Consider the following 139,987-nt stretch of genomic DNA (forward strand, 5'->3'; position numbering starts at 1 on the left):
TCTCGCAAGATTTGCAGTAGTCCGTCACATTCTGGGCAATTCTGGGCCAAAAAAAGTTCACCTTGAACCGCTGGCGTGTCCGTTCCCTGCCCATGTGACCAGCACACGGTAAATCGTGAGCCATGGAGAGCAATTGCTGTCTGTATTTCCGGGGTACTACGAGCTGGTGCTGGGGCTCCCAGGTCTCGGCATGGTTCCTCGGTACCCACAACCGATAGAGAAGCCCCTTATCCCAGACCACCTGTTCCCTTTTTTCTGGAGAGAACTCAGTCTCTTGCTCCCGAGCCATCTGCCAGAGTCCCTCCAAGCTGGGTCCTCCCGAACCTCCCGCTTGAACTCCTCCTGCCCAGCTAGGCAATCAGCAGGGAGTTCAGGTGCTCCTGCAGGGAGTGCACTCTCACTCTCAGGGACTTCCTAGGTCTCCCCCCTGATAGGCTTACCTCCCTCTGCCACTGACGGAATACACACCTCCCTGGGACTGTCACTTAACCCACCCTCAGGGTCGCTAGTTCCTTCCGGGACTGGTGTGCTCTCGCCATCTGCAGGGGTCCCTTCCACTGCAGCCGGTGGTGTGGCTGTCTCCTAGGGATTTTCTAACCCCCCACTCTTTAGCCTTTCTGCTCTGTAGCCGAGTCACTGCATGAACAGTGCAGGGCTTTGGCTCTTGGGTCTGTTCCCACCTCCGGAGCTGGGATTCCTGGCCCAAAAGATCCTGTCCCACCAGGATGGGGACCGGAACCCCTTCCAGTACCCCCATTTCCAGGTACGTTGCACAGTCGTTCCACACGACGGGTGCACAGATTACCAGTACCGTAAGAGGTGGGCCCCCCCCCCGCCCCCCCTTGAATAGTAAGGGTCTTCCCCGGGATTATGTCTGCAGGCGAGACAAGGTTGGAACTGATTAATGTCACACTGGACCCCGTGTCCAGTTCCCCCACAAGGGTCCTCTCCTTTACCGTTATCATGGTCCGGTGGGGGGCCATCACCTCCTCTGAGTTTGTGATCCTGTAGCAACAGACACTCCGCTCAGAGTGGCTCCGGCCTTCCCCCTCACTGCTCACGGCTGTTGCACGCCTGACAGGCCTGGGTCTATTGCTTAGCTTTGGGCAATTGGGCTTGATGTGGCCCGGCTCCCCACAGTTATAGCACCTCCTCTTTTCCAAATTGGGTGGTTTGTCCGAATCTGGGGCCGCCTTGCGCTCTGCAGGAGGTGGCCCTCTTTCCCTTTTTTGACTTGGGCCTTCCTTCCCCACCCTTTGGGACCCTTTTTGTTCCTTCCCAGAGTAGGGAGGCTTCTCATGATTTAGCAACAGTCGGTCTGCAATTTCAGCGTCCTCATGAGCATTTTTGGGGTCCCTGTCCCTGACCAGGGTCTTAACCTCTCTCAGACACCAAAAATAGAATTGTTCCAGCACCATGAGCTGGCGTGACTTTTCTAAAGTGTCAACCTTGGCTTCGGCTAACCATTTAATGTATGTGTCCTCCAACAGGGCCACATAATCAGTCAATGACTTCCCGGGTTGTGGACGCATATTCCGGAATTTTTTCCGAAAATAGTCCAGTCCTAACTTGAACCTTTTAGACACAGCAGCTTTAAAGGCATTATAGTCATCAGCTGCATCTGAGGGCAGGCTGTTCAGGACCACCGCCATGTCGCCTTCTACCAGAGCAGACAAGTGCATCATGAGCTTTTCCTCCAGCACCTTACACCGCTGGGCTTGTCTTTTGAAGTTGCTTAGGAACACTGCAGGATCATCTCCGTCTCAGTAGCGAGCAAAAGCTGAGATGTCCAACTTGTGGTGTTCCCCGGACGCTTGCAGAGTGCTCGCGTTTCCCCCGTTGCTCTGCAGACAGAGCTGAGCATCCAGCTTTTTCTCCTCCAGCTCCAGCTTTTTTGCCTCCAGCTGGGCTTCCATCTCCATCCTCTTCTCCTCCAGCTGTCATTGTTCCCGTTCCTTCTCATGCTGGGCATCCAGCTGTCGTTGTTCCCTCTCACTCTGGGATTCCAGCTCCATCCTTTTCACTTCTAGCTCTGGTTGTTCCCTCTCGTGCTGGGCCTCCAGCTTTTTTGCCTCCAGTTGGGCCTCTAGCTCCAGGCTTTTTAACTCCAGCTGTAGCTCATGAAGTCTCTGCCGCTCCCCCTCAGAGGGTGATCTCTCGGCGGGCTCTGGACTTGACAAGCGGGCGTGTGTTTCTGGGTCGGACTCAGGAGTTGACGAGCGTGAAGCTGACGCTTGTTCTGACTCGCTGGTGCACAAGAGTTTAACCAGCTCTTCCTTCTTTAGCCCTTTCTTCACGTGACGGCCTCTCTCTTTTGCCCGTTCTTTCAGTTCAGACACGGTCATCCGGACATACTCGTCCACCATCCTGACTATCTACACTATCCAGTCAACCCGATGCCAAATTAGAAATTGTTTGCTCAAGGGATTTCAGTGACTCTATTCCTTTCCCCAAATTATGCCTCAAACACAGCAGGGTATTCGTATCCCACCTCTGCCACCACATGTGGCGGGCCAGTAGGGGGCGCTCCAGCATTGAACCGCCCACCTCACTGAGCTCGACCACCTTCCAGGCTCCGAGTACCTCCCTGGGGTGCCTCATGTCCGGCCGACCCCTTCCCTAGAGCACACCCGCTAGCCTGGGGTTCCCGCTGCCACCATCCAAGGCTCTGGACTCAATTCTGGCTCTGCACACCGTGGAAAACACAGGCCTGATCGTCCAATGGGTACTAGACCCAATACAGGCACTTGGGGCACTTCCCCAAGTCAGGGGCTTAATAGGAAAGTCTCCCTTAGTCCACAGACCTAAGGGGCCTCCTCGGCATAATTTAGATCCACCCCTCAATAAGTCTCCCACACCGGTCACAAGGAGAACTTTATTGATTACAGGGGGTAGGGCGAAAACAGGGTAAAAGGTAGAGCAATATCATAGAAATATCACAGGAATACCAGAGGGATCCCATAGAGCAAACCAGTATGGCTGAGGTAGCCCTTTTGATCTTGCATCTGAGTTACTGTAAGCTAAATATCTAGTCGGATCTCGAGCAGGTTACTCACACGCATCGTCCAGAGGTGGTTGGAGTTCTCCTCTGGAGGCAGGGCACTCTTTGAGCATGCGGTTATGAGGAGAGAGCCAGTTTCAGATGGTGAAGCTCCTCTCCCAGTTTCAGATTCACCTGGGTAACCGCATGGCTAATGGATGCCTTCTTCCTGGCCCGGACCTTTAAGTAACCTTTCTGACCTCAGCAGCCCGGTCCAATCGAAGCTGCCAGTGCTGGCCACTAGCCAACCAATTTAAAAAGCATCACGGGTCACCTGGGCGGGTGAGCGGGGTTTTTCCCTCCCCACCCAGGTGACCAGAGCATCCGCCTCCGAGGCACCAGGCTTTTGTCATGTAGGCAGGGAGGCAGACCCCCCTCCCTGAGGAATTCAACACCAGCCTCTCACCCTGGCAGAGAGAGATTTCTGGAGAGGGACACAGATGGTGGCATTTCTGCCACAAAGCCCACAAAGGCCTTTCCTGTGGCACTGTACCACAAACTAAAGGCCCCTCAAGCTACAGCATGCACAGGCAAGGACCAGGAGCAACCACAACAAGCACCACAACTCTCTTAGGCTAATCCAATCTCAGGGAAACTGCTTGGTAAAAGATGTGTGGTTGCTCGTAGGAAGAGATCAGGCTCCACAGCTACAGTGAAAAATAAACTTTCTATAACAGTCCTTGCCACTCTGTGCTGGGGCAGATAAAGGATAACTAACATATGAAAGGAAGTAAAGACATCAGGGGAAGCCCATGGCTGATATAAAGAGTTTATTAACAATATGAGGTACAAAAAAATGGCTCCATTACTAGACAAAGACAGTAAAATCATTCATAAAAATACAGAAAAGGTATCAGGTTTGTAGCTGGTCTCTGTGACAGACCACCATTGCATATAAAGGATCCACAGGGCCCTGCAGAACCTGGGAGGAGGGAGCTTGATTTGCTTCATGGCAAACACAGCAGCATTTTCCCCATGTATTGGTGCCAAAGCAGCCCACACCTCTCAGTCCCTGTAGCCTCCTGGCAACAGAGCCCAGAGGCTGCCCTTGTGGCATGAAGAGTTTAAGGCCCTTGACACACACACAGCGCATGCAGCACAGATCCCAGGTCTGAAGGTCCCCAGCAGGGCAGCTCACAGGGAGCAGTGGAGGCCAGGAGAGAAGCCCAGGAGAAGCAAGCCAGGAGTTTGTAGGGTGGATGGGCTTGTTTCATAGTTGGTAGGGTCAGAAGAGACCTGAGCAGATCATCAAGCCTGAGCCCCTGCCATGGCAGGAAAGAGTACTGGGGTCAAACGACCCCAGCAAAGTGTTCATCCAGCCTCCTTTTAAAGACCCCCAGGGTAGGAGCCAGTACCATTTCTCCTGGAAGTTGGTTCCAGATCCCAGCTTCCCTGACAGTGAAGTAGCGCCTCCTGATGTCTAGTCTGAATCTACCCTCTGCCAGCTTGTGACCGTTATTTCTTGTCACTCCTGATAGTGTTCGGGGGAACAGGGACTCCCCCAATGCCTGCTGGTCCCCCCTGACTAGTTTGTAACAGGCCACTAGATCCCCCTCAGCCTTCTCTTGTGGAGGCTGAACAGGTTCAGGTCCCGTAGCCTCTCCTCATAGGGCCTGCCCTGCTGCCCCCTGATCACGCGAGTGGCCCTCCTCTGGACCCTCTCCATGTTGTCCACATCCCTCCTGAAGTGTGGCACCCAGAACTGGACGCAGTACTCCAACTGCAGCCTGACCAGTGTCGCATAGAGGGGGAGGATCACCTCCTTGGACCTGCTCGAGATGCATCTGTGGATGAACGACAAGGTGTGGTTGGCCTTCCTGACCGCATCTCCACACTGTCGGCCTACGTTCATATTGGCCTCAATAACGACACCAAGATCCTTTTTTGCCCACCCCTGTAACCTGTCCAGGTCCAATTGCAGCTTATTCCTCCCTTCCAGCATGCCCACTTCCCCGCACATCTGTCATCTGCGAATTTGAACAGGGTGCTTTTTAGCCCCCCATCCAAGTTGCTAATGAAGATATTGAACAGCGCGGGCCAGAGGACCGAGGCCTGGGGGACCCCACTGCCCACATCCCTCTAGGTTGAGTGGGTCTTGTCCACCACCACTCTCTGGGTGCAGCCCTCCAGCCAGTTAGCGACCCATTTGATTGTGTAGGTGTTGATGCCACAATCCCCTAGTGTTTTAATGAGAATGGGGTGAGAGACAGTGTTGAAGGCCTTTCTAAAGTCCAGAAAGACTACATCCACTGCTATCCCTGCGTCTAAGGATTTTGTGACCTGGTCGTAGAAGGCCACCAGGTTGGTCTGACAGGACCTGCCTCTAATGAACCCGTGTTGGTTGCCCCTAAGCATAATCTCCCCTGCTGGCCCCTCGTGGACATGCGCCAGGATAATTCTCACAAAAAGCTTACGCAGGACTGAGGTAAGACTAACTGGCCTATAGTTTCCTGGGTCCTCCTTCCTCCCTTTTTTGAAAATAGAAACCACATTGACCCTTTTACAGTCCTCCGGCACCACACCAGAGCACCATGAGTGCTCGTAAAGCCGTGCCAGGGGTCCCTCAATGACCTCTGCTAATTCCCTCAGCACTCTGGGGTGGAGATCATCAGGACCAGCTGATTTAAATACATCCAGTCCCAGCAGAAGTTCCCTGACTAGATCCTCACTAACCCTAGGCCTAGGAGTGCCTCCTCTGGGGCCTATGGGGGTCCCGGTGGGGGGGGTGACCCGATCCCTGCTCAGGAACATGGAGCCAAAGAAATTGTTAAATAGGTTAGCTTTGTCATCTGGTGCAATGACCAGATTTCCTAGCGTATCTTGTAGCGGCCCCATGTTACCCAGTACCTTCTTTTTGCCCCTAAAAAAGGACTGCTTGTTGTCTTTGATACGGGTTGCTAGTCCCAATTCCATCTCCGCCTTGCCCTTCCTGACTGACCCCCTAGAGCCCCGAGCAACTGAGGTATAGTCCTCCCTGGTGATGGCCACTCCCTTCCATTGGGTGTACGCCTCCTTTTTAGCTCTGAGACATTCCTGTATGCTTTTGGTGAGCCATGGGGGCTTTTGCACCCTCTTGCCCCCTTTGATCCGTGTTGGGATTACCTCCCTTTGGGCTTGGAGGATCATCTCCTTAAGGAACGTCCACTCTTCTTGGACACCCGACTCCTCTCCCCTCCAGGACCTCAGTGCCTCCCCAACTAGTCTCCTTACCTTGTTGAAGTCCGCCCTCCTGAAGTCCAGGGCTGCTGCTTTGCTGAAGGGTTTTGCCACCTTGCGCTGGATGGTGAATTCCAGCAGGCGATGATCGCTGTCGCCCAGGTGGTCGAGCACCAGAAGCCCCCTCACCAGATCGTTGCCCATGGCCAGCACCAGATCCAACAAGGCATTTCCCCTGGTGGGGCTGTGCACCTTCTGGGATAGATGGAGGTCCTGTATCTCGGCTAGGAACCTATGTGAGCAGTCAGACCTGGCTGACTGCTCTTCCCTGCAGATGTCTGGAAAGTTCAGGTCACCCATGATGACCATGTCCTTTGACCTAAGTACCTCGGTGAGCTGACTTAAGAATTCCCAGTCTAGCTCTTCCCCTTGTGTGTCCCAAAATACTCAACAGATCAGTGGCAACCTTATGCAGCATCACAAGACTGCTTGTTGGCCTTGTACCGTGGGAAATTAAGTAAAACAAATTAAATGTCATTAGATTAACTTAATTTTGATTATTCCATTATTTTATCCATTTTTGAAGAATTAAACAAAACATTTAAAATAATTAGACATTCATAAATATTATTGGGGCATTAAGGGAAATCCAGAAAAATGTAGGAAAATGGGAAAGAAAATGGGGGAAGGGAAAGGGCAGGGGAGCTGGCAGAATAATTACCAAACTAAAGTTAAAAATGGCAATGGGCAGGATTGAGGTTTCCCTGAATGAATTCCTGCTCGAGCCAGGTGCATCTTTCAGGAAAAAGAAAAAAAAATTCAACCCTGATTTAAAAATGGAGAATCCACCACAGCTCTTGGCACATCATACCAAGAGTGAATTACTTCAACTGCTAAAATTTCCTCTTTGGAGTCTGAGTTACTCTGGTTTCAACATTCATCCATTGGCATATCCTCCACCCTTTCCTCAGTTCTCTGCACTGCCTCCATGTGATCGACATCCTCCTAAAATTCTGGCCATCAGAACAGCACAGGGTATTCTGGTGGCCACGTCACCAATCACTCCCTGCCTAGTGTTTCCCAGACAGCAGTCAGCAAAGCTACATGCATGAGAAATAAAACTGTGACTGCCCACCCACAAGCTGTTCTGCTGGAAGCCCCATGCTGGTGACCAGTGAAGACACAGTATGATTTACTGACCCAGACACAGCTAAGCAATGGCCACTCCTGGTCACTGCACAGAGAGAAACAATCAGAAGGTGCTGAGATGCAGAGGGCCTGGGACACGTGGAAGGGAACTGTGAAATATAGCAGGGAAAGAAGCTGGGTTCCCAGGTGGGCAGCAGAGCTGGCCTTAGGGGTGGGCAAAGTAGGCAATTGCCCAGGGCACTATGGTCAAAGGAGATCCACGCACATACGTGCACTTGCCCCCTGCCCTGGACCATCCTGGCCGATCCCCAACCCAGGTAGGAGGAGTGGTGCCCAACTCAGCCCACCTCCAGCCACCGCTCAGGACAAGCTGGGCTGGGCAGTATGAGTGGCAGCAGCAGTGTCTGCCCAGCTGCCCGTCTGCCTGGCACATTATGCTGTTCTGCTTTCCCGCTAGACTGAGACCCGCACTCCTGCCTGCCTGCCTCTGCCTTGCTAGGGTGGGAGGGGGTGACACTTGGGTGGGGTGACAAAATACAAGTTCACCCAGGGTGCCATTTTCCCTAAGGCTGGCTCTGGTAGGTAGCTATGAGAGTCACCCACCCAACTCCAGGTGTTGTGGGCAGGGAGAAGGCAAACCAGGTGCAGCCATCATGGAGGCTAGATGGGGGTGGAGCAAGAAGCAGCAACACAGAGGGCAGGGCGGGTCCTCTAGGAGCAATCTGCCCGGCTCAGCAGTCTCTTCAGGGCTCCCTTCACCTCCTTGTTCCTCAGGCTGTACACAACAGGGTTCAGTGTGGGAGTCACGATGGTGTAGAGCAGTGACACCAGCCGGTCCATCTCTGAGCAGCAGCTCTTCTGAGGCCGCACATACGCTATGGAGACTGTGCCGTAGAAGAGCAGAACCATGGTGATGTGGGAGGTGCAAGTGGAGAAGGCCTTGGCTCGGCCCTAGGCAGAGCGGATGTGCAGGATGGCTGCAAGGATGAGGACATAGGAGAACAAGGTCCAGGCAAAGGGACAGACCACCCCCACCATACCAGCCACATGGAGCATGCTCTTGCCAAGGGAAACATCTGAGCAGGCTGCCTGCAGCAGAGCGGGAATATCGCAGAAGTAGTGATGGATTTCCTGGGACCTCCTGCAGAAGGAGAGCTGAGACAGGATCACGCTGTGGAGGGAGGAGTAGAGGAGGTAGGCAACCCATGTGGTGGCCGCCAGGGTCACACTGAGGCGCCTGGTCATGACGGTGCTGTAGTGCAGGGGCCTGTGTATGGCCAGGTAGCGGTCAAAGGCCATTATAGCCAGGAGGAAGCACTCTGTGCAGCCCATGGAGTGCAGGAAGTACACCTGCAGCAGGCAGCCAGGCAGAGAAATGGCCTTCATGCTTGCCAGTGTGTTAGCTAGGAGCCTGGGCATGGTCACTGATGTGAAGCAGATCTCCAGGAAGGAGAAGTTACCAAGGAAAAAGTACATGGGGGTGTCCAGGTGCGAATCAGTCTTTACCAAGAAGACAAGGAGCAGGTTCCCCACCAGCCCTGCTAGGTAGACACAGAGACAGACCAGGAACAGCACAGCCTGCCAGGGCCCTGCATCCAAAAGGCCCAAGAGGAGGAATTCTGTCTGGATGGTTTGATTGTCCAGCTCCATCGCTCAGTGCTGCCTGTCCCCCGAGAAGGGAGTGGAAGGAGCAGAGATAAATGGAGAAACAGTCACAGGACAATAAACCAGAGACCCTCAAGTAACAGGCTCTGGTTGTTTTTGCAGGGCACAACCTCAGTAGTTCTTTGATCCCTGAATCCTTCCTGTCCCCAGTGCCCTCACGACTCTCTGACTCCCTTTCCTCACCATCTCCCCATGTGTTGGATGCCATGAGGCATTCAACTGCAGGTCATTTCAAGCATGTCTAAAACTCTGAAAAAGCCCCTGATGAAAACCTTCAGGACCCTGGGGTCAAAGCAGGGAGCTCTCACCAGTAATGTTGGGGCAGCCTGACATGAGTGCTCTGGTTATGGTTAAAGAGAGCTGAGAAGGAGGATGGCACTTGTAACCCTGGAAATACACAGTGAAGCATCCCAGAGAAGCATCCCTCTACCCTGAGGAGAACCCCAATTCTGGGGCAGCTTCCCAGTGCCTGTGCCTGTGTCAGCTCACAGCAAGTGCCCCACTCACATCAAGTGCCAACACATTGGGCTGTGCTTGCATTCAGTCATGTACAACCCAGCTGCCTTGCCCTGCCCTGCCCTGCCCTGCCCTGCCCAGAAGGACATGCTGTGCTCTAGCTCTACTGCTCTAGCTCTACTACAGACCATTGCTCCCCTTCCCTTGGGAAGGGCCCAGGTCAGCACATGTACATGCTGAACATTGCATCCTTCGTGGTTAAATTATTCACAGATTTAAGTGCTTCTCTGTATTAAGGTCAAAGGCTCCAGGTGCCCATAACTTCTTGGTATCAGAAAACGGGAGCTGCCATGCTGCCATGTATGGACCTCCTAGGACCAGGTCAGGGCTTTATCATGGCATGCACATGAAGAGTGAAGGACAGTAGAGTCAGGATGCCTGATACAGCAGGGAGAGACTTGCAGGGCCAGGGAAGTACCATCCTGACTACCATTTCTGCAGCCACAGTCTCTGCACCACCTCAGGCTCTTATAGTAGCCTCTGCTGGAAAGCTGTATCGACAGGTATGCCATGGTCCTGTACCAGTGCAGTGCCTCTCCCAGAGATCTCCACAGCCACCATCTGTGAGTGTGTTACAGCCGTGGGGAGGAGCCCTTACACTGTTTGGAAGGCCACACCTGGACTTTCTGCACTGTGCAGCAGTCAGCTTTCTGTTTAACCCCATAAGCTCCTCTGTCAATCTGGGCATGTTAGGAGGTCACTCAGTTTGTAAAGACCAGCTAGGGACATGGTCTCTTAGGCACACTTTGGTACACATTACTGGCTTGCAAGTGCCTTGCAGGGAAGTGCCTCAGGTGTGTATGAGGCCTGGGAGTGCCCATGAGGACTCCTGGTGTTCATATCCTGCAAGGATAAAGTCAGGAAGGCTAACACACAATTGGAGTTGCAGCTAGCAAGGGATGTGAAGGGTAGAAAGGGTTTCTACAAATATATCAGTAGCAAGAAGAGGAACAGGGAAAGTGTGGGTCCCTTACTGAATGGGGGAGGCAACCTTGTGACAGAGGATGCAGAAAAGGCTGTAGTGCTCAATGTCTTTTTTGCCTCCATTTTCACAGCCAAAGACAACTCCTAGACTATGGCATCTGGCAGCACAGTCTGGAGAGGAGGTGAGCAGCCCTCAGCTGTGAAAGACCAGGTTAGGGACTACTTAGAAAAGGGTGATGTGTACAAGTCCTTGGGGCCAGATGGCATCCACCTGAGGGTGCTGAGGGAGTTGGCTGATGTGATTGCAGAGCCATTGGCCATCATCGCTGAAAACTCATGGCAATCAGGAGAGGTCCCAGATGATAGGGAAAGGGCAAACATAGTGCCCATATTTTAAAAAGGGAAAAAGGAGGGTCCAGGGAACTACAGACCAGTCAACCTCACCTCAGTCACTGAAAAAAATCATGGAGCAGATCCTCAAGGAATCCATTTCTAAGCACTTGGAGGAGAAAAGGGTGATTAGGAACAGTCAGCATGGATTCACCAGGGGCAAGTCAGACCAACCTGATTATCGCCTTCTGTGATGAGGTGACTGGCTCTGTGGATGCAGAGAGACCAGTGGATGTGGTGTACCTTCATTTTAGCAAGGCTTTTGATACGGTCTCCCACAGCATTCTCGCAGGCAAGCTAAGAAAGTATGGGCTGGATGAATGGACTGTAAGGTGAATAGAAAACTAGCTGGAACATTGGGCTCAGAGAGTAGTAATCAATAGCTCAATGTCTAGTTGGCAGCCAGTATCAAGTGGAGTGCCCCAGGGGTCAGTCCTGGAGCTGGTTTTGTTCAATGTCTTCATCAGTCACCTGGAAGATGGGATGGAGTGCACCCTCAGCAAGTTTGCAGATGGCATCAAGTTGCAGGGGAATAGTAGATATTCCATAGACCCTAGGGCTGGAAGGGACCTCGGGAAATCTTTGAGTCCAGCCCTCTGCCCCAGGGACAGGAAGTCAGCAGGGCTCATAGGATCCCAGCAAGATAAACATCCAAATGTCTCTTGAAGGTGTTCAAAGTAGGTGCTTGAACCACCTCTGGCAGCAGTCTATTCCAGACCTTGGGGGCTCGGACAGTAAAGAAGTTATTCCTTATGTCTAGCCTGGAAGAATGGAGAATAAGCTGGAGGGTACAGTTAGGATTCAGAGTGACCTAGACCAACTGGAGGATTAGGCCAAAAGGAATCTCATGAGGTTCAACAAGGACAAGTTCAAAGTCCTGCACTTAGGACAGAGCAACCCCATGCACCAGTACAGGCTGGGGGCTGACTGGCTGGGCAGCAGCTCTGCAGAAAAAGACCTGGGGGTTACAGTGGACAATAAGCTAAATATGAGCCAGCAGTGAGCCAGTAGTTGCTAAGAAGGCTAACGGCATACTGGGCTGCATTGGTAGATGTGTTGCCAGTAGGTCAAGGGAAGTGATTATTCCCTTCTATTCAGCACTGGTGAGGACACCTCTGGAATACTGTGTTCGGTCAGTTTTGGGCCCCCCACTACAAAAAGGATGTGGACAAATTGAAGAGAGTGTAATGGAGGACAACAAAAATGGTGAGGGGGCTGGGAGACAGGACTTATGAGGAAAGACAGAGAACTGGGTTTATTTAGTCTAGAGAAGAGAAGACTTGATAGCAGCCTTCAACTACCTGAAGTAGGGTTCAAAAGAGGATGGAGCTAGGCTATTCTTAGTGGTAGCAGATGACAGAACAAGGAGAAACAGTCTCAAGTTGCAGCAAGGAAAGTTTAGGTTAGATATTAGGATGAATTTTCTCACTAGGAGGGTAGTAAAAACTGGAACAGGTTACCCAGAGAGGTGGTGGAAGCTCCATCCTTGGATGTTTTCAAAACCCAGCTAGACAAAGCTTTGGCTGGGATGATTTATTTGGGACTGGTCCTGCTTTAAGCAGGAGGTTGGACTAGATGACCTCCTGAGGTCCTTTCCAACCCTAACTTTCTGTGATTCTATGATTCTATACCAATCTCTCCCTAGCCCATGAAAGTAGATAATGTGCCATCCCTCTGCAGGGAGAGCTTTACACACAAAGGCGGTTCCCAGTCAGCACAAGTCAAAGATGGGTCAGGAACATCCCAGAGAGCACTACCCCCGAGCTTAGAAACTGTTCTGTCTCCAAGGTGCCTCATTTCATTTGGCTTTCACCAGACTGCCCATGTCTACCCACCTCCTGCTGTTCATAACGGCTCCCAGGATGGAGCAGACAGAAATCAGCCCAACTGCTTCTTCAGAGAGAACATCTGATTTGCTGCAGCAGTGTAGATGTTTCACAAGCAGCTCTGCCAGACAGAAGACTTACCTGGTGCAAAGGACCAAGCAGGCTCTTCCCTTGGTGGAGCAGAGGGCAATGGGTGAATCACAGCAAAGCCAGAGGAAGTGTCAAAGTCAGTGGCTTGAGCTTGACTGTGAAAAGAGGTGACTGGCAGGTGCATTTGCCTACGTGGGGCCCTGTGCAGAGGGGTGGGGAATCCCTGGGCTCTTTAATGGTTTCTTCCTCCACAAGATGCAGTCCCCAGGCCCTCATTAGTGCTGCTGGCATGTAGAGTTCCCTCTTACCATACCTGCCAAGCAGGTCAGCATCAGGCTCAGATCCTTCTTCCACTGCACTCACTGCAGGTACAGATGAGGTACACTGTCAGTCCCAGCTGTAACCAGGCCCCTTACCCCCTTGGCCCTGATGGTGGCCAGGGGACCTCACACCACATGTTTGTCCAGCTGCGCTAACAGTGACAGGTGGCCTGCCCCAGGGACCCCCTCACTCTGGTCAGGAGCAATAGGGATGTCTGTTCTCCCTGGCAGAGATAAGTAATAAGCCGTGTTACTCTGAAGTCAAGCAGAAGGGAGGGACGATTTGCACCTTAGACTTGAGAGAGAGAGAGAGAATAGGGCTGTGTGAAACGGAAGTGTTCCATTTTGACCAGCGTTTCAACGTTTTGACAGAACAGAGTTTTGTTTTTACTTTTGTTTTGAGCCAAAACAGCTGTTCCATTTTGTTCCATCGAAACGCTTGCCCTTTCAACCCTGTTTTGACGTTTCACCCGTGGGATATAATGGGGAAGATCAAAACAGGCTATAACTTTGTTATTTATGGCCAGGTTTGGGTGAAACTTGTCAGAAGGGTAGCCCCTTCAGAGGGCATGATGCCTGCCAAGTTTCAAGAAGATGGATATAGGGGCTTTAGAGAAACTGCACCCCAAAATCTTGAGAGCAAAACTCATGTCACATGTATGTCTTAAGTCACAGCAGGGTCAAAACTGCAGGGATGGTAGCCCCTGTGGAGGCCACAAAGTCTGCCATGTTTCAAGATGATAGGTATAGGGGTTTCAGAGAAACTGCACCCCAAAATCCTGAAAGCAAAACTTGTGTCACGTGTATGTGTTAAGACACAGTGAAGTCAAAACTGCAGGCATGCTAGTCCCTGTGGAGGCCACAAAACCTGCTAAGTTTCAAGGAAATAGATACAGAGGGGATTGGAGAAACTGCACCCCAAAATCTTGAAAGCAAAACTCATGTCTCGTATATGTGTTAAGCCACAGCGGGGTCAAAACTGCAGGCAGGCAAGAAGATCAGTGCTGGGGTTTGGGGGGAACTGTACCCCAAATTCTTGAAAGCAAAACTCGTGTCATGTGTGTGTTAAGCTACAGTGGGGTCAAAACTGCAGGGGTGGTGGCCCCTGCTGAGGCCACGAAGCCTACCAAGTTTCAAGGTGATAGGTGCAGGGGTTTCTAGGAAAGTGCACCTCAAACTGCTGGCAAGCAAAACTCATGACATAGGTGACACTGTGTGTGTGTTAAGGCACAGCGGGGGTGAAAACTTCTGGCCTGCTAGGGCCTGCTGCAGCCACAAAGGCTGCCAGCTGTCAAGGAGATAGGTACAGGGGGAGTCTGGGTTCTGGGGCCCTGCACCTCTGGCCACAGGCAGGCATAACTCGTGACATGGGTGTTTGTGGGACTATGTGTGTGTTCAGATGCACCCTTCCTGACGCTGGGGCCTCTGTACAACACAGCAGTATACCCCCATGAGGTCTCCTCCTCCCCTACAACCTTGGTCCAGTCCACCACTATAAATGACAGCAGGTCAAAATAACTTAGCTGGCTCAACACCAATAGCACCAGCAGCATCAAAGGTACCCAGACAGAACTGGGTACGCTCGTAGTGTGTGATGGTTTATCTTGTGTTTTTATGTTTATATGTTTATTATGAAAAACACCAAAATAGTTAGAAAAGTATATCTTAGGAAGCTTTTGAGTTGAAAAACCCTTTGTCAGGCTGAGGAAGCACCTGCAGTTGGTGTGTCTCCTGGTCCTGGATGGAAGGAATATTAAAGAAGCCAGAGGCTGGCCTAGCCCGCAATGCAGGCAAGAAAGCCAGTTAGTGAAAATGGAAACGGAGGCATCGGGGGGTGAGGGACAGGCTGGGAGTGGGGGAGGTGGAAGGGAGTTGTGGAAGCACAGGTAAAAGTGCAGAGGTACCTGAGGAGTCAGATCTGTCAAAGGCAACAATACCCAACTACCTGTGGGGGTGGGGGCACTTTGCTCACCAAAAAAACACTCTGCTTCCAGTCTCTCAGGCCTGATCCTGGAGGGAACAAATTACAAAACACTTTTCACAGCTGGGCCTATGTTCACTTCATCAGCCTCCTAGGTACAGAAACTCATGGACTGACTATAAATTAGACAGTGGAATTCTGACACACTACAACCTGCTGGACATCTCACTCCCATCAGTTTTCACCCCGCTGTGGCTTAACATGTACATGTGACATGAGGTTTGCTTTCAGGACTTTGAGGTGCAGTTTCCCAGAAACCCCTGCACCTATCAACTTGAAACTTGGCAGGCTTCTTACCCTCAGCAGAGGCTACCACCCCTGCAAGTTGCATCTGAATCAGCCAAAAACCAACAAAGTTATAGATATTTAATTGATTCCCTATTATACCCTATCACCGAATCTCCGAATCAGCTCCAAATCTTTTCCTAATCAATTCAGCCAAATTGAATCAAAAAAGCAATTCGAATCTCTGAATTGAATTGGCCGAATCCAAATCGAATAGTTGCCTATTTGCACAGGCCTAGCAGGCAGGCTCCATAGGAAAAAAGGATTGGGCCCCTCACTGCTTCTGCCCGTGAGCAGTCTTCTGTGCCTGACAGGATGCCTGGGACTGCCTGGGAATGGGCTGGCTTGTCCCTGGAGCAGCACAGGAAGGTGGCAGAAGCACAGCTGGGTTTGCTGGCAGCTAAAGAAGACTGCGGGGAGAATGCATGGGGCAATGGAAGCCTGGGCAGGCTGCTAGCTGGCCAGGTGCTGCCCTAGCTTGGAGGCACCTGATCCAACACTTCCCTGAGCCTTCCCAGGCTTCCAGCACCCTGTGCACCATCCCTGCCACCTTCTCCAGCTGCCAGCACACACAGCCACTCTCCATCCAACTCCCCGCAGTGCCCCAGGAGCAAGCTGTGTGTGCTGTCAGCCAGAGAAGGTGGCAGTGATAGTTCACAGGGTGCTGAAAGGTCAGGTGGGCTTGGGGAAGCCTTGGATCAGGCGCCTCTGAGCTGAGGCAGCACTCAGCCAGCTAGCAGCCAGGCTGGGCAGCCCCATGCACCATCCCTACCACCATCTCTGGCTGCCAGCAAACCCAGCCTCCCTCCTGCTGCCTTCCCACACTGCCCCAAGAGCAAGGCCCATTCCCAGGCAGCCCTAGGCATTCGTCTGGCTGCAAGAACCTGCTGAAGGCAAAAATGGTGAGGGGCCTGATCTTTTTTTTTTTCCTATGGAGCCTGCCCTCCTCTCCTGCAGCTGGGGGGTGAGTCTCTGCTGGGCCAAGTGGCCCCTGAGCTGCAGGGGGTCCCAGTCCATCCCTCCGCGGTGGCAGCACCACTCAGGGCCGCCTGTGTGGACTGATAGCGGGCTTGGTGCTGCCCCAGCTTGGGGTTGGGAAAGAGTTGGATTGGGCCGGGTGCTGCCTCCAAGCTGGGGCAGCACCTGGCTCACTAACAGCATGCCTGGGCAGCCCCAGAGGGTGCTACCACTGCAGAGGGAAGGACCAGCCCCCCCCCCCCCCCCCACACTCGACCCATTGGCAGCTTGCCCCACCCCTAGCTGCGGGCATGTTTCAGCTCCAGCAAAAATAAAAGAATTGGGCCCCTCGCTGTAACATAACAGAATAATTGAAATGGTGGGTTTCAATTTAAAACCCAGTTTCAATTTAGGGTAGCATAAAATAAAACCCTGAGGACTAAACCCCCATCATACCATGTGTACAAGTACTCTCACAGCAGAGTGTGCTCCTGGGAGCATGGTGGAGCCAGCGCAGGGGCTGCCTGGGGATGGGAAAGGATGGGAGAAGGCAGCAGCGGTGGCAGTCCCTAGAAGAACAGCTGGAGGCACCACTGCTGGAGAAGATGGTGCAGGGCAGGGTGCGGGATGGGGGAGCAGAGCATTAACATCGTCGCACAGGGGATCTCATAGCACACTTCTGTTGCTCTCATGACACAGCAGTGCACCCTGGCACATATCCCCTTTGGGAATTCTTGTGCTGAGCTGGCTGAAGAGAAGCAGTGGTGGTAGTGACCCCTGGCAGTGAGGAGCAGTGGTAGTTCCTGGCAGTGGTGAGGAGCTGTAGTGGTCACAACCTCCAAGGCAGGGTTGACCCCTGGTGCGTCTCTCTACCCAGCACTGCCACTTTGGCTGGTGTAGCTGGTAGAGTCCCCGGACAGCAGCCCCAGGTGAGTCTCCCTTGCCAGCAGCTGTGCTAGGTAGCAGAGCTCCCCTGGGGTTGCTCTCTACCAGGCTAAAGCATCCCTAAGGAGGTAACTGTGCCATTCCAAGAGGACAGGGAAGAGGATGGTACCAGCAGCTACCCTAGCCTCACTAGCCACTAAGATACCACAATGAGGAACTGAGCAAGGACAGAAAATCTTGACTGTGATAAGCTGTTAAGAGTTGGTGGGGTGAACTACTGTGACACGTAACCACAGGAGGGGGAAAATCATCCTTCCTGGCTCCATGTGATAACCAGCAAAGCTTAGAAGCATGGGAAAAGCCATAATAGACCATAGACATATGTCTACACACTCCCACCCCCTCCCCACACCCCACCATACACACCCACCACCCACATGCTCCAACACACAATATACAAGCATAAGACTTTATTATTGAGCTATTATGCAATCACCTCTATATACACTATGCAAACCCAAATACATCAGGACTAATTCTATTTTTAAAATATTTTAAATATGTTATAGTAGATGTTTGACTTTTAGTATGCAATTTGTTTTGTTCTGGTTCCAAAATGGCAACCTCCCCTCCCAAAAGGAGTACTTCTGGAGGCAAGGGGAGGGACACTCTGTGGCAAAGGTCAGGGGTTAGGGACAGGACTTCTGATATCAAAATGGAGACTGGGAGCGGGCACCTGTCAAGGGTGGCAGGGCTACGCTTGCCACCCTTGACAGGTCACCAAAACTTGTTAAGTGGTCCTCTAGCTGAAATAATTGCCCACCTCTGCATTAAAGGCACAGGCCAAGGCAGGAGCATGTTATATTATCCACTGTGTATGCACCCCACAGCAGTGTGTGTGTGCGTCCAGAGCATCTCTGTGCCCTACAGTGCTATCTATGTATGCATCTGTGTCCCACAGTGTTATGTGGATGTCCAGAGTGTCTGTGCCCCACAGCACTGTGTGTATTCAGCACCTGTACACCCACTGCAATGTGTCTGTGCATCCTACAACACTGCATGCATATGTCTGTACAGGGCTCTGGGTTTTATTCATGCTGGTCACCATGGTACCTGTGCTAGCTGATACGCCTGTGTGCAAACTCATTGCAGTGAGCTTGTATCCACAGGGAGTCCCCCAGCTCTGCAGCACACACCTGTGGCAGTCTCTTAGCTGCCCTGTGGGCTCTAGGCTCTGTGGCTAATTACCTTAATCAGGAGACTGGGGTCAGGTGCAGCTCCTGCCTGCCCCTTTATCAGGGCTGGGAGGGGGTAGGGGCTGTGAACAGACTAGGTTTTGTTGTTTGTGTTGTTGAGGGTTTCAGGGTGGCTGCTAGGGCTCTGGGTTGTTTCTTGTGCCATGGGTCTGCCCTGTGGCATCTGGTCTGTGATCCTAGGCCTCATTTGGCTTGCAAAAGGTAAGGCTGTACTCTTTTCCCCTTCAATGGGAGGGGAGAGGAGCTTTTTTTTCCTGTAGTAGCTTCTCCTTTCTGCATGACTTGAAAACATGAGGTGCTCTAGAGGGGGCTTAGTTACATAACTCCTGAGCTGCCAAACTCAGGGTGGGGGTGGTAAAATATGTGTTTGGATTCTCCTGGCTTCTTAGCAAAGAGGGCTCAGGCTGAAGGCTGTGGCCAGGGCAAAGCAGGATCTGGCCTTGAGCTGCTCTTGAAGCCACCTTAAGCTTGTGATGGCTCCATCCTGGGACTGCAAGAAGAGCCCTACTGAGCAGAGGGGACAAGAGTGCCCTACTTTCTATTTCTGTTGAATCCTGCTTGCCTAGAGTTTGAACTGTGCCTCAGTTTACCCAGTGGCAGCTATGTCTCCTTTTCTCTATTGTTAGGGCGAGAATAAAAAAAATTGCTTGGTTCTGGAGGCTGATGGAGCTGGCAGGCTTGTTACTTTCTCTTTTCTGTCTCTTTCTCTCTGCCCTTAAGAGGCAAGAGGGTACAGTGGGATGTGTCTACCTAGCATCTAGCCTGTCCGGCTGCAGTGAGTGCTCAAATTGCCTGCACAATTAGTGGCCACCATAGAGGACAATCTGGCTGTCCTCTGTTGATATGAAAACTGGATGCCTTTATGTTTGTTTGGTTTTTTTGTTTGTTTTTTTTTCTCTTGAAGAGAAAAATAGAAGACATAAGTGCCAGGTTTCAAATCAATAGAGGACAGAGTAGCAGAAAACTGGAATGTCCTCTGTAATGGCCACTCTACCTACAGTCCTCCTCCTGTCTGTCCTGGCAGGCCCTGTTCTCTTGCCTTAGTGCTAGTCTTGCCAGGGTTTCTTGAAAGAAGCCACTGGGGCCTGCATCTCAAGCCAAAGCTTGAGGGATGCTTGCCTGGTCTAGAGATGTGGTTTCTGCCCCTTGAGACCGCACCCCAACAGCTCAAGTAGTTGGTAGGCAGAATGGGAGCCCTCCTTCTTTATTGGGGTCTGGGGCACTGTATGGCCTGGTCAGGCTGTCTGGGACAGTGGGGGTGCAGCCTGGTAACCTGCCCCTAAGGCTGGGCAAGTCTTGTCAGTGGGTCTCGATGGTGGCTTCAGTAGCTGCTCCACTGTGGCCAGGAGTGCAGGACTCCTAGTGCAGAACATGTGGGGATGGCCTGAAGACTGACCAATATCCAGGGTTATTGTCTAAGCTGGTCTGAGATTTGACTGCATTGGAGGTGTTGAAAGTCTGATGCACAGCTGGGGAGGCTACTGTACTTGTACACTACAGGCCCACAAATACAATCTATATGCCTTTTCTTAAAAGAGGGAATGGAGGGCAAAGGACTCTTCCAGAGCAGTGGCAGGCTGTCACAGAGTAAGTTCTCCTGGAAAGAGTACCCAAGGAGCATAGATGGCATCCTAGGAGGAACTGGGTGAGGCAGCAAGAACTCTTGTGTGGCAGAACAACAAGTGTAGGCCCCGGAGGCTTGAGAAGGCGGTAGCAAGGCTGTACTTCAACTTGCTATTTATCTAATTTCCTGTAAAAGCTAAAGTTTCCTCACCACAAATGTAGTGATACTACAGAATACAGGCAGCTGCTTGCTCACCTTCAGCTACCTTGGTGGCTCTTCAGCCAAAAGCTACTTCAGCAGCAGCTGCACAATGGTTAACATTAGACTCTGCCTGTGCTGCTCGATGCCTGCCACTTCTCCCTGAGGTTTCTTAGCACAGTGTTTCCATGCTTCTATTCCAGCAAAGGAAAGCCAGCTTCCTTGCTAAAGATACTCACCCCAATTTTGGAGGTCTGATTTGTGGAGGGTGTGCATGTGGTATATGATTAAATAAGGTAATCTTCAAGGGTTTAAACCTTCCATGCTATCATGATTTAAGACCCCCTGGGCTCTGGGGATACCCAGCTGTGGCTTGCTGAAGGGATGTAGCATCACCCAGTCTGGCAGAGCTAACCCCGGTCTGACATGTCTAGGTAATGAGCGTGTGCCACATGGACTCTGAGCCCCTGGCTGGAATGCTATTTTCTCATTTGTTTAAAATAGCTAGTTTGGTGGATGGAGGGGATTTCATAGATTTCATAGACACTAGGGCTGGAAGGGACCTCAGAAGATCAAGTCCAGCCCCCTGCCCAAAGGGCAGGAAGTCAGCTGGGGTCATAGGATCCCAGCAAGATAAGCATCCAGTTTGCTCTTGAAGGTGTTCAATGTAGGCACTTGAACCACCTCCGGTGGCAGGCTGTTCCAGACCTTGGGGGCTCAGACAGTAAAGAAATTCTTCCTTATGTCTAGCCTGAAGTGATCTTGCAGTAGTTTATGACCATTCGACCTAGTCGTCATCCCTTGGGGCACTCTGGTGAACAAATGTTCCCCCAGATACTGGTGGTCACCCCTGATAAACTTATAGGTGGCCATCAGATCACCCCTGAGCCTGTGCTTTTCGAGGCTAAAGAGCCCCAGGGCTCTCAGCCTGTCATAGTAGGGTCTGCTTCCCTGACCTCTGATCATGCGCGTGGCTCTTCTCTGGACTCTCTCAAGCTTCTCCACATCCTTTTTGAATTGTGGAGCCCAAAACTGGACGCAGTACTCCAGCTGCGGCCTCACTAAGGCTGAGTACAGGGGGAGAATGACGTCCCGGGATTTGCTTGAGAAGCATCTATGGATGCAAGTCAGCGTTTTGGTCGCTTTACTAGCCGCAGCATCGCACTGCAGGCTCATGTTCATCTTGTGGTCAATGATGACCCCCAAGTCTCTTTCTTCCATAATGCTAGCCAACATAGCACTGCTGAGCCTATAAGGATGCTGCGGGTTTTTCTTCCCAAGGTGGAGAACCTTGCATTTATCGATGTTGAATGCCATCAGATTCTCCTCTGCCCACTTGCTGAGCCTGTCCAGGTCAGCCTGGATCACCCGCCTGTCTTCTAGTGTGGATGCTTTGCCCCAAAGTTTGGTGTCATCGGCGAACTTGGCCAGTCCGCTTCTGACTCCAGTGTCCACATCATTAATGAAGATGTTGAACAGTATGGGTCCAAGGACAGAGTCTTGGGGGACCCCACTGGTCACAGGACACCATGATGAGTGACTTCCATCAATTACTACCCTCTGGGTTTGACCACAGAGCCAATTTTCCAGCCAGTGGATTGTGGAGGACCCAAGGTGACAATTGGCCAGTTTCTCCAAGAGGTGATCATGGGGAAACCAGGTCCAAGGCTTTTTTGAAGTCAAGATATATGACATCAATCTCTTCTCCCTTGTCCAGGTGATAGGTCACCTGGTCGTAGAAGGAAATAAGATTGGTCAAGCAAGACCTACCCGCAACAAACCTGTGCTGGCTATCCCTTAAGATGTTGGTGTTGGCCAGTCCATTAAGGATGGCCTCTTTAATAAACTTTTCTAAGATCTTCCCCGGGATAGAAGTCAGGCTAATGGGCCTATAGTTAGCCAGATCCACTTTCCTCCCTTTCTTGAAGATAGGCACCACATTGGCCTTCTTCCAGTCTTCGGGCACTACACCAGAGCGCCAAGAATTTTCAAAGATCCGCGCTAGAGGCTGGGCTATGATGCTCGCCAGCTCCTTGAGTACCCTGGGGTGAAGATTGTCAGGGCCGGCTGACTTGAAGGTATCCAGCCTCAAGGTGCTCCTTCACGAGGTCAGCATTAATGGAGGGCAGGGATCACCCTCACCCGGACTTCCCCGTCCTGTAGGTTGGCTTTTTCCTGGGCGCCAGTTGTCAGTTGCCCCATCTGGTTCAGCAGGGGTCCAATGTTGCCCCTGCTTTTCCTCCGGCTCCCCACGTATCTGAAGAAGGACTTTTTATTGTCCTTGATGCTCAAAGCTAGCTGGAGTTCAGTTGCAGCCTTGGCTTTCCTGGTATGCTCCCTACAGGACCGGACCAGTGCAGAATAATCCTCCTTGGAGGTGACTCCCATCCTCCATCCTTTGTAGGCCTTTCTTTTTAGCCTCAGGAGGTCTGCTAGGTCCCTGGAGAGCCAGGGGGGCTGCTGTGCCCTCTTGCTGCCTTTCCTCCGAGATGGAATAGACTTAGTTTGTGCATTGAGGATCGCTCCCTTGAGGAGCAACCACTCTTCTTGAACTCCCCTCTCCCTGTGGTCATGGTCCCTTAGGGCCTCACTGACAAGCCTCCTGAGCTTGTCAAAGTCAGCTTTCCTGAAGTCAAGGACTTCTGTGTTGCTGACTGACTTGCCAGCTTTTCGTCGGACGGTGAAGGTGATCAGCTCGTGGTCGCTGTCACCCAGCTTCCCATCGATCACTAGGTCGCCAACTAGGTCATCCCCAGTGGCCAGTACTAGGTCGAGCACCGCTTTGCCTCTCATTGGCCCATACTCTTCTTGAGTCAGGTAGAGGTCATCCATGCATGAGAGGAAGCTTTGCGACTGCTTGGATTTTGCTGAGCGATCCTCCCATGAGATGTCCAGGTAATTGAAGTCACCCATGACAACCATAGTCCTGGAGCATGTGGCCTCAGCCAGTTCCCAGGCAAACTCCTGGTCAAGCTCAGGACTCTGGGTGGGAGGTCTGTAGTAGACTCCCACCATTGTGTCCCCTGTGCCATGTTCCCCACGGATTTTAACCCAGAGGGTCTCCAGCCATCCACCCTGGTCGCCAGTATTGGCTTGCAGGGACGTGTAGCTTTCCTTAACAGAGAGAGCTACACCCCCGCCCCTTTTATCTACACGATCCCTCCTGTACAGGGTATAGCCATCTATCCCCGTAGTCCAGTCATGGGTGGAGTCCCACCAGGTCTCCGTTGTCCCTATGACATCATAATTATTTGCATTGAGCAGGAGGATGAGCTCCTCCTGCTTATTCCCCAAGCTCCTGGCATTTGTGTACAGTCAGACAAGTGTCCCCTGAGGGGCTCCTTCCTTGCCCACAGATTTTACCAGGGCTGGGGCAGGGGTGGGCTCCCTTAAGTGCCTTGACTGGGATACAGTGCACATCGTGTATTTGACTTCAGCAAGGCTTTGGACAGCCCCATATGACGTCTAGCCAACACCGCCAGTTTCTTCAGAAAGACCTGCCTCCATAACTGCAAACAAAGAGTCTATTATAAATGGATTTGTGTTAGACTGGAAGGAGCTTGTAAATGAGATTGCAGTAGCATTGAACCCACAACAGCAATTCAATGAGTGTTAATGATTTTAGCACAGAGCTTCCTATGCAAGTGGCTGATGATGCAAGGTTGGGAAAGACTGTAGAAGCACTAGCGCCTGGGAGTAGAATGAAGATGGATCTTGATGAGCTGGAAAGCTGGGCTGGGGTCAGCAGGATGAAGCTCAGTGCAGACATGCAAGGTGCTGGGTAATGTCCCAGTGTTTTACTACCCTCCTAGTGGGGAAAAAAAATTCTTCCTAATATCTAACCTAAACTTCCCTTGCTGCAACTTGAGACCATTGCTCCTTGTTCTGTCATCTGCTACCACTACGAACAGTCCAGCTCCATCCTCTTCTGAACCCCACTTCAGGTAGTTGAAGGCTGCTATTAAATCCCCTCTCTTCTCCAAACTAAATAAGCCCAGTTACCTCAGCCTCTCCTTAGAAGTTGTGTCCCAGCCCCCAAACCACTTTTTTTTGCCCTCCACTGGACTCTCCAGTTTGTCCACATCCTTTCGATAGTGAGGGGCCCAAAACTGAACTAGCAAACTGGGAAGCTTTCTTTTTTTTCTCCTCTGCCTTGGATAAATTGATACTTGCCTTGATGCTTGCTCCACAGTGCAGCAGCCATTGCATTTGTACTTTGGCAGCTGAAGGAGTCTGGCTTAATAGCTCCTTACTCTTTACTCCAGAAGCGTTAGTGATTACCTCCCTTTGTGTTCCACTAACACTTATGAGGGCAATCTTGCTGTGCTAGCTGTCCCTGGCCTTGCCTCCTAGTCCACAGCCCTGGAGACTTTTTTTTTTTAAAGCTCTCTTCAAAAATCCTAGACTTGCCTTCAGCACAATGTAGGGTTTTGGAGGGGGAGTGAGCTGAAGACGAAGCTGAAAATTTTTTTTTTTATTTTATTTTATTTTTTTTATTCATTCTGCTTTTCAGAAAATGAGGTGTTCCTTGTATGCAGGGGTGTTTGGGTGAGAGAATAGTGCATGTGCCTGCAGAGCACACTGGAGATACAGGAAGGACTTTCTCCTCTCATCTGTGTGCTAGGAAGACTGCAAGTGTTCAGGGGGCTTTGGCAGAACAAAACTAGCCTAAGGTGGGGGACAGGATAATATTAGTTCTTTCCTCCAGCAGCTTCTCTAGAGACCATTGATTGCACTGGAACAGGTTACCCAGAGAGGCTATGGACCTTGGAGGTTTAAGACCTGGGTAGACAAAGCCTTGGGTGGGATGATCTAGTTGAGGCTGGTCCTGCTTTGAGCAGGGGGTTGGCCTAGATGACCTCCTGAGGTCCCTTCCAACCCATGACTTTCAGGGAAAAGATGCGTTGTATCCCAAGAAGCATGATCTATGGAAACAATGGGGCCTGATTTGTACCCCTGCCCCCACCTCCATCTTTCTGAGTTGGAAACTCCTTGCTCCAGGGGTCAGAGAGAATTGGCTTCATTTGCAGTGAGGAATAAGTGTGAAGCAGTATTATCAGCCTATGATTTGTGCTGTGTCTGTCTCCTACACAGAGGAGAAGTAAAAACACTAACTCCCTCGTGGCCTGCTTGACAGTGAGCTGTTGTGGACCCTGCTGTCACCGTTTGACCAATCCCAGGGGTTTGCCAGGACTTTGCAAGGGGAGCTGCTCTTCTCTGCAGCCTGCCCCTTCCAGCATGGGCATTCTTGGGGCTCGAGCCTGCCCACACCCTGCAGACCCAGCCCATTCCAGCTCTGCAAGCAGCTGTCCTCTCCTGCCACAACGGCTGTGTCTGGATCTTGCCAGCATTTGTTCCCCCCCCCCCCCCAAGAGCCAGGGCTTGGGATTGAGAGCCAGAATGGGGAGGGTGCTCCTTGCGGGGTTTGTGTCTCTGCAAAGCGGGGTTTATGCCCAGGAAGGGCCTGAGGCATGTCCCACTACCCAGCTTGGGCAGCCCTCTCTCTAGTCTGTGGTGCCATTGCTAGGTCCCAAACCCAAATGCCTACTTGGGCTTAGGCATCATCACTTGGGGAATGCCACAGAGCATCTCAAGCCCTGCCCCCCTTCCCACCCCCAAATGTGCCCACAGGGAGCACAGCACAGCAGATGGGATGAGGCCAGAACATGGGGGTAGGGGGAACTGTGACCCTGTGTTGTGGTTTTTCTTTTTGTTGTTGTTTTTGGTGGGGTGCTTAATGGACCTGATTTCTTGCAGGAGGGGTTCTTGGCACTTCAGCCTTTTGAGGGGCATCTGCTTTGATGCCCAACTCCATGACTTGCCTCCCAACAGCACAGGGGCTTGGCTATGGGAGGTGGCTGCAATGAGATGGGCCTCAGCTTGTCCACCAGGGCTGCAGGGTGTTCTGGTGACCAGAGTACCATATTTATCCACATGCCCCTTTCTTCCAAAACTAACCATCAGAAATGGGGGCTTCATTCTGCATTGTCAAAACAAGCCTATTTATTTGCACCCATGCCTTATGGGGTGCAAATAAATAAGGTATCCCTCTTCTTTCTGTCCCCCCTGCCCCAGGAGAACAAGGAGACACTTTCTACAACCCTCTGGGAAATGCTGCTGGCGTGACAAGGAGTCGTGGTGATGGTGACGACATCCTTGACATCAACAAAGGTGGGCAACTGCTTGCTTGCATCAGAGTCTGTGAGTGCTAGGAGCTAGGCTGACCTATGCCCTGCTCTGCTTTGTGGCTGATACTGCTGTAAGTGGCAGGACTGCTTACCTGGCTGCCATGGAACCTGGTACTCCTGTAGCTAGGCTCCCAGCCTCAGATGGCACCTTAGCAGTACTGGCCCATTCCCCAGCAGCAGTTGTGGGGTCAGGTTGTGGTGGGGATGGGCCCACCACAGGGCCAGACCTGCCTAGAAGTTGCCTGCCATGGTGGCTGACACTGGTCCCTAAGCCTCATGCCATGGGATCACTTGAGGAAGACTAAGCTTGGCTGCAGCTGTGAAGTGGCTTGAGCTCCTCCTGCCAATGCTAGGCTGAAACTTCCCTCTCATCTGAAGGACACTGGATGGGATCCTTTTTCCCTTGGTCCTGAAGGTTTGTTGGGGATGAGCAGTGGCCTAAAGACCAGTCGGGGAAGGATGGGAGTAGTGCCCAGGTATGGCAACAGGCAGTGGCTGATAGGCCTCAGAGCAGCTCATAGCAGCCTGTTGCGTATAGGTTGGGTGGCTTCTGGGTGCCCAATGTACAGACCCTGCTGTCTCCTGCCTGGAAAGGGAGGCAGGTGAGGTGCCCAGGTTACCCTGAATGACACTGGCTCTTGTGTTCCCAGACCTTGTCCCCCAAGAGGCCCCAGAGAGCAGCTTTCTGATGGAGGGTGACATTGTCAAGACGGTGAGTGCAAGGTGCCAGGGTAGGAACAAACCAGCCATGCCCCACACTTTCAGGGAGAGCCCAGGGTTTGTACCAGTGAGGCACTTCTATAGGACACATGCCTACATCCAGTGCTGTGCCACAAAGGGCCTGGAGGAGGGCAGGGGCAGAGGCTCGGAGCCCTCCTGATTCTACTAGCTCAAGGCTGTCCTGGCCACCACTGTCTGACAAGGAGGGCTGTGCCATGGGCAGGCACAAAGCAGACTGGGCTGCTCCCAGCATTCTGGCTTCCACACTGCCCATCACAACAGCTAGGACTATTTCAAGAACAGCTATTTAGCCTTGTGCATGTCCAGCTCATGCAGAGTGTGGGACTGCAAAGGTGCAATCTGCCATATTAAAGGTGTAGATGCAATGAATCATCTTCACCAAGTCCCAGAACACAAGAGCCAGGGGACATCCACTGAAATTAGCAGGAGAGGCTTAAAGCACTTTATCATGTTGGTTTTTTAGCATGCAACTAACTTGTGGAACTCATTCCCACAGGAGGCTTGTAAAGGCAGATTATAGCCAGGTTCAAAAAGAAACTAAATTTATAGGCAGTAGGTCTATTAACAGAAGAGTTAGAAATTTTTTCCTCTGACATATCTAAATGGATGATTGGGGGGGGGGGTTCTGATTACTCTAGATGAACCTTTCTCAACGCTCTCCCTTCAAAGCATCCACTCCTGCATCCGTTGGTGACAGGATGCTGGGCCATCTAGACAGTTGGTTTGTCCCAGCATGGCATTGCTCTCCCTCCCTCCCTTTTTCCTCCCCCCCCCCCCCCCCCCTCCAATTTATGCCATCGGCCATCTCATAACTAGCTGCTGATATTCACATGCTTACTTATATGCTGATGATTCCAACAACAGGCCTTAACTTGTCTTTCCCAGAGCTTGGGGCACAAGCTGTCAGTACATTAGGGTGCTATACAGACCTGCTCACTGCAGGAGGGCTTACCCTAGCAAGAAACTGGTTTGCATTGATTTAAGTGCCTTTTAGAGCTGCCCCAAGGAGAACATGTACTGAAATGAGCCAGGGTGTTACATCAGTGCAAATCTTGGCAGACGGATTATACTGTATATAGCAAGCAGCGACTCCTGGACCTTTAATGTTTGTACCATGGGTGCTATGAGTCCTGGGCAGAGAGGACCATGCCAAACCTGAAACCTGCCCCAAGTCAGTCCCCACTTCCATGGGTGCTGGTAAAGGCCTTGTGAGCAGGGAGGTGAATGAATGAGCCTGCAGGACCTATGCAGGGACCCAGGTGACCTATACTGCAGATGTGCCCCATGGATGTGCCCCCATGGTTGTTGCTGCTCGGGGTGCTGGTGCAACTTGCATTAGCATGAACACTGCATGGGTGGGAGAGAGGGGGGCATGGTAAACTCTAGCAGGCAGCAGTGGTGGTGGGAGTGTGGTGCTGGTAAGCGGGAAGCTCCGGCAGGCAGCTGCAGCACTGGCGGCAGCAGTGGAGGGGGGATGGCACACCAGTGGTGGTGGCAGCCAGTGGCAATTGTGGGCCACCCACAGACATCGGTGGCAGTATTGGTGGCCCCTTTTTGTAGGGGGTGCACTGCCATGCTTGGGGGGGGGGGTGCATGTGCACCTGCATGCACCCCCTACATGGTTGCCAATGTACATTGGCAACAATACTCTGGCATGCATCAACTGATGCATCTCAAGCAAAACTAAGGAAATTATTCTCCCACTTTACTTGGTATTGGTAAAGCTGCAGCTGGAGTACTGCATCCAGTACTGGGTGCACACTTCAAGAAGGATGTGGAGAAGCTTGGGAGAGTCCAGAGAAGAGCCACTTGTATGGCTTCCTCTTCAGGCCTCTAATCATGTGAGGAAAGGCTAACAGATATGGGACTGTTCAGCCTAGAAAAGAGAAGACTTTTGGGGGTGGGTAGAGGGAATTTTGGTGGCAGCTTACAAATATATCCAGGGCAAGCACTGGGGTCTAGGAGAACAACTATTCACCAAAGTGCCCCAGGGGAAAACCAGGAGCAATGGTCATAAACTCCTAGAAGGTTTCAGATTAGATATAAGAAAAAATTTCTTCACAGTATGTGTGGATAGACTACCAGCAGGGGTGGTGTAGGCACCTACCCCAGAGATGTTCAAAAAGAGACTGGGCACAAACCTTGCTAGAGTTATTTGGCCCCAGCAGTCTTTCCTGCCCAGAGCAGGGGGGCTGGACCCAATGACCTCACAAGGCCCCTTCCAGTCCTAAACTTCTGTGATGTGAGCGTAGCTGCAATCTCACAGCTCTTGTCCCTGCCTACTGCTGCCACTTACCCTGGTGCCCAGTACCACTTTTTTTTTTTATTTTTGGTTTGTTTTGGGGGGGGTTGTTTTCTGTTGCCAGCAGCAATTGGCAATGTAAATTTTGGCAGCAAAAGTAGGCACTGTAGTAAGGGATTGCACTTCTTCCACAGGGGAGGGAAGGAAGTAGAAAAGGCTGGGGGTGGTATTCTGGCCTTGGGCAAAATGCAGTCTCTCTTGTAGGCTGGATCTTACCCTTGGGTCATAGGCTGCTGAGCACTCCTAGAAGACCTCTCCTGTGAGGGTCTGGAACTAGAAGATACCTCTTGAACGGGGAAATCTGATAGGATTCCAATAGCAATCGCCCAACATGCTTGCTGTCTCCTTCAGGGCCATTCCAGAGCACTGTCGGTGGTGAGCCCAAGGTGGTTAAAGAGGAAAGGGGTCGTCAGGATTCCCTACATCCTGTCTCACGTGTATGGTAGGTGCTGACTCTGGGTCAGTGGCCTTCTCTCTTGGGTGCCCAAACCCATGTCTGAGTGACCAAAGATGTCTGAAGACCACCATCTCCCTCCCCCCCCCCCCCCCCCCCCCCCGGGCTCAGTCTCAGGTGCAAAGGGACTCCTGCTTCCTTGGAGAAGGTTAGAGAGGATGCCAGGCTGAACTGACAAGAAGATGGCTTCTTTGTCATTTGAGGGGTGTTCTATGCCCACCTTGGCCTGCTTTGCTTCACAGCCCATCAGCTATGTGGTGATGGGGCAGGAGGTGTCTTAAATGCCAGCTAGCCACTTCCTGGGGGGCAAGGTCAGTGGCACCATGTGAGCCAAGGTTCTGGAATCTGCCAGCAAGAGGCTGTGGAGTGACTGCTGAGGGATCCCATTTCTCCCCCGCCCAGATGCAGCCAGCATGGCAGTCATCCAGGAGGCCTTTGCAGACTTTGCCCGTTTTACCTGTGTCAAGTTTGTGCCACGGTCATACCAGAAGGACTTCATCTCTATCCTGCCTGTGGCTGGGTGAGTCCTGGGCAGGGGCAGCTGGTGCATCCCTGCCCTCCAGGCCTGGAGGTGGAAGCAAGGTCCCCCAGTTGGCTTCCCACTGACTTGATGTGTTCTCATTCTTGCAAGCCCCCAGGGCTCAAAGCTACTACCTAAGCAGGCCCTGTTATAGATTTCCCCCATGCTGACTAGCCCCTTGGGGGAAACCTCTGTGCATTCTTTACTCCATGGTGCAGAACTGAGCCTGCCAGACTCCCATCCCAGGCAGCAGAGATCAAACCATACTGCTCAAACACCCGCTTCCATAGTTGCAAGGACTGGAACACTGGACCATTTGCACCCGGTGCAGGCTTCCTTCTGCTGAGCAGTGATGGGCTCTGCACCAGTGACTGAAGGAGCACAGGATACTCCTAGCCCAGTTTGACACCTTTCCTTCCCTGCCCCCCTCGCTTGTGGTCTCTGACCAATGTGGCCAAGTTCTAGATGCAGGTCCAGAGCAAAGTCATGCAGTACCCACCCCTGAATAAGCCATGTCCAGCACCAGTCTTGATCTCAGCTGCCCTGTGAACTGCCATCTGTTCCCTGATGGATGTACCTTTTGGGCCATGATGGGGGTCACAATCCAGCAGCATCTCAGAGGAGCATGAGGTTGGCTTCTGGCACTCAGTACTCTTAACAACTTCTACTGATGGTGGAAGGGGAGATGGCAACATGTTCTGCATTAGAGATGTTTGGCACCTGCCCTGGTAATTTTTGAAGGGGGTAGTTGCCACAAACTTAATCTGGGCGTGTTCTGGCCATTGGTCCAACATTTGACCAGAGACAGGGCTTGGTACCTATGGCACAGTCCCTGTTTGAATGCAACTTGAGGTAGAGCTTGGCCCCACCCCAATGTGGCTGAAGATGGATGTGTTCCTATAGTGACCTCCTGAGCTAGCCCTGACATGAAAATGGCTGCCCAGCCTGAAGCTGTGCCCCCTCTTCCCCCTCCCCCAAATGAGTGCTGTCTCCTGGTTTGTCCAGGTGTTTCTCCAGTGTGGGCCGTGCTGGTGGGATGCAGGTGGTTTCGCTGGACCCTGCTTGCCTCCAGAAAGGGAAAGGAGTAGCACTACATGAGCTCATGCACGTGGTGGGTTTCTGGCACGAGCACTCCCGAGCTGACCGGGACAAGTACATCAAGATCTCCTGGAACAACATCTTGACTGGTGAGTCCTCTCTACTCATTCCACTGTTCTGGGCTGGCTCTACAGAGGTCACGGAAGCTGGGAGAGGGATGGAGGGAGCGCTTTTTCTAAAGTTCCTGTTCTGCTGACCAACTTCCCTAATGGGGTTAGGTGTTGCTGGTCACCTCAGGCTCCCTCGGTTTGGATGGTCCATGTGTGTCATGTCGGGATACAGTCTGCTGTGACTCTGAGACTGTCTAAGAAATTGTGGACTTCATTTCTCAGTACCAAGGTTGGCCAGGTTTGTCCATACAACAAACCTAGATACTAGCATCCATGGCCGACTGGTACATGGTACTAACTGGGTTCAATTTTCAGGCATGAAAACTAACCTGAAAGCCCAGTACAAAGTACTGAGGGTTCCAAGACCCCCCCTCTTTTTATACAGCAATCAAAACCAACTTCATGTTTGCAGCAGATATGTCCTAGTTGTCCTCAATTACTAAAACATTGAGGCAACATCTTCCACAACCTACTTCTTGCCAGTTAATGTAATCTTACCATAAGGTAGGGACACCTGTGGCCAGGTTACTTTGACCTCTGTTTTCATGTCTTGCACTAATCTTGCCAACTAACTGTAGCTGGCTTTGGAATCTCCTCTAAAACTGAGCTACTTTTCCAGCATTTCTGTGCAAGCCACATGTATACATATGGCTTGCACAGAAATACTGGAAAAGTAGCTCAGTTTTAGAGGAGATTCCAAAGCCAGCTACAGTTAGTTGGCAAGATGCGTTTATACCTAGTTCTGTATTCATTGGTGCCTATTTCTGTTTGCACTATTAGTGAGGCCTCTGACTTCCTTTTTTTTTTTTTTTTTTTAATGTGCATGGGTCAGTGGCTGTACTTTAATCCTGTTTTCTAGCAAGGCCTACAGCTTCTGTCTCCTTAAAGCCTTTTGGAAGCAGCACAACCCAACCCACCCCCACCACTCCCGAGTCAGTGGGCTGCTTAGTGCCAAAACCCCACTCAAAGCAAAAAAGCAGGTCTCCTGCTGCTATCCCACTGTCAAGATGTCATGAAGGTATAGCCAGACATGTCCTACTCTTCAGAACTAAAAGAATCTGCTTCTTCCAACTACTACATTTTAAATGTGTTGCCCCAACAAAGGGCAAGTGACATCTGAGGCAGGAATGAGCAGTTCTTGCTCTTGCCTTGCAGGATTTGAAGTCAATTTCATGAAAGCATGGACTACCAACATGCTGGTGGGCTATGACTACTCCTCCATCCTGCACTATGGCAGGTGAGTGTAGCCCTGGGCTAGGAACTGTTGCAGACAGGTGACCTGGTGCTTGCAGATCTCTGCTCCACATGCCAGCCAGTTTCTTGTTGACTATCTTCTAGGTATGCCTTCAGCAGGACGGGCTGGCCCACCATCACACCACTTGCTGATCCCCCCATGGCACTGGGCCAGAGGCACTATCTGAGCCATTTGGACATAGCCAGGGTTAATAGGCTGTACAAGTGTTCTCAGACGGGGATGGAACTCGGTAAGGAGAACATGAATGCCTCCTGGTTGGTGCTTGTCTTGCTCTTTGATTTGATACTAGAGACTGGAGATCAGCCTGCTTCTAGGAAGGGAGAAGGGCCTGCCCAGGGAAACCACTAACCCTGGGGCAGGGGAGGTAGAGCCTCAAAACAGTGACTTGTGGAAGGGCAGTGCATGCTGGAACTTGAAATCTGGATGCAGGTAACTTGCATGTTCTTGCATACCACATGCCCCCAGATAAGATGCACTTCTCTTCCTATAGCATACCCTCAGACTCTTTTTCCAGTCATAGCTGACTGTCTTTTCTGGGATACCGCATTCCCTGGACACTTTCCAGGACTACTTACTCCTATGGTACAGTCTGAATGAGGCAGCAGGACCTCTCTGGTGTAGGAGGGCAACAAAGCTAGGCCCCAAACCCTTGCAAGGGCAGTAGCAAGACTGTTACTATTTGGCGTGAAGAAGAAAAGAAATGAGGTGGGGGAGGGGAGGAATTGCCTACTGTAAGCTCCTGTGTATATGTGGATTCTTTCCTCCACCCCATAAGCATCCTCAAGATACTGCAGACTGTAGGAGGTAACTCCCTTACCCTGAGCCAGTTCAATCATGCACCATCTGTAGTGCTCAGCTAGTAGCTACTGTGGCTGTGAGAGGGTTATACTTTTTGGGACTAGAGATGAGCAGCAGCCATTTGAGCACAGTGCTTCTATTGCAGCAAAGAGAAATCAGCTTCCACACTTAAGCACCTCTAACTCTGGAGGGCTAGCTTGATTTGATTTGGGGGTGAAGGGGGGAACTGGGCATGTGAGTAAATATGGTAATCCCACAGAAAAAGGATACCAGTCCATTCGGGTAAGCTGGTTGGCATGGGTAAGACCTTGATGACTTTAAATACTGAAGATATTCTATAAGCTTGTTTCATCTATGACCATAGGCAGCTTGGGGGGGGGGGGGGGGGTCTGTCTACTCCACAACACCCTTTCTGTCTTTAGAGACCTCCACTGCCCGTGCCTTGTCAGAGACTACAGCAGTGTCCCATCCAGGTGACTTGGACTCCTGCCTAACAGAAGGTGAAAGCAAAATCAAGGCCTTTCCAGGAACACACCCTGTTGGAACAGCCCGGCAAGCAGCCTCCAACTGCCCCAGAGCAGGGACAGTAGTGCCCTCAGCCCAGACCATGCTGGAAGGTGAAGAACCCAGTGTTTCTCAGTTTCCTGCAGGTAGCCTTCCATTGACCACCTTACCCAGCAAAGGAAGCATGAAATCTGTGGAATCAATAGTGCAGGTGACCATGGAGATGGGATTTGCAGATGCCAGCACAGAACAGAGTGTGGAGAGAGATTCTGTCTCTGAAACAACATCACTCTTGGGAACAGAAGCCCTTGAGGAGCGGGGTCCTACTGAGCCCTCCTTGCTGGAGGGCAAAACTCATCCTGAAATTATAAGCCACTATGTGGAGGCATCTAGCAAACTTGATACCACTAGAGGCCATACCAAAACTCCCCCTGGGGAGCTGGGACTCCTGGAACTGATTTCTCCTGGACTAGCTGCTGCTGAGAACGGAGGAGACTGGCTGCATACGATGGGAAGAAGAGATATCTCCCCATTCCTGGGGTCAGTGGCCCACCTGCTGTCCAACCTGCCCTCCCTGCCCATCCCAACATGGACTTCATCCCCAGAGGCAGGGTCTGGTATGAAGCCACCTACTGAGCTGGCTGCAACAGACTCCACAGCCCCCCTTGGAGAGGGGGAGGGTGAAAAGTGGACCACCAGCCTAGCCAGTAATAAGCCTACAACTGCCCTGGCAAGGTCTGCCTTGTATGAAAAGGAGAGCAACTCTTGGATGGCTTCCACCCAGGAGGCCTTGGGGGTCTCTCATCATGAGATAAGAACAACCCCAAAAGGTCATGGCCAAGATATGGCTGCCAGTGGCAGGTTAGAGATGGCCATGCCTGTGAGCTCGCAGGCCACTGCACTAATGTTCTCCGAGTCCTGGGCTGCCAATCCAACTGAGATGGGAGTTGAGGGTGCCTTTGCTCTACAGGAGAAGGGCCTGAGCTTGCTTTCAGGAGGACCCAAGTACCTCCAAGTTGGTATTTCAGAGACTCGCACAGAGCTGGGACTGGTGGAAACCACTAAGACTAGCATGTACCACCACACCTCTCCTACTCAACCAGGCATGTTCTCTCCAGGGACAAATATAGAAGCCACCATGTCTTTCTCGAATCCTGCCACCTCCCTGGTGGCACGGCTATCCCAAGCATCTGACCGAACTGAGATGAGGGTGCAAGATTCTGTAAGTAACCATGGCAATAAAACAGGGCTGACCCTATCCGTGTCCCTTCCCATTGTAGGTAGGGGACCATCTTCCACCTTGCTCTCCCCACAGGGTTCCAAGAGCCCCAGAACAGCCTTGAATGTGGGGACTGTAGAAGGTGCAAGCTCTGCTGTTCAGTTGACTGTCTCCTCACGCCATCTGCTGGCAGAGCTGAAGGAGAAGAAAGCTGGACTTTTCCGTCGGAAGAAAAGAGAACAAATGTATGCTCTTGCTTCCCTCCTGGCACCTTCTACAGCAACAGAACCCAAATACACGACAACTCTGACAAGAGAATCGTCAGCCTGGGGAGCTTCAGTGGTTCAGGCTGCCCATCCTGGTGAGCTGGGAACTGAAGCGGGTCTACCTGAGCAGAAGAGGCTTCAGAATATCTCCAGACCAGCCACTACCTTAGCAGTGACCAGTGCTACAGAGCAAGCAACTCCTGTCAAAGTCATGTTGTCTCTGGAGTCCTCTGCTAATGCGCTGGAGTGGGGAATGGAGGTGGATGAAGGCATTACCAGGATGAGAGGTGGACAAGCTGCCCCTTCAGAGCCTGCCCCAAAGACTGAACTGGGGCCTGTTATAAGAACCTTTGTGCCAAGGGTGCTTGAGAAATGGACCCTGGTCTGTGAGGAAGAGGCAAGTAGTCAAGTCCCAACCACCAACACACAAGCTCCTGTAGCCACTATCAAGAAGCCTTTTCTGGACATGAGACCCTGCTATGGTGGGCCCCCTGCCAAGCAAACCTTGCCACTGCTTTTGGCTTCACTGCCCCGAGCTCCTGGCCCACAAGAACTGGGAACCGAAACAACAAAGGGCCAAAGCCCACGTGCGTGGAGCAGACCTGGGAGAGGTTATGGACATGACCCTGTAGCAGTGGGGGCTGTAGGCCTTCATGGAGATGCTATGGGGAGGGCTTCCCCAGGGACTTTGGCAGGGTATGCAGAGGTAGTTGCCGCCGCTGCCACCACCACCACTCACAGACAGGTGGATGCTGGGGAGACTCCATCCTTCTTGGCGGTATTAACTGGGATTGCTAAAATGGAAACCACTGTGGCATCTTCTCTGCTTCCTCTGGAGGCTCTTATGGCCCAACATCACCTTGCACCAGTGTCACTAGCCCTACCCCATGGTTCCTCTATGTTGGCAGAGGGGAGCAGCAGGCCATCAGCTAAAACTGCTGAGACTGTGAATGGTGCAGCTCACAGGTGCAAGAAGACCTGGAGCACAGCCTTTGCTGGGGCAGAGGCCCAAAAGCCCATAGGGTGGCCTCAGCTGAGTAGAACAAGCATGGCAGAGCCTTGCCAAGCTGTGCCAAACGAACAGATGCGGAACAGCCCAAAAGATGTCCCTACTTCTCAAAGTGACCCTAGAAAGAAGGGCTATTTCCATGCACCCACTCCACAGGCCTGGCCTCCTCAAGGGGTTTGGCACTCCCAGTCTACAGTCTCCACAGCATTCAGAGGGTTTCCATTTTGGCTCATGACCTCCACACCTGAGACCTGGCCTGCAGGCTCTTCAGTGGTGGGACTTGGACCCCTTGTTCCTGGAAGATCAGGGCATGGTATTCCAGTGTCTCATGGGGGGCTGAGACATGGCCTACCTTCTACAGAGCAGCACCAGACTCCCTTGGAGATGCGGTCCCTCACAGCCACCCCCAGCCTGGCAAACAAATGGCTGACCCTGCAAGCCCTGACAAATGGCAGGAAAGCTACTCCCAACCCCCCAGGAATTGCTCAGCCCATCCCGAGTACTGAAGGGGCACATGACAAGGCTGGAACCCCACTGGAACCAATGGTGCAGGAGCAGAGCAGCGCTGGGGCTCCTAGGGGACCAGTCGTACTGCGCTTCAGATCCAGGAGGCCTCTACTGACTCCACAGGGCAGGCGGATCTCTTTGGCACCTGCCAGCCATTCAGATGCCACTGCTCTCTCCATAGCACCTGCTCCACTCTGGCCTTCTACAGCTGCACCTGCAGGAGGCATGTCCCTTGCTGTTTCCCTACCTTGGCATCTGCCTGGCCCTGCTGATGCTATGCCCAGCATCCCACAGGTGGTGGCAACCCCAGGGCTGCCCCTGTGGCAGGGATGCAACTTTGAGCAGGGCCTGTGTGGCTGGTGGCAAAGTGTGAAGGATGACCAGGACTGGGTTCTTGTCTGGCAGAGCCCGTCGGCTGGGGCTAGCGACCACAGTAGATCTGACCCCTCATGCAGTCCCTCTTGGGGTAAGTCCTGCCTCCATGAGAGCTCCTAGCCATGCCCTGCTTGACTGGACCCAAAATCTTCTGGCCCAGGGAGCCAACACCCCATGACCATGGTCTGCCAGGGTCTACCCAGTGGCTATCTACCCCCTGCAGGCAGGGACACCAGGCTTGCAGCTCTATCCTGGGATGAGCTTGCTGGCAGCCAGGGGCTCTTGCCTTGGAGGCTGTGCAGGTTGGGGCACAGAGGGGAAGGGACCCAGGAGTCCTAGAACCATTCCCTACTGCTTCTCCCTCTTAACACTTAGTTTTCCTGAGGACCCCAGGCCTGAGCCACAGACACTAAGCATCTCCCAGGCTTCTCTGCATCATAGACCTGGGACGCGCATCTTTTATTGCAACCCTCAGTGCATGGTCTGCTTTCCTACAGGTGGCTTCCTCTCCCTTAAGGCTCCCTCCATCCACTGGGCCCCTGGCAAGATGGCTGCTGTCATCAGCCCCACTTTCCATGGGATTGGATGCATCTTCTTCTGGTACCGCCCCATGGGCTCTGGCATGAGTAAGCTGCAACCACAGGTTGATCCTGCAATTTTTTTTTTGTTTTGTTTTGAGAGCTTGGGTGGGCAAGGTGTCCAGCATGGCTACGAGGCCCATGTTCCCCTCCTCCCTTGGAGGGGAGCATGTACTGGCCAGGGCTATAGTTGTCAGGGTTCTAATGACCAAGGCGCTTCCCATCCTAGACCTTGCCACCAAACCAGGCCTCTGCCCAGGCCTAGAGTCTGGGCCAAAGAGCACAGAGCTCCAGGGTGCAGCTGACTCGTGGGTGGGCCAGTAACAGCCCAGCTAGGAGTACCTGGCTCTCTGAGCTACAGCCTGGTTCTGCTCTGCTGGCAGTCCTGGGTGGCATGGGTGCCCACAGCCATGTCTCCTGTGGCACTAAGCCTGTTCTTGTTCCTCCCTTGGCAGGCACAATAAATGTCTATCTCCAGTATGAAGGCTCCCCAGCCTGGCACAGGGTCTGGTCAGCCAAGGGGCAGCAGAGCACTGGCTGGCAGCGCATGACCATGGAGACCTTCAGGATGCAGAGACTGCAGGTGAAACCCTTAGGGCTTAGCCTAAAGCTCTGAGCCCCTGAAGACCCCCCCCCCCCCTCTCTTAAAGTGGGCTCCTGGCTTTTAAGGAAGATGCTTGATGCCCCCCAGGGGTACAAGGACTTGCCTAGAACATGCTTGGAGCTGAAGGGTAGACCCAGTTCTCCTGTCCCACTTGTGTTCCCCTGTGGGTGAAGAGGATGTGGGGCTGGCAGCCAGCTGTGAAGGCTGTGTGTCTGTCTCTTGGTGCCAGAACCTTGATGCTGAGCTCTGTCTCCTACAGGTGGTGCTAGAAGGTGTCCTGGGCCCAGATGCAGGCAGTGAGGTCCACATTGTTGTTGCCATCTGTGGAGCCCTGTGCTTGGCAACCTGTGCTAGGCAGCTCCAGCTTTGTACCAGCCCAAACTAGTAACAACCTTTTACAATGCAATGTGTGCTGCAGCCTTGTATGTTCATGCTGGATGGGATGAGTGAAGGCTGAACCCTGTTCCTGTTGGGTTGTAATGCTTGGAGACCTGGAAGTCAGGACTCCTGGGTTTCCTGCTAGGTCTAGCCTTGGGCAGAGACTTGGTGGAAGGGCACCAGGGGCTGGGGCTGGTCTAGGGCTAACTGGAGCCTGCAGTGGTGTGGAAGTGGGGCCTGGCTTAAAGCAGGGGTTGACCCTTATGTACTTGTCCTGTAGGGCAATTGAGTACGGAAGTGGCATCCAGGTCTCCAGTACCAGCCAGCCACTTGTGTAATGGGTGGATTATCCTGGTCAGAGCAGGGTTGGGGATCAGTTCTGAAGTCTATCCCTGCCCCTGGGGGAGGGGGCATGGAGGGGGCTGGGAGCCTGGACTCCTGGGGTCACTCAGTCCAGCTCACCCTGACTGGACCCTGTGCCTGAAAGACACAGAGTGGAACCAGCTTCTGTGCATGGATCTGCATGCACAGCCACTCCCACCTGGCTCCTATTGACCTTGGCTATGGGCAGAGCACCCTGCTCTGGGCTTGAACCCTCTCAACTAGGACTGGAGGCCAGAAAGCCATAGAGCACCAGAAATGAGCAGGGGAGAAGCTGAGTGTGATGGTCTCCTCAAGCACTCAGGCCCTCTGCACAAAGGCAAGGAGAGAATCCCTCCAGCTGTCACATTCCAGAGCCTGCCCCTGCCTCAGTCACTGCAGCCTATGAGGCAGGGCTCTGTACAGCTGGCTTACCCCATACAGGCCTGTCCCTCATGGAGTGAAGCAGGGTCCCATGAAGGAGCAGCCACACTGCTGGGGTAATGTGTGTGCCCAAGATGGGAGCACTGAGCTCTGGGACAGCTGGGGTAGGCACCTCCCCTTGAAAGACTAGACTCTGACACCTGAAAGTTGCTGTGACTTAGTATTAACTTTTAAGCTTGTAGGAAGGCAGATTCTGCTGGGGAAGGGAGTTTGGGGGGTGGGGGATGTTCTGGCCATGGTGAGAAGTGCCCACTAGCTCTTCTGGTAGGGACTAGGGGACAGGGCAGCAAGGTGCAACTGAGAGTCTCTTTCCTCATTCTCCCTGCTGCTGCCACCCCAGTGCCATAGACTGGGAATGGGACCTTCTAGTACAGTGTTGGGATTTCTTGGGGGGGAGGAGGGTGTTCCCAACCAGGGTGCTGTAGCTCTGTGGGGTGCCATAGGGCACTCTTAAGAGGATCCTATAGTGCTAGTACAGTGAGATGAGCAAACGCCTACTCTGGATTCATCATGTGAACCAAGTGACTTCCAATAAGAATTTTTGTCCAAAATCCCCTCCTGCACTGTTGGGGTATATCCATTCTCTGCCACACATGAATAGTTCTACGACTTTTCTGTAGTCAAGAAAGTGAAACAAAGAACTGCCTATTATCCTCCTCCGCCTCCTGACTGAGAATCACTGGTCTGGTGTAGCCAGCCTGCTCCACCACTGCTTCTTTCTAGGTGGGTCTGTTCCAAAGGCCCAGAGTCCTTCCAGTCTGTGGTCCATGCCTCATCCTTGGTGTCTCAGAAGGGCTGAAGTTGTCTGTGGAGCAGCCTGCCCACCAGGAGGTCTTCTTACCCCACTTGGAACCAACTGGGGGTGATGTGCCTGTGTCCATGTCCCTGTATAATCCATTATCAGGTATCCAGGTTTTCTGTTTTCCCCTAGAAAAACAGGAGAAAAGGCAAATTTCTCTTTAACTAAAGAAAAACAATAGTTTCTCATTTTAACAGATAAATAGGTGGATTTTGCACTCTTTGCAAAGAGCTCTCTGCAGGCTGGCAGAGTTCCAGCCTGCAAGGGCCTGGGGCAAGCGGGAAGAGGGCAGTTGGGCAGGGGGTAATGTGTGCACATGCACAAGGCCACTAAGCAGCCTGGAGAGCAGCTCCTGCAGGTAAGTCTGGCAGGGGTGGGATTGAGGCCTCCATAGGGAGAGGAGTTGAGCAGGGGGTCAGTGCATGGGGCCTGGGGCTGGAATGCATGGCTGCAGTGCATGGGGCCTCAGGCAGCTTGAACTGGAAGGGAGCTGGTTCCTTGCCAGTGCATGCAGTCCCAGAGGGGCAGGAGGGTACATGCCACCACATCACCCCCCCCCCCCCCCCGACCTATGTACGGGGCAGATGCGGGCTGCCTACTGCAGGCTTGGACTCCCCAGGCTTCCCCAGCCCAATGGTGGGACCCAGGGTGACAGGACAGAGCAGGCCCAGATGGGGAAGCTTTTTCCTGCTGCAAGCCCTGTGGTCACCCAGCAGCAATGAGGGTGGCAGTGCAGAGTGAGGGGCACCATCAGGGTTCAGAGGGCTGTAGGCAGGGAGTGAGGGGCCAGGAAGAGTTCCCTGTGTGCTTCCCCTCCCTAGGCAATGCTGTCAGGCTCTTTAGTTCTGGGATTTCTCCCTAAGTATTGGGTATTGGTTGCAGCCCAGGCTGAGGACTATGGGGTGTGCCAATTGTGGTGGCCGACTGGCTGCCAGGCTCTGGCTGGGAGCCCAGAACGTCAGGCAGGTACTTATGACCGATGAAGTGGAATTAGGCACAGATGGGTATTGGTAACGAATGGATTGTTTACTTACACTGCTGATGGTTACAGTGCAGGACGAAACCTGACTTAGATTACAGTTGTAACAGGTACAGGATTCGTTAGGTCGGTCTGCAGAGGTGTACGGGCCAGCAGTCATTGGTTTACGTCTAAATCTGGGTCGGTGACAGGGAGTTCTTGTCGGGTGATCAGTCCTCCAAGCTGCCTCCGAGGTGTTCTCCGAGATGTATACGGAGCGCTCGCTCTCTCTCTCTCTCTCTCTCTCTCTCTCTCTCTCTCACGTGCTCGGAGTTCTCCAACTTGGGCAGAAACTGCTCTTAACTTTTATATGGCTAGCAAGCCAATCGCTAATTGCCATGTAGGAATAACTTAGAATCAACCAATAATAGTGTGCATATTTGCATATGAATGGCAGGAACTTTTTCTAAACTGTAATTTTCCACTACTGTAGCATTTGGTTACTGGGTTCAGGCATAGCAGAATTTTCCACCGTGACCTAGTTACTGCCACCAGAATGATTGACAGCAAAACTGTGCCATATGTATCAAACCAATGGAATTCTTCTCTGTGCTATAGGCATCTAATTAATGGGTTTTGACACCAATGCTCCTGCAGGGAATAAACTTGGAGGTTCCTGACTGGAGGGCCTTGCCCCTCTGCTCAAGGTCATAGTCCTAAAAAATGAGGGTTGGAAGGAGCCTCAGGAGATCATCTAGTCCAAACCCCTGTGCCAAGCAGGACCATTCCCAACTATGTTACCGCAGTCAAGACTGTCTACCTGGATCTTAAAACACTAAGGATGGAAGCTTCCACAACCTGTCTGAGTAACCTGTTCCAACTACCCTCCACAAAAGACCTAGCCTAAACTTCCCTTGCTGCAATTGGAGACCTGTGCTCCATGTTCTGTCATCTGCCACCACTGAGACTGGTCTAGCTCCATCCTCTTTGAAACCACCTTCAGATAGTTGAAGGCTGCTATTAAATCTCCAACTTAAATGTCCCCTGCTGCAGTGTGAGGCTTTTGTCCTGTCCCCTACAGCCACAGAGAAGCCCATGTCTCTTCTCTATAACTGCCCTTACTATCCAACTGCTAATCTGGTTATTTTGAAGGCTATTATCAATTTCCCTCCTTGGTCTCCTTCTCCAGGCTCTTTCTGTCTGTCCTTGTAGATCTTGCCTCTCATCGCTTTCATTGCTCTGCATTGGACTGTAATCTGTTCTCACCCTTCTTAAAATGTGGGACCTCACCAGTGCTGACTAGAGTAGACTTGATTTTTTTTTTTTCCAATCTTCCCCCCCCACCCCCATTTGTAGACCCTTCAAAATTTTTGTAGGTGTGTACCCCTTTGAATTGTAAATGTGGGTATTCACATACTTCTGATTGACCATAGTTAGCTTTTTTTGCAGACCACTTTTAGACATGGTCTGTTGTACCCTCCCCCCCCCCCCCTTTGCGAACTCCACAGAATCACTTTCCTTGGTTTGCAAGTAACATTCTTGTTAACACCACCTAGGATGCTGTTGGCTTTTTAGCAACAGGAGTGTGTTTCTGCTTTGTATTCGGCTTCTGATGCACTTCTAACCCCCAAGTCTTCCTCCTGCCAAAGGATCTCTGCGCAGCTGAAGATGGCTCTGGACAGTCCCGGCTTTGAGTCACAAGCCCAGATGTCCACACATAAGGAATGGGGCATTTCTGCCCTTCTACTCAGTTGCCTGCAAGACCAGCTTCTAGTTACAGGGTTAGCTTGCCTGTCTTCAGCACGTAGGTCAGTCTCCCAGAGAACTAAGAATGGCTTTTCAAGTAGCTGTTATTGACAGGCAATCCATACTCGGAGGCAGGTGTTTGCAGGGGCGCCTTAAGTTCTGGTGCTATCGTGTGGCCACTTCACTGCCTGCCTTGCACTAATTCTGCCTCCCAGTAAAACCATCATGTTGCAGCCTGGAGAAAGACAAGTGCACTTGAGCCTGTGGTCTCTCTTCTCTTCCAGCTGCAGGAGCTGAGGCAACAGATGGTATTCCTCCACCTTGTGAGCCTTGCTGTTCAGGCTCTAGGATGGGGTCAGCAACCCCTGGCACATGTGCCAGGCATGATATGTGAGGCCATTTTTCCTTGGCATGCATTGGGGCGGGGCTGGGCTGGGGAGGCAGCACCTGTTTGCTACTGATAGCCACGGAGCCTGAGCTGGGGGGCAAGGGGCACAAGCGGGGCATCCTGCCACATAGCCCTTGCCCTTGTTTTGTTTTTCTGGCATGCCAGCACTCCGGCACCTTCCAAAGTAGGCATTGTGTGGGGGGAGGTTTTGGCACTCTGGCCAAAAAATGTTGCCTACCCCTGCTCTGGGGCCATGTCTTTACTAGTGCTTTGATGCACTCGTGAGTGCTCTTAGACCTGAGCTCTCCTGCTCTCCCTGTCCTGATGGTGTATTAGCCTGTGCCCAAATCCTGAGGGCAAGTCCTGCCTTGGATAAATATTCTTCTGGCTGCAGCATGGGTCTGTCTGCCAAAATCTGGGGGAAGGGGCCACAGGGTACTTGTAGGTCTCCAGGTGGCTGGAGATAGGGAAGAGCAGAGCAAACAACACCAGGGTTGTCCCTTCCCCATGCCCTGACCTGTGGAGATAAATGGACAAAAGATGCTGCATGGCACATGAGGTGAGTGCTATGCCACTCAGCCCAGCCCCAGCCTCATACCAGCTTGGCCTCAAAAGCAAAGGTCAGTTGAGTGCCCCTCTGTACCTTCCCACTCTCAGTTCCTTCCTAACTCTCTTCGGTCTCCCACACCCCTGCACCAGTAGGGCGCTTTATTGTGGTACTGTATTGGGCCAGGCTGTACAACCCCCAGCTGGGAGCTGTGCTATATGCATGCAGAATGCTTCTGCCAGCTGTGATTGGTCCTGGGGATGGACAACTAACAAGCACCTAAGACTTGTATGTGCTGGCTTAAGCCAGCACATACCCTGCACAGGAAGGAAGGGACGGACGGACCCCCCCTGCAAATATGGCTATAAGGGAAGAGGAAGATAGGCACTTGTGTCTTTATGCTGAGAAATGCAGGCCTTTTTATAGTTCAGGCACACTTAGCTCTGCCTGGGCATCTGGCTCAGAGGCATGTGGCCTGATCTGGCCATCTGCCTCCCAGCTCAGATATGCCATCAGCCAGGCTGAAATGCGTGCTTCCCTTCCTGGCAGCTGACTACTTGGGGATACTCATGGGCCATACCCCACTCCCACCTCCACCTCTTTTTCTGAAGCTCTCATGGCCCAGCCTGCAGCGATACCTGTTACAGTGTGAGGCATCAGGCTGTGCCCACCCTGAGCCCATCTAGTCAGCAGATGGGATGAGGTGGGGGTGGGCTGTAGCAAGGTCCAGTGTTGCATCCACTGCAAGGAAGGGGAGACATCTTAGTCAGAGAGTACAAATGCACACAATGCTCAGACCAATTTAAAGCAGATGTGTACAAATATACAACAGTGGTTCTCAACCTCTCTCTTTTTTTGGCAGACCACCTGAAAATTGCTGAGGGTCTCGGTGGACCACTTTAAACCTTTTTTGTTCTACAAATCAAAGCACACAACCCACATCTTACTATTGGTAGTCTTACCTTTCTAATGTATTGGCTGTGCCTGTCTTTTTGAGCAAAGTTCTGGGAAGTTGGGTGTAATGTTTGTCAGCTTTAGCCTTGGATCACGTTTCTGCGGACCATACTTTTGAGAACCTCTAGTATAGAACATCTGGGCCTATTAAAGCCGTCTGGAAAAGCTCAAAAGTGTCCCTGGAAAATCCAGTGCTGTTGTGCCCTATTTCAGTGTTATGCATACTCACCAGTGTGGTGAGTGTTGTTTTGTTTTTAATACATGTGTTTGGGGGGGAGGGGGGACCTTTTCTAACTGAAGTGCCCAGAGTGTCACATGCATTAGTGCCCTTGTGCTGAAAAATAGCAGCAGGGATGCTTTACCAAAGCTTGTTCAATAAGCTTTAGTTAAATGCCCCTCCCACCACCACTTTTCAGCATGGGGATGCTGATGCACATGACACTGGAGTCTGCTGGAGAGCAGTAATTGCCATGCTCCAGCAGACTCAATTAATCGTGTCTGCTCCAACGCGCTGTAATTACAGCACATTGGAGCAGCCTCCTTGCAAGTATATAGGAGCTGCAAATGTTCCATGACCTGGATTTGGTCAGGGGGTTGCTCAGAGGCCAGATGCTCTAGGGGTTAGCTTCTTGGCACTGTGGGAAGAGGAGGTCAGGATCTGAGCCCTCCCAGCATTGGGTGAGGCAGGTATAGCAGAAACGGAAGCTACAGCAGATAGACATGGGGGACTAGAAGTAGTCCAGGCAGATGGGACAGGTCACCTCTTCCTTCAGACTGCAGGCGAGAGGCCACAGCTGCTTCTCCAGGTAGAAAGAGGGGTAGCCAGTGGGATCTGAGAGATCTGCTAGGTAGACTGGGTACCCTGCTTTGAGGGGAGCGTTGCCTGCTGGGGCTGGAGGAAGACATGGCAAGGCTGACATGGGGTCCATTAGTCAGGGGGGAGAAAGGTACAAGGACAGCATCCACTATGTTATCCCGGGGTGTGGTCCACGCAAGCAAATGATGCACCCTGTTTTTGGGTAGGCCCAAAAAGGATAAAAGATCTTACCCATACTCCAAGGTAAGTCCCTGGGGGTGGGCTCTCCAAGTCTGGTGCTGTATCCTGGGGCCTGATCTGGAGTACCAGACTGGGGATGTGGCCTGACCCCATGTGCTGGGTTGATTCAGTGTGCAGGGCCATGTCGGCCAGCCAGGAGTAGGGAAGTCCTCCAGTGGGTTCTGAGATTTGGCAGTGGGGATCCATCTCTTTTTGCATATAATGTGCACCCAGATTCCCTCCAACTGCTTTTGGGGGGGGAAATATATTTGTTTTATGTGAGGAAAATATGGTATTTCCCTGCACCAATACCCTAATCCTAAATCTAGGGTCAAGTAACCCCAGATTTTTACCTAGTCTTTTAGTACTCCTGGCCTCTGCCCCTGCTCCTCCCTGCCTTGTCGGGAGGGGGGGGGGGGGGGGTGGGGAGAGACCAGCCAGAATTGCCTGGATTACACTTGCTCACTCCCAGTACATGGCTCTGCCAGCTGTGCCATCCCCAGGGTGGGGCCCCGTTCCATGCCATGGGCTGCAGATTGGCTCCCCCATGGAACTGCACCCACACCCTTCTGTCCTAGCTGTTGCACCTGAGTGAGGCAGGACCTGGGGCTGAGGTGGAAGAAGGTGAGCCCAGATCTGGTGCAGCAGCCTGCGCTGCTTGCCAGGTGCTTCCCTGCATGGGACAGTGTCTCCCCTCACCCCACAGCTACCATCCTCCCCTGAGTTACAGGCTTGTTACAACTGACTGAGCTGGTCTGTGGAGACCCCTCCCCAGACCCCCGGAGTCCTGTGCAGCCCTTAAAACATGCTGGGAGCTCTTCCCCCAGCTCTGACTCATGCTTGCATACTAGAGCTACAGGAAAAGGTTGCTGGAAGGACTGATTTCCTCCCCCTCGGCCCTGCTCCCTTTGAAGGACCTTACCCAGCCAGTGTATGGGGAAGGTGGTGTGGAGAATCGGGCCTCAGTAGGGCCCAGTTTGCCATCAGCAGTACTACAGTAAGGGAGAGGCGGGCAGGTTGACTGCCCTAGGCACTAAAACAAAAGGGCACTAACAGGTGCTGCCCAACTGGAGCACGGGACAGAGCTGTGAGCAGCTCAGTGGGTGGGGTAGTTCCCACTGCTGCATATGCCCCCCTAGATCTGTGTGCAGGGCAAGGGTGGGCTGCTACTGCAGGCTTGTTCTGGGCACCAAACTTCCTTGCTACAGCACCAGCCATCAGGCCTCCCAAGGGCGATGCACTGGTGGGTAAAATCCTTGCAGTAGGTCCAGCTAGAGACCTACTAGTTCCCGGAAGAGTTGCAGTCCCTGGGCTTGTTACCAAGTAGTTCAGACTTTAAAAGGCTGGGGTTGTCACTTCACCCTGAGGAAGGATGGTGACCCCTGGCAGGGTGAGGAGCAACAGTGGCAGCTATCCCCAGTGTGGCTATTTGTTTGAGCAGGAGCTTGAGCTGAGGGGATACAAATGCACATGAAACCCCCTAAATTTGAACCTAGCTTTTGTTGGGACACAAGGGTGACTTAAGCAGGGTGCTGTAGAAGAACTGCCTATGTTCTTACAGCAGAAGAATTGCTCTTATTTTTCCACTTGTTTAACAAGTGGAAAGCAAAGAGCTGGGATTTTTCTGAAGGGAGTCTGAGGAATGGAAATGGAGTCTGACAAGGTCAGGAGCCACAGAGCTAGTCAATCATGCCTTCTGCATAGGCTGTGGATGCGGTCAGTGACTGACAGACCACATTGACCAGTGAAGGCTACAGACCTAACAAAAGCCTGAGTTATGAATGACATGAGCTTTAGTTAGTGTACAATCAATAATTAAACAGCTTGCATTCAAGTCACAAGCACACGCTGGAAAAGCAGAATATGGATCTGTTTATCAAGCCACTAATAGTAGACAAGGCCAGGAAAGAGTAACTGCTTTATGGAAGAATGTGTAGCAGCACCTCAAGGCAGCAAATGATGTTTTGCCTTCTGACAACTGAGTTCTGCGTTATCAACTATAATCCTACTGCAGTAATAACATGTCTTTGTTACCAGTTGTCAGCCTTGGCCACTTTCAATAGACTCATGCTAAGTTGCAGAAGTGGGCTAGAGCAGGCCACACATTCTGTAGATGTTAAAACTTTGCAGATGTTAAAACTGGCCTAGTTGGCGAAATAAACAAACTGAAGTGTGACAAGTTGTATTCCCAGATAGGACGACTTCTCTCTCTCTCACACTCGTTCCCACAGTTCCACCTTTTGCATGAGCACAGACCCCAGCTAATTGGCATCTTCCAAGTCCATGGAAAAACTGATTTGTTCCAGTTCCCAAAGTTTCAGTGAAATGAAAGAAATTTAAATAAAGCCAATGAGAATATGTATTTAAATAAGCCATAGAGGGGCTTCCAGGGAAGACTTCTGCAAAGTGAAGATAACCTGCATGCCAGCTTCCTCTTCCCCTGCGGTGTAAGTACTAGGAGGTTGGGTTACAGACCTGTCTCTTACTCCCACGCGAGCAAGATAAAAAGCAATTCGGGAACGGAGGATTGCTGGGAAATGTGATTGCATCTGGATTTGGTGTACTAAAGGGTTAATCGTCAAGGAATTTGCAACTCTCCCTTAATTTGTGTCTAAACTTGCAAGAGTCTGGCTGGTCCTGCCTCTGGCACTAGGTTGCTGGTGACCCCTGCGCCCGGCTGGCCAGGGCTGGTCTCAGCGCTGCGCCCCTCCCGCCGCGCGACAGCCACGGACCCGCGGCGGGCTGGGGCGGGCTGCGGGGGGCTGGGGCGGGCTGGAGCGCGCTGCGGGGGGCTGGGGCGCGCTGCGGGGGGCTGGGGCGCGCTGCGGGGGGCTGGAGCGCGCTGCGGGGGGCTGGAGCGGGCTGGAGCGCGCTGCTGGGGGCTGGGGCGGGCTGCGGGGGGCTGGGGCGGGCTGGAGCGCGCTGCGGGGGGCTGGAGCGCGCTGCGGGGGGCTGGAGCGGGCTGGAGCGCGCTGCTGGGGGCTGGGGCGGGCTGCGGCGCGCTGCCGGGGTGCATTTTCCCAAGCGGCTTTCCTGAATTTAAAATAACTGCACCCCCCAAAACGCCCCCTCTCCCCCCACCTTGCCCAGGAAGGACTGTCAACACAGTCTGGTTTTGAAGACTTCGAAGACAGGGGCGCAGCCCTCGGGGTGGGCTGTAGCGGCCCGTTGGCAGCAGCGGGGCGGCCGCTTCCCGCGGCTGAAGAGAAGGTGACACAAGGGCCGGCCCGCGGCTGCAACCGGGAACTTCATTTCCCTGTAACCCTGGCAAGGCCCCAGCCCCGCTATTGGCCAGCGGCTGCCGGCACCGCCCTCTGCCCTGCCTGGCGGCCTGCCTTGTGTGCCAGGCCCGCGGCGGGGAGGACAGGCGCTGGCGCCGCTCTCCCTGCGCCGGGGGTTGGGCGGGAGTCTGCCGGCTGCACCGGTGAGTCCTGCTCCTTGCCCTGCTGCTGTGGACCAGGCTGAATGCTCCCCAGCCCGACCCGCGCCTCCTCCCTGCTTTCTGGTGCGGGCCGAGCCCTGCCCCTGCCTGCCCGCTGGCTCTTCCTCCCTCTGTCCCAGGGCCAAAGGGAAGTAGCAGGACACGGAGCAGGGAGGAGGGGGCCCTGCCTCCCTTGCTTCTCCGAGAGGGAAGATGCGGCCCCGCAAAGGCAAGAACACAGCTCGGAGATGGGAGCAGCCCTGCAGGGTCTGTGCGAGCAGGCCGGGAAATGGGCAGAGAGCCCATGTCACAAAAAAACCAGGAAATGGAGCATAGACAGCAGGGGAGAGCAGGGCCTGCATGTAGAAAGTGAAAGCGTGTGAGCTTTGGCCCACGTTTGGCCTGCTGGAGGTGGGGCATGGTGGGGCCTCTTCCCCGCTGCACACTGAGCTCTGCACAGCCGGTCTCAGCCCGTCTCACCCGCAGAGGTGGTGACGGAGGAGGGTTTGTATGGCACGGACGGGCTGGGGGAAAGGGAAGGATGCGGGTGAGGTGCTGCAGAGCTTCCCCTGTCTGCACATTGTGGCAGTCCCGGGGTCCCTCCAGGACCTGGGCTGCTGCTGAGCCTTACGCTCCTTGTTGTGCTTGCAGATGTCTTGGCCTGCGCTGCTGAGAGCGAAGGGGAAAGGGGAGAAGCCAGGAGGAAGCGGTGTGTGGCTGTGCTGGGTGGCTTTGAGGGAGAGACAGTCTGTATTGGTTCGTATGCCTGCTCCCTGTGCCGGGCCTTAAGAGGATCTAGATCCTGATCTGGGGCTGAAGGCATGAAGTGAGAGGTGGCTGCTCTGTCCCTGGGGGAAGCAGACAGCTTAGGAGATGAAGGAGCAGAGGAGGCTGTGGGGGCAGCATGTATGGGGAAGACACAGCCAGGGAAGGGATGAAGCTGCATCCCAGGCTGGGGTTAGACTTTGGCTGTGCCAGTGCTCCTGCTGGGCTGCAGGCCCTGACGTTCCTGGCTAGAGGGTCTTACCTCCTGCTCAGGGTAAGAAAATAATTTCACCCCCGGGTCAAATCAGTACTGACTGGGGGGCTTGTTTTCCTGTGTAGCAGGGGGCATGGCCCCTGCCTTGGATCTCTCAAGTGCATTTTAACACCCCTTGCAGGTGGGACACTGGCAGCCCTCATCCCCCTGCTTTACGTGGAAAGGCTTAAATGTTTCTGCTCCTCTGGGGCCATATGCCTTACTTCACAACCAGTTTAGTGATGAAAGAGAATTAAAGCAGCTGGGATACGTTTCTGGAGGTGACACAGAAAGGGAAATTCTGGCTGCCCATTCAGAGGGTGTGATGTGTGGTCACACTTGCTGTCCCCAGGTTGCAGAGTGGAGTGGAGGCTGTTTCATTTTTTCCAGCCTTCTGGGTTTTGCTGGCTGCCACATGGGGCTGGGGAGGATTTTTTTTCTTCTGTTGGTATGGTTGTCAGGTTTTGGTGGTTTTATTTTTGGCTTTCCCCAGCAATGCTGGGTGTTAGCTGCAGCTGGGAGTTAAGACTCAGCTGTGCCAGTGCTCCTGCTGGGACTAAAACTTGGAGGTTCTTTGTTGGAGGGTCTTGTCGCTCTGCTCAAGAGCAGACCGATGGCACAAAGGAATTTTACCCCATGCTTAGATTGGTGCAGATGCCTTGAGCAGGGGTTTGGACTAGATGTGACCTCCAGAGGGCCCTGCCAGCCTCTGATTCTTTGTTAGGGCACCACACACTTGCCAGTTAGTGTACTTCTTGAACCTGCTACCATATTTATTGCAGCTAGCCCACCCCTGAATATAGCATGCCTGCTATTTTTGAAAAGATGATCTTGCCTCAGCTAAGTAAGGACCAAGTTAGAGGGCTTCTGGAGGGGCTGGACATGTTCAAATCAGCAGGTCCAGATGCTCTCCACCCCAGGGTGTTGAGGGAGCTAGCAGGGGTTATTGCAGGGCCCTGGGCACGGCTTTATGAGCGCTCGTGGTGCTCGGGCCAGGTGCCAGATGATTGGAAGATAGCCAATGTGGTCCCCATCTTTAAGGAAGGGAGGAGGGAGGACCTGGGCAACTATAGGCCCGTCAGTCTTACCTCAATCCTGGGGAAACTCTTTGACAAGATCATCAAGGAGCACATCTGTGATGGGCCGGCATCGGGGATAATGCTGAAGAGCAACCAGCATGGTTTCATTAGGGGCAGGTCATGTCAGACCAACCTGATTGCCTTTTACGATCAGGTCACAAAAGCATTGGATGCAGGTGTCGCCATGGATGTAGTCTTTCTGGACTTCAGCAAGGCCTTTGACACTGTCTCCCACCCCATCCTCATTAAAAAACTAGGCGACTGTGGCATTGATACCTACACAGCCAGATGGATTGCAAATTGGCTGAAGGATCATACTCAGAGGGTGGTTGGTGGTGGACGGGTAATATTCGACATGGGGGGAAGTGGGCAGCGGAGTCCCCCAGGGCTCGGTCCTTGGGTCCGCGCTGTTCAATTTCTTTATCAGCGATTTGGGCAACGAGGTGAAAAGCAACCTGTTCAAATTTGCTGATGATACCAAAATTTGGGGTGAGGTGGGCACTCTAGTAGGGAGGGAAAGACTGCAGCAAGACCTGGATAGGTTGCGGGGGTGGGCTAACAAAAACAGGATGCGTTTCAATACTGACAAGTGCAGGGTGCTGCACTTGGGCAGTAGTAACTGGCAGCACACATATAAGATGGGAAACTCCCTTCTTGAGAGCACGGAGGCAGAAAGGGATCTTGGAGTCATCATTGACTCCAAGATGAACATGGGCCAACAATGCGAGGTCATGGTCAGCAGGGCCAACCGGACCCTATCGTGCATCCACAGGTGCATCTCAAGTAGGGCCAAGTAGGTGATCCTCCCCCTCTACGCGACACTGGTCAGGCCGCAGCTGGAGTACTGTGTCCAGTTCTGGGCACCCCACTTCAAGAGGGATGTGGACAACATTGAGAGGGTCCAGAGGAGGGCCACCTGCATGATTCAGGGACAGCAGGGCAGACCCTACAGTGAGAGGCTACGGGAGCTGAACCTGTTCAGCCTTCGCAGGAGAAGGCTGAGGGGGGACCTGGTGACTGCCTATAAACTCACTAGGGGGACCAGAAGGGTTTGGGGGACACCTTGTTTCCCCTAGCGCCCCCCAGGATAACAAGGAATAACAGCCACAAGTTGTTGGAGAGTAGGTTTAGATTAGAGATCCATAAGAACTACTTCACAGTTAGAGCGGCTAGGATCTGGAACCGACTTCCAAGGGAAGTGGTGCTGGCTCCTACCCTGGGGGTCTTTAAGAAGCGGCTTGATGCCTACCTGGCTGGGGTCATTTGAGCCCAGTTTTCCTCCTGCCCAGGCAGGGGATCGGACTTGAAGATCTACAAGGTCCCTTCCAACCCTACTTCTATGATTCTATGAAGTGAGTAGCAGCAGCTAGGGAGTGGAGCCTGCCAGCCCTATATGCCAGGTAGGGCCCATGGACTGACCCCCCTTGCTGTCTTGACACGGCATGGCAGGCATGAGGTTGTGGCCTAAGCTTAATCTGGCGTGGCAGGTCTAGGGCCAAGCACTGGGTCCAGGGCCGTGTGGCTGGTCCAGGTGTGGACCAGCATTGTGTGCTGGCCCGATGAGGCTTGTAGAACTGTGTCATCTCAGGAGGGTGATGCTCCTCATGGGTATGGAAATTTGATGGTGGGAAAGTTGGTGGGAACAGTAATTGCCATGGCTCCCAGAGCTGTAGCAATAAAGTTGCCACCACTCCCCTCCATAGATCCAGACATTTAGTGGGGATCCCTATTTCTCACATATAATGTACACCCTGATTTCCACCAGCTGTTTTTTGGGGAAAATGCAAGTTAGGGCACAGTTGGCAAAGCCGCCTAGATAGTCTCCTCTCATCCAGGAGTTACAAGGCCATGCTGGTACCACTTTCCCTTGAAGTTAATGATGTTATCAATCCCTACTAGAAGGATGCATCTTGTCACAGCAAAGTGCAGGTTCTCCAGCATGGCTGGGGCCTGGCCTACTTGTGTTTTTCACACTTAGCTTGTACTGATTTTGAAATATTTGAACAATTTTCTATGGAGCATGTTTTTGAAAGAGTCATGTTTCAAAATGCTGGTGAGGACAGCGGGGCTCAGCTACAACAGGTCCATGTCACCGAGAGATATTTCAAACTGGAATGTTGGGTGATCTTTAGATCAGCCGTTCCCAAACTGGTACGCAGACCACCAGTGGTTGCAGACACCCTCTGAGCGGTAGCAGAAAGCTGGGGGACAGGACGCATGCGCGTGTGCACACACGCGCACATCCCCCCCCCCCCAACCCAGCTTGCTGCAGGGGCCAGGAACGCTGCTCGGGCATGGGTGCATCAGTGCCCAGCAGGTAAGTGTGTTGGGGGGGAGAAGGGGCAGGGGCCAGGTTGGGGTGAATGGTGCGGGGGATGGTGGGAGCCCCAGGAAGGCTCATTCAGGGGTGTGGGGGGGCTCCCACCCCTGTGCGCACCCCGGGGTAGGCCTTGTGTGCATTGGCTGCCCCACCACGGGAGGCAGATGGCATCGTGTATGGCTCCTGAAACACAGAGCCCAGCAGCAGCGCCTCCATCCCACACACAAATCCCCCACACCCCTGGAAAGGTGCAGGTCACCCTGGGAAGGGCTGTGGCAGGTGGGCGCAGGTGCGCAGCAGTACCCAAGGTGGGGCCTGGCTGGGCCCCCACAGCTCCATGAGGGGACACTGCATGGCTGAGGCAGGATGCTGGACTCAGGGAGGCTTTTGGCTCCAGGCTTGGTCTCCCTGTGCACCGGGCCCAAGCTTCAGCCTTGCCCATATGCAGCTCCCCTTGAGGCTCGGGGCCGGGGCAGGCGCTGCGCAGGGCTGTTGCGCTGCAGGCTCCCAGCTGGCTCGGTCCTGGGGTGGCTGTTCCCCAAGCCCAGGGAGTTTCCATTGCGCCCACAGATACCATGCCAGGAGCCCCCCAGGGCCCAGCCTGGCATCTTCTCCTGGCCAGGCGGCATCCCCTGTGGGCAGGGCAGCGGAACCCCATCCCCGCAGAGCTACTGAGCACCCCACTTTCTCTCCCTGTCTTCCCTCCTCTCTCTCCTTTCTCTCTTCTCTAGCTCTTCTCTCTAAAGAGAGAGAATCCTCTTCCAGACCATCATCTACCCATTTCACATTATAATCCTACCTAATCCTTGGAGGCAGCTGTGCTGTTTGGTTATATGAAAAAAAGTGATTTTAAAACAATACTAAGTAGAGTATATTAATTCAAACTGGGTCTGATGCCAGGGGTGAGGCTGGTCAATCATCTCCTCCTCTTACTCTATGCAATGACCACCCTTTAGACCAGTGATTTTCAGGCAGGGTGCTAAAGCACCCTGGGGTGCCATGACATCCTTTTAAGGGTGCTGCACAGTATCGGCACTCTTAGAGGTGCAAACCCCTACACAGGATTCACAAAAGAAACCCAAAGGTTTCAAATAGGAATACTGTACAGTGTCCAAACCATTCTGACGTTTGTGGTCTTGCTGAGTTTTTTGCAACAGAAGAATTGCTCAATTGTTTTTGTGTGGTCAAAAAACAAGTGAAAGCCAAGAGTTGGCATTTTCTGTGGGGGACATTGAGTCTAACAAGGGAGGCCTTGGGTCTGAAGTTGAGAACCACTGGTGTAGACCAAAGACATGTAGCAAAGAAAGATGTGAAAAAAGTCCTTCAATACAACACCAGATTGTATTATATTCACCTAAAAATGTCTCTGGAAACACCGAACAGAAACCAGGACTATTCCAAGTTGATGGTTGTCCAAAGGGTCCAAGGTTCCCTGCTAATTAGTACATTGATGAAGACCTAATGTTAAACATGATACATCTTTAATGGAAGGTCCTTATCAATGGCCAAAGCAGTGTTGTAGAGTAGGGGTGTCAAGCTCACCTCCTGCCCCAGTCAGGATCTGGACTGCAGGGCTCCTTGTGGACCTAATCTAGCCCAAGGCATGAGATGGCTCCTGGTGCATGCTGTGTGTTGCCCTGTGGTGGGGCTGGAGCTGCTAACATGTTTTTTGTGACATGGTGTTAGTTCTGGGTCTGACATGGGGTATAGGACACACGGTGATGGTGGCAGAGTGGCCAGAGGACACCCTGGACAGTGTCAGCCCTTGCTCACCCTTCTGCTGCTAATAGCCATGTCTGTCCATGGTTCTGTAGCAAGCCACCTCCCCCAGCCATGCCCCGCAACTTCCAGTGCCTTGTTGGTAGACTGCCAGGCCAGATACAGCTGCTTCATGAGCCAGATTCAGCCCACAGGCTGTATGTTTAACACCCCTGCTATTGAGCACCTCTGCCAGCATGAGGCAAGTACATAATGCAGGGGAGGCCCAGTGCAGATTTCCCCCTGGCTTAGTCCCCCAGTCCTTTAAGAGCTGCCCAAATGGCCTCTGCCCATTCCCCTGCCAGCAGCCAGCCACTTTAGTCCCAGCACAGCCAAGTCTGTACCTACAAGCACACGCCTCCCCCAACCAATGCAGGAGCTCCACCACCCCCAGCCCTCCTGTACCCCCACAGCCCCAGCTACCCAAGACCACAAGGGGCCCTGCCCCTATGCAGATATGCTAGGATGCCCTCAACTTCCTCAGGCACAGCCACAATGTTCTGTACAGTTCTGTGCCATACCCCACCAGTGCTTTTTACCTCTAATATCCCCATCATCTGAGGATTGCTATCTGCATGTATACAAGTATGCAGATTGACTCATTACCTAATTGCATAAATTGCAACAGCCAGCTATGCCCAAATACACTGGGAATATGTACATGGGTTTTGCTTTATACCGCCACAGGGTACCCTAAACATTGTCAGTGTTCAAAGGTGGCTGAGCTCTGACTCTAACTTGGGGATGACCAAGCCACAGCACGTGCCGTAAGTGGAAAGGGACACTTCTGTGTATGGCACATGACAAATTAGGTGGGAGCAGGGAGAAAAACAGCAGATAGGTCAGGGAAGAGTAGCATGTGGGGCAGACAGCAGAACATCTGATGGGACGGGGCACAGGGCAGGGAGTGGAGAGCAGAGCAGCTGATGGAGGAGGGGGTACAGGGCTGGGAGCAGAGAGCAGAGTAGCAGACAGAGCAAGGGAAGGGGATACAAGTGGCACTTAGAGTGGAGACAAGGACTTAGCTTGTAGCATGCTGCCACAACGGTTGGCTCCACTACTCTAATGTATTTTCCCCCAGGGTCAGACAAAATCCTTCTGCAGTTTCCAAGGAACCTCCCAGAGAGAGCACAGGATGTCCACAGGTTGAGATACCAACAACCCAGGTTTGTGTGATGATAAATGTTCAAGCATCTGGAGGGAGTGGAACCAAGCCAACACGTTGGATCCCATGAAATTCCTGAGACAACGCTTCAACTAGGACCGAGCAATGGAAACTGCTATGAAGCTCTTGAACATGTTCAGCAGCCATGAGGGCGCTGGAAAAATCAAGGACGAAAAAGACAGAGGTAAACAATAGCACAAAGAAATGGTATTCCTGAGTCACTTCTCTAAGGGGACAGGTCATTCCAGAAGCCTCTGCTGCATGGCCCATTCCTTGTTCTCCTGCCAGGGATTTCATTTGGCCAACTCCCCATGGGAAATTTGGAACATCTAGCTTGGAGGTTCTCAACCAGGGACACAGCACGCAAGGGTGCTGCAAGATCCTTTTAAGGGTGGTACAGCACTTGGCCCTGTATGAGGAGGATTCCCCTTCTCCCATCCACTGCCCTGTGCCCATCCCAGTGTCCTATGGACAGGTGATGCCCATGGCTGCTCTGCTGGGAGCTCCTGCTTTTGCCTCCCCCCAGCTGCCTGCACGTCCTAAGCAGTGCACTGTGCAGCAGACTGGTGAGCATGGAGTCATGCTTTTCAACCTGACTTATTCCTCTGCCCCAGTTTCTCCCATGTTCCCAGGGACAAGCAGAAGGAACTGTGGAGGCAAGTGGCTCCAGTCATCAGTGTATGAGAGCCCGAAAGAGCACTGTGGTGGCAGGGCCATGCGTACCCCTCAGATACAGACCCGGATTCATCTGTTCTCCATAGATTCTCCAAGTGATCACAATTGCCTGTAATTAGAGGTGCACCTATATATCGGTCCATATCAGGTCAGCGCTGATAAAAGGAAAATCGACACTATCAGCCATCAGCTGCTTTTGCCTGGTGTAGCTGATAACATCACCAATAAATGCCCGTGCATATGCACAGCTGCAGCATGCACGCAGTGGGGAATGCAGCGAGGCAGCTGGAGAGTAGCATCCAGTCAGTAAGTCTGTGGGGGGGAAGGGGCATGGAGGGGACAGATTGAGGGCCCCCCATGGTAAGGGAGGGAGTGGGACTGGGGCAGGCACTACCCAGCCAGGATGGACGGGGGCACGGGATGGAGCCATGGGCAGCTCGTCCAGGAGGTGTGGGGGAGTTAGGAAGGGTGACTCCCTGCCACTGTGTGCACTGCAAGGGAGGCATGGGGGGCATATGCCCCCTAGATTTGTGTGCAGGGCAAAGGCAGGCTGCCTGCTGCAGGCTTGGGGTCAGGAGCTGCGCTGGCTTCTTCCCAGCACAGGAGCTGAGCTAGAGCTGCACTTGGGGTAGGTAGGGCTGAGGAAGGCAGCAGTGGCACTGGGAGGGAGGGCTAAGGTAAATCTTGGAGTGGCTGCAACCCTCCCTGTAGTCCTGCCTCCCAACTCCGCTGCCACCTGCCCTGCCCCAGCCCAGCCCCATCTCTGGAAAGAAGCCAGCGCAGCCCCTGGCCCCAAGCCTGCAGTGGGCAGCCTGCCCTCACCCTGCACACAAATCCAGGGGGCACATGCCCCTCATGTCTCCCCTGAAGGTGCACACAGTGGCGAGGAGCCGCTCTGCCCCACGTCCCCAGGATGAGCCCCATGCTCCTTCTCCCCCTCACAAACTTACCAGCCGGACACTGCTCTCCAAGCTGCTGGGCTACAATCAGATCAGTATCGACCAATATGGCTGGTTAATAATCGGCCGTTGGTATCAGCCACAAAAATCTTTATCAGTGCACTCCTACCTATAATATTTGTAGTCTGTTTTGGTCCCAAATGGGTATGTGGTGCTGCTTGGAGGGGTCAACTAGTTGTACACTAAAGGTAGCTGCATTTCAGTTGCTGATAAAGCAGTTCCTCTACTGCATGGCTGTCAAATACACAGCCTGTGGGTCAGATCCAGCCCATGGAGCTGAACAATGTGGCTGGCCTGCTGAGCTACTGGTGGGCTGGTTAATTTGGAAGCAGAGCTACTCGGGGGGGGCTGCCATAGAATTCAGGCCTTTAGGGTCTTGCTGGACGTGGCCATCAGCAGTGTGGAGGTGAACGAGGACTCCACTAACACAGCCCTGCTTGTCCCAAAGCCACATGGGGCAGCTGCCACTTTTCTCACTAACCCAGCTACTGCCGCAGGTGCTTGCCCATCTGCTTCCCAGTGTATCTAGCTCAAGCTGATTTTGACACCCCTGCTGTACTAGATACAAGGGGTCCAGTCTTACTGTTATTCACTGGGATGGCTGAGGTACAGTATACCATATTTTCTTGAAAAAACACACACCTTTTCACCAAAACAACAGCTGCTGGAAATTGAAGTGTGCATTATATGCAAAAATTATGGTAAGAGCAGGATCTGATGCTTACCAGGTGACACTGACAGTAACATCTTCAAGGACAGTGGGCAAACTACTCCCTTGCTGCTGGTACTCAGTTACTTATTGCAAGGAAAGATCTTTTTTTCTTGATTCTGCCTTTCAAAAGCCAGGTGTGTTTTATATTCCAGTGTGTGTTGTATGCAAGAAAGTATGGTAATCATGAGGTACAACTATGTTTGTTAAAATAGTTTTATTGCAACATTAACAACTTTTCCTTCACCTGGCAGTTCAGTCAGTCTAATGCTTCCTGCCTTTCACTTAGGTTATAGGCAGAAGTATATGGAACATGTCCAGCACAGGTTCAGACTAATGAAAGACTTGAATGCTCGTCTTGGGGAGAATGTGCTTCTAGACCACAGATACACAAAGCTGATCATCGTAGAGGACTGTCTCCACAAAGATCTGAGGGAACAAGATGTCATGGCCTGGGGAAGTGCCAAGATTGGGAAAGGGCAAAAAAGATCCATATCCATGGTGGATTTCTTCAAGGCTGATGAAGACGGTCAAACACCACAGATCGTTCTGCTGGTGGGACCTGCAGCAATTGGGAAAACGATGACAGCCAAGAAGATCATGCTTGACTGGGCATCTGAGAGGCTCTATCAGAAAAAGTTTGAGTACAGTTTCTACATCAGTTGTTGGACTCTTAATTTGGGCAGTGAACAGGCAAGCATTGTTGATTTGATACTAAAGAACTGTCCCAGTGAGCGTCCCCCAATTGAATATATGTTGACACATCCAGAAAAACTCCTGTTTTTAATTGATGGCGTTGATGAATTGAGATTTTTATTGGATCAACCAGAAAGTAATCTCTGCTCTGATCCTTGGCAGAAGAAGCCAATAGCAGCCACCTTGAGCAGTTTATTTAGGAAGAAGGTTCTCCGTGAATCCTACCTAATAATCACAACAAGACCAACTGGTCTGGAGAAACTGTGGCAATGTTTGGGGCAGGCACGCTACGCTGAAATACTGGGATTTGCTGAACCACAGAGGAAAGAATATTTCCACAAGTATTTTAATGACGCAGAAGAAGCCAACCAAGCTTTTCATTTGGTGAAAGATGAAAAAATGCTCTTTACCATATGCTTTGTCCCCCTTGTGTGCTGGATTGTCTGCACAGTTATGAAGCAGCAGATGGAAAGGGAGGAAGATATTGCACAAACTGCAAAAACAATGACTGGGACGTACATGCTCTACCTTTTCTGTTTATTAAAGGCTCACAGAAGACATTCAAGCCCAGCAGTCCATGCCACCTTGAAGGGACTTTGCTCCTTGGCTACAGATCAAATTTGCAGACAGAATATCTTGTTTGGGGCTGAAGAAATGAAGAAGCATGGCTTAGAGACATCAGACTCTCTCTTTTTGAGTGAGAATATTTTTCAAAAAGGTGCCAACTGTGAATGTCTTTACAGTTTTGTTCACTTGTCTTTTCAAGAGTTCCTTGCAGCATTGTTTTATGTTCTGGAAAAAGAAGAGTTTGCAACCAAAGAATTTGAAATTAAAAGGAAGCATGTAAAAAAAATGTTAGCGGACTATGGAAAAACTAGAAACTATTTAATGCTAACAGTGCGGTTTCTCTTTGGGCTCTTAAATGAAGAGAGAATGAAGGACCTGGAGAAAAAACTTAGTTACAGATTTTCACCCAAAATTAAGTCAGACTTACTAGAGTGGATTAGGACCAAGCCCAGAACATTGTCTTTGTTCTTGGAGTCTTATGGGGTACTGGCTTCCGGACCATATAGGGCACTGTTGCCCTTAACACAGACCCTTGAGAAAACTTACCAGTTTGAGGAGTTTCACTGTTTGTATGAAATTCAGGAAGAAAGTTTTGTGCGAAGTGCACTGAGTCAGGTCACTTACATCAATGTAACTCACCGGATTCTTACCAAAATAGATCAGGTTGTGCTTTCATTCTGCCTAAGACATGCCCCTAAACTGGAATCACTTGGTCTGAAATCTTGCGAATTCCAATTTGGAGACCTGTATGATTTCCCAAGACAACAAAAGCAAGTACCTCTGTGAGTATTACCATTTTTTTATTTTTTATTTTTTACATACAACACACCCAGGAATATAATACACCCCTTGATTTGAAAGGCAAAAAGAAGAAAAAAAATATTTTCTTGTAGTAATTGAGTTGTTGCAACTAGAGAGCTGAGTCTGCTCATTGTTTTTCTCCCTCTGAGTCAGCTGTAGATTTGACTTTTACTTTTGCCTGTAACTGCCAGAAACTTCGTACCATATTTCTCACACATAATGCACAATCCAGTTTCTAGGGACCTACCAAACTCACAGCAGAAGTAAACTGCACAGCAGCTCCTTTAATCTTGCAGGTTCTCCTGCATGCCCCCCCCCCCCCCCCTCCCTGCCCCCGCCAGTTGGCGGAGGGGCCCTGCCACTTGCTCCCGATTAGCATGGTGGCAAAAACCATGGTTTTAAATATGGTGCTGTTTTTGCCTCCCATCTGGTCAGCAACAAGCAGCAGGGCCATTGGGGCCTTTCAGCCAATCACCTGTTCCTTGCTGCTGGCTGGCCAGGAGGCAAAAATGGTGCCATATTTAAAACCATGGTTTTTGCCACCGTGCTGATCAGGAGTGAGCAGCAGGATGGCATGCAGGGGAATCTGCGAGATAAAGAAGCTGCTGCGCAGCCCACTTTTGCTTTAAATTTAGTAGGTCCCTACCAATTTCTAACAGCTGGTTAGAAGGAGTGTGTGTTGTATGCAAGAAAATAATGGTGTCTGGGTTTCTGAAACACATAATTTCATAAATGAAAAGGCTTATTTTTTGTGATGCATCAGTATTCTTCTGGGCTTTATTAACTCTGAAAGGGTCAAAGGACCTTTAAAAAATGGCTGTGTTTAATGATGAAAGCTGCAGAGGGACCTGCATTCTACAAAAACCTATGAATCATGGAAACAAGAAATCACATGGCCTACCTTCTGCATTCTTTCGCTCCTTCTGATGGCCTTCAGTACTCTTGATAATGCCCTCACCTATTCCATAAGACTTTCACTTCATTGCCTCCTACCCCAGAATCTTGCAGAGCATTGGTACAAGTGGCTATAATGGGGAATGACTAAAATGCCTATAATGCCTATAACTTTGCCATTTCTTGCCTGATTCTAATGAAAATTACAGCTGTGGTAGCCCCTTCTGAGGGCATGAAGCCTGCCAAGTTTCAAGGAGATAAGTGCAGAGGCTTCTGGGAAACTGTACTTTGTCACAGAGTAGGGTCCCTAGAGATGGCGACGGGGGGGGCACGGAGAGCTGTGGCAGGCGGCAGCAGCGTGGTTGGCAGCAGGAACATAGCAGTAGTAAGCGTGGAGCTTCCACAGGCAGCCGCCATGCTGTCAGCAGCAGGGGTGGTGAGCGCCAACCAGCAGACCACCCGCAGACATCGCTGGCAGCGGCAGCCAGTGGCGATCGTGGACCACCCACAAACGCTGCCAGCGGTGTTGGCAGTGAGGTGAGGGGGTGGTGTGTGGCGACCACCCACAGGTGCTGCCAGCAATGTCGGCGGCACCTTTTCGCAGGGGGTGCACCACCATGCTCGGGGGGTGCACGTGAACCCCCTACACATGGCCGATGTACAGATGTCAGTCTGTTCCCCCGTCTTCCCCCTCCCTCTCCTTACTTTCTCTTTCCCTGAAAGCCCAGCTTCGAAACACCTTCAAAACACCGAAACTTATTCAGAATATTTCGACTTGTTTCATTTTGTTTCGAACATTTCAACGTGTTTCCTGTTTAGTTTCGGATTCAGAATTTCGAGTGTCGAAATTCTCAAAACACTGCCAAAATGAACAGTGGTCGAAATTTTGCACAGCCCTAGTCTTTAGGCAGTGTGTCTTACAGTTGTGTGATAGGGTTGCCTGTAGTTTTAGGAATAGGTTAGACAAGGACTAACCTTCTGTGGGGTGTGGGATAATGGTGGAAATGATCCTGCTTTGGGATCACTAGATGTAATGTCCAGGGGGCCCTACCACCCTAGCTGTGCTATGAGCCTATGATAATATAAAACAGAATTAAGCCTTGCCTGTTGAGAATCATTAAAAGTGTCTTTCTTCTCTCTCTAGGGATCCACGACTTTCTCCTATCTACCTGCTGTGTCAAGCCCTGAAGGACCCAAGCTGTAACTTAAAGACATTGAAGTAAGGAACATCTTTCCTTGTCAAACAAATTATCCCTGTGCCCTCCCTGAGTGCCACTCCAGTCCCCTTCCCTGCCCAGTCTGCTGCTCTGCTTTCTGCTCCCTGCCTGGTTTGCTCCTCTGCCTTTTGCTGTGCTCTGTCCCCTCCCTGATCTGCAGGGATCTGGGTTTTCCATTTCCCATGGAAAAACAGAAAACCACGGATTTCCCCTTTATATCAGAGAAAACGTGGATTTCTCCTTTTAGCAGAGAAATCTGCAGATACCCTGCTTTTGCAAACAGCTCTGCAGGCTGGTTGAGGTCCAGCCTCCAAGAGCTGTTTGCAAACAGGGTGGGAAAACCCCAGTCCTGCCTGGGGGGGAGGGGGAGGGGGAAGGGCAGGGCCTGAGGCTCTCAGCCAGTCAGGGCTCAGCCTCACTCTTCTCCTGGAGTCTGTGCGGTAAGTGGGGCTTGCAGGAGCTGGGGACCTCTCTGGCAGGACTGGGGTTGCAGGTCATGGCTGGGAGCACCAACAAGGCTGTGGGGAGCCAGGAGCCATCCCCACCCCTGCCCGAGCAGCTCCATGCTGCTTTTGCTGCAGCTGCCTGCTGTTGGGGGCAGGGAACTGCAGACTTGGGGCCCTGGCCCCATAGCTCTGGCAGCTGGGGGCTCCTCCGGCAGGGCTGTGGGGCAAGGGCTGTGGATGGAGGCAAGAGGCATGAGTAGGGAGGGTGGGACTGTTGTGGGGGCAGTGAGGGGCACCAGCAGGGCTGGGTGAAGCATTGGGGGGTGTGAGGGGCACCAGCAGGGTTGGGGGTGCTGCAGGGTGCTTTTCATTTTAATAATGGATTTTGGGGGTTTTATCAGAGAATTTGTGATTTATTTATTTTTTTAAAATCAGAGAAAACCAGGATCCCTGCTGATCTGCCACATGCCACACCCAGAGGCTTCCTGTGACACCAGTGACACCTGTGGTGCACGCTGGTCAACCATTGTTTGAGGGCTGAAATCTGTGTGGGGTTGGCTTGCAGCAGAGGTGCCAGTGTTACAGCCCATCAGCCAGATCTGGCCCACACAGCCATATCATCTGGCCTATGGAGCTGCCACGAGTTAGAAATTTGCCAGTGCCTGTACCAACTGCCATAGGTGCAGGAGCCATGACAGCTAATGCTGTCACCCCTTGCCTCACAGGCACGGGCAGCTCCACAAGGCCCCATGACACAGTCCTGTGCTCCGAGTCTAGCCTACAGCCCCACCCTGCACTGCTCACCTGACTCACAGGGCCAAATGGGTTTGATCTCCCTGGCTTAATTCAGCCTGGTATTTCTTGACACTGAACGCAATTGAATCTAGAATAAAGAGGTGGCTTGAGGCACAAGGAGGACTCCTGGAGGCAAGAGAGAAGAGCTCATAGGTGCCTATCACCATGGTATCTTACCTACGAGTTTCTCCCTCTTTGTCTCTGTGTCCTACCCACCACTCTTTTGTTTCTGCTTCTTTCTGTCCTCTTCTTGCTTTCTCCTGTCTCTTGTTTCTTTGCTCTTCCCAGTGATGTGAATGGGAAAAGCCTAAACTTGTACTTTCATCTGAATGGGACCAGGGCTGGCACCCAGGCTGATCCCTCCTGACAGGTTGTGGCCTTGGGAAATACACTGTTCCAAGACCCCAGCATCTGCACTGGTCTGCTTGTTGGAATGGCTCTGTAGAGCATAGCAGTTCAGCACCATGCAAGATGGATAAACAGACTCTGAGGCTGCCTCTGCCAGAGAATCTTGGCCAGGTTAGGAGCTGTTGTGATAACATGCACACACAGACACGCACATGCATGCAAACACACTCTCACACATACATATACACGCACATGCATATGCGCACACATATATGCACTCACAAACATGCAGTTATGCATGCACACACATGTATGCACACATGTGCACACTCAGGCATGCACATACTCACTTGCACACATTCATACACACACACATGTCCTTGCAGCAGTACAGAGGGGATTGCACCCAAGCCAGTGCAATCCTGTGTTCATCACTGCCATGCCCCTTTGCCCAGTCCCAGTGCATGCAGTGGCAGAGCAGATGTGGTGGCGTGGTGAGACCTCAGTATAATTCCACAATGCCCCACACACCCTGCTGACCTATGTCAGTCTCTCCAGCCAGAGTTTTGCTCTTGCACCCGTGTTTTTTCCACTAACTGTTTAACTACCATGTTTACTCACATACCACACATACTGTTCCCCTGAAAACTAGCCCTCCAAAATTAGGGTGCATATCTTAAGGAAACTTTCTCACACTGAATGGAGGCATGGGGGACCCTGGAATGGCTGCCCAGGGGCTGTGTTGGACTCTTGGTTCCATAGAGGAAGGGTGGAGTCCATTCATGAGTGCCACTTGCTCTCTCCAGCTCCACAACTAGAGGTTTAACCCTCTCGCAGTTGCTGCCAAATTGGACGGGTGACACTGAGGAATGGGCTCTGCCCTTGCTGTATGCAACCTCTGTTCAGCCACAGGAACCATGTGCTGTGGCAGAGAAGATCCTGGAAAGATCTTGTGTTTTTTTCCTTCACTCTGCCTTCACAAAACAAAATGTGGGTCTTATTTGGGGGCGTGTGGTATGCTAGGAAATATGAGCATTCATTTTCCCGCTCTTTCCCCCATTGAATCTTTCCTTCCACCCTTCCCTCCAATACTCCCTTCTCCAGAGCCTCTCCTGACACCCAACTCTCATGTGTTCTCCTCTACATCTTGTCAATTCTCTTCCCTCCACTGTATCTGGCAGGGTCCCCCCTCTCCTCCCTCTTCACCCCTGTTACCCCTGGTGTCTTCTCACCAGGGTTTCTATGTTCAGGCTTGCGTTTCTCTCCACTTTCCCTGCCTTTCCCTTCGGGCTTTCTTCCTGTGCATCACAACATGGCTGTCATTAGAAACACCATGCCTTTCTCTCTTCCCTCTAGGAGCTATTGGTGATGAGGGTTGCTCTTTGTCTCCCCATTATATGCCCCCTCAGAGCTTTTCTTTCCACCTCCTTCATGCCCTCAGAATCTCCCCTCCTCTTTCATATCCCAGGGCTTGGATTCACCATCCAGACTGTGGGATTTCCTGTTCCCACACTGACCTCAGAGTTCCTTTATCTCCCTCAGGCGTTCAAGGTTTCTCTCCTTTAGTGAAGGGACCATGGATTCCAGTAGTTCTCATGAGCAAGAAGGCCAAGCAGAAGGCAGCAGTGGTGTGTGGGATTTCTGGGATGTGGGTGTGGGGTTTGGCAGGGGTTATGGATGAGTGAGCTTGTGTTTAGTGCCCAAGGGACTTCCCTGTGATGCCACAGGGGGAATAAAATGACAGTAGGTGACAGCCTTGCATCCTTAGGGTGTATATGCTCATGCTAAGTCCAGTACTATAGTTGCCCATTTATTGTGGGTAGCCACCTTGGGCAGGCCCCAGCCTGGCACAGTTCAGTTTCATCCCACTAACTGCACATCGTAATTAGTAAGCTTAATGAAATGACACAACAAGCATAACTGAAGAGCCTTTAATCACTGCTGGCCATCAGATCAGACTCACAGGAGTTTCGTGTCCAAATCATGATAGATCAGCTATATCTTTAATGCCTGTGTTATACCTGGTTTCTCCTCCAAAGGCATTTGACAGAGTAGATTGTTGCCTACAAAATGTTGTGTGTCTGAACCTTTAGTTTTAAGGGCATTTGTACACATATTTGTGCTGCAGCGCCAGGCACTTTTATAAGCACCCGTCGCTGTGGCACATACATTTGTATAAACAACGAAATACATGTCAAAACACATCAACTAAGTTTTGAACTAAAATACATCAAAGGTGTTTTAGTTCAAAAGTGCACCGCTGCCATTTCCTGCACGCTGAAATGCTTTTTTCCACTTATACCACTGTGCACAACACCACGCGGTGCACATCTGCTTGCATGCAGAGCAAACTTGATTAATCGAGTCCACTCTGACATGCTGGATTTCCAGCGTGTCGGAGCAGACAAAGTATGTGTATAAATGCCCTAAGAGTCTGCCCTGACCTCCCTCCTTGGTTTCAGACTAGCACAGATTGCCACCTGTCTTCAGATTGAGTAACCATAGAAGCCAATTAGATACCAATGATCACATAAGAAAACCAATCCCCCATCACCTCACAGATGCCCAGGAGGAGTACCCTATTTAATTTCTTTGGTAGGCACATCAGTTAGCTGTCCCCTTACTGCTGAATCTCCCTTCAGACCTCCCTGTCTCCCTGGAAAATGTGTCACTTGACTTTTGACTTATCTTTTAGTTGAGACCTGCCAGGACCTGGACATTGTAGTCTTATATTTTTGTCTGTCCAGCTGAGCCTGGTTCTATCTTCCAGGAAGGAAGAGGGAAGGTGAGAGACTTAGTTAGAAGCTAAGAAGGAGGAAAGAGGCCTGCTAAAAGCTGAGGCCTCGTTGAGTCAAGTTTCTGCTGAAGCCTTAGAAAGACCATGCCAGGGGCCCAGGCTCTAGTCTATCCAACACTACCCCAGTGACTGCTAGCTCTGATTGGTCAAAAGCAGAGTAGGTGAAACTAAAGGGGCTGCCTTCCACCCAGGCCAAATTGTGGTTGATTAGTGGGAGAGCAGAGGTAGTGCTTAGGGAGGAAGTCTGACTAAAGAGACTAGGCCTATTCAATTTAGAAAAGAGATGCTTGACAGGGGACATGGCAAGCGTTTGCAAAATACTCAATTATGAAGAGAAAGTCAATAGGGATTTATTTACTATCTCTCACCATACAAGAACTAGGGTCAGAACATGAAACTAGTAGGCAGTAAGTTTAAAACTAACACAAGATAGAAGATAGAACCAGTAAAGCTAACTGCACCCTTTCTAGTAAAGCTAACCACATCCTTCTTGCATAAGTAGATGCATCACAAACAGGTCTAGGGAGGTGATGCTTCCCCTCTATGTGGCACCGGTTAGGCCGCAGCTGGAGTACTGTGTCCAGTTTTGGGCGCTGCACTTCGGGAGGGATGTGGATGGCCTGGAGAGGGTTCAGAGGAGGACCACTCGTCTGGTTAAAGGCCTACAGAAAAAACCCTATGTGGACTGATTGGGAGAACCTCTTCAGCCTCCACAAGAGTAGGCTGAGAGGTGATCTCATGGCCTCCTACAAATTCATTGTGGGGGGCAGCAAGACATAGGGGATACAATATTTATCAGGGTGCCTGTTCAGGTAACTAGAAATTGTGGCCACAAACTGGAAGAGAGCAAATTCAGATTGGACATCAGGAAAACATTCTTTACAGTGAGGGTTGCCAGAATATGAAATAGGTTTCCAAGGGAGGTGATGCTATCCCCTTCCTTGGAGGTGTTTAAAAGGAGATTAGACAGACACCTGGCTGGGGTCATCTGACCCCAGCACTCATTCCTGCCCAGGGCAGAGGGTTGAACTTGATGATATAATAGGTCCCTTCCAACCCTAACATCTATGAAACTATGAAACAAGAAAGTTCCTTTCCCCCAGTTTGTCTTTAAAGAGTGGAACTCATTGCCACCAGATGCAGTGGAAGCTGAGAGTTTAGCCAGATTCACAAAGGGACTAGACACATGCTTGGAAGAAAGGGGTACCAGTAGCTATTGAGCACAGGAGTGAGGGACACGGCCTCTGAATCAGAACTTCCTAGACCTTAAATGCTGGAAGCTGCAAGTGAGTGAGAAATTGAAATAAACCCTGGGCGGACCCAGTTCACTGTCCCTTTCAGCATCCGCTGTCTGCCCCTGTGTGACACAGACCTATTTGTTATGCCATTGGGCATGGGCCTAGGCCCACCAAGTAAAACTATAAGCCTTCCCTAAGAGGGAGCCCACTGAAGATATAGCAAGTGGTTTCTTGAGACAACTGAAAAAAGCAGGTATGGGAGTGGAGGTTGGAGGTTCAACACGAGTGCACCAAGGGGGGACACTGATTAGAGCACATCAGACGGTGTCCACTGGCCCTCAGATGAGTCCAAGGATCCAGTGGACACTGCCCAATGATACTCTGCCTGGAGATGGGATCAGACCAGGGACAGGAAAGCGGCTCCTGTCCAGAGACTCCTTCCTGGTGACAGGGATTACTAGCTTAACCAGGGCCAGGAGGATGTTGACCAGGAGGTCCGGGGACTTGCTAGGGCAATGGATGGGAAGTGTGTACATAAAAAGGTGCAGGGAAAAGTGCAGCCAAGACTTCAGCAGGAGGTTCTGGAGGTAGTGGTGAAGGGGCTGCAGCCGGGTGCACTGTAAGTAGGCGTGTACCAGGGTCTCCCTCCGCTCCCAGAAAGGACAGGTGTCAGGGGCATCCGTAAACCATGCCAGATACAGAAGGTTGAGCAAGATGGATCTATGGTCTGACCCAGTAAATGGCCATTCTTGTGTTTCTGTGACCTCACCCCTTTTTTCATTATTCAGTGACAGAGCTGGGACCCAAAAGGTCTGGGCCATTCTCAGTGCTCATTGTTCAAAGGTGAAGGACAAATGTTGGGGTCTGATCTCGCACTGTTTTCCCATTGGCCAAGGGGTGGAACTTGGGACAGGGTGTGGTGAGACTGTTGGACTGATTGGTCAAGGGGAGGGGTTGGCGGATGGGGCCGGCTGTCAGAGTGGCTGTGACGAGTCCCATTTTGCACATGTCTGGCAGGTTGTGGTGGTGCAGCCTCACAGGCGCTGGCTATAAGGACCTGGCAAATGTGCTCTGCAGCCCTCGCCTAGCAGAGCTGGAGCTGGGTGGTGACAACAGTCTGGAGGACACCAGCGTGCAGCAGCTGTGTAAGGGGCTGAAGCATCCTAGTTGCAGGCTGCGGAGACTGCGGTAAGGAGGGCAGGGGCTTCTTCTGGGCACATGCTTTCTGGACAGCACCCAGTTCAGAAAATGAACATCTGAGGGGGACACATGGGCCTGGTTCAGGGCACTAAGCGAAGGGGAGCTTAGTGAATGGAGTCCCACTATGTTGAGCATTCCACTTCCCATGCCTCAGCCTCATCGCCTGTAAAATGGGTACAATGCAGGGCTCATTTTGAAGCATCTTGTTCTGGCCCAACCACATAACTGGGAGAGAGTTTAAAAAATGTGTATGCCAGATAGTGCATCTGGAACCTCCCTATCTGCTTGGTCCAGTAAAGGTTATTTTTAGACAAATTGTGCTTTTCTCTTGTTCCCTGGGCTGTCAGGTCTACAATACAACTACAAATAGCAGCATGGCATTTACACCTTGGGCCAAGTACTTTGCCATCCATGGATATAAGCACTAGAATTTGCTACTAGGGACCTGAAGGCAGAAACCAATAACTATTGCCCCTCACTTCACTACCCCTGCTCCCTTCAGCACCACTGCTTGAGCTTCACCTGTGACCGATCAGCATTGAGAAAGTCAGGGTGCAAAAGGTCTGGGCCAGTCTGTTACTGCCCAGTGAGGAAGAAGGGGCAGCATCAGACTTGCCCCCTCAGTACCACTCCTACTCTTTCACTCACCAACAACAATTTGGCCTGGGCAGAAAGCCCCTTCAGCCACATCAGCTGCTCTTGACCAGCCAGGTCAACTTAGCACTGATCACCCTGCTCCAGAGTCTATCCTGACTTAAGGCAGCTGGGCCAGCCCCCAGGGACCCTTACAGCAGCTAGGGATTGCTAAGCAGCAGTGCCCTGACCACGCTCCCATGTACAGCTCTCTGCACCCAGGCAATTGTATTAAGCCAGCTCTGTGACATTCAGAGATGCTTCTCTGGCATAGGAATCCTCCAGTGTCACTACTGGTGCTGAGTAAACAGTCCATGTCAGAGCTGAGGCTGGATCGTTCCTCTCACTGGACCCAGGCCTGCTTCCCTCTGGGATGCTTTTTAGGCCCCTGTATCTGTTTTGGAAGAGGAGAGCATTGGGTTTTCACAGACTCAAGGCACTTCTGAGTTGGAATTGAGCTCTTGAGGGCAGGACAGCAGCTGTTAGGTGCTGCTCTTGCAATGTTTTACTTGAGTTTGGGTCCCTCACTTCAAGAAAAACATGGACGGATTGGAAAGAGTCCAGTGGAGAGTGACAAAGATGACGAGGGGCCTAGAAAGCAAGACTTACAAGGGAGGTGTAAAAAACTGTGATTATTTGGTCTGGCAAAGAGAAGTCTGCAGGTGGGATCTGATAACAGTCTTCAGATAACTGAAGGGTGATTATAGAGAGGATGGAGATTTTCTCTGTGGTCACAGGGGATATGACTAAGAGCAATGACTTCAAACTGTAGCAGAAAACATTTAGATTAGAGATTAGGAGGAACTTTCTGACTGAGGGTAGTCAAGCATTGGAACAGGCTGCTCAGAAAGGTGGCAGAATCTCTATTCTTATGGAGGCCTTTGGGTCTAGGGATGTCATTGTCATGGGGGACCTAAACTACCCAGACATCTGCTGGGAGGAGCAGTCAGCCAGGTCTGACCATTTGCGTAGGTTCCTAGCTGAAACAGGACCTCCACCTTATCCAGGAGGTGCACAGCCCCACTAGTGGAGATGCCTTGCTGAACCTGGTCTTGGCCACTGGGGATGACCTGGTGAGGGGACTGCAGGTCCTTGACCACATGGGTGACAGTGATCATCGCCTGCTGGAATTCACCGTCCAGCGCAGGGTGTCGAGGGCTTATACCAAGACTAAAGCCCCTGACTTCAGAAGGGCCAACTTCAACGAATTTAGGAGATTAGTGGGGGAGGCACTGAGGGCCCAAAAGGTAGAAGATATGGGAGTCCATGAGGGATGGTCATACCTTAGGTCCTGGCCTTACACTTGGGATGATACTGAAGTGTCAATGGGCACCTCATCACTGGCCCCTCAGTAAAAATCCCCTGGATTTCATCCACCCTGTAAAAGTTATTCTGCATGAAACTGGGCCAGGACATCATAAGGTCCTGGTCCAGATACAGATATCTCCTTCACCTTTAGAGTAGCAAAATAGCCCGATATATGCCCACAGTTGTGAATCAGAGACTGGGTTGCCTTATACATCACTACAGCTGTGATCATTGACAGGAAGCCTTTCTGACAGTCAACAGGTGACAGCCTGAAGTCTGTTGACTTACCCACTTCGGTATCCCTCTGGAAGTTGCTCACAGACAGCCACACAAAAGAGGATTAAATAGGGAATTCCATGGGGTTAAAGTGCCCATGGGGCAGAGCTCTCAAGACTCCTTTTGGGGATGGGGAGGTCCTTTACTTGAAGAGACAGGGTCTCATACCTTCCACTTTGGTTGAGATGGCTCTATGAGCCTGTGCCTTGCTTCAGCATCTCCTTGCTGAGTTGGAGCCTTCTGGGTCACATCCTCCTTAGACTCCATGTCTCCTTCGTTAGACTCAAGACCCCCTGAGAAAATGCTAGCTTTAGCATTCACTCATTTCTTGACAATGGAAAAATACTAGAGTGATGCTTCTGTTGCAAAGACCTCAGCCAGCCCCCAACAGTACAGAAGAGTTTGGACACTCTGGATTACTATTGGAAATCTCTAGGCTTATCATGTGAATCACATGTAGGTGTTTGAACACCTAACAATGCTAGTATCATGTGACACCCATAAATGATCTCACAGCACCCTAGGGTGCTGCATCACCCCAGTTGAGAATCATTGCTGTAAGGGGATAAAGAACCTTTACGCTGCTATTGGATTGCAGGATTGCCTGGTAACAACCACCATGGACTCCCCTTTGTGGAGTCCGGACCCCAGTCCCACCCATCCTGTTCCTGAATGCAGCTCTCGGCCCCATCCAGCCCACCTGGCCGCATGCCCTGCCCGTGCAGGTCCCAGGTGGTTTCCATGGAGACATCGGGATCGCAGGGTAATGAAAGCGTAGGGCACAGCTGTGATCCGCTCTCCACACCACCCTGCCTATGGAACCGGTATCCATTGCAGGTGCATGTGGGGAGCGGATCATGGCTCTGCCCTAGGCCCCAGCCGCACACTGTCACTACCCTGCAGTCTCAGCCCCACCCCTTCCTAGCCATCACAGGCAATGCATAGGAAGTGCACGGAGGTCTCCTGAGAGCGCTGGTGCGCATCCCCTGACAGCTAGCATTCCCCGCTTAGGCGATGGGCAGGGATGGCAGACGGGAATGCTGGTGTCCCCCCTGAGAGTGCCAGCCGGGGAGTGGGGGTACCAGGAGAAGCTCCACTGGCACTTCTGGGACACCCCCACCCCAGTCGCTGACTGGCCAGTGTGGGGGCAAGTGCCCCCCCGACTCCGGAGGCAGCAGCTGCCCATGCTACCCATCCTGCTCCCAGATGCTGTTTCTCACCTGCCCATGGCCCCATCCTAGCCACCTAGCCCAGTGAGAAGCACTTAGAGCCACTTAGGGTATTTTGGTGAGCTTTTGTAGGGGTGGGGAGAGGGTGCTGACTTGGCCCTTGACAGCTCACCAAAACTCCCTAAGTAGCCCTTGAGCCCAAATAATTGCCCACTACTGAAGTCTGCAGACCCCAGTGCAGCAACTTGCTACAACCCCACTGCCTGCCTTAAGCAGCCTGGGCTCTGTGGCAAGTGGTGGGAGTCTGCCTGGAGCCCAGGCTGTTCATGGCAGGTGGCAGGGAGGCTACAAGTGGCTGCACCAGGGTCCACGGAGCCTAGCTATAGGTACTAATCGCACTCCCCCTCACTTCTCCCTACCTTCTCCCCCCGGCCCACCTGCCCTGTCACCTTCCAGTTCCTGCTGGGGCACCACATGGCTTCCCTTCTCCCCCTTCCCTGTTGGCCTGTGCCCTGCCCCCTGCTGAACAGTAAACTATAACCAGTTATCACATCCCTAACTGTGACGAGTCCTGTTTATGCTCTGTGTGCCTCTCTCTGGCAGGCTGTGGAGCTGCCGCCTCACAGGTGCCTGCTGTGGTGATCTGGCATCTGTGCTCATTAGCAACATGCACCTGACAGAGCTGGACTTGCGTGGCAACCTGGGGCTGGGGGACCATGGCATGCAGAAGCTGTGTGATGGTCTGAGACACCCCAGATGCATGTTACAGAGACTGCGGTAAGGCTATGAAGAGGACCTGATGAGGGTGGGTCATGATGGCATTGCTGGCTGCCTGAGGATGGAGGCTTCTCCCCACATTTAAACTGGGCCTGATGTACGCCAACTGGGCATAGCTCTTGGGCACCTGAGACACAACGCTTTGAAAGATCCCAATGCCAACATCTAGGGTCAACTACAGAGCCCAGTGCTGTGAGATTTGAGGCTTTCTTCATGGTCTGGGCCTTGGAAAGGTCTAAGAATCCCATGGTCTTCCATAGCAGTGTTTCACAACCTGTGGGTCATGACCCAAAAGTCGGTCACAAGAATATATGAAAGAGTTGCGAATAAACTTTAAAAATGGATTCTTCTTTAAAGCAGAAAAACATGGGAAAACATGGCTTTTCCCTTGCAAGCTGACAGAGTTCCAACCTGCAAGGGGCTACTTGAGCCATCTCCCCTCCAGGAGTTGGGGTTGGGAGTGGGGGGCATCAGCAGGGCCAAGTGACTGTTTTCTTAAATTATTTACTGGGTCAGGACTGGCCATCAATGTTTACAAATGGGTCCTGGTAGAAAAAGCTTGAGAACCACTGTTCTATAGTCTCCATTTTAGAGGAGTTTTGGGTTCTTAGGTTCACAGCTGCTCATGCATTTTGCCCAGTTACACTTCAGTGCAAACAGCATCACTGACTCTGATGTCAGTCTGCAGTAATAGGAGGCTCTGGCTTGGAGCAGTATGGACAAAGGAGTTGGGATCAAGTCTCAGAGTGTCCCCTGGGGAGCAATGGGATGTGGGGAAGGGGCAGGAAGCACTAAGACAGGGGTCAGCAACCCCCGGCACGCGTGCCAAGCCTGGCACCCAAGGCCATTTTGCTCGGCACACCACTGCCAGCCCAAGCTGTAAGGAACTGCTTCCAGCAACGAAGCCCAGGCTGCTCCCAGCAGGCGGCTGGGAGGCTGCAAGCCCTGCTGCAAGCAGACCAGGCTCCGTGGGCCAGCTGCAGCCAGGAGGCTGCAAACAGCTGCTTCAGGCTCCAGCATGTCGGCACTTTCGCACCTTCCAAGGTAGACATTGTGGTTTTTTTGGCACTCCAGCCAAAAAACGTAGCCTGCTCCTGCGCTAAGATGATAGCAGAGGGGCTGAAGGGATCACAAGGAGCTGTTCCCATGTGAAGCAATTTGCCTGGTTTGTAGCATTTCTGTGTCCTTGCTGGGATTCTTCAGCCTGTTACAGCCCCATCTGGGCTCTGCCTTGCTCCCTCCAGCTCACCCAAATGTGGCTGTGTCTCTGGGAAATGACACGGGGCTGGGACTGCCCCCCAGTGACCTCCCAGCCCTGGCAGCTGGCCTCCCCTGCCTCTTTCTGGGCAGGCCAAGAGGAAAACAGCCAAGGTTTCCCTTTCTGTGTGTCTCTTCCTCCTGCAGATTGAGGTACTGCAGTCTCACTGCTATGAGCTGTTTGGAGCTTGCCCAGGTTCTTAGCACCAGCCAGGCCCTGCAGGAGCTGGATCTGGGACGTAACAAGCTGGGACTAAATGGCATGAAGCTGCTGTGTAAGGGCCTGATGCATGCAAGCTGCAGGCTGAAGACTCTAGTGTAAGTACCAGCTGGTTCACCTTTTGACAATGCATGTTCACACTGTCCTGTTGTGGCTTAATTCCCCAAACAGTGTCCCAGCCAAGCCTGGCTTGGTAAGCACCTGCCCCAACAGCCCAGGAAAACGCATGACCTTCCCAGGGGTGGGGAAGAAATGGTCTGCTATGGAAATCTACCTCTACCAGGAGTTTGATTACAAATAGACTCTTCATGCATGGAGTTTTCTTCATGCCCCTGGTTTTGACCAAGCAGCACATGCAGTCATACTTGGCTGTCCCCAGGTGGCAGAGCAGTGTGAAGGATTTTCCAGGCTTCTGTGCTTTGCCGGTATCCACATGGGGCCAAGAAGGATTTTTTTTATCCCCTTCCTGTTGCTGCAGGTTCCAGGATTTGTTTGTTTTCACCTTCCTCAGAAGCATTGGGTGGTAGCTGCAGCCCAGGGTGGGGACTGGGATTGGGCTGTGCCAATCCTCCCATTCCTGGCTAGAGGGTCTTGCCCCTCTGGTCAAGGTTGCTGCATTTGGGGTCAAGAAGGAATTTTACCCCATGGCCAGATGGGTACAGACTGTGCAGGTTTTGCACTACCTCAGGGTTCATCAGGGCTTGCCCAGAGCAAAGAACCTCCTTTGAGTGATCCAAAAATCAGTGCTATCTCCTCTTCCTGCTGCAGGTTGCGGGAGTGTAGCCTCAGGGCTGACAGCTGCCATGAGATGGCCTTGGCCCTTGGCCATCCTTGTGCCCTGGTGGAACTGGACCTGCAGGACAATCAGCTGGGCATGGCTGGTGTGGAGGAGCTGTGCCAGGGACTGAGACAGCCTGGCTGCCAGCTGCAGACTCTGTGGTGGGTCGCCCACATGTACCTAACTCCTTGCATCCTGGGAGAGCAGTGTAGCAGCAGTACCTGCCAGCCCATGATGGGCCCTTGTCTGCACCACACATCCCAGGGCATTCCTGCCTCAGACCCCAGCCCTTCCAGAGCTAGGAATATTCTGAATATTCCCTGAAGCATCATCAAGCCAGGGTGAGCCCACTGCTCTTTGACATCTGAGAGCTGGCCTCAGTGTTTCTCCTTGTTTCCTGGCCCCAGTCAGGAGCAGGGAATTTATCCCATAAAGGGAAGGGGGGCAACCAGAAAGCCTTCCTGCAACAAAGTGGCAACTCCCAACCACTGGCAGCCCTGCCATGATCTCTCTGCCCTGGATCTAAAATGGTTCCCACTTCTCCAGCCAGCTTTGCACTCAGGTTTTCTCTGCTCCATCTCCCAGGGCCAGTCCTGGGAAGGCTCCCCAATTACTGGGGTTTCCACTGTAGATAATTCTCTCTCCCTCAAATTCTCATGGCCCAACCTAAACTGAACCCTAACCCATCCCCCATCATCTGAGGCAGCTGTGGGCAGGAATCAGCATCCCCCCTCCCCTGAGCCAGGGTGAAAGCCACCCCAGGTCTTCCCGGGCAGCAGCATGCAACACAGCCAGGGAAATTGAGGCAAGCCCACCCATTACAGCTGCATCACCAGACAGCCAGAAAGGCTGTGTCTGACCCATTGAAAAGTTGCAGGCTGTAGTGCAGGGGTCAGCAACCTTTAGCTGCCATGGACCAGAGCTCATAACCTGGCTCCCTACTACAAGGTACAAAACGCTGCCTCCCTGAGGGCCCAGACTGCCAGCAATTTGCCCTTGCTGCTGATCCCCAGCCCCTCTAAAAGCAAGGGAGCAGGCACCAGGGAGCAGCAGGGGGTACTGTTGAGGGGATTGATAGCTTTTTGCCCAGCTCTCCTTTTAGGCCCCCTGCTCTCTGGTGTACCTGGATCAGCTGCAAAGCAGCCCCCACTAATCCTGCTGATGGCCGCAGGGCTGGAACAGAGACATAATGAGACAGGCCAGTGCCTGAGGCCATGCCTCTTCCCCTTCCCCTTCCCCTTCCCCTTCTTTGCTGGGCTCTAGCTCTAAGGCGCTGTGTGCTGCCAAGGAGAGAGAATGGTGCCTTCATGCTGGGTTCCTTGGCTGCATGAGGCAGCTGCTGCTTCCTGTGAACTCAGAAGCACCTATCAACTCAGTGGGCCTGGAAAGGAAGAAGCCCTGTGGTGGCAGCCCCCCCATTCCAGGACTTCTGGGTCCATCCACAGCGAGGGCTCATGCTTCTTCCTCTCTTGTTTTCTTTACAGGCTGAGCCCACACACTGTGACTGAAGAAATGTGGCCAGACCTACGTACCATCAAAGAGGCCAAGCCAGGGCTGGTCATCAAGTCACACGAGTGAGGCCTGGCTGCCCTGTCCCAGAGACTCAGAGGGGGATGTGGGGCCTTGCATCCAAACTGTCCTGCCCTGTTGGGGTCTGAGTGCCTTGTCATAAAAGAATTGCTGTAGTATATTTCTGTAGTCCAAAAATGAGTGAAAACCAAGAGCTGACATTTTCTGAGGGGGCCTTCTGTCTAACAAGGGGTCCTTGGGGTTCGCGAGGGGGTCTTGGGGCTAACAATGGGACGTGGGGGCTGGAGTCTAATAAGGCTGAGAACCACTGCCCTAACCTGTTCTGGAACAGTCTTGCATTCCCCTTTCTCAATAAACTTTCTGTCTATGGGGCCCTAAGCAGCAGCTCCATCCCTTTTTACCCACTGGCCTGCTTTGAGGAGACAGACTTTCTTCTCCCCATGTGAGTGTCAAGGAGAGGCAGGACAGCCCTCATGCCCAGACTGAGCTCACCTATGAGTCATGTCCTGTCTTGCTCCCACCCCCACTGCCAGGGCAGCATCTGTATAAGCATGCAGGTATGTTGGGTAGTGCCACTCCCATGGCTGGCTGCCAGGTCCAGCCACCCTGAAAACATCAGTTGGCCCATAGGATGCCTATTCAGGTTTGGAAATGCCAAGAAGACCATCCCACTATCACCCTCACCTATCCTATCTCTGCCTCACCAATGCCATGGCCACCTGCCCCATATGCCCCACTAGCTTTGTGTGCTGTGGGGCTGGGCATCTGGGCAGGGCTCTGAGGTGCAGGCAACTGGCTGAAGGGATTGGGGGCAGGGTGCGAATGGCTGAACAAGGCCATGTGTCCTGCACAGGGATGTGGACTTGGACTGCCAAGCCCAACTCTGCCCTCTGTATTTTGCTCCCATGCAGCACCTTTGCAGAATGGAGCCATGCTGCACACTTCTTGCACACTCCAGGCCAGACGCAGCAGTTTGGCCTGCAGGGATGAGAGCCTGGAGGCAGAGGACACCATGTGGGAAACATCTCCAAAGAGCCCCAGGGCCCCAGACCTGGAGCAGCCTTGGGTACTTGGTCAGAAACAGAATCTGTGACATGCACAGGCCTGTTGGATCTAGGAATTGTATTGTAGCACAGCAGAACTAAGCAACCATGGGGGGGCTGAGAATGGGAGCACCAGTGCAGCCCTGACCAAGCAGTGTGACTTCTCTCCAGACATGGATTTCAAGGCCTGAGCAGGGCCGCCAGGCCAGACCATCCTTGCTCCTTCCATCTTATGGTCCCCTGGCTCTTGTCCCTCTGTTTCTCCCTCTTCCTAACAAACTAACTGCCCTTCTAAGATCACATTAGCTCTGGAGCAAACCCAGTTGCTACTCATGAGTTTCTCCCCTTCACCAGTGTCTCAGCCATGACCCCTCTACCCAGCCTTGGCTACACACTGCTGTGGGAGTACCTGCCAGAGACAACCTGCGCTTGGAGGTTTGGGCATTGGGGAAGACCCCAAACATGGCCTCAGCTCTCATGTCCTACCCAAACTTGCCAACTTCAGCCAGGCTGGGTGGGGAAATCATTGGACTAAGAGAGACCTCAGACACCCCTAAGAAGCTGCTTCCTCAGAATGGTGCCAATATAGTCCTCGCAGAAAGGTGGCTCCCCTGGAGCTTTGACAACATATCCTTCCAGAGTCTCCTCCTACAATGCCAGGCAAAGAATCAGAGCCTGAGGGTGCAAAGGAGGGGAGCTCTGGCATCTGGATCCCTCAACATGCCTGAGGGCCCCTTGGGGAAAGACAGCCATCATGCTGGGGGGGGGAGCGCTTGCAGGGGCCACCAGTTTTCAGGGGCCCCCAGGGGACATATTTAGGGGGTGACACTCCCTGAGAGTATCATCAATGTATGGATCAATAGCACTTAGGGGCGGAAGGGACCTAAACATCATCACGTCTGACATGATGGGAGCATGGAACAGAGCAGGACTGGAGAGCAGCTCCCTGCCTGCTGGCTCCTTGCAGTCTCAACTGAGAGTGCAGCAAGACAGCTGCATGCTAAGGCAGGCACACAGACTCGTGTGTTTGGGCTGGACAAGCTAACACAGGGCAGGAACACACCCAGAGGGGCTTGAAGAGCATAGACATACAAGACTTAAATTGAGTTAAAGCTGCCTGGAGTGGTTCAAAAATTTCCATGGAAAATGAAATGCTGTTTTTACCCAGTTCACTGTGAACCAGTTCAGTGTTATGTGTGTGAACACAAAATGTCCTGTAACATCAAGCAGACAGACCCTCCAGCTATCCCACACTCCATGCTCAAGGCAGGATTAGCCCTGTCTAAACCATCCCAGCTCAGTGTCTGTCCAGCCAACTCTTGAACGCTCCAAGTGATGGAGATTCCACAACTGCTCTAGGTACTTGTTCTAAAGTCTGACCACTCATATCAGTGATATTTGGGAGCTTTCCCCTTGTTACATGTGCTGCGCCCTGAGAAGCAGCTGCAGAAGGAACCATAGTAAAGGTTAGAGAGGTCACAGCTGAAACAGTCCCCAGCCTCTGGCATACCATCAGTCAGCAATAGTGCACAACTCACCAACATTTGGTATGATGTGGGAGTCAGCACATACACTACTCAACAGCTTCTGTCCCCTCTTTCTCCTGAAGAAGACCAGTGGTGTGTGGGCCCAGACCAGCTGTAACCATCATGGGAAAATGCTTCTGGGAGAGGCTCTCCCCTTCAGCTTTCCTCCTTCCCCTACCAGGTGTGCTGGATCCTTCATTCAGGGGGCTGGGAGTCCCAAGGTAATTTCCAGTGTTTGAGGATCCCTATGGTTGCTATAGTGTACCAGGAACCATGTCATATACTGTGGATGACATGGACACTTGGTGCTGCTCATAGCATGCATTAAGTAGTTTATCCAACTGGCCTATCATTGAGGATAATGGCAGGACCCTTGTCCCGCTGCTTTCCTTGGGGCAGGTCAGGGTGTTTAAGGCTTGTGGCTGGTAACTTTGTATGAGGGTTGTTCATGCTGTTGTCAGACCAGGTTAGACAAATACTTGGCTGGGATGGTTTAGGTAGGGCTGATCCTGCCTTGAATGTGGGATGCCTGGAGAACTGACCGGACCCATGTCAGAACGCTTGGTGTTCACACATAACAGTGATCTGGTTCACAGTGAACTGGGTCAAAACAGCATTTGGTCGGGGTGATCAAAAGCATTAGGTGCAAGACACAGGAAGTGATAGTGTCTCTCTACTCAGTACTGGCTAGGCCTCATCTAGAGCACTGTGGCAGTTTTGGGCTCTGTAGACCATGTATAGGCCTGAGCAGCATGAGCTATGGGTGACAGACAGCACTATAATTTGATCAAACATATGCTATCCAAAGCATAGCCAAAACTGCAGGGAAAGTGTAGATGTCAGGCTTGTCCATTTTCAGGGAACCTGAGTCAAAGCTGCAGAAATATGACTGGAGAGCAAGCCAAGGGGCCGATATCCTAAATACTCTGTCTTACAATTGTATCCTAAAACATTAATAACTAAGGTGACCCAAATGTACTAATAGTTATTTTGCTATTATAAATGTAGGTTTGCTAACATGTCCAAATGATTATAGACAAAAAGGCAGCCTTTAGGATGGAAAGAGCAAAGCAGCCTTGACAGGCCACAGGCCTCAGTTAATAAATAACTGACCAAGGCCAAAGGGCAAGCCAGCCATCTATAAATATTGGACATGGGGAAGTGACAAACTGGACCTTCCCCAAAGCCAAGCAGAAAAAACAACTTAGCGAGAGTCCCCAGGAAAGCAGAAACGCCTGGCCAGCAGATCTGTTCTTCCTGAATCCAAGGCTGCCTAAGCATTGTTTTTATTAGTACCAATAAGTTTTTGCTATTGACTACCCTAATATAAAGCTTTCAAGTTGTGACTGGAATGGTCTCATTGATCAAGTAATCACACTCCTAACCACAAGTTAAATTGAGGGTAAGAGGCTCCGCATTTTAGAAGGTATATGAAAAAGTTAGAGTCTAGAGGCAGGTGACAAGAAGAAAAAAGGACTTGGAAGAAAAGTCATATGAGGAGAGGCTGAAGGAGCTGGGCATGCTCAGCTTGCAGAAAAGGCACTTAAGAGGGGGCATGATAGCAGTCTTCAAATATTTGATGGGTTCCCAGAAAAAAGAAGGAAAGCACCTTTTCTACTGCAGAGAGTAGGGCTTGGACCTATGGCTTGAAGTTGCGGCACAGTAGGTTTAGATTGGATATCAAGGGAAAAAAGATTTACTGCTGGAATGGTGCGGCAGTGGAATAGATGCCTAAGGAAGCTTTGGACTGTTCGAGAAGGTCTTGCCCCCTCCGCTCACCGTCAGACTGATCGGCAGATTTGGAGTCAGGAAGGCATTTTACCCCATGCTCAAATCGGTATGGGCTGGGGGAGTTTTTGCCTCTCTCTGCAGTGTGTGGGGGAGTGTGGCCCTGTACTTGGGCACTCAAGTATAAACAACCTTTTACAGAAGCAGAGTGTTGGCTGCTTTACCTGTGGCAGGTTTGGGTGTTTTGTCAGGGTTGAGGGTAATTTTACTAAGAGGTTAGATTACGGATTTGTAAAGGGTGGTTTGGATAGGGATGATCCTGCCTCAAGCAATGAACTGCACTGGATGACATACTTCTCTATGCAGCACAGTACCTAGACTCCTGGTAGCCCCGGGCAAACTTTTAGTATCAGGCCCCCTGTCACCAGAGATAACGATCATAATAATCCAAAAATTACCATTTTCAGGCCCCCTTTCTGTCCGGGCCCCAGGCGGCAACACAGTTTGCTCGTTCCTGTGCCCGGCCCTGTCTCTCTATGACTCCGCCACTGCACTGGCTTGCAGGACTGCACATCTGGGTAAGCCTCAGCTATGCCCAGGCGTCTCCTGTCCTACCCAAACATGCCAGCTTTGTCCAGGCTGGCTGGGGAAGTTAATTTCTTTCCTCATCTGGAAAATGGTGCTTTTGGCACAGCCAGCCCATGCCAAGCTGGAGCTAAACAGGAGAAACCCAAGGGCTTGTCCTGACCCCCATCTCCTGTCAGGAGAAACAATAGCTCGTGCAATTGCAAAGCACACCTTGTCTTCTGGTTGCAGCACTGCAGAGAAACTTGTGGTCCCTCTATGATTTGGAGCAGCTGCCACGATAGGTGTACCAGCACGTTTCCAGCAGAGGAGCCCCTGTTGGAGATATTGTTGGGGTGGACAGAGCAGCAAGTTACAGCAGGGGAGTGAGGCGGGGGGGGAGGAGTGGTGCAGCATGGGAGGCCTGGATGACTGATGAGACCTGTGTCCCTAACACTCGGTATCCACACGGAACAGTGAACCAGGTCACTGTTTTTTTCAGGGACACTTTTGCATAGTCCAAGGAAGCTTTAAATCAGTTTAACAGACTTGTAAATGGTCCTGCTTCAGGTTTAAACTAAAGGTCTAAGCGGTACCTGCATCCATACTCTAAGAGACCATCTCTGACTTCCTCTCTTCTAAATCAGGAAACATCTCAAATGTAAAACTCTTATCAGTATGGAAGTGATATTGGCCTAAATGCACATCTGCTGTGCTCTGGCCAAATGAGCAAGGACACAGACTTCAGAGAAGCAGAAAGGACCTCAGGGTCCAGAATGGTGTAAATATAAAGCTCTTTACAGGTGGTTAATGTGTTGCATCAGCATTGGTTTATTTGTTTTTAAACTAATTTGCATTTGTTTTATTTTAATAATGTTTAGTTTTAATTAAGCTTTAGTATAAATCAATAAACTGACAGAGAGCAGATTTAGGTTAGACATCAAGAAGAACTTCTTTACAGGAAGGGTTGCCAGAATCTGCAATGGGCTTCCAAGGGAGGTGGTGTTCTCCCCTACCTTGGGGGTCTTTAAGAGGAGGCTAGACATGCACCTAGCTCTTTCCTGCCCAGGGCAGGGGGTTGACTCGATGATCAGCTACGGTCCCTTCCGACCCTAACATCTATGAATCTATGAATGTTTAGCATGAGTATAGCAGTCATTTTATTTTATGTTTTAACATAGTGAGTTTAAGTTGCTATTATGAATTAAGGTTGTTATTGTATCTTTATCTTTTGTTATTGTGTTCTTATATCTATTTGGATGAATGAATGAATGAATGAATGAATGGCAAAAGCAGAGTAAACTGTATGTCAGCAAACAAGTTACCAAATGGTGAATCATGTTGAAGTAGCTGAAGAAACCAGGCAAGTAGCTGTACCAGGCAAAGAATAAAGGTAAACAGAAAAAACGACGTCTGCAACATCTCAGAGCTAGAGACTCCAAACATAGCCCAGACCAGCAATAATGGAAGAATGTTGTAAAACAGTGATTGAAGAGCAACACCTAAAGGCAACGATGAACTGCTTGGCAGGATGGAAAAGTACTGAGATTTCAGACAAAGGAGCCACAGAATCAGAAAAGGCAGACCAGTCACCCAACACCAACTTGATAACCCCTATAAAGGAGAGAAACTTTGCAGCAGGAGGTGGGGTAACACTGCAAACTTCACTGGAACACAGACGCATCTGTATCCCTCGTTCCTGACCTCATACTAGCCAGGCTGGCCACCTAGCGTAGTATCTGAGAAACAAACTTTGGTAATTATAACATCTGCAGAGTGACTGGAAGTGTATGTGGAAGAGAGAGAGAGCTCTTTTGAATATTATAATCAATAAATGCGGCATTTTGCCTTATCCCCCACATAAGGTCTCACTCATAATTTGAGCTAATTGGTAATTTGTGCAACAAATGCAGCTGCACTGACATTCACTCCTGGAGGGTTAATCAAGTCTGGTCTGCTAAGGAAGTAGGCCTTTTGCTCTACAGAGCAGGAGCATTGCTCATACCTGAGGAAAATGGGACTGAAGTATTGCTGGGGAAACTGCTGTTGTCCTCCAAGAGGTGCCATGGCTGCAGCTGGCTGGGCCCTTGAAGTGTTTGGGGTTCTGGCAAGCAGAGCTCAGTACGATGCAAACACCCAAATCCTGGAGAGGTGGGAACAAAGCAGGACAAGGAGAATTAAACTCTATCCAAGTGCCTGTTCTCCCAGCAACCCCATACCAGTGAAAATTGTGGAGGAATAGCACCTTGTGGTGGTGAGAGGGCTGCAGATGCCCCAGCTGGATCAAACAGATTCTCCCACTGACAAAAGAGAAAATTCTCACCAGGGAAGCAATATCCAAAGTACTGCACCCTCCTCAATGGCTCATAGTTCTCTGCCACCTTCTCCAAAAACTTTCTGAAGGCACCATTCAATTCCCAGCTCTGCCACAGACCATGGACAAACTGCTACCTCTCTCCAAGCCTCAGTTATCTCGTCCTATCATTGCTGAGAGGGATTCTTCCTTTGCCCTGTGGATTGCAACCATAAATTCAACAGTACAGGAGTTTTCCCCACAATGTGTATGTGAGAGAGCACATTGGCTTTAATTAGGCTCAGCAGTTTTTTATTTGTATCAATAAACCTAGATAAACGTCCATTTCAGCTCACATTCTCAGATGGAAGGGAAATAGGGAAATTCCTGTCCCAGACAGGAACAGGTACCAGAATCATATCACCCCAGCCAAATATCTGTCCAGCCTCCTCTTGAAGACCCCCAAGGTAGGAGAGGGCACCACCTCCCTTGGCAGCCCATTCCAGAGCCTGGCGGCCCTAACCGTAAAGTGGTGTCTTCTAATGTCCAGCCTGAACCTCCTCTCTAACAATTTGTGGCTGTTATTCATCGTAACCCCAATTCCTGCTGGTCCCCCCTGGTGAGTTTGTAAATGGCCACCAGATCCCCTCTCAGCCTTCTCTTGTGGAGGCTGAATAGATTCAGGCCCTTCAGCTTCTCTTCGTAGGGCCTGACCCCCTGCCCCTTGACCAAGCGAGTGGCCCTCCTCTGGACCCTCTCAATGCTGGCCACATCCCTCCTGAAGTGCAGCACCCAGAACTGGACGCAGTACTCCAACTGCGGCCTGACCAGTGTCGCGTAGAGGGGAAGGATCACCTCCTTGGACCTGCTTGTGATGCATCTGTAGGCGCAAGACAAGGTGTGGTTGGCCTTCCTGACCGCTTCCTCGCATTGCTGGCTCATGTCCATCCTGGAGTCAACAATGACTCCAAGATCCCTTTCTGCCACTGTTTTGACCAGAGGAGTGTTCCCAGCCTATAGGTGTGTTGCTGGTTCCTTCTCCCAAGATGCAGCACCCTGCACTTGTCTGCGTGGAATTCCATCCTATTCTCATCCACCCACCTCTGTAACCTGTCTAGATCTAGCTGGATTCTGTCCCTCCCCTCCAGCGTGCCCACCTCGCCCCACATCTTGGTGTCGTCAGCGAATCTGGACAGCGTGCTTTCTACACCCACATCCAGATTGCTGATAAAGATGTTGAACAGTACAGGCCCCAGGACCGAGTCCTGGGGGATCCTACTGTTCACATCCCTCCAGGTTGAAAACAACCCGTCCACCACCACTCTCTGGGTGCGAGCATCTAGCCAGTTTGCCACCCATCTGACTGTGTAGGCATCAATGCCACAGATACCTAGTTTTTTTAAGAGCATGTGGTGGGAAAACATGTCAAAGGCCTTCTTAAAGTCCAGGAAGACGACATCCACCTCAACGCCCTCGTCCAAGGACTTTGTGACCTGATCATAAAAAGAAACCGGGTTAGTAAGACAGGATCTGCCCTCAATGAACCCATGTTGGTTGCCCCTGAGCATTACGTCCCCTGCTGGGCCCTTGCAGATGTGCTCCTTGATAATTTTCTCAAAGGTCTTCCCAAGGACTGAGGTAAGATTGACTGGCCTATAATTGCCGGGGTCCTCCTTTCTCCCCTTCTTGTAAATGGGGACCACATTGGCCCTTTTCCAATCATCTGGTACCTGGCCAGAGCCCCACGAGCGCTCATAGAGCCATGCCAGGGGCCCCGCTATGACCCCCACCAATTCCCTCAGCACCCTCAGGTGAAGAGCATCTGGACCTGCTGATTTAAACAAGTCCAGCCCCTCCAAAAGTTCCCTAACTAGGTCATCCCTGACCCTAGGCATGGCGGTGCCAGCCCTGGGTCCATCCACAATCCTAGTGGGGGAAATGTCCTGGTCCCTGTTCAGAAATATGGAGGCAAAGAATTCGTTAAAGAGGTCAGCTTTTTCATTTGCTGCAATCACTAGATTGCCAAATGTATCCTGTAGGGGCCCCAGTTAAGTGATTAACTGCTCTTTCACAGATGCAGGAAGCAAGCTGGAGGAAGATAACAAGCTACTTAAACAAAGCCCTACACAAAGTGGGGAGGTGTGGGAAGAAGAGTAGAGTAGTCGAGGCTCCAGCCCCGTAGCAGCAGGGTCCTGCCCAGGCCAGGCCGGCTAAGCACAGAGGATCTGAGGGTGGCCACTGCCTCTCCCCTTATTCCCCTAATTTTGTACAATCCTGAACTTTAAAGCAATAAAAATTTAAATAAATGCTTAAAAATAAACATAATCAGGACTCGTAGCGGAGATGATATCCTTTATTAGACCAACAAGATTTTTGCAAAAACATTTCTTTAATTGCAAGCTTTTGGGCACAAACACCCTTCATCAGGCATTAGAGAAAAGATTGTAAAAGTTCTCCTGGGTAGAAATGAAAGTTCATATTTCATAGGATTTCACAGAGGAGTCAATAGATGCCTATTAACTCCTGGATATCTAAAAATAAACATTAATTTTAGCCATTAAAATTATTAAAAAATAAAAATTGAAGTTTGCCAAGCCTAGTTTTGATGCACCAGAGGAAGAAGAACAGCCTCAGTGCCCCCTCAGACAGTCATCCTTCCTCCTCAGCTGTGGGAATCAAATGGGTTTTCCCTTTATGTCTTGGAAACCCCCTGCAAGGGCTGGGTCTGTCACTGACCTCACAGCCTGCCTTGGTACCTTCCCCATGAGGCTCTGGCAGAGAGCAGCAGCGCCATCCATGGGTATTGTGCTGCCAGGGTGAAGAAGAACTGATGTCTTGTTAACCCTGTGTGCTCCTGCTGAAATTCACTGGAGTCTCAAGGTTTAAGCTGGGAAGTTGTACTGAGGATGTCTTTGATGCAATTTGTATAGAGTGTTTCAGTTCATTGATACCTGCCTTTGACAATTAGATTATTGATATCCTGTTTTGCTATTAAGGTCATTCATATGTTGACTGTTTTGTAAATAATAAATTGTGTAAATAGTTAGACTGTATGTACTCCATTGTGTGGGGAAACCACAAGAAAGCACTCCACGGAGAGGTGGCCACAGCCTTAGGGGCTGGGAGGTTGACAGAGGCTATTTGACACCCCAGGACCCTGAATCCACACATGGCTGCGGGTAGTACTGTGGCTAGGGTTACATAACTTTTAAATGTCCAGCTCCACATGAGAATAATTACAACATAAATACATCTAAATATTAAAATAATTCCAGCTTCATGCCCATTAAATGGCTACAATCCTGTTGACAATACTATATAATCCCACAGGATCTCCAGTGAAGTCAGTTGACTATAAGTGGGTGGGAGAGAAAAATCAGTGGGCAGCACATTTTGAAAAGCTGTGAATTTTTGCGACATACTGAAAGTTCCCCTCCTAAGGCAACATACTACATCAGTTTTTTTCTGCATCCTCTTCCGTGCAATGAAGAGATCAGGAGTTGAACTAGGGATACCCCGTGGTGTTTATTAGCTGATCCCTTTAGCGGGTGTGCAGCATCACACTCTCAGAAGCTTTGCCAAGAAGTGGAGCTGTGGACATCTGGGCAACTGCAGCATCACAACTCAACTATCTTGGGCCAAATTCTATTTTGTGTTAGTCCCCCTGCCCCTGCAGCTCCCAGCACCCACTGGCTGTGTGACTCCTGGTGTGTTAGTCTAGTAGGTGCTTGGCATGCCCTTGGCTTTGCCTCTGTTAGCCTGTGAGGGGGAGGGGGAAGGGGCTTGCTGTGGGACTTTGGGGGCAAGGAAGCTTGTTGGCAAAGACCAGGCACAGTCATCGCAAGTGTGGGCCCTTTAACTGATTCTGAAGCTATGTGACAGATATGAAGTGTGTGACCTGAGGGAGCAGGGAAGGGGAATAAGTCAGGGGGCTACATTCACATTTCAGAGTAAAACCTGTAAGGGGCGAGACACGGAAATACCTAACAGGAGGAAAGAGACAGAGATGCTGAACATGTGAGAGTCCTGAAAAACATGGGATACATGAGTACCCAAGGGGAGAAAGGGTGCAGATCCCTATAAGAACCCAGGCAAAGATGATGCCTGTGGGATCTCCTCCTCATCTCCTAAGAAGACCTGCGGATCCCCAGGGAGACTTTCCAAATACCTGGTTGCAAGGAGGCACTCTGCACTCAGGATTACATAACATCTATGCAAGGCTTTTTGTTGTCTTTTTGGCTTATTATAGTACATGTTAAGTTAGTAGTGTGTGCTGTCACCCTGTCTTATTGGGCTGTCTCTTAGCTTAGGCAGAGTTTTTCTGTTCTTTGTTGCATATTTGAAATTGCAAATTGTTGTGCTCAGTAAACACTCTCTTTAGAAAACGGACTATTCTTGTTTAAGCAGTCATGAATTCAGTGCCACTACCTAAAACTGAATATTATGTCTGGGAACGGATTTTGGAGTCCCTGGTCAGGCCTACAGAATTCACTTGGACTAAGAGATTTTATTGTGCACAGCACTTAGAAATGCTGAACCAGCGTGTGACAGGGCACTGGGTGCACCTCTCCTTTTAAGAGGGCAAGCAGCATGAGAGGTGGCTTGCAGGTGGCAAAAGGGGCTGAGTAAGGGCTCACCTGGCCAGAACAGGGCTGGTCTTGAGCCACATAAGCCCAGCACCTGAGCTGGTCTGGTAGTCCAGCCTGGAGAGCCCTGAAGGTACTAGCTCCTGGCAGCAGGACCCCTGAACAGACAGTGAAACTGGCTAACAAACTGGTGACTTGTGAGCAAGGGAAGTTGCCTGAGGCAGAGAGAGACTTCTGATGCAGGCAAGCGGCCTTGTTTTGTGTTTAAACCAGAGAAAGAGTTTGGGAGGTGTCTGCCGAAAGGGCTGAGATGCTTTTTATTGAAAATGCACCACTGGTTTAGCCTTGGGCCCCACTAAGGGTGGCTCAAAGCATACTTGGAAGCATACCCGCAGTAGCCCAGGAAGGCACGAGGAGACCCCCAAGGGTCCAGGAGCTCAGAAAGGGCTCAAGATCCAGGAGGAACCACAGCCAGGGACTGCCAGAGCCAGCGAACCAGAGCCCAGGAGGGGCCAGAGGTTCAGGGGACCACTGCTGGGACCCACAGTTAGGGAGGCTGGAACCTAGAAGTCAGGTATGGTACCATGGGCCTGGGCTGAAAGGCCCAGTGAGAGCAATAGGGGAGGAGGTTGGGAAGGTTGAGACCCCCTACAATAGAGGGTGATGGTATAGTAACACTCACGAGGCATGGTGCATGGTATAATGGAGGAGGGAGTCATGCAATAAGCTGTTAAGACAGGGGTGGGCAAAATATGGCCTGCAAGCCAGATCCAGCCTGTCAGGCAATTTCATTTGGCCCGCGGGTGCCCACCCAGCCTTTGCTCCCATGAGGGTGGGAGCGATACACCCCCCCACCCTACAACGTACCCTATTGCACCTTGCTCCCAACCTTGTGCATGGAAGGGCCTGGCCCAGCCGACACTCAGCTTCTGGGTGGGGTTGCTGCTGCCACTGCTGCAGCTGCGGGGGGAGCTGCTTGGCTTCCCCTGTGTCCTGCTTGCTCCAGGCACCAAGTAGGGAAGGGGCAGGGGTCGGGGCTGGGGGAGAACTGCAGCTGGGCAGGAATGTGGAGCATGGGGCTGGTGGCAGCACAGAGCCCATACCTGGAGGGTAGCAGGAGTGTGGAGCTCAAGTGGGCAGGGTATGGGTGTGAGGTAGGGTGGCGGAGTGTGGGGACTCCCCACATACTGTGCCCCACCATGGCGTACAGCAGCAGCAGGAGGGGGCATTCAAGGTGCTCATGACCCATGCTGGCACTGTTGCTGGTAATACGTGGCTCCAGCCAGCGCTGCACATGGGGGCAAGGAGCGCAGAAGTGGGCTGGCCTGGCTATCATGTGGGGCTCCATGCGGCACGTGTGCAACTCCCACACTTGCGTGCCACCAGAGGAAGCCCCATGCAATGGAGCCAGCTTCCTTCACTGCTCCCTGCTATGCAGATCCCACAACTCCACCAGAAGTGGAGGGGAACCCCACCTACTGCTTCCCTGCACAGTCCTGGGACCTGCACAGCATGGAGTTGTGAAGGCAGCCAGCTCCAGTGCATGGGGCTTCCCATGGTGGCGCATGAGTGCAGGAGCTGAATGTGCACTTCGCAGATCCCCGTGTGATGGAGGCATCCAGCTCCTTACCCCCATGTGCAGCTCTGGCTGGAGCAGCTCACCACTAGTGGCAGCACCTGCTCAGGGCAAAAGCACCCCACCTGCTGCTGCCACCAGCAGGGGCTGTGCTCCATGGGGGCAGGGTGCAATGGGTCCCCACACCCCCAACCTCCCACACACCCACACCCTGCCCCCACAACCCCCGCACATATACACCCCCCCAAATACCCTATTGCTCCCACACACACAGCCACAGCCCCTCACAAACCCCGACCACACCCCTCACACAATCTACAAGAGGGAGACTTTATTTTTGAGTTGTTATGCAATCATCTTTATATATGCTATGCAAACACAAATCATGGCACAAAAAATTTTGTAATAAAATAAAAATATGTTATAGCAGGTGTTTGGTTTTTTTAGTATACGATTTGGCTTCGTTCTGTTTTCTAAGATAGCAACCACCTCCCAAAAGAAGTATTTCTGGGGGCAAGGGAGGGACTTCTGGTTGCAAAGGGCAGGAGTTAGAGGCAGAACTTCCAGTCCCAAGATGGTGACCAGGATATGGAGCCCCTGTCAAGGGGTGAGGTTACCCTTACAGCCCTCGACAGCTTGGCAAAACTCATTAAGCAGCTCTCCAGCTGAAATAGTTGCCCACTCCTGCATTAAGACTGCAGGCACTGGTAACGCATAGGGGGTACATGTGGGTGCATGTGCACCCCTGAGATCAGCCGTGCACCCCCGAAACCAGAAGTGCCAGTGGAAGTGCTACCTTCAAAACTGGGTGCCAGTGGAAGTGCACTTCTGGTTTCGCTGCTAGCTTGACAATTAGCCGTGGGGGACTCCCCCCCCCCGGTCACCAATCTGGTGCCCCCCCCCCCCCCCCCCCCGACTCGGGAGGTACCAGTCGGCCATGACTACAGGTGGCCCTGCAGAGGCATGTACAGGCTGGGAGGGCCTATCAGGCTTGATGGCTGAACAGGGACTAGAGGGGTCCAGGAAGGAGCTGGTGTGGATTTGCACAGACATAGGCTTGCTCTAAGGCCTGTGGGCAGCGTTCCTTTCTTAATCTCCAATAAGAACAAGGCAGATGAGTAATCAAGGGGGTTTATTTTAGAGACTGAGCTAGGCAGGGTTCACATGGCCACCAGGGAGCATCATGGCCACCCCTGTGGCTCAGTCCTGCCATACAGTGTTTCAACATAATTGGAAGCTGCTTGGCCTGAGAGCTGCTGAGGATTGCAAAATCTCTACGAGGGACTAGGATGCTTACTCACTTAAATTTTTGCATGAGAGGGAGCTCAGATTAAGTTGGAATTCAGGAGCTTCCTCCTTTTTTAGGTCGGCGTGCTATGGCAGGCTCAGTGAGAGAAAAGCTGTCAGAACTAGAGAGATGGGTGATAAGTAAAATGGCTTCAGGTTTCTGGAATAAGGATGCGTTCTTTGGACCAGACATGTGTGATGGGCTGGCTGGTAGTGACTTAGCCCTGAGTTTTTGGAAGGGCAAAAGATGATTGGAGGACTTGGGATTCCCTTTCCTCACCAATCAGGCCCCAGAGACTCACCCTCCGTGTCCCCTGATTGGCTCCTTGGGTCACCTGGAGGGGGATAAAAGGGGCAGCGCAACTGACTCAGGGAAGAGACCAGTGAGGGATGACAAGGAAGGAGCTTTAAAGAGCTGGCAAGAGCTGGGTCAGCGGGGCAGGAGCAGTTGCCCCAGAAGAGCCTGAACGAGTGGGACCTGCAGGCTGCAGTGGCGTCCTCAGCAGCGCAGTGTGCAGCTGGCAGGAGAGGCTCCCTGCTGGGCTCCAGGATCACCTATTAGAGGCTGTGGCCAGCAGGAGAGTCTTCCCCGCTCCAGCAAGATCTGAGCAGCGACCTGAGAGGTTCCTAGCTCTGCTTCCAGCTCCTCCAATCAGAGGCCAGGCAGCTCGATGTGAGGCCGGGGCTCCAGGAAGGTCAAGACCCCTAGCAGCTTGGAGCAGTACCAGCACTGGTGGCTGTGGGGCAGCATTTCTGCCTACTGTGTGGAAAACCTGAGTTTAAGTCCCAGCTGGGGTAATTTGGGGTGAGTGAGCTAACAAGGAGAAATTACTCTTGCAGTGGAAAGGGCCTGTTGTGTTTTTCCCCTTTCAGGTACCTAGGCCCTATATTCCTTGTCATTTGACATTTTGTATTTTGTGCCTTTTGTATTACCAGTAATACCAACAAGTATTGTTTGTTCTGCTGTTTGTGTTTTGCATCTTGGTTAACCCTGTCTTTTGTCAACTGGATGAATATGTCTATGATTGTACGTGTCTAACTTTTGTTGAATCCTGGCCCTTCGGGGCATTGTAGTGTCCCCTATACCCCGCCCTGGTTTATACTGGTTATGTTCCCAGTACTGTTCCCTCATTAAAAAGTATATGGTTAAGTCCCCATTGGTGGTCTGGCTCTGCTCTATAGGGGGAGGAGAGTCCCTACACCTCCCACAGCGCTTGTGCACCTGCTTTGATCCCTGCAATTGGAAAGGGGGTACCTCTTGGAGTACCGCCCGGGTTACATGTGTTCGTGCAGTTTTGCAACCAGCGGTCGTCTTGGATTGCCTCAGGGAGTAAACCCTGGGTGAATAAAAAAACAAAAAAAGGAATCACTTTAGAGGGGTTGCTACTGATATTCAAAGCTTTCCCTAAGGGGTATAACAGAAAGAGCAGCTGTTAAAGACATCAAAGGAAGAGTCCGAGAACCTGTGGCAAGAAGCAGCTATCTTGCAGGCATGAGTCAATACATTGCAAGGTACATCTTTTAAAGGATCCAGTGGAAATTACAAAATTAGAAAAACAGATGGAGAATATACAAGACCAAAAGGAGGAAGCAAATAAAGAAACAGCATCATGGAAACAGAAAGCACTGGACACTCAAAGTGTGGTGCAAATAGTTTTAAAAGTGTCTCAAAATAGACCAGATGGTAAAAAGTCCTCATAGGATTTTAATCTTCATTGCAGAACAACAAGGAAGTTTTTTTGCCTCCCTGCCAGCCATCTGACACCTCCAGGGAAGGAATTCTACCTGATCAACACATCAAAGAGCTACTCAACGCAGCTCACAAAGACACTCTCATGGACCCAGAGGGACAGACTTCCATCTTCAGCTCCCTCCGTGCAAAAATGAAGTTTATTTCCTACCTATGGGGACTTTTTACCATCTTGTACCATCTACACTTTTCCTAGAGCCTGATGAAGGGACTTTGATCCCGAAAGCTTGCAGAAAAGGACAATTTTCTTGCCATTTTCCAGTTGGTCTAATAAAAGGTACCATTCTGGAACCAAGAGTTCTAGTTTTTTGTATGTCTTTTTGTCTCAGACCAACATGGCTACCAAGTACACCCCAAAAATATTTACAAATAAGTTGTGGCTAGCCTTCCAGATAGGAGTTGATTTAACCACAGCCTGGCAGAGGCAAGATCTGAGGCATGCTAATCTGTTATTCAAACAGCTCCCGTTTGGAGCAATTGACAGGGAAATGAAAAGCAAATTATCACTGCTGTGTGACTCGGGGTCAGACTGAGAGACAATTAATAATGCAGTGTTGTATGTGCAATATAGTAATGAAGCCTATCGGAAAGGGAAAGGAAAAGTCTTAAGTGTCACCTTTAGTAATAGTAACAGACTGAAGGGGACAGAGCAGTCTAAGGGAGAAACAAGGGAAGGCTTTTAGGGAACCAACAAGAAGTCAGAATCCTGGGAAGTGCAAATCTGATTCCATCTTAAATATGTAAAAGGAAAAAGATAGATGGTCTGCCTGCTGCAGTTATTATGGTTAGCCTATCATAATATCAAGGAGTAAGGCTAGCACCTAATGCTCTGCCTCCAGAGTATTAGGATAGTCCGATGTCTGATAGTTCCCTTTTTTTCTAGTACTCATAAAATACAGCTGGGGGCATGGGTGACTGGTGCCGCTGTAGTCGGGGGGGGGGGGCATGTACCCCCCCTGCAACCAGTCCTGCCAACCAGGGCGGGAGTCCCCCCACGGGTGAACCTGCAGTCCATGAAGGGGTTCCCCTGACGATCCTGCAATGGCCAATCACTGTGGCCAATTACTGTGCTCATTGCAGCCACTTCTGGCAGCAAGTGCCGGCTGCAACCACTCCCAAAAGTGGCTGCAGTGAGTGCAGTGATCAGGTAATCCTTGCAGGGCAGGGGAACGGCATTCCCGCCTGCCCCCGTGTCCATTACCTGAGCGGTGAATGTGGTCATCGGGGGGTGCACCGGCACCTTCAGGGGGTGCACATGCACCTGCTATGCGTCACCACTGGCTGGGGGCATCATCTCTAGTGAAAGCGCAGTTTGGAAGTGATACTAAGGGTCAGACACAGAGGCAAACAATGCTAACAGACACGCATGCTTCATATTCAATTATGAGTGTAGACGAGGCTCCATTCTCACATTTGAAGCTGGGGGGAGGAGTGGCTTAAAGGGTTTAATGGAAAGGAATCATTAGTAGCCTTCTCAAGTCAAGCAATTTAGAATAGGGAACCAACAGGCCAAGGCACATTCGGAATGATGAAATTAAGGCAGCAAGGAATATTGGGTACAGATAACTCTAAAAAATTATGATTAACCACGGATTTGACTAATAACCAGAAATTTGGGTTTTCCATTTGCAGAAAAATGAAGATTTTTCTCCTTTTTGAAGGAGAAAACATCAGGTTTCCCTTTGCAGGCTAGCAGCCAGGAGGGGCTGCAGCTTGGAAATGAGGGGCAATGGCATGGGCAGGGGTAGGGCACCGGCATATCAAGAGAGGTTGAGGGAACTCGGTTGATTTCATTTGGAGAAGAAAACTGAGAGGGGATTTAATAGCAGCCTTTAACTACCAGAAGGGAGGTTTGAAAGAGGATGGAGCCAGACAGTTCTCAGTGGTGGCAGATGACAGAACAAGGAGCAATGGCCTCAAGTTGCAGCAAGGGTAGTTAGGTTAAATATTAGAAAGAATTTCCTTACTAGAAACACTGGAACAGGTTACCCAGAGAGGTAGTGGAAGCTCCATCCTTGGAGGTCTTCAAATTCTGGTTGACAAAGCTTTGGCTGGGATGATTGGGTTGGGGATGGTCCTGTGTTGAGCAGGGGGTTAGACTAGAGACCTCCTGAAGTCCCTTCCAACCCTCACTTTCTATGATCAGGGTTACGCAGCACCACAAAGCAGCAGGGGGACAGTCACAGCTGGACCCATGTGCTGGTGAGTGAAGGGGGCAGGAGGAGCTCTGATTTTTCCACTACAAAACAAACAAACACACAAAAAAACTCTGCCCCCCAAAATCAAACACCAAAATATATAGATATTTAGAACGTATTTTACTATAATGATTGAGGCACTGGTAGGCTTCCAAATTGCTTTAATATTGTAAATATATCAATAAAACATTGTGTTTAAAATTCTCTCTCTCTCTGGCCTTTAATTTTAATCATGGAAAAACATGGATTCAAGGTTTTTTAATCAGAGAATTTGGGGGGATTTAATTGGAGAATTTGCAGTTTTTAAAAAGAAAGCCAGAATCCCTGGTAATAACCAGAGATCTGGGTTTTCCATTTACCATGGAAAAATACAGTAAAACCCAGATTTTCCTCTTTGAAAAATCCAATTTTTTTCCATTTAAGGAGAAAAGCATGAGCAATGGTGAGTTTCCCCTTGCAGGCTGGCAGAGTTCCAGTCTGCAAGTGGCTGGAGGGAGCAGGAGGAGGGAAGTCAGTCAGGGGGTGCCATGTGCACCAAGTCTGAGAGAAAGCGTCGCAGCCTTCTCTCCAGGCGGAGCTGATGGCAGCAGGGGCCCATTGCAGGGCCACAGGAAGCAGAAACAGTTTGCTGCTAGTAGCAGCAAATCTGCTCCCATGTCCCTGCATGTGTCAATGCCTGCACAGGAGCATTTATTCGCAAGTAGTTTACTTGCAAGTAAACTGGTCCTGGATCAAATGCATGTGTAGACACACCCATTGTCTGGAAAAGCTAATCAAGGCTATGTAGCCAATCCAAGATTAGTGAAATGGACCTTAGCACTGATGAATGAAGATGTCAATGTAGAAAGCCAAGCCATCTTATCTCCAGCCCTATATAGCTTTCCCATAGAGGGAGAAGAGCATGAATGTCCACTGCCCAAGACAAAAACAGAGGCATTCTGTTCAGAGGGAACTTGACCCTCGCTGAAGCAGAAAAAGGGCCCTATATCGTTTGGTTTGTGGATGAATCTAGCTCTTATGATAAAGGGTTCCTTTGGCAGGTTATGCTGTCCTTACGTATGAGGGAGGAAGTGAAGCCAGGGAAGCTGCTCTAAGGGAAGCTAGAGACCAAGGACATCAGAACAGCCCCTTGAATCCATTCCTGAGCTTAAAGTGCACCTGTGGGAGCTGGCAGAGGGGGCATGGGTGCACATGCTTAGGCCCTCTTAGCGCTGAGATCTGCTGCAGCATTTGTGTAGACAAACCTTTGGGTGCTACCCACTGGCACAGGACCTAATCTAGGGGGCTCAACCCTGTCAGGCTCCAGGCACCTCCAAGACTGTCTGGGTTTGGCAGCATCGCAATTCACAACTACATTTATTGCAGTGTATAAAAAATAATAATAATAATTGATGTCTCTACATTTATAACAAACTGATCTATTCCAGCAGACTTTGATGCAGCCATGGAAAAAGACAGCCCCAGTGAGGTTGCCAACACTGACTATTCTGGGAGATTCCCTGCCCCCCACCATGACATAATGTCATTAATTGTACTGTTCAACCCATTCACAATATTAATATCCCAGATTGCTGTCAATAGTCACCAGGAGATTGATGCTCATTCTGGTAGACTCCCAGCCAATCCAGGAGGGTTGGCAACCCTAAGCCTCAGCCCTTGCACTCTATGAGCGCAGAGGGCAGGGGGTGTCTCCCTCACCGGACATGCCCTGGGTTTTACTGATTTGACCTCAGGTCCCATGGGGGTCTCAAGAGCTGGGGAGATGGTGCAGCAAAGTTAGAGGCAGCTTTGTCATGGCTAAGCTACAGAGCTGAGCAGGGGAAGAAATAGGGGCTGCATCAGAGCTTCAAGTAGTGCCTGGCCCTCCAGGGGGAATGTGGAGAGGGTCCTATGCTTCCCAAGACAAATATCATCCAATCTGTCCTGCCAGGCAGCCCAGCTAGCCTGAGGGCAACACTCACCCAGTACTGGGAAAAAGTCATAAGCTGATCCCCAGCTGGGGGAAGTCAGCCCTAGAGCAGCCCTGCTTTACCCCAGCCCCACCCAGCAGGGACAGCCCTACTGCAGCATATGCGGGCCACCTCCCAGAGAAGAAATGAGTGAGGCTTGCACCCAGGCCAGTGTTTTTAAACACAGGGAGCACTGTCACATCCACTCCGGGTCACCTCTGCTTGGGGTGGTACAGTTCACCTTGTCATGGCCCCTCCTGTGCCCTGCGCCAAGCATTTCTCTGCATCTACCACACAACACCTAGCTGCCTCTTCAGCCCTCCCTGCCCTGTGCCCAAGGCTGCTCTGCTCTCAGGACCCCTGCTGCAACCTCATTTATGCTGGCTGCAGAGTCCAGTGAGCAACAGTGATGGGCAGGAGCAGGTGGAGTACGTGAAGAAATCACCCTCTTTGTCTGCCTTCCTGCTCTGCTTTTGCCCAACCCCCTCAGCCCCAAACTCTGGCTGCTGTTTCCACCTACCTGACCTAGGGCTGGAGAAATTCCTGAGGGAGGGGGGAGCTCGCTCTTTCATTGTCCTGTGTAACCCTAAACCCTCACCTGAGAGTGCTGACATTTTTCAAACTGGCCAGTTGGTATCAAACGTGGTCTGAGGATACTGGTTTGTAGTTGGGTCCAGGTGATGAGGTCAGAAAATTTATTTAAAGGCCCCTTCCATCTTAGGGCTGGAGAGACATCTTCTGGTCACTGAATCAAGCTGTGGGCCTCCAGAACTCTCTGGATGTGGATGTGGAAAACTTACCTGAAATCTCGCCAGGAACTTAGATTTAAGTGTTTTAGTTGTGTATCAAAAGGCAACAGGCCTATGCTGTTTTGTTCAAGGTTGGCTGTCTTTCTATATTCAGTTGCTTTGTATTCCTCCCACTCCCTATCCCTCTCTGATCAATAAAGCTATCTTTTTATAGCATGCCTCACAGTGTGTGCTTTAGAGGAAAGGGACCATCCTTTTTTAACTTGCTTACTTGGCTGGCTAAGGGGGGCCTGGCTTTTTGCACTCCTGTACAGAAGGCAGCTTATGTATGCTTCAGGGTAAAATAAGCACCCCAGAATCCCACAGTGGGTTAAGCACCCTCAAAGTCTACAGGGTCTGTGCATCCCAGGCAGCACAGAGTCTGAAGACCAGACCTTGGGTGGTGGCAGCGTTTACCCCCAGTTTGCATATGTGCTCCAGGAAGGGGGTCAGCTGGACATAGGGGAGGCACTTGAAGCTTCTGACTAGGCTGCAGCAAGACATCTCTTCCTACAACAGCCACATCCTGCTCCAGCCCCAAACAGTGCCTCCAGGAAGCAGAGGCCTGGGGCACTTCCACCTCCTAGCACTGCAGCAGCAGCACACTGACAGTCACTGATCTGACCCTGTGTGCATGCATTTTGCATGGACCTGGGGGTTATATTTATAACATTTGGTGTGTGGAGTCCAACACACACCCTCTCCTCCATTGTCTTAGCCTCAGTGCTTGGCATAATCACAGAGTTGCTACTGTTCAGTCGCAGTAGGATCAATGTTACAGAAGACTTTGAAGAAATACGCATAATACAAAAACAATTTTGAATACAAGCTACAAAATTCACTTTCTCCATAAAGCAAAGGTTTGAGCAAATAACATATACTTTCTTAACATTTTCTAACTTGAATTTCAGTAAGGCTGATGGGATCCTGAAGTTGTTTGACAGTTTTCACTAACTGATATCCTTTATCTCATAGAATCATATTAGTAGGGTCGGAAGGGACCTTGCAGATCTTCAGGTCCAACCCCCTGCCTTGGCAGGTAGAAAACTGGGCTCAAATGACCCCAGCCAGGTAGGCATCAAGCCACATCTCATATGATCAATCAGCTTTACTTCTTCTGATTAAAAGATTTCCTCGAAATCTTGATTTCCCCAAAATGGAACATTGCCAGAAAAGGGAAATTAAGGGAGAAAATATTCAGTAATTTGTTGTCCTATTTTATGCCCAATGAAAAAAGAAAGTTAGGATTTATGAGCTGCTTATGGGTAAAAATAAGAAAATACTGAACAGCTGGTTTGCAGTTCTTCACCTACTTCTTGTTTTCAGACTAGGTTTGCTAGTTGGTGGTGTAGACATGCAAATATTAGAAGTACCTGATGAAATCAACATGGACACTGAAAACACTTGCCTTTAGCTAAGTGACTGACAGTCAGATTACCCTTTTTGGAAATTAGATCAATCTTTTTATAGCTGCCAGCCTACAAATATGCCTTGATATATATTTATAATTAAATATTCCTGGTAAATAATTAAAAGCATTGAATATCTTGTTCGTAAAAACACCACTTAATGTAGCACAATTATTTCCAAATTGAACAAGCTGTTATTAAATGCAGATTGAGTCCATTGAAAAGCAAATCAAACCAAAGAAAACCAACCGAGGAATATACACAAACATATTTGTATTCAAATTGCACCTATTTGATTGCCTGCTCTCTGCCTGTCCTTTCAGAGCACCTGACAAAGTGAGCCATTGCTTATGAAAGCTTATGTATCTCTGATTCAATTAGTCTATAAATTTCACCTCTATTTCTGCCTTTTACCTGACTTCAGACCAACATTTCAAACTACCTCTCTCTGCTTAAGAAAATGTATGGTAAGTGTATTCTACCCTGAAAAACCTCATTGCTGACTGCCTTAGAAGAAAATGTACTTCTTTAAGATTTGCTCAGTAGTTTAGAAGAATATCAAGTCACAAGTGGATCAGCTTTGTTAAGAGCTTATTCTTCACTACTGGGAAGCCTAATTAAAATATTTGTTAAGTTTATGGGGCATACCCAATATAGAAATGAGTCTCAGGAAAGCCACACTTATTAGTTATGGGTCAGTATAACATTGATCCTTTGTCGCTTGATGACAGACTCTCTCCCCTCACAAAACAAAATCAGTATCTTACAAAACAAGACACCCCCTGCCCGCTGCGCTCATAAAGTGCAAGGGCTGGGGCTTAGGCAATGACATGGTAGGGGACCTACAGATTGGTAGCCATCTGGGGGACAGTGATCACCTAATAATAGAATCCTTCATAAGACATCGAGTGGGTAAGGTAACTAGTAGGGTGACAGTGCTAGACTTTAGGAAAGCTGATTTCAATGAACTCAGTCAAGGACGCACTGCAGAGTAGGAGTTTTGAAGTGATGGGAGCCCAAGAAGGGTGGCTGTGCCTTAAGGAAATGATCCTTTGGGCAGAAAGGGAGACAATCCCGATGCAAGGAAAAAGAAGGAAAGGGGCCAGGAGGCTTCCTTGGCTGACCAGAGAAATCCAGGGCAGCCTACAGGCCAAAAGGGGAGCACATAAAAAGTGGAAACAGGGAGAGATCACCAAAGAGGAGTATACCTCCTCTGCTTGCGCTTGTAGGGTGGCAGTTAGATGGGCCAAAGCTACCATAGAGCTGAGGATGGCATCCCAAGTAAAGGACAACAAGACATTGTTTTTTAGATATATAGGGAGTAAAAGGAAGGCCGAGGGAGGAACAGGACCCCTACTAAATGGGCAGAAGCAATTGGTGACGGACAGGGGGGACAAGGCTGAACTCCTCAACGAGTTCTTTGCCTCAGTGTTCCTAAGCGAGAGGCACGACAAGTCTCTCACCGGGGTTGTAGAGAGGCAGCAGCAAGGCGCCAGACTACCATGTGTAGACCCTGAGATGGTGCAGAGTCACTTGGAGGAACTGGATGCCTCTAAGTTGGCAGGCCCGGATGAGCTCCATCCAAGGGTGCTGAAGGCACTGGCTGACATCATAGCAGAGCCACTGGCGGGAATATTTGAACGCTCGTGGCGCATAGGCCAAGTCCCGGAGGACTGGAAAAGGGCCAGTGTGGTCCCCATTTTCAAGAAGGGGAGGAAGGAGGACCAGGGCAACTATAGGCCAGTCAGTCTCACCTCCATCGTTGGCAAAGTCTTTGAAAAAATTATCAAGGCTCACATATGCAAGAGCCCAGCAGGACAAATTATGCTGAGGGGAAACCAGCACAGGTTCGTAGCAGGCAGATCGTGCCTGACTAATCTAGTCTCTTTTTATGACCAGGTAACGAAATGCCTGGACACAGGAGGAGGGGTGGATGTCATATACTTAGACTTCAGGAAGGCCTTCGATACGGTATCCCACCCCATACTGGTGAACAAGTTAAGAGGCTGTGACTTAGATGACTACACAGTCCGGTGGGTGGCAAATTGGCTAGAGGGTCGCACCCAGAGAGTCGTGGTGGATGGGTCGGTTTCGACCTGGAAGGGTGTGGGCAGTGGGGTCCCGCAGGGCTCGGTCCTAGGATGGATACTCTTCAATATCTTCATCAGCGACTTGGACGAGGGAGTGAAGTGTACTCTGTTCAAGTTTGCGTATGACACAAAGCTATGGGGAGAAGTGGACACGCTGGAGGGCAGGGAACAGCTGCAAGCAGACCTGGATAGGTTGGACAAGTGGGCAGAAAACAACAGAATGCAGTTCAACAAGGAGAAATGCAAAGTGCTGCACCTAGGGAGGAAAAATGTCCAGCATACCTACTGCCTAGGAAATGACCTGCTGGGTAGCACAGAAGTGGAAAGGGATCTTGGAGTCCTAGTGTACTCCAAGATGAACATGAGTCGGCAGCATGACGAAGCCATCAGAAAACCCAATGGCACGTTATCGTGCATCAGCAGATGCATGATGAATAGATCCAAGGAGGTGATACTTCCCCTCTATCGGGCCCGCAGTTGAAGTACTGCGTGCAATTCTGGGCGTCGCACTTCAAGAGGGATGCGGATAACCTGGAGAGGGTCCAGAGAAGGGCCACTCGTATGGTTAAGGGCTTGCAGACCAAGCCCTACGAGGAGAGACTAGAGAACCTGGACCTTTTCAGCCTCCGCAAGAGAAGGTTGAGAGGCAACCTTGTGGCTGCCTATAAGTTCATCACGGGGGCACAGAAGGGAATTGGTGAGGATTTATTCACCAAGGCGCCCCCGGGGGTTACAAGAAATAATGGCCACAAGCTAGCAGAGAGCAGATTTAGATTGGACATTAGGAAGAACTTCTTCACAGTTCGAGTGGCCAAGGTCTGGAACGGGCTCCCAAGGGAGGTGGTGCTCTCCCCTACCCTGGGGGTCTTCAAGAGGAGGTTAGATAGGCATCTAGCTGGGGTCATCTAGACCCAGCACTCTTTCCTGCCTATGCAGGGGGTTGGACTCGATGATCTATTGAGGTCTTTTCTGACCCTAACATCTATGAATCTATGAAACTTCTCTCTTTTTTTTAATGTTAGCTTTATTTGCCACCATTCCCAAGGGTAGTTCAGGATGACTTACAGAATAGAGCCAAATAAGCAAATGTGAACAAACCAAAACCAGAACATATCAAATGACTTATGAAAGCTAATAGAGCATTAAAATGAAGGATATAGCAAGCCCCTCTGAACTGTCTCTCAGCCTGGCCTGACTTGCTAAGCACCTGTCCAAGTACAAAGGACTTTTGGTGCTTGGGCTCTGGTGGCCTGATGGGAAAGGGAGTTCCAGAGGCGACAGGTGATGGCTGAGCACAACACACACATCCTCGCCAAGCAGACTTGGTGCACTGAGGGTATGTACCCGTAGGAGGTTATTCTCAGCTGATCTCAGGGGTCATGATGGTGTGTGAGGGTGAAGGGGTTCCTTAGCCACATGAGGGCTCGTACTGTACCTGGAAAGCCCCTAGGAGCCAGTGCAAACCTTGGAGCACTGAAGTGATGTGCTCCTGGCACCCAGCCCATCAGAAAGCAGGCTAGCAAGCTCTGCACCAGCTGCAGCCTGCCAATGATCTTCACTGGTAGCCCCATGCACAGTGGCTGCATGAGTCCACCCCAAGGTCATGGGGTTGCAGATGATGGAGGCCAGATACAAGTCTAAGACAAAAGGGCACAGTCTCCTCTCCAGACAGAGCTGGTGAAAGGCACTCCTAGGGGCAGCAGAGGGCCCAGGGGCAGCCCTGGGCTGCTAACCTGAACCCCACGGATGGCAGATGTCCCAACCCTCCAGGTCACATGACCTGCCCACCCCCATCACCTCTGCCTTGTCTGGATTCTGTTTTGCCTGGGTAATGGACCTGTTGACACCCACTAATTCATCCATGACCCAGCTGCTATGCTGTACCCCTCACAGCTACATTTCAGAACATCTTTCTCCCAGGGATGAAGTGAAAGGGGCAGGGATGAGCAGTAGCTACTGCACTCTAGCCCAGACTCAGCCACATCCCTCCCCTCCCTGGGCTGGGGGAGAAGGATAAGGGAAATAACACTTCCTGCTTTCTACTCAACCACCACATTATACCCGACTCAGTCACATCACTCTTCCCTATGGACAGGGCAGAGAAATCCCAGTGGACACAGACAGGGAGGAGGCAGTACTGGATTGGGAGATCATCCTAGCTGATGTCCCCACCCTCATGCTGTTGCCTGCCCTGAAGTGTACTCTTAGCACCTGCCTAGACCCCCACCTGCCTGAGTAGCGCCTGCCCCTGCAAGTACTACCCCTAGCTGCAGGCAGCACAGGGTTAAAATCCAAAATAAAGGTATTACCTCTCTCTTCTCAGGACCCTGCTCTAAGCTGCTGCTCAGCAGCCCCCCAGGAACAGGGCATCCCACTCTAATCATGTCCAGATGGAAGAAAGGGTCCCCCTGGCTATCGTGGAGCTGTGAGCTTCCCTGCAGCCGTGCCGCCAGAGCAGAGGTTGGAGGAAGAGAGCTGCTCAGCACAGCAGCAAGTGGAAAAAATGTAGCTGGATTTTCACATGGATTGTTTTGCTCCCAACTGGGCATTAGGTATTTGAGCTGAATGACACATTTCTATTGGTAATAGCTTAGAGGAGCAGATCTCAAACAACCAGATATCTCAAGGGGGGGCAGAGGGGTGTAAGCAGTGGCCCCAAGCTGTAGCAGGAGGAAGCCCAGGGCCAAACAAGCACTAACCCAAAACAGAGGTCATTGGGCTTAACTGGTGGGAGAGGGGACTGCTTTGCTTCATGGAGAGGAACAGGGTGGGGGAAAATTAAGCAGGAAGTGTTTGCAAGGAAGAAAACCCAGGCATCTGGGCTCCCAACCCCATCCTGCTCTAACCCACAATCCCCTGCCAGAGAACCCAGGTGTCTGGGCACCCCACAGACCTTTTCCACACCAAAATCATCTTTATTAAACCGAGAACAAATGTCTCAGGGGGTCCCTGGGGGTGGGAACAGCTGAGGCAGGGAGAAGAGAAGGGCACCCAGATTCCCAGCTCCCCCTGCTCTCAGCCCCCAGAAAACCCAGGCACTTGGGGCCTCCATCTCAGCAGCACTTCCTGGGGGGTCCCAGCTTCTTCTTGGAGGTCCCAACACAGACAACCCCAGGGCCCCGGCCCTCCCGAATGGCCTGGGCAGCCATCTTGGCCTTCAGCACTTGCCCAGCCACTGCTGCAAACATCTAGGAAGGAAGGGGAGAGAAGGTAGTAGCTTCCTCCCCGGCAATGCCTAGAACAGGATGCCCCCACATCCCACGTGGACCTGCAAGCTTCCCCCCAGCAGTGCCCTGAGGTGGGGACTTCCTAGGCATTGCTGCGAAGTCCCCCCCCCCGGCCAGCACCCCCAACCCCAGTGCCACACTCTCCCCCTGCGATGCCCCACACCTCCTCCACATTGATGTTGTCCTTGGCGCTGGTTTCGAAGTGCCGCAGCCCCAGCTGGGCGCTGAAGCGTCGGGCATCGGCCGCGGGCACCTGGCGGTGTGAGGGGTCCTCAACCTTGTTACCCACTGGGTGGGGGGGGAGGAGCGAGGGGGAGAGGGTGAGCCAGGGTAATGAGGGCTGGCACCCCAGGGGTTAAGCCCAGTGGGCCCCACCAGGGGCAGGGACTCACCCAGCACCTTGCAGACGCTGTCGCAGTTCTCCGCGATCTCATGCATCCAGCGCTTGACGCTGACGAAGGAGTCGGGGTTGGTCACGTCATAGACCACGATCACCCCGTGTGCGTTGCGGTAGTACCTGCGGGGAGGGGGTGGCACCCAGGTGTCCAGGCTCCTCACACCCCTGCCTTTCCCCCACCCCCTGCCCACCTGCTGTAACCCTCCAGACCCCAGTCGCCCCGCAGAGAACCCAGGCGTTCGGGCTTCCCCCACTCCTGCAGACCCACCCCCCGCACAGAGCCCAGGTGTCCAGGCCCGCCCACCCACACTCACGTGGAGGTGATGGTGCGGAACCGCTCCTGTCCCGCCGTGTCCCAGACCTGGAGCCGCAGCCGCAGCCCCCCGAGCACCACAGTCCGGACACGGAAATCCACCCCGATGGTGGTCACAAAGCTGCCTGGGGGCGGGGAGAGGCTCATGAAGCCAACCTCCGAGACCCCATTCACAACCACCCCCTGGCCTACAAGTCCCACCCACAATTATTTACACCACCCCCTGAGCCACAGGCTCCACCCCCACAATCCTAGTGGCCCCTCCCACTGCCCTAGCCCTACCCAGCATCCCACTTCTCCCAGACCCTGCCCCCTGGCCCCACCCACTGCCCTCAGCTCCACCCACAAGCCCCAAGTCCCCACCCATGGCCCCCAGATCTGCCCCCTGGGGGGGAAGGGGCTGGGGCCACTCACTGGAGAAGGTGTTGTCGGCGAAGCGGAGAAGGAGGCTGCTCTTGCCCACACCTGGGGCAAAAGGGGGTGGCAGGGGATGGTGAGCAGAACTGGGGAGACAACCCAGCATCCCAGCTCCACCCTCAGACCCCTCCACACCCAGAGACCCCAGACATCCAGGGCAGGGACAGGGCTGGGTCCAAGGGCAGGAAGGACGGAAGGAACAAAACAGGGGGAGTAAGCATGGGGGAGGAGGAGGAGGATGGGGGGCGGGTAGGGGAAGGAAACAGGCAGCAAAGGCAGAGAGAGGGAAAGAGACAGAGAGCCAAGGGATGAGCAGGAGTGCGGAAACAAGGTGGTGGAGGAAGCAGGAAAAGGAAGAAAGGGGGGAAATGGGCAACAAGGATGAATGTGGGGAGCAAAGGAAGAGAGAAGGGGGGAAAGGAGACGGACGAGCATAAAGAACAAGGGAACAAAAGGGGGACAGGGATGGACGAAGGGAACAAGAGGCTGGGACGGAGGAGTGCAGGGAAGAAGGGAATGCAGCGGGGCCTGAAGGGAGAAGTGGGAGGGATGGACGAGGGAACGAGGAACTGGGGAGATGGATGAGTGGGGGAATGAAACAAGGGAGAAAGGAGAAATAGAGGAAATAAAGAAGTCTGGGAAGGGAGGAGGGGGTGGGGAGAATGAGGAGTGCAGGGAGCGAAACAGGTGCGAGGGAGAGGATGGGAGAGAAAGAGGGGAGGACACGGGGATGGGACAGATGGAGGGACGGAGACAGTGGAAGCCAGGAGCAGAAGGGAAGGGGGTGACTGAGGGCGACACAAGGGGCAGGAGCAAGGGGAGGGAGGGAAGAGGCAGAGGAGGACGGAAGGACGCAGGGGAGGAAGGGGATGGAGGGACGGCCCGGCGGGAGCAGGGAGGCGGGCGGGCGGCCCGTACCCGAGTCCCCGATGAGCAGCAGCTTGAAGAGGTGGTCGTACCCCCGCCCCGCCATGCCCAGACGCCCGGGCCCGCCGGGCTGGGGGGCGGGACTCGGACACCTAGGTCCCCCTGCGGTTGGGCGGGGCAGGGATGCTGGAGGGCGGACTCGGGCGCCTGGTCCCGTGGGGGCTCCCCGACAGCGAGGGCCGAGGAGGGCGGGCCCGATCCGGGGCGGGTGGCCGGGGTCCCACAGCCGAACCGCGATCAGCTGACCCGGCCCTTCCCGCGGGGCCAGCTGGGCAGGGGGCGGGGCCTCGCCGATAGGCCCCGCCCCGCGCGGCCTCGCGGCCCCGCCCCCGGCCAGACTCGACCCAGGGGCGGGGCGGGGCGGGAGGGGGCGGGGCTGTTCCTGTGACTCAACAAAGGCTCCATCCCCAAAGCGAATCCCAGGTGATGCCGAAGGGGAAGCTCCGCCCTTCCCTACCCGGGCCAGTGAGGGGGAGGGGCGGGGCCTGAGCCGGAGGGCGGGGCAAGCTCGGAGTCAGCCCCGCCCCCGAGGGATCCCGGTGTCCGGCGAGAGCTGCGCTCGCGGGGAGCGCACGTGTCCCGTCGTCCCCGCAGCTGTCACTGGGGCTGGCGCGGGTCGGTTCCCGGACGCCTGGGTCCTCGGGGTGTCGTAGTGGAGGCAACTGGGAGGCCGGACACCGGGTCCCTTCCTCCGGGCTTCAGTCTCCCTGCCCTGGGACGCAGGGACACCGCCGAGGGCCCACCGTGCCCCGAGTCGGTGCCTGCAGGTGCCACCCGCGTGCTTGTGCGTGGAGGAGTTTCATGCCTTGCGCACTCCCGCTTGGGACCCCCGCGACCCTCCGGGCCCTGGCACACGGCTGGTCTTTCCCGGTGTCGCCTGACCAGCACCTGGGTCCGCCGTGGCTGCGAGTCTGTGCTGGCTGGCACTGCCCCCTCCCCGCTGGCCACAGCCAGGCCTGCCCCCCCCTCCTCCCGCCGTGCGCAGGGAGGTAGTGACGCCCCCGCACCAGGGACTGCCCCCGCCTCACCCCGCACTCTCTGGATAAAATGTCTCCCTCCCCCAGAGTCACCCTCGGGGGCCAGAGCAACCCATGACACCCCCTGCAGGGCCAAGGGGAGTCCCATCCTGGTAAAAGGGCATCCAGGGACCCCAGGTGCCCGAGGAACGGGCAGCGCTCACTAGCCTGGCCTCAGGCTGCCTGCACACAGCAGGGACTGCAGCTCCCTGTCAGAGCAGAGCCCGGGACTAGGACACTGGGTCCCCTCTCGATCAGCCGTGAAGGCACTGTGCACCCTCATCTTTGGCCCCTGCTTCAGCAAAGGCCTAATGACATGCACCTCGTTCCCAGACCCACATGAGCTGGTTCATGTTTGCATGGAGCTCTGGAAATCAGCGCATTATCTGTAACCTCTGCTGATTCATTATAGGCTTGCAAAATGGATGCTTGGAGCAAACTGCAAGCTCGTGAGACCAGACTGAGCTCAGAAAGGAATTAAAAACATGGAGGATCTTGGGGTGTGGGTTGGGGGAACTAGAAAAGAAATTAAAGGTGGTGGAGAGAGACGCATAGAGGTGGAAAGCGCCGGATCCCCCGGAAGGTATGAGGGAGGGGTGCAGGGGTAGCTGCAGAGCACACACTGCAGCCCCAAAAGGCTTGCTCAGCAGAGGGGGTGCAGGAGGAACTGGGGGCTCCCATAGGAACACCTACTGGACATTGACCCCAAAGGCACAGGACGTGGCTGGGAAGTGGTGTTCAAGAAGAGGCTAGACAGCCACTGGTCAGGGATGATCAAGGCATAGGGATGCCTGTGTTCTGCTATGGGGATTTCCCAGGCTTCTGGGCATTGCTGGTTGCCCTGGCCTCACCTATCTGCTACATGCATCAGAGGGGTTTTAAGCCTTCCTCAGAGGCATTGGGCATTAGCTACAGCTGTGCCATGCTCCTGCTGGAACCAAAACCAAAGGCTTCTGGCTAGAGGTCTTGCCTCTCTGCTCAGAGCCAGACCAATCACCATTTTGGGGGTCAGGAAGGAATTTTGACCCCATGATCAGACTAGTATGAACTGGGTGGGGCACGGGTTACCTTCTTCTGTAGCAGGGGCATGGCTCTCTCCGTGGGATCTCTTGAGCATATATAGACATTTCATAGAAGCAGGACGTTGGCTGTCATGGTTCCTCTGCTTTACCTGTGTCAGGTAAGGGTGTTAGGTCTGTGTTGTGTCAGAATTGAGGATAGTCTTATGTAGGTTTTACATCATGGTGGGCAAAAGATGGCCTGTGGGTCTGATCTGGCCTGCCAGTTGATTTTATCCAGCCTATGGCTGGGGAGCATGGGTGGCAGCACTGTGCGGCAGGACCCCCAAACATTGCTGGTGGGTGTTCAGAGTGGCAGCCCCACCTTGTAAAGTTTCCAGCACGCAGGCAGGTGCCCAGGACAGCCCCTGGTTTCTGCAGAGCCTGGGGCAGTGAACAGAGTTGTGTCCTTCCTCACAAGAGTATCCTTGGCTGGGTAGCAAGTATGAGGGGGCTCTTTGCAAGGGGGGGTCAGTAGATGGGGGGGCTTGAGTCCCCTGAGCAGTTCCTGCTGCTGCTCACAGGGAGCACCTTCCCCCCTTGCCTCTGTACAAGAGACAGAGTTAGGGAGATGGGGGCAGAGCTCCCCACCAGCCTCTCTTCCAAAGGAGGATTGCAGGAGCACAGATCCCCTTGCATTTTGGCAGCAAGGATGACAGGGCTGACTGTAACCAGGGGATGTAGGAGGCTGCTGGTGTAGTCCATTATAGCACCAGGGGAGCTTTCTTTTCTTTTCCAATTCATAGATTTCATAGACATTAGGGCTGGAAGGGACCTCGGAGGATCATCGAGTCCAGCCCCCCGCCCAAAGGGCAGGAAGTCAGCTGGAGTCGCAGGATCCCAGCAAGATAAGCATCCAATTTTTTCTTGAAGGTGTTCAATGTAGGTGCTTGGACCACCTCTGATGGCAGGCTATTCCAGACCTTGGGGGCTTGGACAGTAAATAAATTCTTCCTTATGTCCAGCCTGAAATGGTCTTGCAGTAGTTTATAACCGTTCAACCTAGTCGTCATCCCTTGGGGCGCTCTGGTGAACAAACGTTCCCCCGGATACTGGTGGTCACCCCTGATAAACTTATAGGTGGCCATCAGATCACCCCTGAGCCTTTTCCAGGCTGAAGAGTCCCATGGCTCTCAGCCTCTCATCATAAGGTCTGTTTTCCTGACCTCTTATCATGCACATGGCTCTTCTCTGGACTCTCTCAAGCTTCTCCACATCCTTTTTGAATTGTGGAGCCCAAAACTGGACGCAGTACTCCAGCTGCGGCCTCACCAAGGCCGAGTACAAGGGGAGAATGACGTCCCGGGATTTGCTTGAGAAGCATCTATGGATGCAAGCCAGCATTTTGGTCACTTTACTAGCCGCAGCATCGCATTGCAGGCTCATGTTCATCTTGTGGTCAATGATGACCCCCAAGTCTCTTTCTTCTGTAGTGCTAGCCAGCGTATATAAGTCTATAAGGATGCTGCAGGTTTTTCTTCCCAAGGTGGAGAACCTTGAATTTTTCAGTGTTGCCAGCCCCTGGCTTTCACCAGCATCCACCATATACTGGAGATAATGCTACCGCTGCACAGCCAGAGGAGGAGGGACAAGGAAACTGAAACAGATAAACACTTTAAAGCTGAGAGAAGCAAAGAGCAGGGGGCAAGGAAGTATTCTCCCCACCTCCCCTACAACTCTAAAGGAAGTTGGTAAAAAGTGGTGCAGGCCTGCTGCAGACTGAGGCAGGACAAGGGATTTCATGGGAAGCTTTCCGAGGAAGGATGAGATTCGGAGAGGCTGACAGAAGCTGTCAGATTGTCCAAGACCTCTCCTGATCACCACAAGGTTTCAAACATAATGGCTGATGACTCTGTAATCATGTTGGCCAACTCCCTCAGCACACTTGGGTACATCCCATCTGGTCCCATTTCGCCTTGAGTTCCATTTCCGGAACTGTTCCATTAAGCCTTGAGTTTCAAGGTTTCGACGGAACAGCATTTCGTATCGAATTTCATTTCGATTCAAAACAGCTGTTCCATTTTGCTTCATGGAAACAGTGAGGCTGTTTTGACTCTGTTTCAACATTTTGCTAGATTGGGTGAGGGCAGGGAGTCAGCACTGGATTGGGGGGAGTGGGGAGCAAGAAGTCAGCCCAGCTGGGCTGACTTCCCATCCCCGGCACTGAATCAGGCAGGGGGCGGGAAGTCAGTGCAGCTGGGCTGACTTCCCATCCCCAGTGCTAGATCAGCCAGGGCTGGGAAGTCAGCCCAGCTGAGCTGACTTCCCGCCCCTGGCCCGATCCAGTGCCGGGGATGGGAAGTCAGCCCATCTGGCCTGACTTCCATCCCCAGTGCTATGGTCAAAACATTTTGACTTTCGAAACATTTTGACTAGTCTCGTTTTGTTCTGAGGCTCTTTCAAAGCCCTTTGTTTCATCTCGATTTTGCTGTTTCGACCTCAAAATGAGTCAAAACAGTGTTGAAACAAAATGGCTGGCAAAATTTCGCTCACCCCTACTCTCCAATACTCCAGGCTCTGCAACGGGCAGCAGCAGACAGGTTCCGCCAACTTTCCCTGTCCCATGGGTCCTCCCTGCTAACCTGGGAACAAGTGCTGCCACAGCCCTTGGCAGGGGTGACATGTAAGGGGTGCATGCAGGTGCATGTGCCCCCCCAGCCACTGGAGGCATGTGGTGTTCATGGCCCCTGGTGTCCCCTGCAAATCTCAGCTGCAGACGCCCTGGAGCCCCTCCCCATGACATGAACGGGGAGTGTTGCAAGGGAGGGGCTGCAACACCTGCTCTCTGCCTGGCAGGGAACACCTGAGGGGACAAAGGTAGCTGTGGGGTACCCATCTGCTGCTGCTGTCCCCTGCAGAGCCCAGCTGGAGTGGGGCAGGAGCTTCTCTGAGCTCACCCTTCAGCTCCCTGATCAACCAGGGGAAGGGGCGTTGGATGGGGTGGGGACATGATTCTGAGGATGGAGGGGAAGAGAGGGGGTGCTGAGAGTCACAGACAGGATGGGAGAGGATTGTTATCAGGTTTGAAGAATTAAAAAAAAAAAAAGACCCTACTGGTGCTCTGTGGTCATTCTGCTTTCAAGAGGGTGGCCTCGGGCAGCTGGGAGTTAGGGTACAGTCACCTCTGCAGTGCTAGTCTGCTTCTACACCCCCTTCACAAAGTCCTGGATCCTCACATGCCTGGTCCCAGTAGAGGAGGGGTGTGCGTGCATGTCTGCACACGTCTGTCGAGGGTGCAGTCAGATCCTAGTGGGGTAGGGGTTGGTGTGTTGGAGGCGCACCTCAGGTCCCAGTGCTGGGGGCCAAGTTCAAGCAGAAACTGAATTCCCCTCTTCTCAGGCCCAGAAAGGGATGGACAAAAGGCAAAGGCTAAGGTAAGTCGACCAGCAGGGCTAGTTAGGATGCCCAACTTGCTTTTCCTGGTGTATTAAGGAATATAATCATCAGAGATCCTGGTTTTCCCTGATAAAAAATTGCAAATTCTCTCATAAAAAATGTCAAATTCTCTGATTAAATCTGTGATTAAAATGAAAGCCCCGCCCCCCACAGCCCCTACCCCCCAGTCCTGCCAGAGGGGCCCCCAGCTGCCAGGGCTATGGGGCCAGGGACCCGGGTCCACCCCCTGCAAGATACAGGTCTGCCCCCAAGCAGGAAGCAGCAGCTGCTGCAGCGGAGAGGAGCCAAGCTCCCCTCCTACTCCCTCCCCCCTGCCTGCTTGCTGTGGGCTCAGGTGGGGGACGGCTGGCTCTCTGCTGCTGCACGCACTCCTGGGGGGGTAGGGAGGCATGTGCCCTCCAGACATAGGCAGTGGGGGGGGGCAAAGGGGCTTAGTCCCCCCCAAACGTAGGGCAGCGGTAGGGCTGCAGGCTTCCGGCAGCTGCACCAGGGGTGGGGAGGGGGTGGAGCTGTGGCTGGGGGACAGGCAGGCACTGCACAGCCGGGGTGGGATGCAGGACTGAGCCACTAGTGACTCATCCAGGGGACACAGCTCCTGCTGCTACATGCAGTACAAGAGGCATGGGGCATGTGCCCCCAGATCTGGGCAGGGCAGGCTGCCACTGCAGGCTGAGGCTGGGGCTGCACTGGGCCCTTCCCAGTGGTGGGGAGCTGGGTCGGGCTGCACTTGGGGCAGGCGGCAGCAGCACTGGCAGGAGAGCTACAGGGGGGCTGCAGCCACCCCAAAATTTGCTGTAGTCCTCCCCCCCCGCCCCGTGTTCCCAGCGCTGCTGTTGTCCACCCCAAGCACAGCACAGCCCAACCCTCCCCATCCAGGAAGAGCCTGGTGCAGCCCTGGCCCCAGCCCACAGTGGCAGCTCGCCCTGCCCTGCACAGATCTGGCAGCACATGTCCCACATGCCCTCCCAGGGCACGTGCAGTGGCAGGAGCCACCACCTTCTCCCTGCACCCCCTGGATGAGCTGCTCATGGCTCCGTCCTGGGCCCCACCACAGCTATGCAGCGCCTGCCCCTCCCCCAGCCTGTGCCCCAGCCCCACTCCCTCCCCCCACCATAGCCCTTTCCCCTCCCTGACCCTTCCCCCACAGACTTATCTGCTGGGGGGGGCTGTGCATGCTCATGCGCGCTTGTGCTCAGCCCCTGCCAAATAATTTTTTTCCCTCTGCCTATGCCCCCAGATCTGTGTGTGGGTCAGAGGTGGAGGTCAGCTCAGGCTCCCACCCTGCTGCCCTCTCCCAGGGCCTCCGCAACCTAACGGGTGCGACTTGGCACTGCAAGGCAGGGGCCACACAGGAAAGCTCCTTGACACTGCAAGCTCCACGCTGCCCTGACAATGCATCCCCTGCACACAGGGCAGCAGGGAGGGGCATACTACACTGCTTCTCTCGCTGCTGCCACGCACATATGGGATGCATTGCCAGGGCAGCATGGAGCTCACAGCGGTGAGCAGCTTTCCTGCACAACCCAACTCTGCCCTGCAACACCGGGTCATACCCACCAGGCTGCAGAGGCAGCAGGGTGGGAGCCCAAGCCCACAATGGGCAGCCCACCCCCACCCTACGTAAAGATGTGGGGGGGCACAGGTCTCCCCTACCCCCCAGGAGTGCATGCAGTGGCTTGGGACCCCATTCACCCTAGCCCCTGCTCCTGCCCGTGCCCCACTCCCTCCTTCACTGCTGGGGCCTCGATTTGCCCCCCACCCAGCCCGTTCCCCCAGACTTACCTGCTGAGGGGGTGTCCACACATGTGCACATGCTTAACCCCCGAAATAGTTTTTTCTCCTTCCGCCTGTGAAGATGATGAAACAAGAGCTCTTCTCACTCTCAGGAAGGAACCAAGATCTGGTTATACCTTCTGTCTCTCTCCATCGCACCACCATCACTTAGCCAATCTTCCTGAACCACTGCCTGTCCACCATATATGTTACCAACCATTCTCACCTAGACACATTCCTGTCACTCAATCCTGTCTCTCACATTTACCTCTCCATCTTCCTGCCAACTTCTCCAACACATCTGCCTATGCTCACCACTTCTAAGTAGGTCACCAGTTCATAAGTTCACTCCTAGCAGGTTCTTGAATTGACCATTACTGTGCATACTCATAATTTTAACATTACATCAGTGTTAATGGTAGCTGTACCAAACCAGAGAATTGGGTCTACACTAGGTACAGGTCCAGAGGTTGTGGTGGTGCAGACACAACCCCCTTCTTGGCCACAGCATGGAGCAGCGACTGGGTCTTTTTTTTAAGGTCCCCAAATCAGGTAAAATCTAGATTTCCTCCCCCTGCCCTACACTCCAAATCTCAGCACCCCCCTCCCTTTCCCTTCATGCTCAGAGGCACCTTCCCCATTCGCCCTTCCCCTGCCCCATGCTGCTGCTGTCTGTGGCTGGTTGTGGGGGAAGGAGACTCCAAAGCCACTTCTACCATGCTTCAGCCAGGCTAAGTCAGGGACAGCAGCAGTGGGTGGGTTCCTCCTCCTTGCCCAATTCCACCAGATAGTCCCTGCCAGCAAGGGAGCAAGAGCTGTTGCCACTGCTGCTGTCCCCTGTGCAACCCAGTTGGAGTGGGGCAGGAGCTGCTGTGAAGCCATCCCTCACACCTGCTCAGGACAGCAGTGGGCAGGGGAAGGGGCACTGGGAGAGGAGGGGACATGCTGCTATGGATGAAAGGAAAGGGAGGAGGTGGGCAGAGGGTAGTGCAGGGCAGCATTCCTTCCTGATCAGTGGACTTTAAAAGGGGATCCTTGATGCTGCTATGCAGTCTGCCTGCCCTGGGGTCTAGGGCTGCAGCCATGCCTACAGCGCTGTTCATTGGGTGGGTGTCTCTGCATATTGTGTAGGATTCCCATCAAAGGAAGGCGTGTGTTTGTGTATCAGCAGGGAGCTGTGTTGATCTGTCCTTCTGCCTGTGTCTGCCTGTCAGCGAAAGCAACTCTCCCAGGGACCAGCTGGCAGGGGCTGTTTGTGCCCATGGGACTATTGCCCAAGAGGGGCTCAGAGCAATGAGGTTAGCTGTAGATCATTTATACCAGTAATTGCCCAGAGGGAAGGAAGCTGGATCAGGAGCTCAGATTCTGTGATGTCAATGAAGGACCAAGGTTTTCAGCACCCAGAGGTGAGAGCTGTCACGGGATGCACAGGGACTGGAGTTGAAGAAGCCGCCAGCCAGGACCTTCCCAGCTCATGTTTGCTGTCTGATGCAGATTATCCTGAATGGCTGGATGTGAGGCCAAGGAGTTCAGTTCCTGGGGAGGGAGTAATCCAGCAAGGGGTATCAGGGGGGTCTCCAGTCTGAGAGCTCCCGACCTGGCATAGTTTATTGTTTGTGTTTCTGCTTCACGTCTTTCCAGGGCTAAGGAATGAAGGGTTCATCTGTGGACTCCTGCCAGAACCATCAAGGCAACTGTTGGATGGTGATTGGGGCAGAAGGGCCAGGACATGATGAAACTGGGAGCTGAGCGAGCAGAGTCCCTAGGTGTGCAGTAGAGGAGTGTCTGGTGGGGAAGATTCTCCACAGACCCAGGTGGGATAGGAGTAGGGTTACCATAAATCTGGGTTTTCCTGAACATGTCCTCTTTTTTGGCCCCTTGTCCTCATGTCCGGGTGGGTTTTTGAAATGCAAGCAAATGTCTGGGTTTTTGCTCTGCCTCTGCTTTCCAGGGCTCACTGCTTGGGGCTGGGAACAGCAGGCAAAGTGATTGGCTGTCAGGGGTCATGTGGGCCCTGGCAAGCTGCTCCCAGGTAAAGAGGCACAGTGTGTGTATATGTGTGTGTGATGAGGCAGGCAGCAACTCTGGGTCTGTTCCAGTGGTAATGATGGGCCAGGAGCTTGTCTGTGGGTCACAATGCAAGGACTGTGTGAACATGTCTAAGTGGGGGATGTCCCCATGTTTGTGTCAGGGAGCAGACCCCCATCAGCCCCTACTCCTGCTTGCAGGAAGCTCCCTCACACTTGCCCCTGTGCAAGCAGTGGTGGCAGGGATGAGCAGAGGCACTGACCCCCTTTAGCCTCTGGCTCTGCCCTCCCCCCACCCCCTCGGGGGACTCACAGGAGACCTGTCCCCCCTCCCCCGAACCGGGCTCAGCTCTCAGGCTGCCTGGGAGCTGGGCTCACAGGCCTGTCATGGCTGTTGGCTCACTGACAGGCTCCCCAGGAGTTGTGCAGCAACCTGCTATGGCCCCAGCTGAAGAGCGCCTGTACTATGTGGCAGCCTGGGGCTCTGGGCATGTGGCTGCCCAGTGCTGTGTTACTTGCAGTGCTGCAAACTTGTAGCATGACAATAATGTCTTAAGCAGCCTGGGACACATGGGAGGAGCTGGAACCCCCCTTCAGGCAGTTCCCATCTCACTTCAGGACCCCAAGGGGGAAATGCCCAGCCATGGAGCAACTGTTGGTGAAATGTGGGCACAAATGGTGACCCTCTTCCCCATGCAGTGTGGAGGCACACCTCCCCACAACCCCCACACATGCTTAGCACTGCTCTACCCACACAGGGGTGTGGCTTGCCCTGTGTGGCCATGGGCAAGGGTAAGTCATGAGGATGTTGCCAGCCAATACCAAGCGACAGCAGGGTCTGCCCTGCTTCAGCCCAGGAGCCTCCTACTTTTGGCACTCCCTGGGGAAGCAGGGGGCCCAGGGTCCAAGCTCTACTCAGTCAGAAGAAGGGGTTTTTCCAGTGCGGTGCTCTAAGTAGCAAGTCCCAGGTCAGGCATCATCCCAGCCTTGTCCAGTTGCCTGATGAAGCTGGTCTGAGCATGCCAGAGCCCTGCCCTGCTCAGCCAGAGCACAGGTGCCTGAACATACTCAGTGCTATGGGGATGCTCTAGGGTGCTGGCTGCAGGGCAGTACGGGCATTCACTGGTTGTCAGGGCAAACACAGAAGTGACACAGCTGGGTTGGTTTAATTTGGGCCTGTGAAGTCTCATCACACTCTGTACTGGGTCTGAGGTCAGCGCCAAACCATCCCCCTGCCTCGACCCACAAAGGCTGTGTCCCCTCACACGTATCACAGGAGAACAAGCATGTGGCCGTTCACTCCACCATGTCCTCACTAGTCAGGGACATCAGCTCCCAGTTGCTCCTCTCTGGCTGCTGCTCTATTCCCTGCTGGGCCATGTCCTACAGCAGGTTGGTCTCCTTGTCTCTCCAGCAAAGCCAGACAATGTCCACGTGCACGTTGTCCAGGTCTGTAGGGGTGTGCCAAGATACACCGGGGACGTCCTCCAGCCTCAGGCTGGGCTGGTCCTAGCTTGCCAGTGTGCTGCTGGCCCTTTTCAGGAATCACAACTCCCAGGAGCCATAATCTGTCACCGGGCATTTGCTTTGGATGCTCTCCTCCACGGAGTAGAGACGGAGGGTTAGAAGCAGCTCCATGGGCAGGGAACAAGACACCTCAACACCCTCCGAGGGCCTGGGTGGGAGCTCAGCTCTGGGGATGTTTGGGAGGAGAGCAAGGAGCAGGGAGGGGCAGTGCCAGGATACAGATCCTTGGTGTCTGATCCCTGAGGTCTCTCTCAGGCTCTAGATGGGGGCAGCAACTAAGCCTGCTCTGGATGGACTGGCAGCCCCACAGGAGAGGCAGCTATGGGCAGTTGGGGAGGAGTCGTTCATGAGGATGGGCTCAGAGCGATGTCTCATAGTAGAATTGAGGCCTGGGTAGTCTGGGCAAGTCCAGTGGATTTGTTCCCTGAAGCAAGCCAGGCCATGGGAAGGTCCACCCTACCTCTTGCTGCCCCAGTCTCAGCCTGATAAGACAGATGCTTCCTCCTTCCTTCTGTCCTCACCTAGCCCTGCTCCTGGGGCTGTCACCTGTCCTCTTGCCTCCAGAAGCAGAAAGTCTGGGCCCATCACAGGGAGCTCCAGCAACGACCACTGTCCATGTCCCTGGAGATCCTCCTGAGCTCCACAGCCAGTGGCAGCTGCAGTGGGAGCCAACTGGTGCCCAGCTGCTGCAGACTGGCAGTTGGGGGCATTGGTCTCCCTGGTGACCTTGTACCAGGGCTTTGTGACACAAGAGACAAGTTCCAAGCATCGCTGCACATTATGACATCAGAGATCCCTAATCCAACCCCTAGCCTTCCCTCTGGCTCCTCTGCATTCCACTACTTCATTGGTTGAGATGTACCAAGGGTGTTTGCCAAGGGAAGGGAAACCAAGGCCGCACATGGTTCACTGCTCAGAGGTGCTTAGCACCCCAGTCCCTCAGGGCCCATCAATGGTTGCCGCCCAGACAGGAGCAGTAGCCTGGAAAACTGCCTGGGTAGAGTGGGATGGAGAAGGAGGAGCAGCAAGGGAAGAGCCAAAGCAACTGCAGAGCCAGAGGGAGAGTGACTGGGTGAGATGGGCCTGCAGGAGGAGGAGGAGGGTAATGACCTTGCGGGGACAGGAACATGCCCAGTCCAAGTGGTGCCTGATGCTCCTTCTTTCCCAGCTGCAGGGAAGGTCTTGTGGAGCAGCTGAGCTGTGCCTGGTGGAGCTACGCTGAGGTGGGTGCAGAGGGGCCATGGACCTGCTCACAGAACCGCTGTGTAGCATCTTGAATGCTGAGCTCAACCAAGGTTTTGCTGTGGCTACAGACAGCTCCCAGGGGCTGGATCGTCTCCTCCCATATGCTCTTCTGCTCTAGGCACAATCCCATCAATCAAAAAGGAAAGGCTGTCTGTCCATGAGCAACCAGTATGGTCTCCTGGCTAGAGAGAATCCTGCACAAATCGATCAAGTTGGATTTAGGTCCATTCATGCCGTAAGCAGCTAAAGGGAGCATAAAGTGGCTCAGTCTCTAACAAGGTAATTAGGAGAACAAAACGATCAGACCCAGCCAGCATGGATTCACTGAAAGCAAGTCAAGGCTGACAAATCTGATTTCCTCCCATGGCAAGGCAACAGACTCTGTGGATGGGGTGGAGAGAGGTGGGTGTAGGACACCTTAAATCTAGCAAGGCTTCAGACATGGTCTCCCCTGGCATTCTCAGAAACCTGAGGAAATGCAGTTGAGATGGGACTCAATGCACACATAGCAAACTTGCAGGTGACACCAAGTTGCGTGGAGCTGCAGACACCTTGGAAAGCAGATCCAGGATCCAGAAGGACCTGGAGAGACCAGAGAGGTTGAAATAAATTAAATGGAACCAAATAAGGACAACTGCATAGTCCTGCACTTGGGCAGAACAACCACATGCCCAAATACAGACTGAGGACTGAGTGGGTAGGCCACAGTACTGCAGGGAAGGACCTGGGCATTACAGTGGACCATGAGCTGAATATGAGCCAATGACATGCTCTTGTTGCAGAAAACACTAGCAGCAGACCAAGCTGCCAGAATGGGAGCATCACTTGGAATGATGGGAAGTGATTCCCCTCCCTTCATGGTGGTGAATGATCTAAAACACACCAGGAAACGATGGCCCATACAAGGAGGATGGGTGTTCATATGTGCAGTCAGATGACCTTGTAAAATTATATTTTGAAGACATGGTACAGGATGTATGTGACGGAAAAGATAATTGTTTGATCAACATATCAAAGGGAATGTGGTGACTGTAACAGGGCCCCTACCCTGTTACTAGGAAAGTTGAGAGGTTTAAGGCTTGTTCTCACTGCTACCCCATCCTCTCCTTGTCACCTCCTTTTTGTACCTATGCCCCTGCCAGAGTGGGAACAGCCCCCTTCCTCCCTCCCCCTTGCCTGCTACTTCTCTATCTACACCCCTTCCTTCCCCTCACCTTCATCACGTGGCCTGGGTTAACTGACTTCCTGGCATTGCCGTGGTTTGCACGCAGGCTGCAGGTGTGCACAAAATGGCCTCCAGGGCCAGAGGCAGACAAAGCCTGATGGGCCCAGAGGCAGAAGTGAAGGGTCAGGTGACCTGAGTCGATGGCATAGCCCAGGCCTGAAGCCGGGGATGCCTGGGAAGCGCAAGGATTGAAGCCTCAATGCAGTGGGGGACTTAGCAGAAAGCCCCGCGTGAAGGGAGTCCATGGACCTGCACTGAAAGCAAGCTCAGTGCCGTGTATTTTCCATTGGGCTTTCTTTCTGCGTGGGGCCTCCTACCCAGGGGTGAGATGACCCCTGCATCCCACTGGGATGGGCGCTGGCATTGGGTGCTCCTTATTTTGTTGCCCAGAGGACTGGATTGTGGCTGAAAGGGAGGTGAAGACCACGGAAAGGAGTGACCAGGAACACGCCAAACTTGAAACTAAGCGGAGCAGGCACAGGATAAGGACTGAGTTATGTTCTGGAACCACAAGCAGATGATGTGGTAAATACTATAATTTCTGGAACTGGGGATCACATAGCCTGACCAAAGCTGAGCTAGGACCCAATGGGGTCTGCAGTGGGTCCCAAGCTAGAGGGCTCAGCTAAAGTAAAAGTGGGATGGATCCAGGGAGCTCAAGACCAGACAAAGGCCCACTTCTCCAAAGCCTGTCTCACCCTCCTGGCAGCCTCCCCTACCAAGTTCATATCAAGACATGGCAGATGAGAATACAGAAAAGGAGGATGGAGGGTATGGACACTAGGAAGCATCTAAAAGCAGGAACTCAGTAGTAGCAACATCCATGGTGTGCCTATAGTGACCCATAGAATGGTGTCCTTGGCCAGGACCCTCACTATGCAAGCTGGGCCAGGACCTCTCCAGAATCATCCAGTGCTGACTCCTGGTTACCCATTGGTGAAGAGGTGCTTTGTACCTAATAAACCTAGTTAAGCCTTTGCCACCAGATGGAGCTGGGGGTTATTTTTCTGTGACATTGAAGTCTTCAGAGAAACACACACTAACTGCAGCAGCAACACGGGACAGCCCCACAACAGACTAGGCACACAGAGAACTTCCCTGACCACATTGCCACCCGAAGGCAGCAGAAACCTTCCAAGTTTTACAAAACATTTTTCCCATTATTTTCCCATGTGAAATCTGTGACTGAATTTGAGCCCCAGGTCAAAGAGTTCCAGTTGCCCAGCGAGATGGAGTGTCTGGGCAGTATCCCTTGTGCTGAGTTGTAGGGGCTCCAGTCTGCTGCTGTGGATGTCTGTGCAGGGAGCCCATCCCCCAAAACACAGGGTTTGAAAAGCAGCTACTCCCTTTCTGGCTGAGCCTGGGCCTGGTGCTGTAGACCTCAGGGCTCCCCTGTTATAGGGCCCAGGGGGTTGCTCTGCCTTCCCTCCCTGTTCAAGTCTCCAGATGTCAAATGCCCAGCACTGCCCCAGTCCCTACCTGCCTGAGCGTGGGCTGTTCCCTGGGGCCTGGGCAAGTGATACACCTGGATGGAATGGGGTTGGGGGAGAGGATGACTGACTATGTCTAAGTGTGCATCACCTGTATTCTTGCAGCTATCTTGTCTCTTTGTTGTCATCTGCAGGAACTGGCACTGAAACAAACCATAGTGATTGCCCCTGCAGTGGCAAAAGGATGTGGCTTCACCATGCTGTGTGGTAGAAGCAGACATACAAAACTATGGCTGCAAATTAGATAGACATGTGCAGGAAGCAGAGGCAGGGCCATGGTAAGCCCAGGGTGGGGTGTGCACACAGATGCTTGGCAGAACCAGGAGCTGGGCACGGGCAATCCCTGAGAATGCAGAATGCCCAGGCAGTGGGGCCAGAAGGGGAAGGAGGCTCTGTCTCTATAAATCCCAATACAGGCGACAGGCAGGGCCTGAGAGACCCAGGTTAGACTCAGCAGCACCTGCTCTCCCAACCCCCAACCCCTTCCCCCCGCCATGAGGTGCTGCCCAGGTGAGGCACACCTGAGTTGGCTGTGACTCACCAGCAGTGGGTGACATTGTGTGACCTACAGGGCATCAAGAAGCTGACCATGAAACCCCTGGGAGACCAGATCATCAATTCCTTCTTCTAGGAGTAGTGAGTGGGACTGCAGGGGTCACGGCCCCACCCCCAGCACACCTCTGACTCTGTGTCACAGGGCCTTCTAGGCTCTGAGAGCCATACCTTGGTGCTAGGGAAGTGACCTGGGTATAAGCAGCCACTAGGCTCCACCCCAGAAGTGGCTACATCCAGGGGCTGAGCTCATTCCCCCGCCATGCGGGTAAGTAGAGCAGGGTGATGCATTTGCTGCTGCTGGGACTGCAAGAGGCTTTGCCTGTCTGGAGCTGGCCATTTGAGTGCCTCATTTGGGTCATTTCCCTAGCGGGGCCTTAATTGCCTCTAGGCTGCAGCTGGTACTGGAAGCAGGAGCTGTCAGCATGAGTCACCCCCACCCAGCCCCAGGGACAGCCACCTCTGAAAACAGGGCCCCAGCAGGCCCCACGCCTCACACCCCACCCCAGAAGCAGCCACATCTTACCACTCAATCACAGACCTTGCTTTCTATGACCCCTGTGTTTCACCCCAGAGACAGCTGCATCTCAGCTCTAGGAGAGTGACCCCTGGGGCTGATCCCTGGGGTCCCATGTTCCAACCCAGAAGCAGCCACATCTCAGTGCCAGGAGAGTGATCCCTGGATGAACAGTCCCCCATGTTGTATCCCAAAGGCAACTGCCTCTTAGCACCCATCAGGGAGCCCCTTTATGAATTACCCCCATGATCCACCCCCGAGGTGGCTGCATCTTAGCACTCAGCAAGAGACCCTTGTAAATGACCCTCATGCCCCAAGCCAGAAGTGGCTGTATCTCAGCTCTGATAGACTGATCCCTAGATGAACAGCCCCCATGTTTCACCTGAGGCAGCTGCATAGAGTCACAGATAAGTGGGGCTGGAAGGGACCTCCAGAGGTCGCATCTCATTCAACCCCTGGCCTGAGGCAGAATCATCCCTATCCAAACCATCCCGTACAAGCCATAATCTAATCTCTACATAAGACTACCCTCAACCCTGACACAGCACAGACCTAACACCCTAACCTGCTGCAGGTAAAGCAGGGGAACCGTGGCAGCCAGTGTCCTGCTTTTATAAAATGTTGTCAATATATGCTCACGGGGTCCCAGGCAGGGGCCACATGCCCACTACAGAGGAAGGCAAAAGCCCCCACAGTCCATATCAATCCAGCCGTGTCATAAAATTCCTTCCTGACCCCACATGTGGTGATCGGAGGGAATGATTTGAGCAAGCAGCACCCAAGGCACGGTTACCATGAAGCCCCAGAGGCCTGGTAGCCGGCAGGCACAAGCTCTGGCATGAGGATCACCCCTCCCTTTGCAGTCAGAGCCGGGACTCATGCCTCAGATCACTCACGCTGCACCACTGCCAGCTGCCCTCTTCTCTAGCTCCGTCCTTCGCTCATGGCTCTTCTTAAGTCCTCACTTAGTAGCTCTACACGACACGTACCGAGGGATGTGATGGATCTGGGTTGCGGTTATGATTACGCTGCAGTTCTGGGCTATAGCTATAGCAGCTCTGACCTAAGCTGGGCCCGCTGACTGGTCGAGAGCGACGGGGCAGGTTGTTAAAGGAGCCACAACCCCTGGCTACCTGACAAGTCGTGCCTGTGCCCTGGGGCAGACCTGGGCCCCAGAACAGGCCATGCACCACGAGGGCAGGCCCCTGGAGGGACTGCGGTCCCCAGCCAAGGGGGGACCATGTGATGGGACAGGGGATTCTGGGACTGACATGGCAGCAAGGGGGTGGGGCTTGGTGTCAGGTGGGCGGGACTTCTTATGTCATGTACCATGTGACAGGGCAGGGCTTCTGGGCCCAAGACCACACAACCCCCTCCCAAAAGTACTTCTGGGGGCAAGCGCCAGGGGCAGGTCTTTGGTCCCAAGGTGGCTGCCAGGGGGTTGGGCTCCTGTCAAGGGGCAGGGCCTAGCGGTGCGACAAGGCTTGCAAGCCTGGACAGCCCCCACAGCTCCCAACCTGGCCCTCCGGCTGAAATAACTGCCCACCCCAGGCTAGGTGGGGGTCTGGCGTTGCAGGAGCAGTCCTGACCCTGGGGCTGCCAGAGAGACGTGGGCATGACTGCTCCTGCCTGACCCCCGCTTCCAGCTTGCAGTTCTTATGCAGCCCCTTCCCTCCCTGGGCCTCAGTTTACTCCCCATCAGATGCAGGGGGAGGGGAGGGGAGGGGAGGGGCTGAGCTGCTCTCTGAGGTGCTTTCTGCTATCACAAAACTTTCCAGATTTCATCCAGAAGCCAACAGGACTGTTCTGCTTTTTGTGGAGCTAAAACCATAGGACCCAGCTCACAGCACCAAAGGCAAAGGTCAAGGAAGATCTTTCTTTCCAGCCCCCGTGAAAAATATTTAAACACAAATGTTTTCCTGGGGGGGAAATGAATGAACTTTTCTTCAACAAAGACAGTTCTCACAAACTATTTAGCAATTTTCCCAATTTCTCAACATTTCAAAAAACCTTTTGCAGAAGGGAAGTTGCTGTCAAGTGTAACCTGCCCATTAGTCTCAATTCTTGCTTGATCGTTATTTGTCATGGCTTGCTCTCTGCTGTTCAGGGCCCAAATGGGAGAGACAGACTGCCCAAAGAAATGGCTGGACTTAAGGGGCACTGTTACATGTGCTCCAGGGGTGGCGGTGATGTACGCTTTTTCTAAGATGTACGCTTTTTCTAATTCTATCTAGCTAAATGCATAAAACAGTTTGCTGGCACTGGGAGGGGTGTGGTGTATATAAAATAAAAAAAGATTGCTTGCTAAAAAAAGATGCCACGTAGACAAGTACGGGCATGTTCTGTGGCTAAGGTAATGTGCTCATGGGCAAAAAAACCAACCAATAGTAACTGCACAGTGTGTCCGGTGAGAGAAAACTATATAAGGCTAATACCCACTAGGTTGGGTGGGTGCTTGCTTTGCAAACGATCGCCAAGTACCCCCATTCTGTGCAGACTTGGAATAATAAAGATTAAGTTGGATCCTCCACCCCTGTGTGTTTATTGACAAAAGCGCACCGGGCACGAACTCACCGTCTTTTGAAGACAACAGCGGGGGGCAGTGCTTTAATTAGAGTTGCTCCGAGAGCCACTCTAATTAAAGAGCCTCAGTAAGTGTCTCCTGTATCAGCAACCCCGCGCTTCAAAATGGCAGTGGAGGTGCTTCAATGAAAGCTCATCAGACAAGTGTAAGTTCAAGCACCCCTGCTGCCATTTTGAAGCAGGGGACACTGATACACAAGATGCAGGAGGCTGCTGGAGCGCGGTAATTACAGCACATTGGAGCAGCCTGCACACTCGTGTACAGAGAGGGAGGTGACTGATGCAGGAGACCAGCTGGCTGAGCTCTTTCCCTTGGTGTTTTAATGCTAACTGGCCATTTTAGCACTGGGGAGCTCTCATTCCCCGTGGCAACTGCTCAGCCTCCACCACAGCAAGTTAAGAAAATAGGAACAGGGCCTTTTCTCAGTACAGACACTTCAATTCTGTTGTAAGGTTTAAAACCCCTGAGCTGAATACAAGCACATCACCAATAACACATCATGCAAAAAACTGAGTCTCTTCTGGGGACCAATAACACACAATGCTTTTAATTCATTTGCTAGTCTTTGTAGCAGCTCCATACTTCTCTTAGGAACAGCTCCTTCTCTTCCAAGGGTCAGTTAAAGATATCCTGCCTGGTTATCACTTCACACTCGGCCTGCTGGGCCACTAGCTGTGGCAGGGCTGCTACCCCTCTGTCTCAGCCCACTGGGGCCCTGAGTCTTACAGGGCTCAGGACAGACAGAGTGCCTCCCAGGCACCCCAGATGGGCCCTTGGGCACCCCTCTTCTCACAACTCACAAGCAAAACACCAACCAACTAGTTCCCAACTCAAACGCAAACCCCACCTTGGGTCTGTAACTGCTGCAAAAAACCCTACCCCGCTCTGCTGGCTGCCTCCCAGCCTCCAGGGACCTTCCTGGCTCTGCAGGTTTCTCTCTTGCGTCTTAGACTGGGAGGGGCTCCCCCTCCCTCCAGAGATCAGCGCCCAACTGTCTGCTTCTGGCTTTGTGCCTCTGCGGCTGCCAGCTGATCCGCAGCCTCGCCATTCCGGGCCGCAAAAGTCTGGTTCCTCAAGGAGCCCTGCTTTGCTTTCCTGCTCCTCCTCCTTCTGGGGGGGTAACGCTGTCGGGGCTCCCTGGTATAACAGCCCATCTCCCTCCCTGGCTTCCACTCCCCAGCACAGTGTCCCAGGGCTCTGCAGGCTACAACTCTCTTCTCCCCTCTCCATGACTCCTTTGCTCCCCATTCCCAGGACCACGGAAACCCAGCACCCGGTGACTGGTGAGGTAGGGGCACGTCAGACCAAACACCAAGCCTCGCCCCAACCCCACAACAGGGCACAACGCCTGGGCAGGAAGGCAAGAACTAGCAGAAACTGCCCCGTGTCCGTTGCAAGGGCCTTGTCTGTGGGTACGCTGGTGCTTGGCAAGCTCAGACCTAGACCTAAAGCTCTTCTTGCACTCGGCACAGCCAGACAGCTTCTCCCCCGGGTGGATGCTCTGGTGGACGCAGAGACAGGACTGACGGCTGAAGCTCCTCCCACAGCCCCCACAGGGATACAGCTTCTCCCCACTGTGGATCCACTGATGCTTGTTGAAAACGGAGCGGACCCTGAAGCTCCTCCAACACTGAGGGCAACGGTATGGCTTCTCCCCGGTGTGGATGCGCTGGTGGACATGGAGGTAGGAGGGGTGGGTGAAGCTCTCCCCACAGTACAGGCAGAGGTGGGGGCGCTCCCTCGAGTGTGGTCTCTGGTGGGTGCGGAGATGGGGCTCATTCTGGACACTCTCCAGGCTCGGGGCAGGGGGGGCACCTCCTTCCTGTGGGTTCCCTGATGCGCCTGGGGCTCCTGTAGGGCTGAGGAGCTCTCACCACACTCTTGGCATTTATAAAACAATATATATAGGCTGCAGGTGTACATCGCCTTCCTGTTGTGAGCCCTGCCCTCCTGGCTGCTCATGTCACTCTGACCCTTGAATCTTTCCCTGCACACAGGGCTGTTTTGGGGTTCAGCTGGTCTCTGTACCCATTGTGCAGGTAGCTGGTCTCTGGCTGGAAAGAGCTCCAGGTCCACAGGCTGTTCTGTGCTGCTTGGCATCCCAGCACCTGCTGGGTGGAGGAGGGAAGCCTGAAATTAGTCTCTATGCTGCTGGCAAAGGGAAAGCTCTGCCATTCCCCTGGGCTGGGATGGGCCCCACAGCAGGCCTGGGCCTTGGTAGTTGTGTGCCCTGTGAGCACAAGAGGTCCAGTTCCAAGTAGTCCTAGTACTGGGGATGAAGGAGTAGGTCAGTGCACTGTGCTCATGTTCCCTAGCTCCCCAGTTAATTTCAGACCCAATTTCCCAGTAGTTCTGTCCCAAATCGAAGCCCTATCTGAGTAGGGAGAATTACATTTCCTTGGACCTCGCAGGGGGAGATGGATAAGGCACATGTGCTCTGCACAGGACTTGAATGGCTCCATGCTCTCTGGGGCTGAGGATGAGACCAGAGGCATCTGCATCAAGGAAGAACAAGGCTTTAAAGCACTGGTTCCTGACCTTTTTAGACTCAAGGCACCCGTGGATAGACTCTCAGCACCCTCAGAAATTGCCAGATCTTAGCTTTCACTCATTTTTTGACTGCAAAAAAATAGAACCGTTTTTCTGTCACAAAGAACTCAGAAAGACCACAGCATTGGGCTTATCTTGTGAAGCATGTTTGCAAACCTAACAGGGCTAGCTAGCATTGTTGGCCGCAGCACCTCTGAAAGGATCTCAAGGCACCCTAGGCTGTCGTGGGAGCCTGCTTCAGAAGCCTGCTTCAAGGGTTTGTCTATACTTCGACACTGATGCGACCCAGGGAAGAGGATGCTGAGCTCTCCCACACCCAACCAAGTTAGCTGCTCAAGACCAAGAAGTTCACCTGTGCAGCTGGTCCTCTGGCAACAAATCTGAAGCAGCCTCAGTGGAAAATTTCTGGATCAGAAGCTTGTCCACAGATATGGCCATGTGGGGCATGCTGAGCACAGTGCCCTCTGGGACAGATCGCTGCTGTGGTATGAGCAAGCCCTAAGGGTAGCTGGGGTTGGAAGAAAAGCCAGATGAGGTCACCACTCGTCCCTCAAGGCAACATTCTGTGCAGGGAGGATTTGCAGCTGATGAGCCTGAGGTGAGCTCTCCAGTTCTCCCTTCTGGAAGGAGCAGAGTTCTGCTTCCTACCCGACTGCAGGGAAGGGTCTGGTCTGAGGAATTAGCCTGTGGACCTTGCTCTTGCCAACAAGTCTCAGGTGTCCTCCATGTCAGAAGAATCTTCCCCAGGACAAAAGCCTTGAGGTTACTTGTATGTGGACTCTAGATCTCAGGGACCAGGACTTGTGCCATTCAGGGCTTGAGATGCAGCAGCGAGAGGAAAATTCTGATGTAAACCATGAGTTTACATCCCCCAGATCATGAGAGCTTGTGAATCCCACCTGCACCTGGGATTCTGCACCTGTAGCATAGCCTGCGTTGCTGATTGTGTGCTGCCTCTCTTCCCCTATCTGTTATGGAGGCACGTCCCAGTTCCACCTGAACAAAAGGAACCAGCAGCAGTGGGTAGTTTCATAGTAGGTAGGGTTGGATGGGACCTGAGAAGATCATCAAGTCTGACCCCCTGCCATGGGCAGGAAAGAATGCTGGGGTCAAACGACCCTGGCAAAGTGTCTATCTAGCCTCCTTTTGAAGACCCCCAGGTTCGGAGTGAGCACCACTTTCCTTGGAAGTTGGTTCCAGATCCTAGCCACCCTGACAGTGAAGTAGTGCCTCCTGATGTCTAGCCTGAATCTACTCTCCGTCAACTTATGGCCATTATTCCTTGTTACTCCTAGTAGTGCTCGGAGGGAACAGGGACTCTCCCATTGTCTGCTGGTCCCCCTTGGCAAGTTTATAGAAAGCCACTAGATCCCCTCTCAGTCTTCTCTTGTAGAGGCTGAACAGGTTCAGGTCTCGTAGCCTCTCCTCGTAAGGCCTGCCCTGCTGACCCCTGATCATGCGAGTGGCCCTCCTCTGGACCCTCTCCATGTTGTCAACATCCCTCCTGAAGTGCGGCGCCCAAAACTGGACACCATACTCCAGCTGCGACATGACCAATGTCATATAGAGTGGGAGGATCACCTCATTGGACCTGCTCATGATGCATCTGTGGATGCATGACAAGGTGTGGCTGGCCTTCCTGACTGCATCCCCACAGATTCCTGAGTGCCCGGCAGAGTGTGAGGCAGAGTGGAGCCCTGGGCTGGCAGGGTATACCCACAGGGAACCAAGCAGGGAGCAGGTAAGGAAGTGGGGGAACATCTGCACATGTCCCCAGCTAATCGGGGCAGGGGAAGCCCCATGCCACTCATGTCCCACTCCAGCTAGGGGCCACTGGGAGCTGGTACATGGGGTGTTGGGCTCAGTTGTGGAAGCAGCAGGAGGTGGGTCCCTGCTCCCTGTCCCCTCCCCAAGGGCCAGGGGCTCCAGCTGCAAGGAGTGAAGTTCTCCCTTCCAGAGCTTGCTCCCAACCAGTGGCGGGGACCACACAGGGAGCAGCTTTTAGAATTCATAGTGTAGCAGGCTTGCCTTTTGGAGCTTGGCTTCAGTCCCAGGCTTGAAATCTTCCTGTTTTCATTGGTGGAGCTCATCCACCAATCAGGAGGCAGCAAGAGGAGTTAAGTCACGCCCCTTTCCTGAGGGGAGGGGAAGACAAGTTCCCCTCCTCCCGCTCGAACCTGATTGAAGACTGCAACACTCAGGTCTGGAAGACTTCAGGGGCGGAGCCCTGGAGCGTATAAAAGGAGCTGCATGCCCAGCACAGGGGAACACATCAGGGTTGGAGAAGAGAGAAGAGTGGGGCTTAGGAGAGCTAAGGAGAGCTGCTCAGCAGGGCAAAGCTGTAGCTCAAAAGTGCCCCTGAAGACTTCCTTCAGTGGAGAATGACAGACGGCTCCAGCAGCTGGGCTCTCAGTGTGCAGCCTAGCACACAGTGTCCAGACCCTGGGAGCTGCATGAGGCAGCTCAAGTCTGTAACCTTTGGCATGCGGCCAGAGACACGGTGCACAGGACAATGCATGGAGTAGGACCTTTGGAGCGCTTGGGCGGCTCAAGTCCTCAACCCCTGGAATGAGTCTGGGAGCTTGGTGCAGGAGGCGCTGCATGGAGGGTCCAGGAGTGGACCGAGCCTGGTGCTGCGTGAAGCAGCCCAGGCCTCCGACCCACAGCAGAAGGTTGAGTCCAGAGAGCCAGACGGTGATCAGTCTACAGAGCCAGCAGACAGGGCCAAGCCAGAGGCCCCAGAAGCCCTGCATAGCAGAGCCCTGTTCCAGGGGACAGCAACCCACCCCCACCCCAAAACCCACTGCAGGCGAGACAGCAGCCTGGCACAGAGGACAAGGACCACCCTCCAGACCTGGGAGCCATGAGTTGCAGGGAAAAGAGGATTCCCACAGGGGAGAGGGCATTCCCTCCCCTCCCCCCCCCCGGTTAGTTAAGGGCTCCTGAAAGGGGAGGTCCCACTGAGACAGCCCCCCTAAAGTTACCAGCTTCTTTATAGGGCTTGGGAAAAGCCCAAGGCCATTGGGGTTTCCCCTCAGGATTGAGTTTATCTTTGGGGTTTATCTGTTTCAGATCAGATACTTACCTGTGACTTACCTGTATCTGGAGCACTGGTATAAGGTTTTATGTCATTTACCCAGAGGGTATTGTTTATGTTACTAGTTTAGATATCTTATATATATATATATATACACACATTGTACATATGTTTATATCCATGTTCCTTCTCCTGGTGATAAGTTAGTGTAAATTAATGTGTATGTAGTTAAGTCCCCTGACTGTCCTGGCCTGGCTGTATGGGGACAGAGGGAAACTGAGCGGTCTGCAGTTTCCCCATAGCATACCTGCCAGCTAACAATCCCCTTCAATTGGAGAAGGGGAGTATACACCCAAGTTACCTGGGCTACAATAGATTTCATAGATTTCATAGACATTAGGGCTGGAAGGGAGCTTGGAAGATCGAGTCCAGCCCCCTACCCCAGGGGCAGGAAGTCAGCTGGGGTCACAGGATCCCAGCAAGATAAACATCCAATTGACTCTTAAAGGAGTCCAGAGTAGGGCTTGCACCACCTCTGGCGGCAGCCTTTTCCAGGTCTTAGGGGCTTAGACAGTAAATAAGTTCTTCCTTATGTCCAGCCTGAAACGGTCTTGGAGGAGTTTATGACTTTGACCTTGTCATCCCATGGGGCACTCTGGTGAACAGGCATTCACCCAGATCCTGATGTACAGCCCTTATATACTTATATAAGCCACCAGGTCCCCCCGAGCTTGCACTTTTCCAGGCTCAAAAGTCCCATAGCTCTCAGCCTTTCATCAGAAGGCCTGTTTTCCTGACCGCTGTTCATGTACATGGCTCTCCTCTGGACTCTCTCAAGCTTCTCCACATCCTTTTTAAATTGTGGAGCCCAAAATTGGATGCAGTACTCCAGCTGTGGCCTCACCAAGGCCGAGTCCAGTGGGAGAATGACATCCTGGGATTTGCTAGAGAAGCATCTATGGATGCAAGCCAGTGTTTTGCTCACTATGCCGGCTGCAGCATCACATTGGTGGCTCATATTCATTTTGTGGTTAATCATGACCCCCAAGTCTCTTTCAGCTGTGGTGTTAGAAAGCATAGCACTGCCAAGCCTATAAGCATGCTGCGGTTTTTCTTCCCAAGGTGGAGTACCTTGCATTTTTCAGTGTTGAAGGCCATCAGGTTTTCATCTGCCCATTTTCCAAGCCTGTCAAAGCCGGCCTGGATCACCATCCTGTCCTCAGGTGTGGACGCTTTAACCCAAAGTTTGATGTCACCAGTGAACTTGGCCCACCTTCTGATATCAATATCGACATCATTAATGATATAATAACTATAAGCCCAAACTATAAGCCCAAAGACAGAGCCTTGGGGGACTGCACTGGTCACAGCGCACCACAGTGATTGACTTCCATCAACTACTACTCTCTGGGTCTGACCTCGGAGCCAATTCCCCAGCCACCAGACTGTGATGTAGCCAAGACTGCAGTTGACCAGTTTTTCCATGAGGAGATCGTGGGATACCAGACTGAAAGCTTTTTTTACATCAAGATATATGACGTCAATCTGTTCTCCCTTGTCCAGGTGATATGTCACTTGGTTGCAAAAGGAGATGAGATCGGTCAGGCAAGACCTACCCACAGCAAACCCATGCTGGCTATCCCTCAGGAAGTTGTCTTCAGCCAGTTTGTCAAGAATGGCCTCTTTGATGATTTTTTGATGATTTGTTTCAAGATCTTCCCCACAATAGAGGTCAGGCCTGTAGTTCCCCAGATCTACTTTCTTCCCTTTCTTGAAGATAGGCACCACAGTGGCCTTCTTCCAATCTTCAGGCACTTCGCCTGAGCACCACAAGTTCTTGAAGATCTGTGCCAGTGGCTGAGCTATGATGCTTGCCAGCTCCTTATGTACCCTAGGGTGTAAGCTGTCTGGGCCAGCTGACTTGAAGGTGTCCATCCTCTCAAGGTGTTCCTTCACACGGCCAACACTGATGAAGGGTAACAATTCTCCCTCGATCTGGTCATCCCATATCGTATTGAGCAGGACCATCCTTTGGGGGTGGTGAAAAACCCTCCCCTAGAAGAAGGGGACCCAACCACCACTGCTGTCCCCCACTGAACCCACCACCCTGTGCTGTCACTCATCTCAGCCCCTGGCTGGAGTGGCTCTGAGGCTCCCTCCCCGAGTCACACAAGGACAGTAGTTGTTATACACATAGAGTTTAGGATCTCTGCTTCTACCACTAATCCTTGGGTGTAGCTGACCCTGAGGGTTAGAAGGGAAAATTTAGGTGTTGTGTGGTTGGTGACCCCAGATTTTAAGATATATTGTGTGACTTAAGGCAAGTAGACGTTAAAGTGTGGAAATGGAGGTGGTATCTGAATAGAAGGTTGTAAGAAGTATAGGAATTTATTAATTAACATCTAGAGAAACAGGTTAAGCAGTTGAAAAATCCTTAGTGTCAGCTGTCTGTTGAAGCTTTGCAGACGGCTGTTATGCAAAGGACAAAAGCAAAGACTTGAGGGTCCCTGTCCCCATCCCCTAGGGAGAGTTCCCGAGGCCACCATGGACAGAGGGTATGCCAGTAGCCCGTCTCATGTACCCCACTGGAGGGGGGCTGTGGACCTCGCCATCCCACCTCCAGACTGACACCTAAGAGAGAGCCTCAGAAGTGAAGACTGCATCCTGGCCAGATATACCTTGACTCTGATGACCACCCTAGGGTTGGCAGGTATACAATTGTTTGATTGTTTGTATTGTTGCTTTTTGTTATCACTCTGTATCAATAAACTTGCCTATTATCAACTGGCAGGTGTTGTGGTCTGTCTGAGGGTTATGCTCACCCGGAACAAAGGTATAGGGGCTGGTGCCTAAAATTCAGTCCAACAACTGGCCACTCCACCAGGACACAAAGGCAGTAACCTGACCGAGCAGGGAATTGGTTGGTACAGAGTGACCCTTTCTAGAGGGGTTAGCTAAGACTTGTTAGTAAGGTAGAGTTGTATGGTAATTGTGACTAGGGTTGTAAGTTTTGTGCAGGAGAGTTGGTTTGTTACTGCCGACCAGGAGATTTTGTTTGCCTAGGTCAGTCAGAGTGTTGAACATGGTTACGTGCTGTGGTCCACCTGGGATTAAGTAAGAACCTCCTGTTGTGTTTGCAATAGGAAGCTAGAGAGCAGAGAAAGTCATCTCTCTGCTGAAAAGGCGGTGCAAATGAACAGGGTCTTTTGACTCTAGGGTCCTTGGGAAGGGTTACAGGTTTTTGTGGATGGTTACAAGAGCAGTCTTGTGTGTTTGCTGTGGAGTCTGTAAGGTGTAGGTTATAAGTGCAGGTTATGGAAAGGCAGAGTGTTATCTAGGCAGTGCAGCTTCAGAGAGATCAGAGACAGTTAGAGGAATGTGAGACAGATACTTTGGTATCCTGTGTGCACCGGAGAATAGAGGCTGCAGGGGACACAGAAGGAGACAAGGTATGTTACTGGACATCTGCTCAGGCGGTGGCAGAGAATTTGTGATTGGAAGTAAGGGCAAAACTTGGTTTGGCCCCCGCCCCTCCAGGAACAGTGAAGAGCCTAGAAGAGATTGTTGTAGGAGTGTGAACCGCTTGTTTTGGGAAACATCAGGGTACAGCCGTGTAAACAGAGATCAGTGCCCAGAGTTACTCGGGGCAGAGGAAGAGTGAGCTTATCAGAGACATGTTTTGTTTTGGTTTCTTTACAGAGGCATAGTTTGGGGGGTTCCTTGTGGAGGTGGGAAGAGCTTTTCCGAGGGGATTGTGTGTGGTGTGTAATCCGTCACACACAGTCTTTCAGGGGGTGCTCTCTCAGTCCTAGGACAAAGCTTGCTGGATTGTGTGTGCGTTGTAAGAACTGACAAGCTGTAAGAGAAAGATCAAGATTTGCTGGATGTACTGGTTTGCAGAGAGCAAGGCAAGAAAGGGGCCACTGATAATGGATTGTGAAGCCTGTCAACCAGAAAGGATATGGTTAAGATCTGGTAAAGGAAAGGACAGCTGGAAGTTAGGTAAGACCGGAGTAGGAGAGTGGAGAGTTTGGTCCTGGGTATGACCTGAAACTGCCACTCTCCGAGGTGTGGTTAGTGTGGTGGAGCTACCCGTAGCAACGTAGTCTCTGCAAAATAACCACCCTGGGGAATAGGCAAGGGCGAATATAGGGCGCCTGAAAACCCTACCTTCCACCGCCTTGTGGGTTACCCTTCATTGGGAAAAGGGTAGGGGGAGCATACCTTGACAGAAAAACCCTTGATGAAGACCAAGGAAAAGAGATGTGTGGCAGAAATACACCTTGGTGCCACATTGAGAGGAGAGCAGAGGAGACAGAATGAAATTTTAGAAATAACTGCTTTATAGCAGAAAGAAATATAGCAACCTTGAAAGAGAGGTGTAACTTGATCTCAGAGAGTGTCTTAGGTGGTTAAGTAAAATACCTTTCTATTGCTGGTCCTATAAGAAGTCAGTAGCAAAGAAAATTAACCCCTGTGCAAGAAACTGTGTGGGTGTTTATAACAGAAGTAGAGCCTAAGGAGCCTAACGAGTAAGAGGCTTTGCAAAGACTGCTAAGGTGTTGGCGCAAAACAGAGAGTGTGAGCAGTGTGGTATGTTTGCTCTGTGTGTGTATTGCAAGGCAGCGAAACTGTTGATGTAAGAGTTGAGACAGTAATCACTTCAAGCCATTTTGAATACAAGTCAACCACAATTAAGAAGTTCTTACCTTGGAAAGGGCCAGCAAAATCAATGTGGATGCGTGACCAGGGTTCCTTTGTCATCTCCCACAAGAATACTGGTGTCTTCGGTGAATTATGATGGGTCACTTGATAAATACTGCACTCCATACAACCCTCTCTATGTCATTGTCTATACCTGGCCACCACACACAACTTCTAGCCAGCGCTTTCATCCTCACAGTGCCTGGATGTGCTGCATGCAGTGTTGTCAGTATGATTTGGCGTCATGCTTCTGGGATTACAACACAATATCCCCACAAAAGACACCCCTTGTGGGAAGACAGCTAATGCTGCTGTGATGAAAATGGCCTGAATTTCTCAGCCGATTAGTCTGCAGACTATCCCTTTCGCATCCAGTTAAGAACACAGGCAAGGACAGGGTATTCTGCAGTCATCCTTGCTGTCTGATCAGCCTGCAGAGGGGCTTCTGGCATGGATTCCAGCATGAGGACTTCCGCTGGTGGAGGATTAGCACAATCAGGTATCTGGAGTAGTAGGTGGCTCAATGCATCAGCATTTGCAATCATTTTTCCGGGTTTGTACATGAGTGTATAGTCATATGCATTTAGCATGATGCTGCAACGTTGCATACAGGGAGACAGAACAGGAGAAGTTAGTTTGTCCATAGTAAAAATGCCAAGAAGTGGTTTGTGGTCTGTTTGGATTTTGAATTTGTGGCCATAAACATGTGAATTTTTTTTACTCCTGCAATGATTGCCAATGTTTCTTTATCGATCTGTGCATAGTTCCTCTTGGTTGAAGTCATTGTTATCTAGTAAAAAGCAACAGGTGCATCTGTGCCATCAGGCAATGTGTGGCTGAGGACAGTGCCAACACCAAACGGCGAGGCATCACAAGTAACAGACAATGTCTTCTGCTCATCGTAATAAACAAGGACAGGTCTGATGTCAGCAACTTCTTCACTCCCTGAAAAGCTGCTTTGTGCTGGTAAGTCCACTTCCACTAAGCTCCGTTATCCAATAAATGATGACAGGGCTCTGCTATGGTGGCTTTGTCTTTCGAGAAGACGTGCTAAAAATTGAGAAGTCCTAGGAGTGCTTGAAGATCCTGTCTGCATTTTGGTATAGGGGCATCATGTATTGCTTTTACCTTGTCTTCAACTGGGTGAACGCCAGAAGCACCAATTTGATATCCCAGAAAGTTGATACTGGAAACTCCCAGTTGACATCTCACATTTTACTCTGATACCTGCTTTATTGAATCTTTGTAAAACTTCTCTGAGTCTCTCAGTGAGTTTCTCTCTAGACAGCCTCACGAACAACCCATCACCAAAGTATGGGACAACCCCAGGAATTCCTGCTAGCATTTTCTCCATGAACCGCTGGAAAATTCCTGGTGCCACAAAAATTCCAAACTGGAGGCATTTGACACGGCACGCTCCCCGGTGCATAATTACTGTTTGGGCCTCAGCAGCCTTGTTGTCCACTATCAATTGCTAATAGGCTTGAGTGGGGTCAAGTTTGTCAAAAGCCTTCCCTCCTGCAAGAACAGACAGTAACTTGTTAATGGCAGGCACTGGGTATGGGTCCTGCATAAGTGCTTTATTAACAGTACACGTGTAATCCCCACAGATGCAAACACTGCCATTAGCTTTTAGAACAGGAACAAATGGTGTGACCCAGCTTGTATGTATGATTGACTCGAGGAACCCTTGCACGATAAGCCAATCTAATTCTGCCGCAATTTTTGGCCACAGTGCAAAAGGTACGTGCTGAGCCTTCATAAAGATAGGGGCTATCACAGGATCCATTTGGAACGTCACAGGTGGACTAGAGCAAGTTCCTAATTCCTTGGAGAATACCTGGGGAAACTCTCTTGTAACCTTTTCCAGACCTTCTGTGCAGAGACTGTGTATGCCTTGAATACTGATTCCCAATGGTAAGAACCAATTTCTGCCCAAAAGGCTTTTGTGGAAACCCTTAGTGACAATGAGGGGTAGACGCTGTCTAACAGATCCATACTGGACGTAGACACTGCAGCTACCCAAAGTTTCCACGATCTGTCCATTGTAGTCACACAGGCGACACTCAGGTTTCAATAACTTGGGGAGCGGGTGCCGAAACAACTGGAAGAATGTGTTTTCATCTATGAGCAATACTGCTGAACCTGAATCCACTTCCGTGTTGCACTTCTGTCCATTTAATTACTACAGTTGCAATAATCTCAGAACCTTGGGTTCCAACAACACCAACATTTTGGATCAATATAGTTTTTGTACCTTATGTTCTGGGGAGGACTCTATCCTGGGAGTGGTTTGGGAGTGAATACATTTTCTGCAGTCTTTTTGTCTCCCAGAACAGGCCTTTGAGTGGCAAACCCTCTCTATGTGGCCCTTCTTGCAGGCATGACACTCCACATTCCCAAACCTGATAGGGGACGCGATGGGCTGGCCGGGCTGCACCAGGGTGGGAAAGCTGTGGCTGAGCCCCCTGCAGCTGAGCTGTATGCTCCTTTAAGACTGAACAATATGCTCAAGAATAGAGCATGAATGATCTGGGCTCCAAAGTAAATTTGGAGCAGGTAAACATCTTTGTAAAAATACTGTCCAGTGTTTGGATTATGTTTGCTTCTGTTTCTCTTTGTGCAGGATTGGGGGTTCAACTTGTCACTACTTGTTAAAGATGTGTTACTAACAAGTTATTAATTCAATAAAAGTAAATCTTCTTGAAGATTATTCTCAAAAATGCCTATATTTTGTTGCTTTGATTAGTTTCCACTCTGGCTGATATCTTTCCCACATTTGATCTGTCAACTTGCATTATGCTTCTTTCATACATTGAGAAGTGAG

At 52.1% G+C, this 139,987-nt stretch overlaps 4 protein-coding genes and 1 long non-coding RNA gene across 13 annotated transcripts; 2 read left to right on the top strand and 3 right to left on the bottom strand.

The window, feature by feature from the left end:
- Window positions 1-8,056: 8,056 nt before the first annotated feature.
- Window positions 8,057-8,731, bottom strand: LOC132252192 (olfactory receptor 6N2-like). Its single transcript, XM_059732997.1, has 2 exons — window positions 8,381-8,731; window positions 8,057-8,296 (listed from the first exon to the last, which is right to left on the bottom strand). Exons 1-2 carry the CDS (start codon window positions 8,729-8,731, stop codon window positions 8,057-8,059), a joined length of 591 nt encoding a protein of 196 aa, XP_059588980.1.
- Window positions 8,732-18,489: 9,758 nt separating this feature from the next.
- Window positions 18,490-39,136, top strand: LOC102566732 (astacin-like metalloendopeptidase). Of its 7 annotated transcripts, XM_059732483.1 has the most exons (12): window positions 18,490-18,641; window positions 26,278-26,373; window positions 27,041-27,102; window positions 29,785-29,875; window positions 30,290-30,407; window positions 31,413-31,594; window positions 32,771-32,852; window positions 32,954-33,099; window positions 34,091-37,639; window positions 38,046-38,174; window positions 38,582-38,709; window positions 38,990-39,136. In XM_059732483.1, the coding sequence occupies exons 1-12, from the start codon at window positions 18,584-18,586 to the stop codon at window positions 39,113-39,115; spliced, it is 4,767 nt and encodes a 1,588-aa protein (XP_059588466.1). In that variant the 5' UTR covers window positions 18,490-18,583; the 3' UTR covers window positions 39,116-39,136. The 7 variants fall into 7 exon arrangements, with proteins under 7 accessions (XP_059588466.1, XP_059588472.1, XP_059588470.1 ...); XM_059732489.1 differs by lacking the exon at window positions 34,091-37,639; XM_059732487.1 differs by lacking the exon at window positions 38,990-39,136 and having other exon boundaries at window positions 38,046-38,191; window positions 38,582-38,668.
- A 922-nt stretch (window positions 39,137-40,058) lies between these two features.
- Window positions 40,059-41,980, bottom strand: LOC109282182 (uncharacterized). Its single transcript, XR_002089107.2, has 2 exons — window positions 41,746-41,980; window positions 40,059-40,839 (listed from the first exon to the last, which is right to left on the bottom strand). It is a non-coding gene; the product is annotated as an uncharacterized LOC109282182 (long non-coding RNA).
- Window positions 41,981-49,656: 7,676 nt separating this feature from the next.
- Window positions 49,657-78,551, top strand: LOC102566498 (NACHT, LRR and PYD domains-containing protein 12). Of its 2 annotated transcripts, none has more exons than XM_014604552.3 (9): window positions 49,657-49,764; window positions 57,018-57,285; window positions 59,734-61,489; window positions 63,547-63,621; window positions 70,261-70,431; window positions 74,433-74,606; window positions 76,011-76,181; window positions 76,852-77,022; window positions 78,346-78,551. In XM_014604552.3, the coding sequence occupies exons 2-9, from the start codon at window positions 57,207-57,209 to the stop codon at window positions 78,437-78,439; spliced, it is 2,691 nt and encodes an 896-aa protein (XP_014460038.1). In that variant the 5' UTR covers window positions 49,657-49,764; window positions 57,018-57,206; the 3' UTR covers window positions 78,440-78,551. The 2 variants fall into 2 exon arrangements, with proteins under 2 accessions (XP_014460038.1, XP_059588473.1); XM_059732490.1 differs by lacking the exon at window positions 49,657-49,764 and adding an exon at window positions 50,111-50,265.
- A 27,521-nt stretch (window positions 78,552-106,072) lies between these two features.
- On the bottom strand, window positions 106,073-108,750 carry LOC102564638 (ras-related protein Rab-35). Of its 2 annotated transcripts, XM_006277534.4 has the most exons (6): window positions 108,451-108,749; window positions 107,530-107,580; window positions 107,117-107,240; window positions 106,798-106,922; window positions 106,569-106,693; window positions 106,073-106,366 (listed from the first exon to the last, which is right to left on the bottom strand). In XM_006277534.4, exons 1-6 carry the CDS (start codon window positions 108,503-108,505, stop codon window positions 106,232-106,234), a joined length of 615 nt encoding a protein of 204 aa, XP_006277596.1. In that variant the 5' UTR covers window positions 108,506-108,749; the 3' UTR covers window positions 106,073-106,231. The 2 variants fall into 2 exon arrangements, with proteins under 2 accessions (XP_006277596.1, XP_006277597.1); XM_006277535.4 differs by lacking the exon at window positions 106,569-106,693 and having other exon boundaries at window positions 108,451-108,750.
- Window positions 108,751-139,987: the final 31,237 nt, after the last annotated feature.

Source organism: Alligator mississippiensis, chromosome 8 (genome assembly GCF_030867095.1).
Source record: "Alligator mississippiensis isolate rAllMis1 chromosome 8, rAllMis1, whole genome shotgun sequence".
Taxonomy (NCBI): Eukaryota; Metazoa; Chordata; order Crocodylia; family Alligatoridae; genus Alligator; species Alligator mississippiensis.

What these genes read in the sequence shown, in the direction of transcription:
- LOC132252192 (XM_059732997.1), bottom strand. Translation starts at nt 8,731, where the DNA reads ATGAAGGCCATTTCTCTGCCTGGCTGCCTGCTGCAGGTGTACTTCCTG. An exon ending in TGCTCCATGTGGCTGGTATG is followed by an intron (nt 8,297 to 8,380) that starts GTGGGGGTGGTC and finishes CGCTCTGCCTAG; the next exon opens with GGCCGAGCCAAGGCCTTCTC.
- LOC102566732 (XM_059732483.1), top strand. Translation starts at nt 18,584, where the DNA reads ATGGGTCTGCCCTGTGGCATCTGGTCTGTGATCCTAGGCCTCATTTGG. An exon ending in CCTCATTTGGCTTGCAAAAG is followed by an intron (nt 18,642 to 26,277) that starts GTAAGGCTGTAC and finishes CCCCTGCCCCAG; the next exon opens with GAGAACAAGGAGACACTTTC. An exon ending in TCTATCCTGCCTGTGGCTGG is followed by an intron (nt 30,408 to 31,412) that starts GTGAGTCCTGGG and finishes TGGTTTGTCCAG; the next exon opens with GTGTTTCTCCAGTGTGGGCC.
- LOC102566498 (XM_014604552.3), top strand. Translation starts at nt 57,207, where the DNA reads ATGGAAACTGCTATGAAGCTCTTGAACATGTTCAGCAGCCATGAGGGC. An exon ending in CAAGGACGAAAAAGACAGAG is followed by an intron (nt 57,286 to 59,733) that starts GTAAACAATAGC and finishes CCTTTCACTTAG; the next exon opens with GTTATAGGCAGAAGTATATG. An exon ending in TGCAGGCTGAAGACTCTAGT is followed by an intron (nt 76,182 to 76,851) that starts GTAAGTACCAGC and finishes TTCCTGCTGCAG; the next exon opens with GTTGCGGGAGTGTAGCCTCA.
- LOC102564638 (XM_006277534.4), bottom strand. Translation starts at nt 108,505, where the DNA reads ATGGCGGGGCGGGGGTACGACCACCTCTTCAAGCTGCTGCTCATCGGG. An exon ending in GCTGCTCATCGGGGACTCGG is followed by an intron (nt 107,581 to 108,450) that starts GTACGGGCCGCC and finishes CTTTTGCCCCAG; the next exon opens with GTGTGGGCAAGAGCAGCCTC. An exon ending in ACAACATCAATGTGGAGGAG is followed by an intron (nt 106,367 to 106,568) that starts GTGTGGGGCATC and finishes CTTCCTTCCTAG; the next exon opens with ATGTTTGCAGCAGTGGCTGG.